Genomic DNA, 144,179 nt, shown 5'->3' with positions numbered 1-144,179 from the left:
ATGGAAGTTTGGGTCTGCTTGGATAGCCAAATGGTAAGGTGACCACTCGCGATAAGCAGGAAATCTGGGTTAGAGTCTTGGTCTGACACAAATTTTCATTGTTGACATCCGAATGTACAGCTGATGGGTATCGATTTTCGCAACTGTGAATACATTCAATGTACTTCATAACAACTGTAGACGCCACAGTGCCTGTTCCTTCGGACATGCATGAGTGGCTGAAGGAACACTGCATCATAATTCGGAGTAACAAAGGTGCTACAGTACTATACCCCCAAAATTGTCAAAAAATGGTAGTAGAACTACACTACCTCCCTACTATGGAAGACCTGGCCGCCAGTTCTCTACCCTGGATCGGTCTGCAACAAAACTGAACATGCATGACCAACAATTTTCAATATTTGCAAGAATTTACACCCTGTAAGTGCCAGCAGCCTTGCAACCAGAAGACAGGGACTACAGTTCCCCTCCCCCTTCTCTTCAATAAGGGCAGTTGTTACCAGCCATATTCCTTACACATACAGTGACAATAAACTCTTCAGTTAAATATTACTCTACTGTGAAACAGAAAGGTTATTCCCTAAAATCATATAACTCGATGATTACACTACCAATATATACATATACACACACACACGCATGTGCCCACACACACACACACACACACACACACATATATATGGAATTATCTCCAACATCCTCATCACTTCCTCGAACTCAGTGCACATGGTACCTCCTGTAATATCCTTTCATTCACTCTTCTGCTTACTTCTTCTCACCCTCTTCTTGTGTCTGCGTTCTGACACCCATGGAAACGAATCTGAAGCACCTTGAAATGGTTATAGGCATCCAACATGAATGTTTATTGTTCTCATTGATAACAGTAGCTTGACGTTAACTGGCAATGTAGTCTGTATCACCTGGTATGAGCCCTGGTATCTTGTAACAAATTTCGTTCTCTTACCCTTTTGGTATATACAGGCTTGATAACATTGCCCAAACTTACAATGTGGTCATATCCCCTTGCATTTCAATGCTACCTCCTGCCATTCTGGGCCATTTATATCTCTGAATATGGTTTTTTTGTACTTCTCTCAACATGTTGCTGCATTACGAACGAATTCTCTGTCCTTGCCGACATTTGCTCTAACTGTATTGAGTGACAATGGCATCTTCCTTCCATACACCATCTCATGGAGAACAGCCCCATACTAGTGTGGACCTTCAAGTTGCAAGCTGTGTTGATAAATGACAGACATGTATACCAGTCATTGTGTCGAGAGTTCACATAGTAACTCAACATCCTAACAATAGTATGATGCACCTGCTCTGCTCCACCATTTACCTGTGAATGCAGTGAAATAGTTCTTAATTTCTGAACTCGCCTCAAATGACACAGCTGTTTCATGAAACCTGACAAAATTTGTCTCCTGATCTGTCATCAAACTTGAGCAACCAACTATTGACCATTGCCTGGACCACTATGGCAGATTGCTGATAGCAGATAGCGACCATTGCCCTGTAATCGGCGAAACAAATCGGTTTCTTGTTGGAGTGCACCTCAATGGACCTAACACGTCCATCCCTATCGTTTCAAATGGCTTTGTTGCTTCTAATAATCTTTGCAACGGTAGTTGCCTATGGGTCATGTCTGCACCTTTTATGCATTCTACAAAAATCCTCACGTTGGTCTATGTCTACCTTCCTCCCCTTCCACCACTACATTTCTACTAACCTCTGGTTCACCACCCTGCAAAGCCTATGTCTGGATAGCATACGATTGTGTGCTTCCTTCACGTCTTCCTTTATTTAGCCAGTACTACCACATGTAGCCCTAACCTTGTTGACTGTCACAACAAATTGTCACATATGATGAACCGCATTTGTGACATGTATAGCTTGCAGCTAGTGTCAGCAGTTTGCACTGCTTGCCACTCAGCAAGGCCATGTGACAGTGCCTTTACTACCACTACCTTCCAGCTCAAACCATCCATGTTTCCGTGATTCTCTCTTGACTTGTGCACCACTTCATAATCTAACTCATTGAGTCTTAATACTCATCTTATCAACCTGCTAGGAGGGTCCTTCAGTCCCAATAAACATCTTAGACCTGCATGACCAGTTATTCCTATGCAGTTTTTCCTATGCAAGTAGCACCAAAACTATGTAATTACATATCAAGCTGAACATTTCTTTTTCTATGATGGAATAGTTATTCTCCACCTTATTAAGTTGTTGCAAAGCTTAAGCCACAGGATGTTCCTCACCATTCACCACCTGACTCAAAACACACCCTAATGCCTGATTGGATGTGTCACAGGGCAGCACAAATTCCTCCATAAAAATCAAAACTGGGCTTGCCATCAAAGCTCTCTTTAATCTTTCAAGTATGGCTTCATTGTCCACTTGTACTTCACATACTTCATTAATATTTGCATGAAAAGTTGTGACACATCTGTGAATCCCTTCATAAATTTACAATACTAACTTGAGAGCCTTAAAAATGACTGCAGATCTTTGCCCAGTCGAGGAACTGGAAAATCCTGTACCACCTGTAACAGTCTCAGGTCTGTCTTTGCCCTTTCCTTGCTAATTATATGCCACAAGTAACCGAAGTCTTCCAAGGCAAAATGACAGTTTTCCATGATCAACATCAGATATGAAGCCTGAAACCTTTTAAAAACCTCTCTCTGTACCACTGCATATGTTCCTCCATATCCCTCAAAAAGACAATTATGTCATCGAGCTACACCAAACATTCCCATCCAACAACTGTTGAAACATTGCTGGCGCATTCTTTAATCTGTGCAACGTTCTTCAGTATTAATAATGGCCCCAAGGAAACAAGAACGCTGTTTTAAGTGAGTCCTCCAGAACCACGTATGACTTATGATACCCGCTTCTTAAATCTATGGTAGAGAAATACCCACACTGTCCCAAATCATCAGTGGCCTCCATGATATTGGGTATTGGGTATGTGTCAGTTCCCATCTTACTATAAATGTGGTGATAGTCACACCAGAACCTATACTTCTTGGAACCATTTGTAGACTTCTGAGAAAATATAATGTAATTTGATAGATTAAAAAATCTGCTCACCAGTTGGTGGCAGGAGAATACACATATAAGGCTATTAGTTTGCAAGCAGTGGCTCATTTCTTTGGCAGAAGGATTGGAGGGGAAGTAGAGGGTTAAAAGAAAAGGACTGGCAAGGTTTAGGAAAATGGGTAGAGTTTGGAAAAATTGCCCAGAAACCCAGGTCAGGAGATGAGAAGGAAAGACTGATTATTGGGGACTGCACTGGATAAGATTTGAAAACCTGAGAGCTTAAAGGTGGAAGATAGGGTAATGCACAAAACAGAGACTACTGCCAAAATATCAAGTGTGAGTTAATAACAGCAACAAGCTAAGTGCATAGTATATGATGGAGATGGGAGTGGGATGGCAAAAGGCAGACAGGTCAGAAAATGAAAGACAGAAAACTAAAAGGGAGTAAAGAAAGGAATAGTTACCATGAAGAAATGTTGAGACTAAAGAAATTAACGTAAATTAAGGCTAGGTGGGTGGCGAGAACAAAGGTCATGTTGTAGCATTAGTTCCCACTTGCAGAGTTCTGACAAATTGATGCCTGGCAGAAAAATCCAGATGATAGATGTGGTGAAACAAGTTTCGAGATCACGACTATCATGTTCTAGAGCATGCTCTGTGAAAGGACATTGTGTGTGCCAGTGCACACCCTCTGCCTAAGCCTTTTAATCCTGACTGGTAGTTATGCCAATGTAGAAGGCCGAACAGTGTTCACGTAACACATTGTATACAGTATGTTCATTTCACAGGTGGCTCTCCCTTTGATAGTATGTATTTTGTCACTTACAGGGCTGGTATGAGTGGTGGTAGGAGGGAGCAAAGGGCAAGTCTTACAGTGTGGCAAGGATATTGCTGAGATTCTGGAGGGCGACAAAAAGTTATTCTAGGTATGGTGGGCAAAATTTTGGACAGACTGGACGTGTCCTCCTGTTGCTGCTTGGTGACTTGCCTTTTATCTGTCCAATTATATTATATTTTCAAAAAATGATTATTTTCGTTAAAGGCTTCTTAGGAATGACCACAATGGCAGCCCTCCATAGACTAGTGCTCTCCTCTATTGTTCCACCAGCTAACTATTGGTTTGTGAAATCCTCCCAAATTGACTGTAAAAGCCGAGGTAAATGGTATGGTTTATGATACACTGGTGCTTAATTTCCCATTGGAATTCAATGTTGCATCACAGGCGTCACTGGAAACTGATCTCAAGGATAAAATAAGTTCTCAAACTCCAGCAGTATCTTCTCCATTTCTGCAATCTGCCCCCCCCCCCCCCTGCAGATGTTTCACTTCCTTACATAATGCAGTTTTAGTGGGGCCCAGTAGCTGACTATGGTTTGCACCTAGGATGTCCTGAACATTCTCGTCCTGGATGTCCCAAACATTCCCTTACAGGATGTTCAAATTTGCTACTAACAGAACCTTTATTAGACTCACTTCATCAGTGTCGAAGTTATCCAGATTCACAGGTACCACTTTACTGCCCTCCCTCTCCTATGTGTGTGCAAATGTTTTTCCTTACAAAAGAACCTGATGCATCCAATACATCATTCTCCTTTAGTGACTCTATCACACACAACATATCAACAAGAAACTCCAGTTCTACATTCATCCAAAGCAACTTATTGGTGCCCTTCATCACAATATCATGCAAATCAAGCCTTAGTGTTTTTGTACACAGTTTAAATGTTTTTCCGGTCAAGATAATGTACCTTGCGACAGTACTTCACTGACGACAGCTTTTACCAGCTGTAATGTTGTCCTGCTGAATTCCATCACATGTCACCGAAGGTCAATTTTGGCATGATGTTTATACAAAAGTCTAACCCAAGGATCAAACAATAACTTTCGCTTACATGAGGAACTACTTCGACACAATGCTCAAACTGAACTGTGCCAACCTGAAAACTTAACTCCACTGAACCTTACAGCCTCACATCCGTGTCTCTCATCATGTGCAACCTATAGCATAGTGTGTTCAATGGCTTCTGCACTGTGAGGTCCTATTGCCACTGACACATTGGCCCTGTGTCCAACAAAACCCTATGTTTCCTGTCGCTCACAAGCCCTATTACAGCAAACTCTGTCTATGCATATGTACTTACTGCATCGAAATTTACCAGGAACCACTGCTTGGTGGACTTGGGATTTAACACTTGTCCATTTCTCCCTTGCCTACTTCTATAATTGCTTCTGGCATTCCACTGTGCTGGTATTCAAACTTTTCCACTTCACTGAGGCTGTTGATACTACCTTCGGTTATACCACATTCATTTGCACCTACCACACTTACTCATTAATAGCCTGGCCACCTCATTTAGGTGACCAGAAGAATGAACTTTTCAAAGTGTTCACGAAGATAATAACAGAAAGAATAAAGCAAACAATCGACTAACACTTCCCTGAAAGCCAAATGGGATTTAGGAAAGGAAGATAAATTCTGGCTGCAATAGAACGCCTACCAAAGAGACTATGGGAAGACCTTTAATACCGATAAAAGTTTGATGTAGCATTTATAGACTTCACAAAAGCCTTTGACTTTTTAACACAATATTAGTGACCAAAAAACTACAGGAAACCCTAATTGAAAACAACATATGGACACGAATCATAAGCACAATACTGTGATGGAACAAAACAAGGACCTCAGACACCCTCTCTCTATTGGAGCCAATTCTCCAATCAAACGGACTACTTCAGGGAGTCCCACTGAGTCCTCTGTTATTTATCCTTGCAGTGGAAGAAATCATAAGAATACCCCAGAGGGAGGGAGTGCTCTCTTATGCATATGCAGACGATATTGTAATAGGCACAAAGGACATTGAAAGTTACAAGAAGCAATAAACGATATAGAAGATTAGTGTGTCGAACACAGCTTCGAAATAAATGGGGAAAAAACAGAAATGGAGGAAGAGCACCTGCATCAGCTGAGATCTTCATAAGGGAGAGAAAACTAAAAATCATACCACACTTTAGGTACCCAGGGGTCACAATGCAAACAACTGCAACATGCTTCATAAAACATGTAACAGAGAAGGCAATGCAAGCAATAATTGCAATCCATGAAATAGAATACATTAGATCCCTCTGCCTAGAGACAGCAACGGCACTATTCAGAGCCAAAATATTCCCAATACTGATGTGCGGCATAGAAATGATTGGACCACATCCTACAGTGAAAAACGTGACACAGGAAAGAGTTAAGACGACCTATATAAACAAAGCAATAGGAAAGTCCAAAACAAGATGATCCAGAGATTGTATACTTGCTGACGAGGGAGCCCTTCCTCATTGAAGACCTACAGACAGACCAGATGCTACCCAACACCAGCGCTTTCGAAAGTATACTAAAAAGACTGAAGGGGAAAGGTAAGATGTCCCTTGAGAATTTTACAGCACAGGCGCCATGAATCACTGAACATAGACAAAGGAAATCTTCGACATGAGACATGTCATTAACACAATGGAGGTCTATGGTTTCCACCACCTTTTTTTCCAACAACACGTCATTTCATGAACCATACACAATGTGTTAAGTGTAAGCGTTCCCATATAGAACTCTGTACTGAAAGGAAATGGTCAATAAGTGACTATGCAAATCACAATATGTAAAATTTCTAATTTCGTGTATTATTATCATTGTACTTTGATCTTGTATGACTATTTTGCTGCAATAAACGTATTATTATTATTAGAAATTCTACTTTTCTCTTTTCTTGTAACGAGTGATCAAAGAATGTGTGATGTGTCTCATGACACCTCTCCCCATCAAATATCAGGCCACAAGCCATAACGCGCCTAGGGCCATTGTCGCTCACAGCAAAAATTACAGTTTGTCACTGCTTTTTCCATGCCACTTTAATCATGAATTTTGTTAACTGGATATTAATTAGAACAGATTTGAATGGACTGAAATTTATTAGCTCATAACACAAATAAATGTTTATGGAAGACTGAAAAGAAATGTAATATTTGCTCTGGAATTGCGTATATTGAAACTTGTTGAGGAGATGTAAATTAATTTTGATCAGAAGAGAACATAATTTTTATTATGAGATGAAGCTTGGAGAAGAGTTTGTTTGGGTTGTACAACAAAAGATTAATAAATTACTTCGACTTCAAAGACAATTTTAAATGAGAACAATTTGATCTATTATATTTGAACTGCAAACAGAAGGTCAGTGCCACTCGGCAGAAAATTAATGATAGTTATAGATGAAAGCTAGGTTCGAAGTTTATCACAGTTATCATCATTTCTCTACGTATTCCACCAACTTTCCCTTGTCATGCTGAAGATAGCTGAAGCTGAAAACAAATGGAAATTAAGATTATCAGTTGACAATGAAGCAACACTGTATATGTGTCATCCAGCGTGATAGGACTGAGAAGATGAAAAAGAGAAAGAAGGAATAGAGAAAAAGAAAATGAAGAAAGAGGAAGTTTTTTAAATTTTAAATATAAAACCCGTGGACTGCAACAGTTGTGCAGTCCATCAACTGTAGTTGATGCGGTTTAATACACAGTCGACACACCTCTTTGTTCACTGCATCCACCACTGGTACCACCACCACCACTGATGCTGCTGCTGCTGCCACCGCTGCTGCTGCTGCTGCCATAGTTGACGCCACCTCTGGTCACTGGCGGAGCTGCTGCTCTTGCCACTGCCACATTCAACAACACCTCTGTTCACTGCCACCACCAGCACTGCCTCTACCACTGCTGCCACCACTGTTGCCGCAGTCATCACTGCCTCTGATTGATGCAGTTGTCGCCACCTCTGGTCGCTGCCGCCACTGGCGGTGCCACCTCAGCTGCCATTGCCACATTTGATGCTGCCTCTGGTTAGTGCCACCACAGGCACTGCCACCTTTGCTGCTGCCGCCGATGATCGATGCAGTTGCTACCACTACCTCTGGTCACTACTGGCTGTGGCACTGCCCTCTCTGCCTGCTGCCACTGCCATTGTCACATTCAGAGCCACCTCTCGTCTCTGTCATCTCAGGCACTGCCGCCTGAGTTGCTGCTTCCACTGCTGCCACAGTCGAGACCATCTTTGATTGATGCAGGTGCCACCACTACCACTGCCTCTGGTTGCTACCACCATCGGCGCTGCTGCCACCATGGTTACTGCTGCCATTGCTAAATTTGATGCCACCTCTTGTTGCTGCCACCAGGGACACTGCTGCCTCTGCTCCTGCCATTGCTGTTGCCAAAATCAGTACCATCAATGGTCGATGCAGCCCCTACTGCTGACACCACAACTGCTGCCACTGCTGTTGACACAGTTGGCACCACCTCTTCGGACACTGTCATCACTTTCACTGCTATCACCACCATTGTCGTAGTTGACTCCATCCCCGACATCACTGTCAACATTCCCACACTCATGCCACTGCATCATCCACAGGGTAGCAGAAGACAATCTTACATCCAGTGACTCGTTCTGCAGTTAAATGATGGGTAGCAAGGGAGTGCTTGTGTTTTAGTAAGAGCAGGGACTTAAGATATTGTGTAATCGTAAGTTCGTAAAAGGGCTTAGTACAAATTAGTGAGAAAAGATTTGTACTGGATAATTTTCAAAATGGAGAAATATGGAGATGAAGCTTAAATAGAATTTTTATGGCATTTATAATGTAAAACCGAGTAGTAAAACTGATCAGCAGAAGACTGATTTAGACTGTAGATTTGAACAAGCGGATAGTTGGTGAGGACAGACTGAAAATAGACTATTGGATATTCAGGTAGACAGTCAGAAATTCAATTGTCGAAAGAAGGGGTCAGAGGAAAGACTAACCCATTCGAAACCGAATTTTAGAACAAACCAGTGGAAAATGTAGATTTTTGGGATAGCTCATAGAAGAGGTAAAATCAATAGAAAGTAATTTGGAGGAAAAAATTAAGAGACAGGACATCAATTTGAAATGCTGCAATGTAATGTGAGGACCTTATTAGTAATAAACGGAGTATATGGGAAGCCTTAAAGAATTATCTTTCTGGCATCCACATAGTAATGTCTAAAAGTTTTGAGGAAATGGAGTTGTTGTGAATGCCAGTACAGAAGTAACATTAAATCTCTAGAGAGTGAATTGGGAGTGATTAAAGGGAATATAATCGTAGCCTACAGCGGAAATCGTCTTTAGAGAGTCATCAGGAAAGACCTCATTCATGTACCAGGTGATCAAAAAATCAGTATAAATTTGAAAACTAAATAAATCACGGAATAATGTAAATAGAGAGGTACAAATTGACACACTTACTTGGAATGACATGGGGTTTTATTAGAACCAAAAAAATACAAAAGTTCAAAAAATGTCCGACAGATGCCGCTTCATCTGATCAGAATAGCAATAATTAGCATAACAAAGTAAGACAAAGCAAAGATGATGTTCTTTACAGGAAATGCTCAATATGTCCACCATCATTCCTCAACAATAGCTGTAGTCGAGGAATAATGCTGTGAACAGCACTGTAAAGCATGTCCAGAGTTATGGTGAGGCATTGGCGTCGGATGTTGTCTTTCAGCATCCCTAGAGACATCGGTCGATCACGATACCTTACTGTCCTGACAAGCAATAAGCAATGGGCCTAGGTGCGACGATCTGAGTGGATGCCAGGCCATATGTAGCAAAGGATAACAACCCTCATAGTAGCCTTGATGCCAGAGTGCACAGTCTGCCAAAAGAAGATGGCTGGTTGGAAAGTTTGTGGCTTGCCACAGAACAGTTTTGTGTCTACACCAGGGATACAGATGAGCCCCAGTCTGAGGCCAGTGTTTAGGTTGTGGTGATAGAAGTCTACCTCCATATTTAACTCTGGTGCTGCAACGAGTACAGCAAAATCAGTGTAACCAGTGATACTGGGAACTCACAATAGACAATGGGCAACAGTATTGTCCTTCTCCTGCATACGCCAAATATCTATCTGTGTTGAATTTAGAAACATATTCCAGTTTGTGAAACTAGCATGGTGAACAGTGATTGGTGGTCTGCTAGAGGGTGCACATGTGGTTGGTAAATACCATGCCGTTCCTTGCCCCCCCCCCCCACCAAATGGGTAAAGTACGGATTGCCTCAGAATGGTCAACAGTTCTTTGTCATATGTACTCCACTGATACTGTGTAGGCATCACCTTGTTTGTAAAAAAGGCCAACTATTGCCAGGAACCATTTAGGTGTTGCTGCAGAGGCTGCACCTAAGACATGCTGGCAGGTGTCGACCACCAGCGCCAGCTGGGCATCATGTGCTGGGTGAACCAGAAGTGCAGTATCAGCAAGCCTGTTAAGTACAGCATTGGCATGGCTGTTCTTGGCAGCAGTGAAGGTGTCGTCCATTTGGTCTGTTCAAGGAATGAGATTGTAGCCCTTATTGTTAGAACCTCCAAGAGCGACTGTCAGCAGCTCGTGAATGGAGGCTATGCCAGGGAGATGATGGCAGCAGAAGTTCAGCTTCTGAGGAACCGGTGGAGTTCTAGAAAAGTTCATGGGTGCTGAATTTCCCCAATAGCCTTAACTTTTTCAGGAAAAGGTGTTATGCCATCCGCACACATCTGGCGACCCAGGAATGTCACCTCACAAGCAACAAAAATGCATCAGGAGGGATTAATGACATACCCTGACATCGTTTAGCCTTTGAAACACAACTGACAGGTGTTCACAGTGTCGCTGTAGTGAAGAAGAGTACACCAATACGTCATCGAGAAAGACGAAGCGAAAAGGTGGTTCACACAGTATACTGTCCATGAATAGCTCCCATGTCTGTGGAGGATTTCAGAGAACAAATCTCATGTAAAGTGGTTCAAAGAGGCCAAAGGGCGTGGTGATGGTTGGCTGTTTTCTGAATATCTTCCATGGCGATCAGTATTTGCGTAAATGCCTTCGTGGAGTTGAGGACACTGAAAACTGAAGTGTCACTGAAGACATGATTGAAGTTACGAAGGTTCTGGACCAGATTTCTGTGCCGGCCGCGGTGGTCTCGCGGCTCTAGACGCGCAGTCCGGAACCGTGTGACTGCTACGGTCGCAGGTTCGAATCCTGCCTCGGGCATGGATGTGTGTGATGTCCTTAGGTTAGTTAGGTTTAAGTAGTTCTAAGTTCTAGGGGACTGATGACCACAGCAGTTAAGTCCCATAGTGCTCAGAGCCATTTGAACCATTTTGAACCAGATTTCTGTCCAGGATGTTGTATGCATCAGAAGCACGATAGTCACCACAGGATTGTCAGGATGTGCCCTTCTGCAGTATAAGATGGAGAGGAGAGGACGCTAATGGTGAATGATGCCATCCTATAGCATAACCTCGTATTCTGCTTTGGCAATGACATCTCCCTCTTGTGACATGTCGTTGTCTTCTGCAAACTGGAGGACCTGACATGACTCAGATGTGATGGATCTTGTATGCCATAACTCTCCTAGTGCTCCATCGGTCGTGTGATAGCTGGAAAACAGCTAAGGAGGTTCTGGTATTTCCCTGCATCAACAGCATGGATGAGCTTCAGCTGAAAGTTTTATGCATCATGGAAGAACCTGACGGCTGAGTGAGTGGAGTCCTTGTTGATGGGATGAGCCCCAGCAAAAATGTGCTAAGAAATCAGCACCGATGATTGGTTCTGTGAAATCTGCAATGCTGGAATGTCAGCTGGAGATGTGTTACAGTACTACACCCAGTTGCATCCAGTAGACACAATAGGTGATGATTCATAAGTTGCGGGCAGCTGACAGATGAAACAGTATTGTTGGTCGATGCCCAGGGAGCAGCAGTCTTGGTTAGTTACACAGGTCAGAACTACTGTCTATAAGGAATAGCTGACCTGACCTTTTCTTTGAGGTGAAACGCTAAGTACTCCAACCATCGGGTCAGTGTGGATAAAAGACTATTGAACTTGCTGGCAGTCTGGCAGAAAACGCCTTTTCAGCACTCTCCATAGTCACCAGGAAAAGCATGTGCCATTACTTGTATCAAAAATTAGTACTTGCCAATTATAGCTGTGCGGCAAACTCTGTGCCAATTGCCTGTCAGAGGTCGTGCACCATACTCGCGTCAAGAACGTAGTTTAACACCTATAGCCAATGAATTTTCTTCACACTAGGAAAATGGCTCTATCATGCATGCTCCGACGTCATGATGAGGTCCACCAGTCACTGGACTTGCTAATTACAACTGTAGGAAGCACTTGGCACAGGATCAAGCCAAACAAAATATGCACTTCCGAGGCCTACATGAGGGCCACTGTATTCCACCCACACACCCCCCGCTCGCCATGGCAGATGAGTACTGCGAGGAAAGCTGACAAACAAAAGTCTGCACATTCTGTGACCAGCACTCCACCATGACGACAGCAAACAGTTTCCATCCAGCAGCGTGCGCTGCCCGTAAAGCAGAGCTATTAGCACGATGCCAGTGTGAAATGTCTGAGATGACACGAAAGCTCGCCACCTGAATAGAGTCGGCTTGCAATGTCAGGCTCGGTGGGTTTTGCTGCCAGTCACTAGCCCTGCAGCCAATGACATCACCCACCCCCTACTTACAACTGCACCAGCCGTCGCTGCTATTATGTGCACAAGGTGTCTCCTGCAAACTGACCTGCTGAATATGCCACACCTCCTGACGTCTGGCTGTGACACAGCTGGGTAGTCCCTCGTGGCTGCAGTGCTATGGGCCAGAAGCGGAAGAGAGCAGACAGTGCGTTGGGAAGGAATTTCCATCACCCCAAGTAACTGTAATCCCAGAACATGGAAATATGGCGAGCTTGATCCCTGTGTGCATACACTCAATCATTCCATATACCATAGTTAAATTTGATGATGATAAAATTGAGAGATGGAGGAGCCTGGTGGACCTTCCATCTGGGAGATGGGCGGACCAAAAAGATCTGCCATCTCTCAATGGCTTTCCCATATTTTTCTTCAATGGGTATTGCTCTATTAAACTGTGTCCTTCCTTACATACATATGATTTAAATATCCTTACTGTATATGTCTATTTTACTTTTATGATTCCTTATTTTCATTTCACTATAATATCTAAGTCAATTTACCCTAAACATTCAAATCTACCTCCTCACTGTCTCCACCATCATCAGTGTCCTGAAACTTTTTTTGTTATTTGATCATATAGAGAAGCTATAGCACCATTTGTCTTATCCATCACAACATTGTGTAGCTTTTCACCATAGAAAATAAATCAGATTTTTTTTGTTTTTTTCGTTAAAGCATAGTCGTTACAAAATCTAGGTAAACATTGTTAAGTGTCTGTTATACAGTCCTATAACATAGTACAGATCATATAATACTGTGATGGCTACCACGAAATTAGACACCTCAAGGTCATATACACTCCCGCAGCCTGCCAGCACTAAGCACTGTGATTTGCCCGCCTCATAGCTTTGTTGCCATTTATACACCGTTAACTGTGCATTAAGCTACAATTAGTAGGATGTTCTGCTTTTCCATGCCATATCACATGTTCACGTGTGGGTTCAGTTTTCTATGGATCAGTGCATTGACGTGTGTTTGGTGGAGAGGGCCTATGTGTAGTGATTCTCTAGTCTGTATGCTTAAAGGGCAGAAAGATATTCGTAAACAATCTAAAATTACCACATCAAAAGTACTGAAGATTCTTTTAAACATTGAAGAAACTAGGAACAATATAAATTTTGCACAAGTTCAGAAAATGATGATAAAATTTGTGGTATTTCTGAATCGACTATATTCTGTATTAAAAGAGTACTAATTATCCACAGAATCTCTAGATGTACGCATGTGTTTTGATTCTCCAAGAAAGTGACATAAACGAAAATCGGAATTATGGAATTTGATGATTTTGACAAAATGTTAATGAATACAACTGTACATCGATGCTATGAGAGAGGAGACTGTCCGATGGCTAGACAAATACAGAGTGATATCCATGAAGAAATTACTTACTCTACCTCAGAAACCTCCATTATTTGTCTTCTCCGCTCTCTTGGTTTTTTATGCAGAAAATATAATGATGAACAAAAACTTTTTATGGAATATAGAGGTATTGCGGCAGCAAGAACCTTATGTAACACAGATCATTAAATCATTAATACACTGAAAAGTGTAGCCAGGTTATAAATTTAATCATCCAACAGTAAACTCGGATAATTACAGTTTTGTAAGTGGTTGGCATGACATGATATCCTGTGAAACAATACTAAATACCTTCTCTGAAACTAGCTAGAACAAATAGTTCAGAATAGTTCTCATGATGAAAATAAATTACATAAATTGACAATATGAGCTCTTTCAGAATGTCCACATACAAATTTTTCTCAGTGAAAATGAGGCAGTTTTAGCAACAGTCATTACCACCATACAAGGGTAGCTAAAACAAGTTGAAAATTTAGCTTTTCAACCAAATGGATACTGAGGAACCTGTGTCATTCAGCTGACCTTAAACTGAAAGTGCAAAACAAAAGCAAAAAGCTGAACTCCATTTTCAAATATTCCTTTATAAAGAAAAATCCAGAAGTATTGTCACAGTTTAATTTTTACGCCACTCCAAAGATGGTGTATATATTAGTGTCAATGGCAATTAGAAACAGGTGAAATGGTTAAAACTGAAAGAAAAAGATCCAGGCCTGGATAGAATTCCTCTTAGATATATAGAGACTTTGCAGCTGATATAGTCATTCGTTCATATAGAGAAACTGCAGCTGAAGTTTAGAAAAAAACTTGATTAAGCACTGGATACATATATACTTAGTAGACCAATTTGTGTTTTATTTAGAGGACGTGGACCCTCTGTGGCATATAGTGTTTGTAAAAAATATTCTAAAGAAATATCGATTACTGCCCAATAGGTGTTAAAAGAAGCTGTAGTGCTATAGATGGAGAAATGCTTAATGAACTTGTTTGGCTGCCCAAATGGCAATGCCTGAAGCCTAGGGGAATCATATTATAAGACTTTTCACAAATCCCCAAAAAACTGTAGTCATACGTAAATGCCGTCAGTTCCCGGAAAGTTAGTATGTAGACGTCCGTAAATGGCATGAGACCTTAAATTGAAAGTGGCAAAACAAAAGCAAATAGCTGAACTCCATTTTCAAATTATCTTTTATAAAGAAAAATCCAGAAGTATTGTCACAGTTTAATTTTTACGCCACTCCAAAGATGGTGTATGTATTAGTGTCAATGGCAATGAGAAACAGGTGAAATGGTTAAAACTGAAAGAAAAAGATCCAGGCCTGGATAGAATTCCTCTTAGATATATAGAGACTTTGCAGCTGATATAGTCACTCGTTAAACCATAACACCCTGTAGTTCCTTTGAACCAAAACTATGCCCACTAGCTGGAAGAAAGAACAGGTCACACTCCGCTATAACAATGGCAACAGAAATTATCCATAAAACGACCATTCAGTATCTTTAACAACGATATTGGGCCTTCTTTGGAGCTCAAATATAAGGAGGTGTCTCCACCTGAATGATTTCTCCCATATCAACCAGCATTGATTCTACAAACATCAGTCATGCGAAATCCAACTTGCACTTTTCTCCATGGATCAAGGCATTTGGGTAGACGCAAACTTTCCTGACTTCGAAAAAGCCTTTCACTCAGTACCATACCAACGCCTGTTAACCAGAGTACATGTGTATGAGGTGTGAAACAAAATTTGTGACTGGAGTGAGAATAACTTGGTAGGGAGGATGCAACATGATATCTCCTATGGAATATCATTGATAGATGTAAAAATATCTTCAGGTGTTCACCAGGGAAGTATGTCAGGACCCTCGATTTTCTTGTTGTACGATCTGATTGTCAACAATATTAATGGGAACCACAGACTTTTTAAGATGTGCAGTTACCTGTTTTGAAATACTGCTGAAGAAAGCTGCACTAACATAAGATTCGAAGTGAGTTGAAGATCTGCATCTTGTTTGAAACGAAAAAAAATGTAAATGTATGCATTTCGCAAAATTCAGAAGACTAGGACATCAACGAATCACAGCTGATTTCATTGACCTCATTTGAACACATGGATATGACGATTCGTAGGAATAAGATGTGAAATGATCACATATGCTCAATCATACATAAAGCAGGTGATAGAATTTGGTTCATTAGTATGATACAAACAAAATGCAGTCAGTCTACATAGTGCAGAAAACAATCATTGTAGAGCAGAAAACACTCATTTACCATTACCAGGCATTGAGCGAGGTAGCACAGTGGTTAACACACTGGAAGGATGACTGTTTGAACCTGCATCTGGTCATCCTGATTTTGATTTTCCGTGATTTCCCTAAATCGCTACAGACAAATGGTGGGATGGTTCCTTTGAAAGGGCATTGCCGATTTCCTTCCCCATCTTTCCCTAATCTGATGGGACTGATGACCTCACTGTTTGGTCCCCTTCCCCAAATGAACCAACCAAACAACCATTACCATTTATTACCCTAGTTATATCGTTTGCCAGTCAAGACTCGATAGACTGTTTCAGTGTTGCAACGTTAAGATTATAGAAGCATTGTAAAACAAAAACCAGTTAGCATAAGTATGCATAATAATACAGAACAAATTTACATAGTATAGCATAACACTTAATGACATACAGAGTAAAAGATTTTTTACATGAACATGTTCACTCCATATGAAACTTCCTGGCAGATTAAAACTGTGTGCCGGACCAAGACTCGAACTCGGGACTTTTTTGCCTTTCGCGGGCAAGTGCTCTACCAACTGAGCTACCCAAGCACGATGCACGCCCCATCCTCACAGCTTGACTTCTGCCAGTACCTTGTCTCCTATCTTCAAACTTTACAGAAGCTCTCCTGCAAACCTTGCAGAACTAGCACTTCTGAAAGAAAGGTGGAGAGTTTCTGTAAAGTTTGTAAGGTAGGAGACGAGGTACTGGCAGAAGTAAAGCTGTGAGGACGGGGTGTGAGTCATGCTTGTGTAGCTCAGTTGGTAGAGCACTTGCCCGCGAAAAGCAAAGGTCCGAAGTTGGAGTCTCGGTCCGGCACACAGTTTTAATCTGCCAGGAAGTTTCATATCAGCGCACACTCCACCGCAGAGTGAAAATCTCATTATGTTCACTTCATTTCATATGGTAGTGCATTATTTAGTCAGTGCAATTTGCTGTTTCACTGTCAAAGGACTCATTTAAACTGTGCAGTGTTTGTGGTGGAGCTTTTGGAACATATTTACTCAAAATTTCTTCAAGTCAAAGTACTGCTTTTTAGTATTTCGATGGATGAACATTTTAATAGCTACTTTTGGAAAACTGTCCCGCATCTTACAGAGTTGATAGTTTGGGATGTCTATGTCTTCGTTACTGTGTGTGTTATAATTGTGGACCTCACTCCTGTTGGTGGATGTTTCATCACTTTCTTTCAGATCGATGAGGCAGGTGAAGACATATTGACTGAAAATTGTCGTCACTTCTAGACATGTGAAGATGGGTTTGCAGTGATCCAGTTCCTGCCTGATGTTATGGTCTTTATTGCTTTTGTTATAGTAGTAGTAGAATTTTCTTGCTGTCTGTAGAGTGATCCCATAGTAACAGGCCATAACTTATATGGCTGTGGAACAGTGAATAATATATCATCAGCAGGTACTGATCAGTTACCACATTTTCAGTTTCCTCAGGAAGTATATGACTCGTGACAGTGTGTTCTTGACAGGTGAATTTACTGTCCACCATGAACCCCAGAATCTTCACAGTTCCTGCACTTGTTAGGTATCCTTTGCACTGAGGCTACATATCAATTTTTGTGTTTTTTATTTATTTACATTCATTTTGTTTATAACAAATCATCTAATTCTTCATGAGCCTTGCTGGCATCAATACCTTTCTAGTACAGAATTGCGTCATCTGCAAACTGCAAGTACCGTCCATGTGCACTTAAATAATTTACGAAAACTAGGAGCAGGAGGGGGGGGGGGGCATCACTGATCCCTGTGGCACACCATATTCCAACTTCCATTCACATGATAGTGCTCCTAGGACTGAAACAATCTATCTTCTGTTTTCCAAATACGTCAGCCAGAACAGTAACTCCAACTCCGTATTTACTGAGCTTGTTTATGGGAGTGCCTCATGAGGAATGCAATCAAATACCTTACTAAGGTCGCTAAGGTGTCAGTGCTATAGGTTCTTTATTCTCAAAACTGTGCTTTATCCTAGTAACCAGATCTAGTGTTGCTGTTGTTGTACATTTGCCTTTCTGCAAAGCGTGCTATGCATCTGTGAAAAGTTCATTAATTTCAAAGTAATTTGATATTTGGTCTTTCATTGCAGTCTCAATGACTTTTGTACAGATTGGAATGATTGAGATTGGTCTGAAGCTTACTACCATGATTGGGACATCCTTTTCGTAAATTGGTACTGTGATTGCAAGTTTCAGAAAGTCTGGAAATAAACCAACAGTAAGACACTTATTAATTACCATAGTTGATGATTCAGCAATTTCATAGATAATTTTCTTGAGGACATTAGTAGATATCCTTTGTATATCCCGACTATTGGAAGTTTTATAAGATTTTACAATGTATGTTACATCTTTTTTCTGTAATTTCCTCCAGTTCAGTGTGATGCATCTTTTGTCATTTATTACAGCAGCTACAGGATCTATATTGCGGACTGCGATTCTACTTACACTGCTTTCCACTATGTCAATAAAATAACTATTAAAGTCACCTGGAGTTCACAAGCTTTAGGGAGAGGTGGTTTTCTTCCTGTGTTTATTGATTGGGTCCCACATTGCTTTGCATGAACTGTGAGCTCCTTCAGTGAACCTATCATTGGTTTTCTTTTTGGCTTCTTCTACGCCCTTTCTATAATTGCTTGTAAATGGCTGCTGTATAACAAGTCCTTTGCACTGGGCTCTGTTGCTATTTTGTAGTGTTCTTGTAATAGCAGTATGATGCAATTCAATTTTTTCAATTCATCAGTACACCATTCTTTTTCTTTCACACTGTGACTGTGTTGTGACATGCTTCCAGGACATTTTTTGGTCTTATGTGGATAGATATAGTCAAATTTGTCTATGATAATCTGGAAAAACTCTCTAAATGAATCAGTCGCTGCCGTTTCCTGTAATCCTGGCACCCACTTTACTGCAGATATTGTTGTCTAAAAATAATTTAACGTTTTTTTGTTTGTGAGCCTTTTTGTGAATACATGATTAGAATTTCATGCAACAGATGATTGATTCTTATCTCCTTTTGTATACAGTTCCATAACTAATGCATTGGATCAACTGCAGTCATCTCATAGTCCCAAGTATTTAGATTTGTGATCAAAGTGTAAAGGCAGGCATCACCTCTGGTTGGTAGATGTCTTGCTACAAATTGCCCATAACTGGCTACTAGGTACACAAATTCTCTCTCCTTGGTGCTCTCTTCATGAAAGTGTACATCCAGATTACCAGACAATGCAATTTTAGTTTTCAAGCACATTAAGTGGCACAGGCAAGATTCCATTTGGTTAAGAAAACTTTCAAAGTTGCCATTTGGAGAGTGGTTTACTGAGACACTAATTATTTTAAATCTAATAACTCCAAAGCAGCCAACTCTAAATCTAGGTCCACAGAGTAGCTTTTTAAATCAGTTTCTTTAACTCTGAATTTTCTGTTGGCATATATAGGTACACCACCAAAGGAAACACTTGTTCTGTACCACATGCTTACCAAGTTGAAGTACTCAATACAGTTGCAGTACTTGGCTTTTTGTGCTGATAACCAGTTTTCACATAAACACAGCACTTCTTCTATAAGGAATAACAGCATATCAAGTTTATTCCTAAGGCATTGTACATTGGCACTATTTATAACTATAGGAGTGACATTCTGGGTTGTATGTGATCCATTTTCACTTAGTTGTTCTTAGTACGTGTTTATCATAGTAGAGCCTGTTTGACAGGGATATTACACATTCTTCGGAATAAAAAACGCTTTACTGTAATATTTTTGGACCATATAGTATTACCCATTACTTCATCTTTTAGCTCAATGTCGACACCAACTTGGAAACTGTTACTAAGTCCCTTAGTTTTAAGTTACTCAGCTGTAAAGCTTTTATGCTTAGGAAACGTCTTTCACAGAAAATTAATGACATCCTCTGGAACTGTCTCACTTCTAACTCTGCTCAGGTGAAACCAAGCCCTTTTTTCACCACAAAGCTGTCCTTCTCTTGTACCAACTATTGCTTTAGCCATACTTTTATGAGTAGTTTTGGCATTTCTAGATGCAACCAAATTCTGTGATGGTCAGTTTGCATCCTAGAATATTACTCAAGTCTGTAGGACCTGTACGAAATAATGGGTGCTAAACATATACAAAGAGGGGCAAGATGTATAGGCACAAGGTTATTTGCCCATTGGAAGAGCATCAAAGAGATGCTGAAACACCTGAAGTGGCAGATGCTTCAAGATAGACACCAATAATCATGCGAAAACCTGTTTACATGGTTTCAAGAACTAGCTTTAAGTGAAAAATATATGAATAATCTGTAACCTCCATACACAAGGGGGAGGAAGGGGGCGAAAAGAGAAGTTTAGACTAATTACATGATAGTCAGAGCTGTTTAAGCACTCTCCCTTCCTGTGCTCCATGTGCAAATCGTATGGGACGATGCTCTAATAAAATGAGAAGTACAGTCTGCAAGACGTTTCACAGTAGTTTGCAGAGTATAGCTGTAAATATAAGTATTATACTGCTCTCAAATGATTTAGATTCTCCATTCATGAATCTCAAAATGAAATAGTTTGTCTGAGCTCTGTCCCATGTGCACCAGACACTTTTCACGCAATTTGTCATAAACATTCTCTGCAAAAAAAATCATACAAGTACATTAAAGCAAATGATACCCGCCAAAGTGATGAACAGTATCAGACACTGCATAAAGACAATCTCTGCATTGTGGACATACCTGGGTCGCTACTGGTGCCCAATATCTGGAAAGTCCTGGAGATCACTGGAGTATGAGATAGTCAAGAGATGGACGACCGCCAAGAATTCTATTAAGAAAAATTTATTGGGCGTGCCTGCTATTTTTAGTGTGTCAGACAGTGAAGTATATTATGGCTGCTCAGTTATTAATCATATCTTTGAACAGGGAGACAAAATAACAAAAATTGTGCATTGCACTCTTAAGGCCATTTCACACTAGAACCATCATTGATGTTTACAAAGCCTCAGTTTATACAGTTTCTGTATCTTCACAATACAGTGTCCTTCAGACCAGCTTTAATTTTGAAAGATCTGTCAATAATCTATAACCCCCCTACATAAGGGGGACTAAAAAGAGAAGATTAGACTATTTATAATGCACTCAGAAGTATTTAAGCAATCATTATTCCCATGCTTCACATACAAATGAAGGACAATGTTTTGTCTAGATAGAGACAGTGTATAAACACAAATATTGTAGCCATCATTGCCTCGACAGGGAAAAATGATGGTACCATATTTGTCTCCCTGCGCAGGAATCGTGAACTGTGCGAGCGTAAGGATGCTGACTACTGGCATATGAAAGTTTTGACTAGTCCTGGAGGCATGCTCGGATAGCTGAAGTAGTTAAGGTGCCTGCTTACAATAAATGGCAAATCCGGGTTCGAGTCCTGGTCTGGCACAAAGTGTCATTTGTCGCAAACAGCTCACATCAATGCATAGTCCCAGAATGCGAATCTATTTCGTAATATCACTATGGACCACCACATCATGTCACGTCAACTTTAGGGTGTATTCACACTGGGCGTCACTTCATGTCAAGTCAATTCGTTTAGCCCAGTACTGAAAAGTGGAAGTGAGGTTGTGAGTTAACATCCGTAATGCAAAAGTCGGAACGTAGTGGCAGAACTAACAATGATTTATTAATAGCCAACGTGAGCTTCATATGTATGTTTTTGATTCGTTTTCTATGGTAAACTGCAGAGAAGTGTCGCCAACATATCCAGTCATCGATATTTGTTTGCTAGCGAAATTATGTACTTACAAGCCCATAAATAATGTAAATAATGGAATACAGTGAGACTGTTTACCTTATCCATGACGTTTATTTTTCTTATGTAACTAATAAAGTCATAAACGACTGCATTAATCTTCTTAATTTGATATCACTTTTTCACTTAAAGTGGTATTTAATGAAAATTCCTTCAACTTATGTTCTTATTTATATACAGCGTAGGTGTCAGCTCTGTTCCGTTATTATAAAATATAAGCATTTTTTCGCTTTCAGATATCTAATCTCACTTGTGGAAGATTATTCAATAAAAAAATACCCAAGTCCTCATGGAACTACTGCAATTTGCCACCAAAATAAAGCAAAATAAAGATTAAAAAGACATAAAAGTACAAAATCCAAAACGGAACATCATAGAGCACGACGAAAACAGGTTAACTTCACATGGCGACAGACAGCGATGAGGCGAAACTTCCTTCCTGAGAAACCTTGACGTGATATGACGTGACCGTTGATGGCTGATACATGCCGCCATTTGAAATGCTTTTTGGAATGTTTCAACGTGACCAGTGTGGACTAGCCTTTACAATAGAGTGCCGTTACTCCTACTGCCGTTGATAATCATCTATTGCCGAACTGATTATGCGAGGGTCCATGAAGTGCAAATTATTTAATAGGTTCAATTACAAATTTGTGTAGACATTCTCAGGATCTGTTCGAGAACTTTTTTCTCACAAGCGACATATCATTTGGCTCACCCTTCGTTTCCCTACCACCCCCATAAATTAATTTCTGTTCCTTGCGTTCTTGGTAAGACCTTTAAAAAGAAATCTAAATCTAATGAGCGTGGAAGCGGATTCTTTTCACTACTCGTTGTGCTGCTTCCTGCGAATAGATTTTGCATTAGCGGCGACCCATCAGATTGGCGCCCCAAGCGGTCGCGTGTATCGCTTGGGTTTTAAGCCATCCCTGAATATTGTTAACAATATGTAGTTGTGTGATTTTTTGACATAAGTAGAGACCTAAGACTCAAGAACGTATGCATTGCCTTTTGCATACTGAATCGGTCAAGTGAACGAAAACTTAAGCATGCAATGAGAGACACACCTAAAAAAATAGATCATTATTTCAGCTGATGTACATAACGTAAGAGTACTCTAACATTCAACGTAAAACTGAAGGTACTGTGAAAGGGATGCAACTTTCAGTATGTGTTATCAAGTTCATGCTCCAAGATTCTGACAGTATATTTGTGAATAGCGTAATGCCTTTGCCAAATTCTGGAAACAGATTCACTGCAGTGCCGCTCTTTTCTTAATTGCAAGATTATTGATAAAGATAAGTATATCATTGTTTTGTATATCACCTTTGGCTGTGAAAGAGAGTAACGCAGCATCTGTTCTGTCAGCTTTAATTTTAATTGAATAAAAAAATCTCGTTCCCTAATTAGTGCAAGATAAAAAAGGGTGACAATTTGAACGAAAGTGTAGTATCTCGTTCTTTGCTATCTTTGCATCCATCTGTCGAGTGACGTGGATAGTGGATGTTGGAGTGCGTGTGGTGGTGGGAAGCTTCGTGTTTTTATGTGTAGTGTTTCATGAGGCGTGTGTTTGTTGCAGAGTGATTGGTTGCCAAATAAACTCAAGTATTTATACAGTACATTCATTCCAAAGTGAGTAAAACTGTAAACGTCTGTTTGTAAACACATATTACAGGCTAATATTTCAGAAGGCATCTGTCAGAATGTGCCTTGCAGAAATCTTGTGTGAACACAATTGCAGTCTAAACACATTTTCAGCCACAATCAAGAGCAAACTCATAGCTATGACAGAATATCTGTGTGCACTGTTTCTCTACGTAACAGTATACAGTTGTTATTTATAATTAACTGCAGATACATTGTGCAGCTCTAGTGTGGTTTTGTATCCCCTATGAAATCTTGGTTGTTACGACAGACTGTTGTGCAGGGTAACCCGAGGTCTAGATTAGTTGTCATTGCTCAGTTATTGTGTTTGATTAACCATACAATGTCAACACTGCAAAGCTTTTGTGTCTACGTGTGCTGGTCCATAGCCAATGTCATGTATAAAGCATCAGAGATGTCACAAAAAGTGAATGATGACATCCGTGGGGAAATTTCAAGTGATTGTCATTTCTGGCCCTTCAGTGCCTAGGACATTGTGAAGTATGATCTAGTGTGTTTACAGACAACCCATTCATCAAAAACTACACATTATTAGGTTTTATCTCTTGCTAAACTTATTAGAGGGATAAAAATCTCAGGCCTCAAATAAGCTCAACCATGGTTTAATCTTGAAGATTTGTGTAAATATTTTGTTCATGAACTACATATGCAAGAATTAATGTTATTACTTACATTTGATTGGTGAATTCGTTTTATCGTTCAAAATATTCCAGTTAGGAAATCACATTTTTAACTGTTAGTGGCATTTTTATATATAATCACCCATGGCTCATCTTACAAAGATAAAGGATTTGTCATGATAATACAGTGACAGTACATAGTTCAAAAAATACACATAGACCTACACATAGAATATGTCAGTATTCTTTATGGCAGCGGTAGGACAGGTGGTTGTATGTGGCCTTGACATGGAACCGCACTGCCATTTGTTTGAAATTATGTAGGAAACCTAAATCAGGATGGCCAAATAAAACAAAACTCCATCCTCCCTGCTATAGGTCACCATAATTAACAGCTGCGATGTCTCATTCAGTTGGTTGCTATCGTACAGTATTGATTGATATAAACATAGATTCTCTTCATCTGTGCACACACAAAGTACACCCACTGGTGACTCCAGAACCATGAGCGCCCACATTAATTTTGGAAAATAGTAAAGAACAGTCATTTAAATTCATATAGAATGGACAGTTTTTGAAATTGGTAAATATAAATGAAACTGTATTTTATACTGACTCGGCACTTAAGTGCAGTGGATGTTGACACAAATTGTGTGATGAGTGGTTCACATTTTATTGTTGAGTGTTTGCATAACAGAAGTGCCAATAATGCTTGTTGTTCTTTATAGTGAATGTTAAACTGAGACCTGTAAGTGCTTTGTCTTTGGTGTTTATGACTCTTTTAAAATTACATTTGGAACAGAATTTTGTATGTCATGTAAACAAAATGACTCTTTCACATAAAACACCCAAGGGCATTGTTTGTTTGGGATGACTGTTGTCTACACATCTCAAAAGAAAAACAACAGATGCTTTCAAAAATGCCGGGGATGTCAGATGACAGTTCTCAGTGGATGCTTTATGTGGGCCATATACTTTCCTGTTAGTGGGCGTGTGTGTCTTGATATTTCGTTTCTGAATAGATCTTATTGATTTTGTAACTGTCTTCTTCTCTTTTAGCTAGAGTATCAAAATGACCACATATGAGGAGTTCATTCAACAAAATGAAGATCGTGACGGCGTGCGATTTACATGGAATGTTTGGCCTTCAAGTCGACTTGAGGCAACTCGTTTGGTAGTACCACTGGGATGTTTGTATCAACCATTGAAAGAAAGACCAGGTAAATATCCTTTTAACTGAAGTAGTTTGATCACTCCAAATCATTACTTAGTATGAGTATGAAATATCAAGGGTATAATAAATAGACCTTAAATTAAACAATTTGTCTCAGTCTTTGAGACTGAATTTATCAGAATGTGCCACTCCCTCTCCCCCACCTAACACGTGCCCTGGCCCAGACCGCATCCATTCCCAAATGCTTAAACATCTGACAGCGTAATCTCAGTGCCACCTCCTTGTCGTCTTCAGCCACATCTGGAGCGATGGTGAATTCCTGTCACAATGGCAGGAAGGTATCATCGTCCCAGTGCTAAAGCTTGGTAAGAACCCATTAGATGGAGACAGCTATCATCCTATCAGTCTCACAAATGTTCCGTGCAAGTTGCTTGAGCGTATGGTGAGCCAGCAGTTATGTTGGTTCCTTGAGTCTCGGGGCCTTCAGTTCTTTCCCAGGGCAATTTTCGCCAAGGGCACTCTACCGACAATTTGCTCAACCTGGAATCTGTCATTCGATCGCCCTTTACCCAGCGACAACTCTGATTGCTGTCTTTTTCGACCAAACGAAGGCCTATAATACCACATGGTGACATCATACCCTCGCTGTTCTGCATGAGTGGGGTCTCTGGGACTGACTCCCGGTTTTTATAAAGAACTTTTTCTCGCTCTACACTTTCCGAGTTCACGACAGTGCTTCCCACAGTGCACCCCATATGCACGAGAATGGGGTCCCACAGGGCTCTGTCCTGAGTGTCCCACTCTTTATATTTCCTCTCAATGGCCTTGCATTGGCAGTAGGGTTCTCAGTATCTCCCCTCCTATATGCTGACGATTTTTGTATTTCCTTCTGCTCCTCTTCCATTGGTGTGGCTGAATGCCAGCTTCAGGGAGCTATACGGAAGGTGCAGTCGTGGCCCCTCACTCACGGCTTTCAGGTAGCTGTACAAAGCCCTCGTACAGTTCTGTATTGACTGGGAGCCTGGTATACGGTGCAGCATCGCCCTCCACACTGCGTCTGCTGGACCCCTACTCACCACAGTGGAGTTAGGCCCATGATGGGAGCTTTTCGAATGACCCCAGTGATAAGTCTTCTCATGGCAGCTGGTGTTCCTCCATTGCAGGTACGGTGGCAATTACTGCTTGCCAATTATACTGCCCACATTCACAGTTGGCCTTGCCATCCAAATTACCGTCTCCTTTTCCCCAACACTGCAATCCATCTCCCTCAAAGGTGGCTCTGAACTGGGAATCCCCTTGCCGTCTATGTGTGGTCACTCCTTACTGAATTCGACACTCCCCCTCTATCACCTTTCCTGCGAGTCCACTTCTGTACACTTCCAGCAACCATACCTCAGCCACAGCTTTGGCTGGACCTATCACAAAGCCCAAAAGACTCAGTTCCACCTGAGGTCCTTCGCCAGCAATTCCTCTCTCTTCTCAGCAAGTTCAGGGGCTCAGAAATAGTCTACACAGATGAGTCAATGGTTGACGGTCTTGTGGCTTCACTTAGGCTCAAGTTGGCTAACTGTACAACGCTCCTTGCAAAATGGCTGCAATGTTTTCACTGCAGAGTTGGTTTCCATTTATTGATTGGCGACTCCATGGAGTGTCCTGTGCACCACGACCAGATAATGGATATACTTAGAAGGAGAGACAGCATTGGTCGTATTTTTTTTGTTTTATTAACCGCAAAATCGATTTTCGGTCACTTAGAGCCATCACATGTGATCGCTCTAAGCTTGTTGACACCAGTGCCTACCAATTTAAATTATATATTACAGCACTGAGGATGGTCACTTAGTGACCGAAAATCGATTTTGCGGTTAATAAAACAAAAATATACGACCAATGCTGTCTCTCCTTCTAAGGTTTCCATTTATGCTGCTCTTGAGCATATCTGCTCCTGCACCAGTGAGTCCTTTGTCATCTGTAGTGACTCCTTAAGCAGCCTACAAACCCCAGGACATGTCGGGTTACTGAGCAATTAACTTGTCTTTTACAGGCTGCTTGTAAACCAACTCTGGAGATTCGCCTGCCGGAGACCGATTTGCGATTGATCTTCTGCCGCAAAGTTTTCATGATCTTTGATACCGAATGGCGCACCCTCAGTACACCAAATAAACTCTGTGTTATAAAGGAGACAATGAATGTGTGGTGATCATCCATGTGAGCCACTCGCAGGGAATCTATTGTCCTTTGCCAGCTCCACATTGGCCGTACATGGATAAAATTTGGTCACCTCCTCCGTCACTGTGGCGTTCATATGACTGTCGTCCACATCTTGTTGGACTGCCCAATTTTAACTGCTCTGAGACAGACTTTTAACCTCCCCAGTGCCCTACCTACAGTGTTGGGTGACAATGTCTCAACAGCAGATTTAGTTTTACATTTTATTCGTGAGGGGTTTTTGTCATGCAATCTAAGGGTGGGCATCTGGCCTTATCTCCAAGTTATCCACCCTCCCTCCATTTTAACTCTCTATCACCCTTTCTTTGCATTTTGTTTGCCTTGATGTTTGTCTTTTCCCTACATGTGTTCATCTCGCCTTGTCTATTTAGGCTGGGCATATTAGTGTGTTGCAGAGTGGCTGACCCATCATTTTTTATTCTTGTGATCAGCCAGCCCAGACCATCTGCTCTACGATTTTAATACCTTCCTCTACTTTTCCTTGTGGTGTATGTTTTCCCCTTCTTTGTTTGCTTCCTTCGTTTTCTCTTTCCGTGTGGTTCCCTAGTACTTTCACACCCTATTACTTTCCCAGACTAATTTTGAGGGGCTGATGACCCTGTAGTTTGGTCCCTTTATACCCCAACCCGGAAATACGGAAACGTCCGATCCAACCCGTCTGCTTTGACCCATGACGTCACAAATATGGCGGAAACAAAAACAAACACACACACTTTCCACAAGAAGCCTAATGACACTAATGGGACAAGCGCGGGAAATGGGGTGTTTTGGGTGGGGGGCAAACTAAATATAAACAAATTTAGACACCTTGCGTAGCTACAACGTGTAAGTGAAGACAGCCATGCATGAATACCCACCCACCTCCCCAGGGGTCGTAACCCCTGCAACCCATAGAAGATAAAGATGCTTCAGTAGCTGATTAGTGTTTTTTGTCTTTTTAAAAAAAAGATCTCACGGGATAGAACGAACAGATCAGAAAGATAAATATAATAAACTAAAACAGAAATTGGAGGAAACAGATAATTAAAATAAGTAATAAGTGTTTTTAAATTAAAAAAAAAAAAAAATCTCACGAGATAGAACGAACAGATCAGAAAAGTAAATAAAATAAGATAAAACAGAACTGGAGACAGCCACACTCAAACCAGACTCTGCGCCGTCATGACGTCACACACGACAACACCCTTACGTCACGGGTCAAAGCCGACGCGTGGGATCGGACGCTTCTGTCGACCCCCCAACCCAACCAACTTCCCCCCCCCCCCTCCACACACACACACACACATTATTATTCCAGCACTGCTCTTGACGACCCAGTCCTCTCTCTCTCTCTCTCTCTCTCTCTCTCTCTCTCTCTCTCTGTGTGTGTGTGTGTGTGTGTGTGTGTGTGTGTGTGAAAGAGAGAATAAGTCATGCTAGTGTTCAATTTCTTGTTCGTGGCTATTGGCTGCTCACTCATTGAAGTCCCTTCAAATGGTTGTCTTCACCCATTTAATTATTTATCATTGCTGTGCTTGTATTTTTATGGAAACAGTAATGTACCTTTGATTTAGAACTACCCTGATATTTATTTTGCATGTGTTTTCTGTGTTAATAGATCTTCCGCCAATTCAATATGATCCTGTTTTATGTACAAGGAATACATGCAGGGCAATTTTGAATCCTCTGTGTCAAGTTGATTATCGAGCAAAACTGTGGGTCTGCAACTTCTGTTTTCAGCGAAATCCGGTAAGTTGCTACTCAGTCTTTCATGTGTTTTGTGGAAAACATACAGATTATTTGTATTTAAACTTTGAAAATAGTTGCAAAAGCTAACAATCAAAATTTCAATACTTGAGAAGAATGTAGTGTATATACTTCTTCTGCAGTTGTAATAATGGCTGTGTATGTAATTGACTATTAGCTAAACTTTGTAGATGAGAGTAAATTGTTGGAATATCAGGGTATGCTGAATGTTCACAGCCTTAGGTTTCACTTGCTCTTTCCGAATGTGACACTTGTGTGCATCATACACAGAATTAGGGGTCATCGTTCTGTTATTTTTGTAACCTAGTCTTCTTGTGCCTGCCTCTGACCAAGGTGCTGCAGAGATTATGCCACGGAAACATCATGGTGGAGGAGCAGGTTCAAATTCCTGTCTTGCCATCTGGATTTAGCTTAACCATGTTTTCCATAAGTTATTGGAGGCAAATACTCAGATGGTTCCTTCGAGAAGAGCAGGACTGATTTTCTTCACTATCAGTGCCATCTCCATGTCCACAGTGTCCCAGGATAGAGTGCAGATAGTATAACATTGCAGTTGGCCATGAGCATAAGCAAATGAGAACTGGGGCTGTGTTAGGAGAAGGGAGAAGTAGAGTGGAATAGGGCAACAAGTCCTGCCTCTCCCTCCGAAAGCTGGCACCCTACATCTGCCTTCTGTGCTCCGAAAGCAGAACTGAGGTAATGGTCACCACTCCTCTCTGTTGTTGTGTGAGGGTCATACTTGACCCCATCATGGACCAGGATTAGTGTCTTCAGTTATGTTAAAATTTGTTTTTGTGGAGACCTTGTTGTACCAGTGACATTACTGACGGCAGCAGCAGTCACATGAGGTCACCACTTGATGACACCTGAGGACCGCTCAGTCAAAAAGCTTGTGGATTTTAAACCACTAGGCGCAGCTGAAAGCCCAAGAGAATCTGATCGAGAAGTATCTGTGTTACTTTTCCAAGCCACATTGAATGGAAGGGGTTTGAGTTGTAGTTGTGGTTCATAACGGATGCAAAATGAATTAGCTTCCATTGTAGTAGTCTTTATGTACATTTTCCATAATTGATTTTGACATGATGCTGGAAAGTCTGAAACCAACAAGGTTCTTCATCTAATTCTATATCTAGATTTAAAAAGAAAAATGAACAATGCTAGTACTTCAACAGACTGGTTGAGAATTATGAATTATAAGGAGACAACACACTGAAAGGCAGAAGTGTTGTGTTATTGATAGGAGGTACACATACAGAAGGTACAGAGCTTTGCTAGCTTTTGGAATGCACTTCCTTTTTCAAGCTCGTAAGTAACACATCCACAGAAGCAAGCAAGCGCGCGCACACACACACACACACACACACACACACACACACACACACACACACACACCTGTCTCCTACATGGTACTCAGTCAACTGCCAGCTATTTCCTGGCCCGGGTTGAGTGTATTAGGGTGAGATGTAGGGTGGGATGTGGTGGGGTGAGGAATGGAGAGAGTCAGGAGGCAGGGAGGGTGTTGGGGGGAAGCATCTAGCAGCTTGTGGGAGAATGGGGAGCCATCTGTGGACTAGCTAGGAGTGTAGGTAGAGGGGGCTGCACTTTGACAACTGCCATCCCTTTGACACCAAAAAATCCCTCACATACAGTCTGGTCACCTGCAATAGACACATCTGCAGTGATAACTCCCTTACCCAGTATCCTGCAGGCATCACAAATGCCTTTGCATACAGGGAATACCCTCCAGACCTAATTCACAAATAGACCTCTTGTGCCATGTGCTCAAAGACACCTGATCATACCCATCCCGAGAACCAACCACAAAGAAAAGCCCCCCTTGTCACCCGATACCATCCCAGGCTCGAACGGCTGAACCATGTCCTTCATCAGGGCTTTGGTTATCTATCATCATGCCTTGAAATGAGGGACTTCCTTCCCAGGATACTTCCAACCCCTCCCAGAGTGGTGTTCCACCGCCCACTCAACCTTCACAACATCCTAGTCCATCCCTATGCCACTCCCACCCCCAATCCCCTGCCACAGGGATCATACACCTGCGAAAGACCCAGATGCAAGACCTGCCCAATCCACTAACCCAGCACCATCTACTGTCCCATCACTGGCTTGTTCTACCCCATCAGAGGCTGGACCACCTGTGAAAGCATCCATGTTACATACCAACTCTGCTGCAAGCACTCCACAGTGTTTTACATTGGTATGACAACCAACAAACTGTCAATCCAAATTAATGGCCACTGTCAAACTGTTGCCAAAAGCAAGGTAGACCACCCAGTGCCACAACATGCAGCAGAGCACATGGAGATTTCATTTCAGGATCTGGATACTCCCCACCACCACCAGCTTTCCGAGCTGCACAGATGGGAGCTATCCTTACAGCACATCCTTTGCTCCTGTAACCTTCCTGACCTAATTGAATTGCTAGACACTTCCCCCCAACCCCCTCCCTGCATCCAGCAGCCTCTTTGTCCCTCAACCCACTCCTCACACCCACCCGCACCTCATCCCAGTACACTCACTGTGGGCCAGAAAATAGCTGGCAGTCGACATTTATGCTACATCCCTTGAAAAAGCAAGTGCATTCTAAAAGCCAGCAAAGCTCTGTACCTTCTGTTTGCGTACCTGTTGATGACAGAGCGAGTCAGCTCCTTTATTCCTAAATGATTCGTACTTCAGCAGACTGTTGTGTTAAATTACACCTGCTGGAGACCAAAGTATAAAAATATTTAATCTGACTACTGAGAATTCATTATAAAAAATTATTGCATTGCATGTATTGTTATGACAAATCATCATACATTATAGATAGAACTTGTTTTACTGTTCGACTTGGCACATGTGTCTTCTAATTCCACCTGTACAGTGGAAACAGTTGGAGAACTATGTTAAAAGGAATGAAGTTTTCGTATATATGTAAGTGCATAAATATGTTATTGACATGTTTGAAATCCCAGGAGTTAAATTCCAATAAGCAAGATGTAGTTTAAGATTACAGAAACTTTAAATAAATTGAAAGAAGAAATATATCAACTCTGATTTTTATAAAATTGTTAATTTATAGTGTTTTATCATTATGCTCAAATTCAGAGCCACTTAATGTTAGCAGTTTTAATTCCGTTAACAGTTATGACAATTTGTTTCAGTTTCCACCACAATATTCTGGAATATCAGAGCAACAGCAGCCTGCTGAACTTATTCCAATGTTTTCAACTATAGAATACACTATCACGGTAAGTATTTGTTTATCTAAAAACAAAGATGATGTGACTTACCAAACGAAAGCGCTGGCAGGTTGATAGACACACAAACAAACACAAACATACATACAAAATTCTAGCTTTCGCAACCAATGGTTGCTTCGTCAGGAAAGAGGGAAGGAGAGGGAAAGACGAAAGGATGTGGGTTTTAAGGGAGAGGGTAAGGAGTCATTCCAATCCCGGGAGCGGAAAGACTTACCTTACGGGGAAAAAAGGACGGGCATACACTCGTGCACGCGCGCGCCCACACACACACACACACACACACACACACACACACACAATCCATCCACACATATACAGACACAAGCAGACATATTCAAAGACAAAGAGTTTCTGAAAGACAAAGAGTTTCTGCAACTCTTTGTCTTTGAATATGTCTGCTTGTGTCTGGATATGTGTGTGTGTGCGAGTGTATACCCGTCCTTTTTTCCCCCTAAGGTAAGTATTTCCGCTCCCGGGATTGGAATGACTCCTTACCCTCTCCCTTAAAACCCACATCCTTTCGTCTTTCCCTCTCCTTCCATCTTTCCTGATGAAGCAACCGTTGGTTGCGAAAGCTAGAATTTTGTGTGTATGTTTGTGTTTGTTTGTCTATCGACCTGCCAGCACTTTCGTTTGGTAAGTCACATCATCTTTGTTTTTAGATATATTTTTCCCACATGGAATGTTTCCCTCTATTATATTCATAAGTATTTATTTAAAATGTTTCGTTGTGATCTTGAGGTTATTGTATAACAGCCAAGTGTGTCTTGTAGACGAAGGTGTAAGTAGATGAATTACGGACAGTAACTTCATTTAATGAAGGTTTATTCATCACTTGCACATACAAGAGTGTGGAGCGAACTGCCTCTGGCCAGAGCTCGTATAGTATATATACAGCTACAGAAAATTCCAGTACAATGATTCTTGACATTTGTGGATACTTCTAGAATGTACTTGAACCGAATATAGAAATTAAAATTGTAAAGTGCAGATGAGTTTTAACTCACGACCACCCATGCAACAGTTTAGTATCAGAACCTCTACACCACGGTGCTACTCAGCTTCTTCTGTGACATTGCTCCCTCCTTAAGAGAACAACGTCTCAGTGTTACGTCCTCCTATTCTGGTAACGAGTCATTGGTCCTGCATACTCTGACTCCTGGTGACTGATTCTCGCCCTGGCGGTGATATTCTTAGATGCTTTCCGTTTGTTGCCTGTCGCTGGAGCTTCAAATTTATCCTGGGTTGCAGAATGCTTATAGGGCTTCATTTGAGGGACATGGACCATATCTCTGATCTTTTGTCGTCTTGTGTCAGGGTTGAAATCTTCAATTTCATAAGTAACATCAGACAACTGTCTCACAACCTTACAAGGTCCAAAGTAGCGCTTGAGGAGCTTCTCAGAGAGACCAACCTTCCAAACAGGAGTGAAGATCCAGACGAAGTCACCAGGCTGGTAGACAACAGGGCGGTGGCTTGCGTCATACCTTCAGCGATCATTTTCTTGAGCCTGCAGCGTGCGGAGTTGAGCTAACTGCTGAGCTTCCTGAGCTCTGGTTAACACCTGGCCGATGTAGTCATCGTCCATGTCATCAGGATGTAACGGAAACACAGTGTCCATTGTCTTAGTCGCCTCATGCCCATGCACCAGGAAAAATGACGTAAATTCTGTGGTGTCTTGTTTGGCAGTGTTGTATGCAAACATCACGAAAGGTAGCACCGAATCCCAGTTGCTTGGCTCAACATTGACGAACATTGATAGCATGTCGGCCAAGGTCTTATTAAGGCATTCAGTAAGCCTGTTAGTTTGTGGATGGTAGGCAGTCGTCATGTGATGAGTAATGTTGCACCGACGGTTTATCCCTCTCACAAGATTCAATTGAAAAACTTTTTCTCGATCCGTAATTAACAACCTTGGGGCACAGTGTTTCAGTACAATGTCTTTCACGATAAATTTGGCTACCTCGGACGCTTCGGCTGTTTTCACAGCTTTTGTAATGGCACAGCATGTCAGATAATCAGTGCAAACAATAATCCATCTATTACCACTAGCAGACGTTGGAAATTCCTAGGAGGTCAATCCCAATACACTGGAAAGGCGTTTCGGCTGGTGGAATTGGTATGAGTCGGCCAGGTGGTTTCTGAGGAACTGCCTTTCTCCTCTGGCACTCTCGACAGTGCGACACATAGTGACGGACACTCCTAAATAAAACTGGCCAGAAAAATCTCTTGCAGATCTTAAGAAATCATAAATGTCCGGCTTCAGGTGTGTCATGGAATTTCTGTAGAACACCTAAGCGCATGTGTTTAGGAATCGCTGGTAGCCACCTGTTTCCAAACGGATGAAAGTTTTTCTTGCAAAGTAATCCATTAACTAGCTCAAATTGTCTTTTCACATCCTCTGACCAATTTAACGCAAGCATAATTTGAGATATCTTGGCATCCTTCTTCTGCTCAGCAGAGAGATGCTGGAGTGCAGTGAGACAGTCACTATCTTCATCAAACTCTTGATGCTCTTGCACAGGGTTTCTTGTGAGACAGTCGGCATCTTGGTGTTTTCTTCCACTTTTGTACACCGTGGTAATGTCATACTATTGAAGATGTAGTGCCCACGTGGTGAGTCATCCTGTTGGATCCTTAAGACCTGTCAACCAACAAAGTGAATGATGGTCTGTAACAACTGTGAATGGCTTTCCATAGAGATACTGTCAAAATTTGCACATGGCCCAGATCACAGCAAGACTTTCTCTTTCTGTAGTTGAGTAGTTTCTCTGAGCTTTTGTAAGTGTCCTAGAAGCATAGGCTATAACCTTCTCTTTTTCCATCTGAAATTTGCACCAGAACAGCGCCGATACCTTACTCACTGTCATCTGTGTGTACTGTATTTACTCGAATCTAAGCTGCACCTGAAAAATGAGACTCGAAATCAAGGAAAAAATTTTTCCCGAATCTAAGCCGCACCTGAAATTTGAGACTCGAAATTCAAGGGGAGAGAAGAGTTTTAGGCTACACCTCCAAATCGAAACAAAGTTGGTACATTGTAATATGAGACACAATTTAGGTCGAATGAATGACGATACAGCTACAGTAGTTTGGTTCGAGTAGTAGGCTTAGCAGTTAAGCTTTACCAGCTAGCCATTGCTATGTGTCAGGCGCTCCATCCGTATTTATACAAGTACCCTTCCTTTTTCAAGTGCTTCGTCTGGTTTGAATCGATTGCTTATTTTTCTTTGATCTGATAAGTGGCGTTCTCTTTGTTATAGGTGTTTACGTCACTCTAAGCTGAAAATGCATTACTGTACTGTGTCATGAATTGTTTGTCGCATTCTGATAATTAGTGTTTACGACCTGTTGCCGCTCACGGCATGGCTTGCTTGCTTTTGTGCATGCTACCGCCGCTTACAATTAAAAAAAAAAAAGGCAAGAGACTGCTATTTGTTGTTACCAACACTGCTGCTTTCTTTGAGAATGATGAATAATGACCAAATAATAGACTGCGTATGATGGAAGATGTTCTGAACGAGAGTTTAGCGAAAATTATTCTCCGTTTGAAAATCTTTGCAGACGCCTCTTTAGTACATAACATTCTGCACAGAAATTAGTCATCCTAGATTTTAAAATCTATTCAATTGCCGTGCTTCATTTCTGATTGTATCACTATTAGGCATAAGAACAATACGAATATAAACATGAGATGTTGTCTCACTCTAGTTTCGTAGTTTATTAGGCAGACAGGATTTAAATGAGATAGCAGCAAACACGAAACAATACATGGCAAAATGTTTATATTCGTATTATTCTTATGGTGAAGAGAATACTGCATGTGATTCACAGTTCATAAAAGTTCCTATTAGCAACCATCTCTTCTCACAGGTAGAAAAAATTCTGAACGTAGAGTTGGCTGTATTGACAAACATCCCAAACAGTCTTGCCAGTCGGATTTTCGTAGTACATTGAAATGCTGCTACATTCGAAGATGAACAATAAGGAATTTGTATTTACTTCGTTGAATAATGTATGAAAATGCAGTGGTCGAAACTCGGGGCAGAGAAAAAAAATCTCGTCTTCAACCTTTTTTTTTGTAAATTTATTTACTGACGCAGAGGTTTTGGCGCCAGTATTTATCTTTGTGCCTGTGAAGCGCTACATATATTCGACGGCAGAAGTTAGTTGTGGCGGCACCTACCAACATTTTTCAGAACATCCGCATACTTTGCTCTCGATTCTAAGCCGCAGGCGGTTTTTTGGATTACAAAAACCGGAAAAAAAGTGCGGCTTGGATTCGAGTAAATACGGTAGTTCTGTAGGTGTTCTCTCATCATACAGACCAAGTACAGGGTCAGTCGTCAGAGCCCTTCGCAGCATATCGAAAGAATCTTGTTGAGCACCACCCCAGATGAATTTAGCATCGGCTTTTAACAATGCTTGGAGTGGCCTGGTTTTGATACAAAAGTTTTTGATGAAAAGACAGTAATAAGAACGTAATCCGAGGAAGCTTCACACATCTCTAATACTTTTAGGAATAGGAAATTCCATTATAGATCTCACCTTTTCTGGATCTGGCCCCACACCTTCATTTGCCATAAGGTGTCCAAGTATTTTGATTTCTTTTGCTCCAAAGAGACACTTTCTTGGATTAAGTTTCAGTCTGCAATGCTGGAGACACTTAAGAACAGCCCTCAGTCTTTTTATATGTTCATCAAGAGTCTCTGACAACACTATAATGTCATCTAAATAACAAAGACACATCGTCAACATCAGATGCCTTAGAAGATTATCCATCATCCGTTCAAAAGTTACCTTAAGCTTATACAGGCCCTAAGGGGTGATGAATGCAGTTTTCTCATGAACAGCCTCATCTACTTCGATTTGCCAGTATCCCGAGTACATGTCCATGCTTGAGAAAAACTTGGCCCACTTCAGATAATCTAGTGTATCGTCAATTCGTGGAAGAGGGTAAACGCCCTTTTTAGTTATCTTATTAAGCTTCCAGTAATCAACACAAAAGTGCCAACTGCCATCCTTCTTCCTGGCGAGGACCACTGGTGATGACCATGGGCTCTGCGAAGGCTGAATGATGTCATTCATCAGCATTTTCTCTACCTCGTCGTGAATTATTCGATGTTCCATTGCTGACACATGGTATGCTCTCTGGCTTATTGGTTGATGGTCTCCAGTGCGAATCTGGTGCTTCACAGTTGATTTGTCTAATTTACTCTTCATCTGTGGATTGAAGCATTCAGAGAACTCTTGAAGAATGGCAAGTAGCTTCTTCTGTTGTTCCTTAGTGAGATCTGGTGATAGTTGAACTAGAAGATCTTGTCTCGTAGTGGTAGTGCTAATTTCGCCCACAGACTCAGCATGGGAGGTTTCTGTGATGCTCGGCTGTTCTTCAATTAATGGCTCAGCGTTTGCAACGCACATGTGTCTTGGGAGGATCTGTGGTTCTTGGCGACAGTTAACTATCCACAATTCACCGAATCTGTTCTTAAATAAGATGACAGAGGCTGGGATGACCAAGTTATTCTTCAGTGGTATGCTTCTCTTACATTCCACTACAAGATCCATTGACAGTTATCTTTCTAGCGCTGATTGCAGGAATTATCACTTCAACCAGCACACATAGTTTCCACACACTTGGATGCGCCTCTTCCTGTCCACAGTATCTCATCTTGTCTAGCATAATAATCTTCGAGCAACCACAATCCGTAATTGCCTGAGAAGCTGTCAAAAAGTCCCATCCGAGAATGACGTCATTACTACACTCTTGTAAGATGATGAATTCTAAGGGCTGTGTGTGGCCACTTATATCCACACAATTGGTACATCTTCCTGTAGGTTTTACATATATCCCATTAGCCACCTTCAGTAGAGATGTTTTGTTGTTGATGAATACGGTTTTCTGCAACTGGCGATGGCACTTCTCCAAAATGACTAAATATGATGCTCCATAGTCAACAAGGGCTTGGGCGGGTTGGCCATCCATGAGGATATCAATGTAGTTTCCTATCATTTTTGTAGTGATTGACGGCAGAGGATTTTTCTCTTCGACAGCCTCACCTCCAAGGGAAGTCGCACTCTTTAGTTTTCCAGGTTGCGGCAGCTAGGTGATTGGCTGGAGCTTCTAAACGGCAATGGAGACCTTGATCGGCGTGTTGGGGAGCGTCCTCTCCAGTGGCTATCTTGCAGTGATGGTGACCTATTTCATTCTGCACCCACATCATTTTGTTCATCTTCGTTGTCCCAGAGTTGGCGTTGGCTAAGATCGGTCTGCCGTCTTTTGGCACGGGCATCATCAAATATCTGCTGCCTTTCTTGACAGTGGCACACCACATGTCCTGGTTATCTGCAGTGGAAATGTACTGGTTGGTTATCCTGGGTCCTCCAGACGTCAGTCTTCCTTGATGCCCAAACAGGTTCGTCATGCGGCATTGTAGTAACATAACTTCACCTCGGTCTCGACTTTATTGCTGTTTTAAAGGGAAATGAAGGATGAGAGACTGGGTTCAATGTCTGTTCCACTTCCTCTCTTATGACCTCTTGAAGCTTTTTTTTGCTTGCTGTGCAATCAAAGTGCCTTCTGAACTTCCTCTCTCACTATCTGATGAAGAACACTTGTGAAATCAGTTGCTTCCTCCATCACAGACCTGGATACGACTTTTGGAAGCCGTTCAAACTTCTTGCGTGTAATTCTTTTTTGATGCATTGTCTCAATATACTGGCACCATTTTATGAAGTCATCTGCTGTCGAAACCTCCTTCAGGAGTAGGGCTTGATACGTGTCCTCAGCAACACCCTTCTTGAGATGTGCAACCTTATCTTCCTCCTCCATTCTAGGATCCATTATTTTACACAGCTCCAAGATGTCTTGAATGTAGGATGCTGTAGTTTCTCCTGGACACTGTGTCCTCCACTTTAATTTATCTTCAGCCTTGCACTTCTGTCATTGTGTGTCGCCAAATACTTGCGCAGTTCTGTATGGAATACTTCCCAGCTTGTGAACTTCTTCTCATTGTTCTCATACCATTGCTTGCAGTGCTCTCCAAGTAGAAAAATACGTTAGCCAAACAGGAGGTGTCATCCCATTTGTTAAATTTGGTTATATGCTCATATACCTTCAGCCACTTGTTTGGCTCTTGGCCATCATCACCAGAGAACCCGGAAGGATGTCTCATGTGGTGGCACACAGTTGCTGTCATCCTAATGTCGTCCTCTTCTTCTGTCTCCGATAGATTGCGATCTGATGAATATGGCTCGAACTCAGGTTTCTCACCACGTAAACGGCGGTTCTGTCGTGGCCTGATGGGAGCCACTGTGTCGTCGATAATGTGCGCTATCACAATTTCCAATACCCAGCGTCTACGTCAGAATAATGTCTTGTAAAAAAAAGAAGGTGTAAGTAGATGAATGACGAACACTAACTTCACTTAACGAAGTTTATTCATCAGAACATTTCAGTGCAATGATTCTTGACATTTGTGGATAGGCTACTTCTAGAATGTACTCGAACCGAATATAGAAATTAAAATTGTACAGTCCAGGTGAGTTTTGAACTCGTGACCCTCCATGCAACAGTTTAGTATCAGAACCTCTACACCATGGTGCTAACCAGCTTCTTCTATGACAATAGGCATAAAACTTGTCGTGATAGAAAACGATAACTTATAAAAAAAAGTTTGTAAAAATATACTTGTTTCTGGTCTAAAGGCAAATACACAAGAAAGTCTTTAGGTTTGTATTCAAAATTTTTAATTTTTATTTAGTTCAGAAAGTGTGTAAAATTCTTATGATAATTGTTTGCATTAAAATAAATTTTGCACTGCATGATATGTGCAAACTTGTATTCACATTGTCTTGCATGTATAGCAGACAAAGGTGACACTACAGTGCAGTGCAAGTTGTGTGGTTTTACATGTAATTTTGCAACACTTTCAAAGTGCTTCTGCATCAGCCACTAGAGGTGCTGTATTCTATGATGCTTTTGCACTTACTCTTAGCATAGTTTTTTATTCTGTTGCTTTTTGACTGTTGCATACTCTGGTTGTCAGGTCAGTTCTACTTCCATGTAAAACACCTTGATCTAACATTTGTCATTAACCACCTCTCTATGCATCTGTGTTACTGATTCTGATGCAAAGAGTCTCTTTCACTATATCAGCGGCTAATAGTATGCAGTAATTTGTTCAGGTAGCCACAGACACACAGCCGCTCCAACACTGGTGATGCCCCCCTGCGGGTCCGGGGTAAGAATAGGCCCGAGGTATTTCTGCCTGTCGTAAGAGGCGACTAAAAGGAGTTTCAACCGTTTCGGCCTTCCATGTGATGGTCCCCCTTGGGGTTTGACCTCCATTTTTCAAAATTCTACAGAAGTACGAGCCTTTTGGGGAAAGACGCCTTACGTGATGTATCACTTGTCCTCAGTGCACTAAGAGCTTTGCACTCAGCATTGTAACGGCGTTGTAACCACACCCACTATTCCTCAAATTAGGCCTAAACGCCCGATGGGTTGCACAAGTTACGCCCATAGTGCGTCCCCAACTGCACCTGCGATCATGATGGACTTTCCATGGCACCCGAAATCCAGCACGGTAGCCAGCCCGTTGTGGTGGGGTCGTCATGTACCCTCTAGGCTGTAGCCCCCTGACAACACAGGGATCGTACTGCCGATACCTGAGCTGCACCCTCCCCACGTCGGCCAAGGAGTAGATGCCCGTCTCCTTGGGGCATCAGGACTCCCGGCAACGGTCATCCTGCCAGGTGGTGGCACCCGTGGGGAGAGCCCCTGGTCGGAGTGGGTGGTATCGGGGCGGACGTTTCGCAGATGAAACGTCAACATGTATCAGGTCGATCTGCGGCAGAGTCTTTTAAAAAGAAAGGTACTGTCTCTGGTTCTGGTTCTCCTGCCCTTTCCCCCTTGGCCACTCCCTGGGAGGAAGGACAGGCCCGCCGGCTTGGGGCGAAGTTCTTCCCCCGCTATTTAGTCTGTTCTCGGACCGATGGGGGGACGTTCGCCACCTCCAAGCCCATGTTCTTTGTCCAGCACATCGAGGACATCTTCGGGGAAATCGAGGCTCTCAGTAAAATGCGTTCGGGGTCTGTTCTTATAAAGACCACCTCCGCCACACAGTCGGTGGCGCTCCAGGCGTGCGACCGACTAGGGGACATCCCAGTGTCCATTGTCCCGCATCTGGCACTGAATAGGACACATGGGGTTATTTTTCATCGGGACCTCCTGCTGCAATCTGATGAGGAGCTCAGGGCCAACCTGGAGCGCCGAGGCGTGCATTTCGTCCGGCGAGTCCAGCGCGGCCCCAAAGACCGTCGCATCGACACCGGGGCCTTTATCCTCGCCTTCGAGGGGGACGTTCTCCCGGAGAAGGTAAAGGTGATGTGCTACCGGTGCGACGTGCGACCTTACGTCCCGCCTCCTATGCGCTGCTTTCGGTGTTTGCGCTTTGGGCACATGTCGTCACAGTGTGAGGCTGAGCCCCTTTGTGGCGATTGTGGATGTCCTCTTCGTGAGGAACATACATGCACCCCACCACCTCGGTGCGTCAATTGTCCTGGCATCCACTCGCCTAGATCTTTAGACTGCCCCGCGTATCAGATGGAGAAGAAGATTCAAGAATTAAAAACTTTGGATCGTCTCTCTTATTCTGAGGCCAGGAAGAAGTATGACCGCCTCCATCCCGTGACGTTGACAACTTCGTTTGCCTCAGTCGTGTCCACTCCTTCCACAGTATCCTCACCCCTATCCTGTCCCCCCTCCACCTCCTCACCCCATCCGGGGTCTCTGCCTCTGCCTCCCAAATCCCTCCCTTCCAAATCCTCCTACCTCGCGGCCCCTGTTCCCTCTGCCCCAGGGGCCACCCTTCCTCCTCTTCCCCCTCCGCCGTCTGAGAAGCGATCCTCTTCTCAGGCGTCCATCGGGGAAACGTTCCGGACCTCGGTTTCCGAGGTCCAGCGTTCCAAAACGGACCCCGCACGTGAGGACCTTCTTCGGGTCCAGCCCACCATCCCCGTGCCTCTTCGGACTTCCAAGAAGGCCTCCAAGAAGAAGTCTTTATCCCCCTCTCCACCCCGGCGCGTTTCGACTGACGCTCCATCCGCGAGTCGCTGCTCCCGGCCGTCCTCAGTTTCGCCGGGATGCTCTGCTGCCAGGCGCTCAGCTGGCCTCTCGTCGGTGAATGATGCTGCCCCTCCTACGCAACCCGGGAAAGTGGCCGCAGCTGGCGACGACTCGATGGAACAGGATCCGCCTCCCGCCGGTTGTAGCGTTGTTCCCTCGAAACCTGGCCCTCCGCGGCCGTCGAGGTGACCAGCTCTTCACCCGTTTCGTTCCCCCTTTTTTCTGACTAGCGATGGCTTTGTTACATTGGAACATAAGAGGTATTCAATCTAATCGGGAGGAATTACAATTGCTCCTTCGCCTGCACTGTCCGCTCGTCCTTGGTCTCCAGGAAACCAAGTTGCACCCAACTGACCGTATTGCTTTTACCCACTACACCTCGGAGCGGTCTGACCTCACCCCTGTGGACGGTATTCCAGCTCATGGTGGGGTCATGTTGCTCGTTCGGGACGATGTTAATTACCATCCCATCCCATTGACCACCCCACTCCAAGCAGTAGCTGTCCGTATTACTCTTTCTGCCTTTACTTTTTCTGTTTGTACCGTCTACACTCCATCGTCATCCGCAGTTAGTCGGGCTGACATGATGCACCTGATTGTTCAGCTTCCTCCGCCGTTTTTGTTGTTTGGCGACTTCAATGCTCATCAACCCCTTTAGGGCTCTCCTGTATCCTGTCAGAGAGGCTCCCTCTTGGCGGATGTCTTCAACCATCTCAATCTTGTCTGCCTCAATACTGGTGCCCCGACTTTCCTCTCGGACTCTACTCATACCTACTCCCACTTGGACCTCTCGATCTGTTCTACCACTCTTGCCCGTTGGTTTGAGTGGTATGTCCTTTCTGACACGTATTCGAGCGACCACTTCCCCTGTGTCGTTCGTCTCCTGCACCACACCCCATCCCCACGTCCTTCGAGCTGGAACATACCGAAAGCTGACTGGGACTTTACTCCTCCCTGGCGACCTTTCCGGACCACGATTTTCTCAGTTGTGACAGTCAGATCGAATACCTCACGGCTGTTATCATCAATGCTGCCGAACGTTCCATTCCTCTTACTACCTCTTCTTCACATCGCATTTCCGTCCCCTGGTGGAATGAGGCTTGTAGAGACGCTATCCGTGCTCGACGACGTGCTTTACGCACCTTTCGCCGCCATCCTACGTTGGCGAATTGTATTGGATACAAACGACTCCGAGCGCAATGCCGTAGAGTCATCAAAGACAGCAAAAAAGCTTGTTGGGCCTCTTTCACCAGCTCCTTTAACAGTTTTACTCCCTCTTCTGTCGTCTGGGGTGGCCTGCGCCGGCTGTCGGGCATTAAGGCCCACACCTCGGTACCTGGCCTGACTACAGGTAATGAGGTCCTTGTTGATCCTGTGGCTGTCTCCAATGCCTTCGGCCGCTTTTTCGCGGAGGTTTCAAGCTCCGCCCATTACCACCCTGCCTTCCTTCCCAGGAAAGCGGCAGAAGAGGCTCGGCGACCTTCCTTCCACTCGCTGAATCTGGAAAATTAAAATGCCCCCTTTACTATGCGGGAACTCGAACGTGCACTTGCACTGTCCCGGTCCTCTGCTCCGGGGCCCGATGCCATTCATGTTCAGATGCTGGCACACCTTTCTCCAGCGGGCAAAAGCTTCCTTCTTCGTACCTACAATCGAGTCTGGACCGAAGGTCAGGTTCCCATGTGTTGGCGTGACGCCGTCGTTGTTCCTATACCCAAACCCGGGAAGGATAGACACCTTCCTTCTAGTTACCGCCCCATTTCTCTTACAAGCTGTGTCTGTAAGGTGATGGAGCGCATGGTTAACGCTCGGTTAGTTTGGATTCTTGAATCTCAACGGCTACTTACCAATGTTCAATGCGGCTTTCGTCGCCGCCGCTCCGCTGTTGACCACCTTGTGACCTTGTTGACATTCATCATGACCAACTTTTTGCGAAAGCGCCAAACGGTAGCCGTGTTCTTCGATTTGCAGAAGGCTTATGATACCTGTTGGAAAGGAGGTATCCTCCGCACTATGCACAGGTGGGGTCTACGCGGTCGCCTGCCCCTTTTTATTGATTCCTTTTTAACAGATCGAAAGTTTCGGGTACGTGTGGGTTCCGTATTGTCCGACGTCTTCCTCCAGGATAACGGAGTGCCTCAGGGCTCCGTCTTGAGCGTAGCCCTTTTTGCCATAGCGATCAATCCCATTATGGATTGCATTCCACCTAATGTCTCAGGCTCTGTTTTTGTCGATGACTTCGCGATCTACTGCAGTGCCCAGAGAACATGCCTCCTGGAGCGCTGCCTTCAGCGTTGTCTAGACAGCCTATACTCATGGAGTGTGGCAAATGGCTTCCGGTTCTCTGAAGAGAAGACAGTTTGTATCAACTTTTGGCGATATAAAGCGTTCCTTCCGCCATCCTTACATCTCAGTCCCGTTGTTCTCCCATTCGTGGAAACAACTAAGTTTCTAGGGCTCACACTGGACAGGAAACTTTGTTAGTCTCCGCACGTCTCTTATTTGGCTGCCCGTTGTACACGTTCCCTTAATGTCCTCAGAGTTCTTAGTGGTTCATCTTGGGGAGTGGATCGCACTGTCCTGCTTCGCTTGTATCGGTCCATAGTCCGATCAAAGCTGGATTATGGGAGCCTCGTGTACTCGTCTGCTCGGCCATCCCTCTTACGCCGTCTCAACTCCATCCACCATTGGGGGTTACGTCTTGCGACTGGAGCATTCTACACTAGTCCCGTCGAGAGTCTTTATGCTGAAGCTGCCGAATTACCATTGACCTACCGGCGCGACGTACTGCTTTGTCGGTATGCCTGCCGGCTGTTGTCAATGCCCGACCACCCCTCTTATCAGTCCTTCTTCGCCGATTCTCTCGACCGTCAGTATGGGTTGTATGTGTCTGCCCTGCTGCCCCCTGGAGTCTGCTTTCGTCGCCTGCTTCGACAATTGGATTTTGCCCTCCCTACCACCTTCAGAGAGGGTGAGAGCCCGACACCACCTTGGCTCCAGGCTCCGGTTCATATTTATCTCGACCTCAGCTCGCTCCCGAAGGAGGGTACTCCGGCTGCAGTGTATTGCTCACGGTTTGTCGAACTTCGTGCGCGACTTGACAGTCACACCTTTAATTACACTGATGGCTCCAAAACTGACGATAGTGTCGGCTGTGCCTTTGTCGTCGGGTAGCGTTCTCGCTTCCCGAGCACGGGGTTCCGGGTTCGATTCCCGGCGGGGTCAGGGATTTTCACCTGCCTCGAGATGACTGGGTGTTTGTGTTGTCCTCATCATTTCGTCATCATCCAAGAAAGTGGCGAAATTGGACTGAGCAAAGGTTGGGAAATTGTACGGGCGCTGATAACCACGCAGTTGAGCGCCCCACAAACCAAACATCATCATCATCATTTGTCGTCGGGGCTTGTCACCTTTAAATACCGGCTCCTCGACCAGTGTTCCAGCTTTACGGCCGAGCTTTTTGCTCTCCATCAGGCCGTTCAGTATGCCCGCCGCCACCGCCATTCATCGTATGTACTCTGCTCTGATTCACTCAGTGCTCTTCAGAGCCTTGGAGCTCCATATCCGCTCCATCCCTTGGTGCAACAGATCCAGCAGTCCCTCCATTCTGATGATGGCTCTCCTGCCAGCTTTCTGTGGGTTGCTGGCCATGTAGGAGTGCCTGGGAATGAGGCTGCTGATGCTGCAGCCAAGGCTGCAGTCCTCCTGCCTCGGCCAGCCTCCCATTGTGTCCCGTCATCTGACATAAGTGGGGTTGTTTGTCAGAGGCTTGTGTCATTGTGGTGGGATACTTGGTCATCACTTCAAGGAAATAAGCTCCGGGCAGTAAAACCGTTCCCAACTGCTTGGACAACCTCCTCCCAACCATCTCGGCGAGAAGAGGTCCTTCTGACCAGGTTGCGGATTGGGCATTGCCGGTTTAGCCACCGCTACCTGCTCTCCGGTGACCCGGCCCCGCAGTGCCCTTGTGGTCATGCCTTGACAGTGCGCCATGTTTTATTGTCGTGTCCCCGTTTTAGTCAATCTCGTGGTGTCCTGTCTCTGCCATCTACATTACAGGATATTTTAGCTGATGATGCTCGAGCAGCTGCTCGTGTTCTTCGTTTTATTACTTTGACTGGCTTGTCCAAAGACATCTAACTCTTTCACTTATTTTATCTGCATCTTTGTAAGAACTTTCTGGTGTCCCCCCCCCCCCCCCCCTTGAGTTTTACTAGATTCTATGTGCTCTAACAATTGTGACTGGGCGCTAATGACCTCAGTAGTTGAGCGCCCTTAAACCCCAAACAAACACTGGTGATGCCGGTGTGATAGAATCAGCCTCGTTGTATCACAGGAAGGATACACATTTGACATGATGGATGCATTGACGGAGCCCTTGCCTTCAGTCTCTTGACTCACCGTGTGTTTGCCACCATTTTTTGTGCATAACCCAGCTTTATGATTTGTGCAGATGGAAGCGAGTTTTTTCAACACTGGAATAACAGCAGATGCAACAAAATTTGCAATCGTTGTGAGTCAGCTGGGTAAGAGATACGCAGCGGGGATAGAAGATGTGATCACCTCTCTGCATATCAGAAGTTAAAAATGGAACTGATACGATGGGTTTCCACTTCACAGGAAGAACGCATTGAACAGGTCCGAAACCGAGAAGACATTGGTGACAGAAGACCCCTCAATATTTGTGACACTTGCAGTGTAAGGTAGATATGGGAACTGCGCCTGATATATTTTTGTGCACACTGTGGAGCAATCAGTTGCCACTACAGGTCAAAGCTATTATTTTATCATGAGCCAGTAGTGGAACTAAATGATAAAATATTTGATGCTATAACACTTGCACCAGTGAGCACACTAGTGGCAGTGTGCAACAGCATGTCGTTGCAAACAGTAACATGGGCTGGCTACGACTTGCTGCCCACCAAAGTGGATTTACTGACCAAGAAGATGTGAGAATTATTGAGTTGGCATGACTGCAGCAGAGACAGGGGTCATTGTTGTGAACAGTTCAGGAGGCACTCGTCCACCACTTCCTTAACATCAGGTACAAACCCGCCATTTGCTGCTATCATAGGAGTTTTGGGGAACATGCAAACAAGTGTATGATGCCCTACTCACACCAAATGTCAGCGGCAATAGCAGGATGTAGGCATGTCAGTCGATTGCTGGGCACTGTCTCAGCGCCTATTTGTCAGTGACTATAAGTCTGGGCAGAAATACCTCCGAAACTTTGGTTCTGATTGATATATCTTTCTGTTCATGAAATTGCGCAGCAACAGCTGTGCATCCACTTCTGTTTGGCAGCCATCAACAATTCAGCTATAACGACGTACGGAACGCTGTGACTCAGCCCAGACCTTTGACTTTGGTGCGACTTTGTATGGTATTTCACCATTGCATATGTGTCACAACCCATAGTAGGTGCGAATTTGTTGGCACATTGTCAACTGCTTCTAAACATGGTGAATATGCAGCTTGTTGGCGGCATCACTGGATTAACAGCTGCAGGTTTTTGTCGAGTTGCGACAATGCTCATGGCTGAACGCGTGTGACATGGCAGCTTTTGGTACACCAACTTATTGAAGAGTTTCCCAGCACTGACAAGACCTCCAGGAACACCGAAGGAGGTATCCCATGACACAGTGCATCACTTACAGACTACAGAAGGTCCACCACACTTGGCACGTGATACCAGATCGACTTGCCACAGCAAAAACGGAATGTGACAGCATGATTCGTGAAAGTATGATGCAGCTGTCGAGTAGCAATGGTCATCTCCTCTACACTTGGTACCAAAGAAGAACAGTGCATGGCGCCGTAGTGGTGATTATCAGGCTCTGAATGCTAGAACTGTCCCCGATTGTTACCCTGTACCCTTACCCTTGCTTTGGGACTATAATCGTGCATTATGTGGCATGACAGTATTCGGTGTTTTAGACTGTGCAAAGGCATATACGCAGATTCTGGTGGCAGAAGCAGATACACGGAAGGAAACAGTTATCACTCCTTTTGGCCTTTGTGCGAATCAGTTCATGACATTTGACCTATGAAACAGCGCAAACATCCCAAAGGTTCATCAGCTCCATGCTACAAGGGCTAAACTTTTGCTTTGCTTTTGTTGATGACATTCATATCTTCTCTACCTCTCCAGAGCAACATCACCAGCATCTTACTTAAGTGTTCAGAAGATTGAAACAGTGTGGCACCACTCTAAATAGTGCCAAGTGTGTCTTTGGGCAGGCACAACTTGATGTTATGGGCTGCGGGATCACATTGTCGGGTTTGCTACACTTGCCAGAGAAAGTTGAAGCCATTCAGCAGATGACCCAGCAAAGACCTGTAAGGCGTTATGTCATTTCGTTGGCATCCTCAATTTCTATCGCCAACTTCTAGCTTACATGGTGGAGTAGAAAGTGTCATTAACAGCGTCACTCTCTGGCCTGAAAAACAAGGGAAACTCACTAGATTCATGGGTGCGTGAAAAAAATCTCAGCAGGGTACAGCGACACGGCATTACTCGCATGGCCAGAACCGAGCTCACATTTGGCATTGTTAGTAGATGGGAGTCAGACGGCAATTGGTGCAGTGTTCTGATGGAGCCTGGCAGCAGCTAGCATTCTTCGTGTTCAAGCTGTCTCCGTCTCAGCAGGAATGGAGCGCCTACAACCAATAGCTTTAAGCAATCTATGTAGCCATTAAATATTTCTGATCTCAACTGGAGGCCAGAGAATTTACCACCTTTACTGACCATCATCCACTCACATATGCCTTTCAACAAAATAACACCTTGGCAACACAACCAGTTGGCCTACCTTTCTCATTTGGCACGGATGTAAAACATGTTTCTGGAATAGACAGTGTAGTGGCTGACTGCCTCTCCTGTGTTAGCAGCATCACTCGTTCAATGAATTTCACAGAACTTGCAGTGGTATAATAATCATACCAGGAGCTGCACGACATGCTTGAAGACTCTAAATAATTGCTGAAACTTAAGACAGTAGAGATTCCCAGCACTGAGGCCAAATTGTACTGTGGTGTGTCCAGTGGCAAACCTCGACTTTTCCTACCCATGGTGCTGAAGTGTGCGCTTTCGATAATATACATAACCTATGCCATCCAAGAGTTTGTGTGACAACACAACTAGTTTCCAATTGTTTTGTGTGGCTAGGAGTCAATAAAGACTGCCAAGACTGGGAATGGACGTGTATTAAATGGCACTGCAGCAACGTCAACATACATGTGCACGAGTCAGTGGGCATTTTCTGGATACAAGTTTGATTTGCGTGTATTCATATTGATATGGTCGTCCCTTACCTCCATTGAATGGTCAGTGCTGTTTAGTTACAATGATAGACTGCTGCACCAGTAGACATCTCGGCAGAGACCTTAGCTTCTGCCTTTGTTTCTAGTTGGGTGTTACACTTTGGCTGCTCTTCACGTATCATGATGTATTGCGGGTGTCAATTTGAGTGAGACCTATTTTCACAGCTGGCTACATTCTGTGGCATTGTGCATCATAAAATGATGAGGTATCACCCCACAAACAATGGAAAGGTAGAATGCTGGCACTGATCACTGAAAACAGCCCTGATGTGCCATGATGCAAGTTGGACAACAGCCTTGCCAATGATTTTGCTCAGTCTGAGAAACACTTACAAGCTGTGTTCGGACGCTTCAACTGCCGAAATTGTTTACAGTGAAATGTTATGCCTGCCAGGGGAGTTTATGGATCCACAGCCCTTGCAGCTACCCATCAGATAAATGGTGATGTTATTTGTCAACTGAGATATTGCATCTCCCACATCTGGCCCCAGGAAGTGACCAGAAATGGCACCCGTCATATGTATGTACATCGAGACCTTCACAAGTGCACACACATAATGTTATGCTGTGACAGCGTCAAACTCCTATTACAACCACCTTACTCAGGAACGCATAAAGTGGCATGACGAGGAAACTGAACGCATGATGTTATTGTTAATGGCAAAACCACTACTGTCATACTGGATCTCATGAAAGCTGCATACCTCTTTCAAGAAGAAATTCCACTGACTACAACACAACACCATCCCAACCATGTTCCAACTGCTTTGTCACTGTTGGTTCTGACAACCATCAATGCAAAGGAGCCTTCTGGGTGCACAACACAACTGGGTCAATGAGTCTATTTCTCTACAAGGTTTCTGGGCGCCAGTCCGCTTTCCTGGCAGAGGCTGATGCAGCAGACAGAAGTGACACTACAGTGCAATGCAAGTCACATGGGTTTTATGTGTAATTCTGTAACGCTGTCAAAGTGCATCTGTACCAGCCACCAAAGGTGCTGTATTCTATGACACTTGTGCTCTTACTCTTAGAATAGATTTTTATTCTGTAGTTTATTAGTTGCAGATTGCTGTTGACTATTGCATGTTCCAGGTGTTGGGTTGATTCTACTTCCATGTAAAACGCCTTGCTCTGGCATTCATCATTAACAAACTCTCTGTGCATGTGACTAGTGTTATTGATTCTGACATGAAGAATTTCTTTTACTATATCAGCTGCTAATAGTACACAAGCAGTAATTTGTTTGGACAGCCACAGACAAGAGGCCACTCTGACGCATCTTTGTCTGAAAACTGCAAAATTTAATAGATTCTGACATGTACGGACAGCAGTATGTTATAGTGTAAAGAATTTTACAGAATAATGGATTAGAAAGCAGATGATTTTTGTATGTGTCAGTGTGTACATGGACATCTGCGGGATTGAACATGTACATTTTCTCTTCTCTTTTTGTGTTAAGAGTTTCCGTAGTGATTACCTCATCAAGACACTCTTTCTCAAAACATATAGTTTATACTTCCACTTTAACAAATTCCATTTCTTAGGAAATTGGTTAGGTTAATCCCGAAGTCTTAGCTTAATTTCTGTGAAGTTATATATTTTAGAGTTTTTCCTACATTCATTAACCATGCAGTACCACTCTTCACAAATGCGCAATGTTTTCTTTCTATTTTTTTTCACCTTTTCAATGTGTGCAAAATTCTAATTGCGTGATTAGTCACTGTGATCATGTCCTGCCACATGCTGAACAATTCCTAAATGTGCTTTTGTTTTCACAAAAAAACCTGTACTGGTAAAATTGTTCTGTCATTGAAAAGGGTAAAACTTCGTGAACATTTAGTTTTCATTGTAATATTTCAGGCATGAGACCATTTCTTGTAATACATTTTAAAAATTAAATAGTACATTATGTAAAACAGCTTTGTTGTTGTTGTTGTTGTTGTTATCTTCAGCTCGAAGGCTGGTTCGATGGCGCTCTCCATGGTAAAGTATCCTGTGCAAGCATCATCATCTCTGCATAACTACTACAACGTATATCCATATGAATCTGCGTACTGTATCAAGCCTTGATCTTTCTCTGCAATTTTTACCCCTCCCCTTCACTCCACCATTACTGATTCCTCTATGTCTCAGGATGTGTCCTATTAAATAACCCCCTCTTTTAAGCAAGTTGTGCCATAAATTTCATTTTTTCCCAAGCACTCTATTGGCTTCATATCAGCAGTTGCCACTGGCCATTCCATTCAGTTGATTAGTGCCTCCTTAGAGGTAGGTGTTCATGAGACGGATGCACTGTGCTCATGCAGCAAAATGTTGGTGGTAGGATCAGATAATAGATTGGATGAGCTTTCCCCATCACTGCACATCCTCAAAGTACTCTATAGAAAGAAGAAGAAATTAGATTACGAAATCAGGCAGTAAAACTAGTACATGAGTTTTGCTATTTGGGCAGTAAAATAACTGATGGTGGCTGAAGTAGAGAGGATACAGCATGAAGTCTGGCAAGAACACAAAAAGGATTTATGAAAAAATGGAGTTTGTTATCATCTAATATAAATTTAAGAGTTTGGAAGTATTTTTCTGGAGTGTAGCTTTGTACGGAAGTGAAATGTGGGCAACTAGTTGTTGAGACAAGGAGAGAAGTGGGCTTTTGAAATTTGGTGCTGCAGAAGAATGCTGAAGATTAGATTGGCACGACAAACAGAGAACTGGCATTTGAGGCTGACTGCAGAATGATTCTGCTGCTGCCAACATACATTTTTTGTAAGGACCACAAAGATAAGAGAAATTAGGGCTTGTACAGAGGCATACAGACTGCAATTTTTCCCTTGTTCCATTTGTGGGTGGAACAGGAAAGTAAAAGATAGTACTGGTATGAGGTACCCTCTGCCATGCACTGTTCAGCGGCTTGCGGAGTATTTATGTAGATGTTGCTGTTTCTGTAGGTGTAGATCAAGTATCTAATGAAGAGGTACCAGATTGAAATGGAAAAGGAAATTTATGGCACAACTTGATTAAAAGAAGCAATCAGTTGACATGGCACATCCGGGTAGCATGAAGGAATAATTTTGGTAATGGAGGGAAGTGTGGGAGGTAAAAATTACAGACGGAGATCAAGGGACCATAGATTAAACAGGCTCAAATGGATGTAGGTTGTAGCAATTAGTCAGAGAGAGAGAGAGAGAGAGAGAGAGAGAGTTCGGCACAGGATAGGGTAGTGTGGAGAGCTGCATCACACCATTTTTGGACTGGAGACCAGAACATAACAACATTAATGAGAAGCATCCAACTTCTGTATATGATTTGATAGTTTGGTTTCTGCTCCACAGTTTGTACGTATTTGTTGAAAAACATCTTGCCGTACACTATGGACCGCAATTATTTGATTGCCAAACGTGTATATGGACATAGAGCCCATTGGTATTGGCATTGGTATATACAAGGGCATTTCGAAAAGTAAAGATACAATGGCTCGCAGTCCTTAAATAGAACATTTATTTAGAAAACGTCAGTTACATCTTATTAACTGGATTATTTGTTATTTTTCGACATAATCACCCCCGTTATCCAAACATTTGTTAAGTCGGTGCACAAGCTTTTGTATTCCAGAGTCATAGAAGGTTGCCTCCTGTGGTCGGAACCACATTTCAACTTCATCTTTGATCTCTTCATCGTCGTGGAATGATTTTCCACCAAGATGTGCCTTCAGGTAACAGAAGACATGGAAGTCGGTGGGCGCAAGGTCCGGGCTGTATGGCGGATGGTCCAATACGTCAGATTTGAATTGTTTGAGTAGTGCTTTGGTTACGAGCGCTGTGTGAGGCCGAGCATTGTCATGAAGCAAGCGGACTCCACTGCGTTTGTTTTGAATTGCCCTTCGAAGACATTTCAAAGTCTGGCACTATGCAGCAGCATTAATTGTCGTTCCAGAAGGCATAAATTCCAACAGAAGAATGCCTTGTCTGTCCCAAAAAACAGAAGCCATGATTTTCTTTGCTGAAATTGACGTTTTGCATTTCTTGGCTTTTGGTGAATTCGAATGGCACCATTGCATCGATTGTTGCTTGGATTCAGGTGTATGTGATAAACCCACGTCTCGTCGCCTGTCGCAATGTGACCAAGGAACTCATCACCTGCTTCAGCATAGCGTGTGAGGAAGTCTACTGCAAAGCCTATCCTTTTCTTTTTGTGTTCTTCCATTAACAGTTTTGGAACCCAGCACGCACAGAATTTCCTGTACCCTAACTTGACAGTCACGTCATAAAGAGTTGTCATTGACACGTCTGGTATGATCTGATGCAATTCTTTCAATGTGAGACGTCTATTCGCGTGAATTGCTTCCTCCGTTCTCCGAAGAAGGGCATCAAAGATCACAGACAGCCGACCTGTCTTTGTTTGTCATGAACATCGGTCCTACCTTCAGAGAAATGATGACACCATTTCGTTACATTTTGTTGATTCATAATGCTCCCATAAACAGAAACAATTTCTTTATGAATATCCGCTGGTCGCTGACCTTTTGCGTGAAGAAAACATATGACAGAGCGCACTTTGCATTTGGCGGGTTTCTGAATCAGTGCAGCCATTTTAAACATGACCTACTCCAACCAGAAGCAACATTCAACTGACGAACGACCGCAAGGAGAAAGCTAACGGTTCAAGGTTAACACCAGTGTTGCCAACTTGCTCGCCAAAACTCTTCTGTTCCTCTGGCATACGGTGTATCTTTACTTTTTCCGAAATATGCTCGTATTATGCATGTCCATATCAAATGATGGGCATGTCGATTATAAAATTTCCGTGCAATCAAAACTGATATGGATTTCACAGTGCACAGGTTGTCTGGCGTACACGTTACAGCCGTCAAACACTGAATGACCACACTTTCTGGTCACAGTGGCTTTTGACTATACATTGTTACCCCTTTTTCACTTTATTGTTTTTTTTATTTTGCCATGTTAGTTACCATTGTTCTGTTAGTATTTTTGTTGTTTTGTATTTATCTCTGCTTATCAGACTTCCATTCAGTTCTTCATTGTAAAGAATCATTTCTGACTGCAGTTATCTTGTTTGCAAGCACAGTAGATTTTGTTACCTTTTAGCCCTTTATATTTTATTTTCGTTGTCTTGTATTTCATGTTTAAAACAGAAATACAAATTTTTCACCTAATTAGTAAAAAATATTTGTTATTGGGTATATACAGCTTAACATCTCATTCCATGCATACCCGCCGCGCGGAGTGGCCGTGCGGTCTAGGGCGCCATGTCACGGACTGCGCAGCCCCTCCTGCCGGAGGTTGGAGTCCTCCCTCGGGCATGGGTGTGTGTGGTGTTCTTAGCATAAGTTAGTTTAAGTAGTGTGTAAGACTAGGGACCGATGACCTCAGCAGTTTGGTCCCTTAGAAATTCACAGACATTTGAACATCCATACTCAGAAAGTCCCATAATTATGAAATTTCTACACCTTCTGCTAACTTTCATGTCTTCTATACTTTGCCAACAGAGAGCACAGTGTCTCCCACCAATTTTCCTGTTGGTTGTGGACACGTGTGTAGATGATGAAGAACTTGGAGCATTGAAAGATTCACTACAGATGTCACTGAGCTTACTGCCACCAAATGCACTCATCGGTCTCATCACATTTGGAAAGATGGTGCAGGTGCATGAACTCGGATGTGAAGGTTGTTCAAAAAGTTACGTTTTCAGAGGCACTAAAGATCTGTCAGCAAAACAAATACAAGACATGTTGGGTATTGGGAGGTTTGCAAATGCACCACAACAACCACCGCAACAACCACGTGGCCCAAGTGGTCAACCATTGCCTCCTGCTAACAGGTATGCTTAACTGTAGAAATGCATTGGAACTTTAATACATTTAAAAGAAAAGTGATAGTTTGGTTGAGATAAAACTTCTGAATGGTGCATGTACACAATTCACTTTTTTGCATTTACACTTTCAAGAAGTGGATTAGATTAGATTAGATTTACTTTCATTCCAATTGATCCGTAGTGAGGAGGTCCTCCAGGATGTAGAACATGTCAGAAAAACAACAATACATGACAAATATTTACAACTAAAACAAATAAGCTAATGTACCATTCCACAGGTCCCAAGTGGAATGATTGTCATTTTTTAATGAACACTATATGAAAGAGTCATTTTCAAATACTAATGCACTGAATTTAAAATAAAAAAGTTTTATTTATTTATTTATAAGGTAATAAATGTGTAATACAACTACTATAGTACTTATTTACAATGAACACATTACTGCACTGAAATTGTGCAGAAGTTATAATATCACACACACAAATCAGTTAGTTCTACTGAGAAATTCATCAATGGAGTAGAAGGAGTTGGCCACCAATAAATCCTTTAGGCTTCTCTTAAACTGAATTTCATTGGTTGTTAAGCTTTTTATGGCTGCTGGCAAGTTATTGAAAATGTGTGTTCCTGAATAATGCACACCTTTTTGTACAAGACTAAGTGACTTTAAATCTTTGTGAAGATTATTCTTGTTTCTAGTATTGATTCCATGAATTGAGCTGTTGCTTTGAAAAAGTGATGTATCTTTAATGACAAATTTCATTAAGGAATAAATATATTTGGAACCAGTAGTTAGTGTCCCTAGTTCCCTAAACAGGCTTCTGCAGGATGACCACTGGAACTGAACCACATCCATCTGCAAGATAACCAAGCAAAAAGAGTTATTGTGCAGCATTAATTACATACACCAAGAAATTGATGGAACAATTATGAATTCTGATTTAACTGTAAGTGAAATATTTCTCTTGACGGTAATACTGAGAGTTTAGCATGATTTTGATACTTTGAAAAAGGAGTTCTAATATCCCTCCACATCAGTGACATAAGAGACAGTCTCAAAGTGTGCCTAGATTGTGTCAGGCTAAAACACTAAGGGGATAATCAATCAGAATGTATAGAAATCTTATCCAGTGTACTCTGTAATTTGAAAAGTTACGAGGCTTACATGTGGAATTCCAGCATTGTTGCCAGAAGTATCAGCAAAAGTATTCAGTCATATTATTTCTCTGTCTGTGTTATGTTAATCTTGGCTTAATGGTGACTAGTTTTAAACATACAGAAATAACTTCTCTGAAAACCAAACCCCTGTAGGATGAAATGGGTGTTAAAATCTGGACGTTCTTGTAGTCCATAAAGTTGCTTGCCTGTAGACAGTGCTTAGGTATGACAGATTTACCAGGCTGTAGCAGACGGATATAGTACCAACGTTCTGTGCAGCATTCTTGAACTGTATGTGATATGAGAAACCACTCTGACAGTGAATCTAATACATGATTTCTTCCATAGAAACAAATTGCCTTTCACAAAGCGAACGAGTGTGGCTATCTTTGATGCTGGAAGAAAAATAACCTTGACTTTTTGTTTAGAAAGGATACAACCTATTTTAGAAGAAAGACTCCCTACTTGACATAAGACGACCAGGGACCTGAACATTTCCTCTTCAACTTCTTGCAGTGGGACACGTATCTTCGGTATGAATTGCAAAGCCTTGTGGATCTTCCATGGTGAATAGCCTTTCTCTTCAAGAACGTATCTGAGATTATATCAAGTTCTCCTACAGATGATCCTTATCAGCAGTCATATCTGCCCTGTGGACAGGTGTGTTTAGGACACCATTGGTCTGTGCAGGATAACTGCTGTATGCTTGCAGGTACAAATCTGTGTGTGTTGGCTTGCGAAAAACACAGTGTCCCAGGGTGCCATCAGTTTTATGGTGAACAAAGGTGTGCAAGAAAGTGGGGCATCTGTTCTTTTCCAGGTGGTGGTACAGTGGATATTCCAATGAATGGAATTCATATGTTCCAAGGAGTGATGTTCCTTCTCACCGTGGCCTCAGGCTACAAAAGAGTCATCACCAGTACCTTCAAAAGATGACAGGCTTAAATCTTGCAGAGTCCAGTGTCTGCTCCTCAAAACCTTGTATACAATTTCTCCATCAAGGGAGACAAGGAAATTACCATAGCAGCCATGTCTATTTGTTCATAAAAGTTGTTATTTTTTTAAAAAAAGTAAGTTGGGAGTAGCACATGCTGAAACAAGGTTTATCAAAATGCCTTGCAATCAAGGATAAAGCCTCTGTGAGTGGAACTTTGGTAAATTATAACTCAGTGGAAAAAAACAGCAAATTTGAGTTGCAGAGCTGTTGATAAAATCTTCGTAATTTTGGGTGTAGTGAGGACTCCTCCCATCAAAAGGTCTCAAGAATGAGATTAAATACTTATCCACACCATAAATAGGAGTGTGGCATCAAGACAAAAAGAAACTTAATCAATCCTTGGACCATCTGAACTCCAGCTATTGAAATATATTTGTAGAATGGTTTAATCAATAATAATGATGGTTTTAACCTTGAAAACGTGGAATACAACCTTGTCAGTAGTTAACTGTTGTAGATATTGAATAATGATACTGTCTCCATGTCAGCCAGAATTTGTGAAACAATTCCTTTCATGGAATTGTCACCCCTGTGGTCTTTCTTGCACTAGGATTTGCATGTACTCATACGTGCCTGGCTCACCCAACCAGTATATAAGTCTGAGGGGAGCACTTTACTGTCAGTCTTTCCAGTTTGCCCCAAAGATGTGTGAATGGTTTACAGTCAGTAATAGCAGCAGATAATGTTTGGTTATAACTGAAATCCTGCAGTTTTATTGATCATATGTCCCCATTTTTAGATTCAGGTAGCACTAGGCTAATTATTTTGAGATCGATGATAGTAGTATTTCTTTATCCCTTTTGGGAAAAAGCTGTTGCTGAGAGAAGATAATACTTTTTTCAGAAGTGTCACTTAACTGATTGTACATAAGTTTCTTAACTATTTTAGAAAATATTGAAAAAGCTAAAAGAGTTGTAATTTTGCGACATCTACATATCAGCTATTTTTAAAACTAGTACCATTTAGAAATTTTGAATACATAAGTGGAAACCTTAAATTCTGAACCTGTGTCCAAAATGATTGAAAATAGTTTATAAATGAAATGTTATTTTTTATAAATTTTGTTAGGATATGTGGGAGCCAAACACACCTCTCTGTAGTTCAAGAATTTTGAAACAACTATTGTAGCATTTGTTCATGTGATATCATTCCAATAGAAAACCTTATTCCTAAGTAATCACATTTGAGCTTTCTTTCTTTTTTATGTTTTTAGTGTGCTTTTTCACGCTTTTACACTTAGGCATAAGTTATTAAGTATTCATTGGAAAAAAAATGTGGATTTAGCCTAAGGCCTATATATATTAAGTTTCATGAAATGTATTAGCAACTGTTAAGTACCAAGGCATGCTAACGTCTTTGTGGTACATTTAGTCTCTTGTGAATATTATTGGTAACAATCGAAAATAGGTGCACTGTTTAAAAAATAACATTAGAAATGAAAAAATTACTTCCATTTCTGATGAGTGAGTCAGATTCAGGGGGTAGTTACATAGCCGCAAGTATATTGGACTACTCCCCTGTTGAATTAATTGTCCTCTTAACCAATAAGAACAGTTTAAAAAAAAATCAAGAGCCATTTGGGTTTCATAGCTACGCCTAGCCCATTGAGGACTTTTTTCCTGGTTAATTATTTCAGCAAGCAGTGATCTAATCGCATATAGCTCATGACAAAGCTGTTAATCATGCTTCTGGTGTTACAAGCTGTATGTCTAATTTTCATAATCAGAAAAGATTTTCCATGAGAAAGTAAGTATTACTGTTAGTTTTTATTTTTGTTTGCTGATTACTACAGGTGTTGAAATTGTTCACTATTTTTTCAAACAGATTTCTGCAACCTGTTCACAAGTGTGATGTCAGCCTGACAGATATGTTGGGTGAGCTTCAGCGTGATCCATGGCCAGTTCCGCAAGGAAAACGGTCACTCCGATCAACTGGTGTTGCCTTGTCTGTGGCAGTTGGTCTTCTGGAGGTATGGTTATGATTGGCTTTATAATATGATACTTATTTTTCAATTTCTAATTTTTGCCCCACACTATTTACTTATAAAACTCTTTGAATTGATTTTGTTTATATTTTTCTCCTACACTATTTTGCCTTAAAAATTTACACTTACTGCGCATTTCATTGTATTCTTTCTACTCAGGTGTCTCTTGGGTTGACTACTGATCTTAAACAGGGCGTGAAACGGGTAACTAGCATTTGTGTGGTGATTTAGTAGCCCCGAATTTGCTGATGATGCAGTTTTTCCATTTTCTGATTGTAGATCCCAAATATACCCAGTCAGTAAAAGAAAACTAACATAAACGTCACTAACAATGGTATTCTTGTGTTTTTCATTTTTCACTGTCACTTATATAATTATTTTGAAATAAATGTGGCAGTGCCCCCTTCCTTTTTTCCAAAACAAAAACTTAAAAGAGAGAAATAGCACAGAAGAAAGAGACAAGAATGTGAAATACCATAGTTTCCAAAATTAAGATAACCATGTGGTATTGGCCACATTTTTGAATTATGTTAGTAATATGAACATTCTTTCATTTGTTTATTTGGTCACCATTAGTGGTGGTAACAAGAAGAGGAACATGATCCACTGGTCTGATGGGCAGTAATATTTTAATATGTTTGGAACTTTGAATGTTGATTAGATGAGTGGCTGAAACGATGGCATTTACATTTTTGTTATCTGTTTGTGAGGCTGTGGCCCAGCATGCGAAATTATTTTAACGCAACATAGGTTTCTATCAAGCTGATTTGGTTTGATTTTTACAGGGAAGCTAAAACAGCTTAGGTCTAACCCGCCACTACCCGCACCGAAACCAAGTTTATTGTGCGGTATCACTCCCTGTGTATCTAGTAAAGCCAACCAATGTCCTTAAATAGTGCAAGGAGTCCCTTTACCAGTTTTTCGTTAGACAAAATTTCTTCAGGTCTAGTTGTTCCAAAGATTCTGTATCTTTTACTCTCAAATGCCATGCATTTGAAGATTAGGTGTGATGCAGTTTCTTCACCCTCACCACAGATCCTACATTTAGGGTCTTCTTCCATTATACCCATTGTGTGTAGGTGTTTTTTTGAAATTCTCATGGTCAGTCATCAGTCCAGTTATGTGTTTGATCTCTTTTCTGTTCAATCCCAGGATTACAGAGCTTCTTTTAAAACACGTCTTGGGCATCATTACCTTAACCTGTTTTTGTTTGTGGACCTTGGTCCAATATTCTACGTGCTGTTTCCTGACCAGTTCTGTAGTTCTAGTTTGATCATAGCCTTGATGATCGTCAGGAAAGGTTTCGCTCCAATAACTGGAGTCGTTGCCCCCATCCTGGCCGATCTGTTGCCACAGATCCCTGAGAGGCCAGGAACCCACACTAGGTTTACTCTATTACTTCCCCCTAGCTCCACCAGAGCCCTGTGGCATTTTGCAACAATCTTAGATCTCGTTGCAGGAGGTGCCAGTGATTTCAGGGCTGCCTGGCTGTCTGAATAGATGTAGTTACGGTCCTTGTAGCCCCTACGCATATTCTGCTCCACACATGCGCTGATTGCAGTAATTTCAGCTTGGAATACAGTGACCAGTTTTCCTAGAGAGATGACGCCCTTCAGTCTTGGCTGTACCCCGTACACCCCTGCTCCAACACCTTGGTCTGATTTCGACCCATCGGTGAACCAAACAATGTCCCCCGTACGGTGTTGAACTGTTTTTTCCACCCTACTGGGGCTCTGCCAAGTTTACCTCTACTCTTCATTTCATAATGAAGTTACCCGTTTTGTTGTTACAGTGCTGTAGTATTTCCGCTGTAGTCCTATTATTATAATAATCTTAATATGACATGAGTTTCTGTTTAATGGCTATCCTTGCTACAAAGTTGAAATGAACATTAAAAAACCGTGTGTAAATACTTAATGTAAGTTTACCCATTCAGAGGTACTTTTTGTCAGACTACACTTGTCTGAATATTTCATTTACACATTACAAACAACCCATGAACTCTCAAATTATTCGTGTTCCACTGATGCTCCAGTATAGTTAGTCATTATCCAGTACATTTTTGTTTTAGTTTACTGCATCAGCAGTAAACATCAGAAGATCCCCAGTTTGGTAGTTTAAATTAATTTTATAGCAATCTCATTAGAGATGACAATAAGAGATCTCATTATTAGCTCGTTGTCTTTTTTTCCCAAAGTCAATCCTTTTGTCATAGCCTCAAATGACAGTAAAGACTGTCTTCCAACAAAAGTTAAATTCATTAGCATTTTTTTTTCTAATAGGGTAAAACTATTTGGTAATTTCATGAGTTTGTCTAAATTTGATCACTTTTTGTCTTCATTATTTTCTTTTCTACTGACTGATATTTGATTTAAATTATGTTAACACAATGGCCTTGTATTTTCAACAATTCATTATGTTAAATTTTATTACAAGATTGAGTGTAGAGCCAGGTATCTCTTGGAAAAAAATAGATTTTGGATGTTAGAAATAAAGGTTCATTTATCTTCATTTTAATTATTAATTATTTCAACAAAATAATCAATTTTTGAAAAAAATATAATGTAATTGGATAGATAAAAGATCTACTCGCCAAGTGGCAGCAGAACAACACACATATAAAGCTATTTAAGTTTGCAGGATTTTTGAGCCAATGGCTTCTTCTGGCAGAAGGTATGAAGGGAAAGGAAAAGAGTGAAGGAAAAGGAGTGGTGGGGTTTAGGAAAACAGGCCGAGTTCAGAAAAGTCATCCACAACCCCAGGTCATGGGGAACTTGCCAGGCAGGATGAGAAGGAAAGACTGATTGTTGGGGCTGCATTGTAAGACATTTGTAAAACTGAGAGCTTAATTTGCAAGACAGAGATTACTGGCAAAATGTCGTAAACAAGTTAATAGGGAGGAAAGCCAATTGCATTGTATGTGATACATCTGTGGGAGTGCAAGGGGGAAATAGACAGGTCACAAAATGAAAAATACAGAAAACTAAAAGGGCATGAAGAAAGGAATAGCTACTGTGAAGAAATGCTGAGACCAAAGAAATTAATGTGAATTAACACCAGGTGTGTGGCGTGAATAGACAGGTTGTAGCACTAATTCCTACCTGCAGAGTTCTGAGAAACTGGTCTCTGGGGGAAGACTCCGGATGGCACATGTGGTGAAAAAGGCACCGAGGTGACGACTGTGATGTTGTAGAGCATACTCTGCAACAGGATATTGTGTGTTACAAGTATACATCCCCTGCCTATGCCCATTCATCCTAACTGGTAACCTGGTGGTGGTCATGCTGTTGTAAAAGGCTAAGCAGTGTTTACATAACAGCTGGTAGATGACATGTCATTCCACAGATCTCCCTTTGATAGTATATGTTTTTTCCAGTTACAGGGCTGGTATAGATGGTGGTAGGAGGGTACATAGGGCAAGTGTTATAGCGGGGACAGTCACAGTGGTAGGGAGATGGTTGGAGAAAGAGCATAGGATCTGACAACGATATTGCAGAGATTGGGAGGGTGACAAAAAGCTATTCTATGTGTGGTGGGCAAAATGTTGGACAGAATGTATCTCATTTCAGAGCATGATTTTAGTAAGTCATAGCCATATCGAAGTAGCTGGTTAATAATATAAGACCAGGATGATATTGATTGACAAGAGTTGTGCTCCTAAGTTATTTTTTGGAGGGATCAGTAGTACCAGGATTGGATGTGATGGTCCAGGAAATCAGCTTTTGAACTACGCTGGTGGAGTTATTACGTCCCGTTAAGGTTGGCGTGAGAATGGCAGCGTATTGCTGTAGAGTTTGCACTGAACAAATATGTTTGCCTTGAATGCCAAGTCTGCTTGGAAGAGAACAGTTGACATGGATAGGATGGAAACAGTCGAAACTTAGTAGCAACTGTCGAAATGTAAGTACTGTAGTTTGTTAGTAGATTTAAGGTGAACAGAAATGTGTAGCTGACCTTTGGTGAGGGTGAGATCAATGCGAAGGAAAGTGGCATAGGATTCAGAATAGGATCATGTGAAATTTGAATGGGAGAATTATTTATAGATTACAATAATTTTAGCAAGTCAATTTTAGTAAGTCAGCCCCAAGTTGTTGGTTAGTAGGCTTAATGTGAACAGAAAAGTGTAACTGATCTTCAGTGAGCATGGGATCAATGGGAAGAAAAGTGGCATGGGTCACTTGGAGGGGGTTTTCCTGGGACCTTGAAAGCCTTCAGCCACTGGTTTGGTTTAGATAAATTGATGACACCTTTGCCATATTAATTCATAGTGAGGCTGACTTTCTAAAATTCTTGTAATCTCTAAATAATTCTCTCATTTAAATTTCACAGGATCCTATTCTGAATCCTATGCCACTTTCCTTGGCATTGATCTCACCCTCACCAAAGGTCAGCTACACATTTCTGTTCACCTTAAATCTACTAACAAACAACAGTACTTACATTTTGACAGTTGCTATCCTTTTCATGTCAAATGTTGCCATCCATACAGCCTTGACATTCAAGGCAAACATATTTGTTCAGGTGCAGGCTCCCTACAGCAATGAACCAACAGTCTCACCTTAGCCTTCACTGAACATAATTACCCCACCAGCCTAGTTCAAAAGCTGATTTCCGAGGCCATCACATCCAATCCTGGTACTATTGATCCCTCCAAAAAATAACTTAGGAGTATGCCACTTGTCACTCAGTATTATCCTGGTCTTGAATGTATTAATCAGCTACTTCGACACATCTGTGACTTATTAAAATCATGCTCTGAAATTATATACATTCTGTCAAACATTTTGTCCACCACAAGTAGAATAGCTTTTCATTGCCCTCCCAATCTCCGCAATATCCTTGTCAGACCCTATGCTCTTTCTGCACTCCATCACCCTATCCTTACCTCCTACCCCTGTTACCGTCCCCTCAGTAAGACTTGCCGTACGCACCCTCCTACCACCACCTATACCAGACCTGTAGCTGGGAAAACTTATACTATCAAAGGGAGAGCCATCTGTGGAACAACACATGTCATGTACCAGCTTTTTATGTAAACATTCTTGGCCTTGTACATTAGCATGACTACCACCAATTTATCAGTTAGGAAGAATGGGCATAGGCAGAGGGTGTATACAAGCAACACACGATATCGGGGTGTTGCAGAAAACGCTCTACAACGTGACAGTCATGACCTTCGTGCCATTTTCACCATATGTGCCATCCGGATTCTTTCCCCAGAGGTCAGTTCTCAGAACTCCGCAGATGGAAACTGGCACTACAGGATGCCAATTATTACTGCACCCTTGGCATTAATTAACATCAGTTTCTTTGGTCTCAGCATCTCTTCACAGTAACTATTCTTTACTTCACTCCTCTTAAATTTTCTACGTCTTTCACTTTCTGACACGTCTATTTTTCCCTGCATCCCCCCCCTCCCCCCCTCCAGCTGTATCATACAGAATGAATTTAGCTTTCCTCTCTTATTAGCTCATGCACAATGTTTTGTGAGTAATCTGTTTCTTGCATTTTATCCTATCTTCCATCTTCAAGGTCTCAGGTTTTCAAATCTCATCTGGTGCAGTCCCCCAATGATCAGTCTTTAATTCTCATCCTGTCTGCTAAGCTTCCCCTAACCTGGGGTTCTGGGTAACTTTTCAGAACTCAGAACTCACCAATCCTTGTAACTCACTCCTCTTCCTTCTCCATCAGCCCTTTTGCAGAAGAAGGAGCCACAGCCTCTGAAAGGTTGCAAACTTAAATACCTTTATATGTATGTTCTCTGGCAGCCACAAGGTGAGTAGATTTTTTAGTTAACCAATTAAATTAATTATTAATTAGTGAAATAAGTTAAATTAACATCAGTTGTTAATATGAAAATTGCCCCCCCCCCCCCCCCCAGTTAGTACACTATCTTGCTTTGTTCACTTAGTGTTTCTCGTGCGCCTCACACCTCCCCAGTGACTTTGATGAAGATTGTTGTAGTGAGTCTTAGGCTGTTTTATTAAGTGTTCATTTTCTCAGTTCTTTAATGTGGCCATTGCTCCCATTTCTTAGTCATGCTTCCACTGCATTCAATGTGGTAAATGTCAGACTTTGTGCAGTTTTCACTGATGTGGTAATCAAACGGATCTGTTGGTCACTCAACACATTTAAGTATTCATTGGTCCTATATTGTGTTCTTCTGTCAGATTACAATCTTTTGTTATACTTTTTTTTATCAAAGCAAAAAGTAATGGTCCCAAGTATGACTAAACAAACTGGAAGTTCATAAAAGGAAGGAAAAAGTTTTCTCATTGGTAATAGCATATGCTATTTGAAAACTTTCTTTTGATAAGATCACATGCCCAATCAGTCAGCAGTGTATAATCCATCAGTCAACAAGCAGTCACATAATCCTCACTCTTCTTTTTTTTATATATATATTTCTTGATTTTAAATGATTTCAAATATATACAGTCATTTCTCAATAACAGTGTGAACACCTAGGCAAAGAATAATTGTTATTCCTTGTTACTGTTCATACTTTTACCATGTGCAGAAGTAATTATAGAATTCCTGTAGCAGTTGTCACAGGCTAAAGTAATTACAGCATGCACAAACAGCCATTTAAGCAGTTATTCTTCTTGTGCTTCTTACATGAGTGGAATGGAAAGGAACAATAATGTGTGATGAAATGGGATATACTCAGTCATGCACTTCTACATGTACATCTACATATACATCTACATCTATACCCAGCAAGCCACCTTGTGGTGTGTGGCCAATGGTACTTTGTGTATCTCTGTCAGTTCACCCCTTTCCTGTTCCAGCCATGAATAGTTTGCAGTAAGAATGATTGCTGGTGGACCTGAATCTCTCTAATTTTATCTTCATGGCCTTTTTACAGAAATGCGGTGGGGGAAGCAATATTTTTGTTGAATCTTCTAGGAACATTGTAACAGTAAACCACAATGTGATGAAGAATGCCTCTCTTGGAGTATCTGCCATTGGAGTTGGTTGATCTTCTCTCTGACACTTTCATGCTCACTGAATGAACATGCAATGAAATGCACTGGTCTTTGAATTTTCTATATTTCCTCTGTCAGTCCTCTCTCTTACACATCCCATACTGATTGGCAATGTTCAAGTATTGGTTGAACAAGTGTTTTGTAAGCTACTTCCTTAATTGAGGGACTAAATGTCCTGAGCATTCTTTCAGTGAATCTGTCTGCCACCTGCTTTACTCACAGTTAATTTTATGTAGCCATTTCACTTCAAATCGCTCCATACGCATCCTCCTAGACATCTCATGGAAGTAATTGCTTCCAGTGGTTGTTCTGCAAATAGTGTAATCGTACAATAAGCATCATTCTGTTTATGTATTTGCAGTACTTCACAGTGTTCTGCAGAGTGTAGCTGTAGCTATTAATGATATATTCAAACTGCCTATTCAGTATAAGCCACAGGTTCTCGTATAAACATTATTGTTGCCAATATGACAGTTATGTTTGATATGTGGACTCTCAGCAGCCAGGCAACATTGCAACTGTTAACGTGAAGCACTGCTTCTTGATATTGGTATGCCCAGATTTTCTCTTGTACAAATAGTGATGATGATGATGATAATATGATATGCAGATGGTTAATGTTAGAACTCATTCAGTCTTAATCAATCTTACAATTACCCTAATAATCTTGTAATTCTTTAATTTAGCTAAGCACAATTTTGTGTTATGAAACTTTTTAATTATTTTGTCACTCTTCTGGGATTTTCTGAAATGTCAAGATTCATATTTCCGGTCCTTTTATTGAATTGTGTTTCTCAACCAAATATTTAATGTAGGTCGTGATGCCTTCATTCTCTCTTTTTCACTACTAGTAGTGTTCCTGGTGACACTATCTTTTTCCTACGTTCTGAATCAAGAATGAGCTACCTTAACCACAGATCCAGTTTGCATGGATACGGTATTTTGCTCTTCTTAAAAACTGAATGAAAGTGATGGAACACGTCACGATAATGCACAAATAAGTGATAGAACCTACTTCTGTATATTATAAGGAAGTTATGCACAGGTAGATAAAATATGGTGCATCACAAGCATCATATCACTTCCTCAAAGAAATCTCACAGACGATATATGATATAAACAAAAAAATCAGGAAAGGCAATCAGCTGTCTACAGTTGATCGATGTGTTGTGCGACAGGTACATTTTGCAGCTTTGAACTACAGGTCTTTTCTCTAGTACACTCTTTCACACAAGTACCTAAACGCTGTCACTGACGATGGCTGAAATTGCGTTCTGTGTAGTTAGTATGAGTTAGTGTGTACATGAACTAGCCCGAAAGCCATCAAATTCTTTGTTTTTTCACTCATGTATGTCTACTGTGCATCAATCGTATGCAGGTGAGTGGTTGCCTTTCTTCTTATTTTGCACTGTTTCTATCTTGGAATTTCCATTATCAAAATGTATGGTATAAAGCATCACAGCCATGGGATGTTGCAAACTGGGATCATTGTGCACTGATAAGTATTGGGAACTTCTTCAGACTTGATTATATGACAGTCACAAAAGTTTTCAAAATATAGGAACTACTCTGAGATAGTTGCAGATATATTTCAGCATAATTAAATGACTTGATGACGTGACAGTCATAAAAGTTTTCAAAATATGGGAACTACTCTGAGATATCTCAGCATAATTGAATGTTGCCTTTATATGGAGATATGGAGCACATCATTTTTGAGTCATTTCTGTGGCAACATTTACGCCTTTGTTCAATTTTTTTATGTAATTAGCACAAGAATGAGGAAACCAATGAGAAATTTGGAAAGCACCTTAAGATCAATGACAAGAAATAAATACTTGGAGGTTTGCTGATAACATTGTAATTCAGTCCGATACAGCAAAGGACATAGTGAAAAACCAGTTCAATGAAGTTGATAGTTTGAATAGAGCTCATAGGATGTGCATTAACAGAAATAAAACAAGGGCAGTGGAATGTAGCCGGATTATATCAGTTGTCACTGAGGGAATGAATTAGAAAATGAGATACTAAAAATAGTGAATGAGTTTTAATGCATAAAATAAAGGAAAGGGAACCACTTATCTACAGCAGACTAATGTATGACACATAGACACTGACTGTGTCATTGTGAGTGAGTGTGAATGTGTGTACTTCTGCAAAAAAAAAAAAAAAAAAAAAAAAAAAAAAAAAAAAAAAAAAAAAAAAAACACTATGTATGTCTATGTGCCACACATTAGTCAGCTGTAAGTGATGGGTTACCTTTTCCTTATTTTACATATTGTTAAGCCCAGGAATTTATATTATTGGTATACAGCGAGGTGACAAAAGTCACGGGATACCCCTTAATATGGTGACAAAAGTCATGGGATACCCCCTAATATCGTTTTGGGCCTCATTTTGCCTGGCATAGTGCAGCAGCTCTACGTGGCATGGACTCCACAAGTTATGAAAAATCCCATGTAGAAATATTGAGCCACACTGCCTGTCTGGTCTTCATAATTGCAAAACTGTTGCAGGTGCAGAGTTTTGTGCAAATTGACCTCTCGAATATGTCCCCTGAATCTTTGATGGGATTCTTGTCAGGTGCTCTGAGAGGCCAAGTCATTCGCTCGAATCATTCAGAATTTTCTTCAAACCATTCACGAACAATTGTGGTGCAGTGACATGGTGCATTGTAATCCGTAAACATTCCATAGTGGTTTGGGAAGATAAAATCCATGGACGGCTTCAAATGGTCTTCAAGTAGCCAGACATAACTATTTCCAGTCAGTGATCGGTCCAAGTGGACCAGAGGACCCAGTTAATTCTATCCAGTGTCTGGGGTTGAACTGATATGGTCACAAGCCCAGGAGAGGCACTGCAGGCAATGTTGTGTTGGTAACACAGGCACTCATGTCTGTCATCTGCTGCCATGGCCCATTGACAACAAATGTTGTTGCACTGTCCTAACAGATACGTTTGTCGTACATCCCACTACGATTTCTGTGGTTACTTCATGCAGTGTTGCTTGTCTGTTAACATTGACTGTGCAGACATCACTGCTATTGCTCGTTAAGTGAAGGCCGTCGACCACTGCTTTGCCCGTGGTGAGAGATAATGTCTGAAATTTTTTATTCTCACCACACTCTTGATACTGTGGATCTCGGAATATTGAATTCCGTACCAGATCCAAAATAGAATGTTCCACGTGTCTAGTTCCCATGGATTGGCCATAATCGCATCGAAAACATATTCGTATGGATTACTTGAGTACAAATAACAGCTCTGCCAGTGCACTGCCCTTTTATGCCATGTGTACACCATACTACTGCCATCTTTATGAGCCTATTACTATCCCATGACTTTTGTCACCTGAGTGTATGAAGTCAGCAAAATAACTGTCCATGACATAACAAAAAAGGATACAAAATATAAACTGCCATTAGTACGAAAAGCTATTTTGTAAAAAAGAAGTTATATAACAACAAATATAAATTCAATTGTTGACATGTGTTATCTAAAATTTTTAGTGTGGAGTGTAGCCTTATGTGGATGTGAAATGTATATGTAGTACAGACCTAAGGAGAACAGAAACTTTGGAAGTGCTAAATGTGGTGTCAGAGAAGAATTCTAGAGATTAGATGAGAATAATTAATGAAAACTTTCTGAATTGAATTGGAGAGAAGAGGCTCTTTATGTTACAACCTGATAAAAAGAATAGATACTTTGGTAGGACAAATTATAAGGTATCAGGGATAATTAACTTGGTGCTGAAGACAAGTGTGTGGGGGTGAAAAATGTAGAGTGAGACCAAGAGTTCAAGTTGATGTTGGTTGCAGTAGTTACTAACAGTGGAGATTCACACAGGATAACTACATCAAACCAGTCTTCAGACTGAAGACTGTAACAACAATTAGACTGGTGTTGAAAGGCACATCTTGTGCTTTGCTTGAATATAATAGCTACAAATATTCTCCATTGTATCTTTTTGGCTTTAGTTATAGAAGTTAATTATCGTCCTTGCCATATAAGTCTGCATGCATTAGTATTGCTTAGTGCTTGCTTATCTGTTGTATTGTCTTTTGCTATCTACTTTGTTTCTGACATTATTAACTGATGCATATCTTCTTCTTATTTATATCTTAATTTACATTCTTATTCCATACTGGTTGTTCTGTTGTTTAATGAATGCACTTTTCCATATTTAATTCACATTTTGCATGTTATTTTTAGATTTAATTTATCACCTGTTTTCATTCTTTAAGTACATAAGTAATGTAATATTGTTTAATTTCTTCTGAGTGTCTGTAATCTTATGAATTACAGAGAAATTTGAACTGGTGCACTCAATTTCATACTTCTGTATTTTATAACTATGCATGATGTGCAAGTAATGTAACTTAAGTATGATTATACTGATGTGGATAATTGTAAATTTTCATTGTGGCTTCCTCCAACAACATAGTCATTATTGAGACAGAAGATTAATTTCTGGGAAGAAGTCATTTTCTTATGTTAGACTGTTTCTTTCTTCTTTCTTTTTTGTTTTTGTTTTTTTAACCACTTTACTTGGCTACAAAGTCTTTGTGATGGAATGCTTGATAAATGGTTCTGGTAAACTAGTTACATCATCAGATTTTGATAAAACCCCAAGCTTATAACAAAGTTGTCAATGTCATCCTCAGGCACTGAGTCTGAGACTATCATCAGAAAGTTGGGGTGTTATTCAAAATTGATGATGCAGCAATTTAACCAAGAACTTTTCATCTAAAAATGAGAACTGCTGTCTTACCTGTGATGACGATGGTAGAAAATATTGTCAAAATCGTGGTATTTTACCTGAGTCCGACACAGTAAGTTAATCAGTAATTTCATCCAGACACTTTGCTGTGTTGGCAGTAAGATAATTTCTTTCCCTTTGGCGTTGTTAAACAAAAATTCTGGAACTTTGTCCACAAAATTTTTCTGCACTTCCTTTTTACATATTGTGCATGGTCTCCTTCAAAATACTTTCCTCCACAATTGATACACCACTTCCAATGCCAGTTCCACTTCCAGAAGTGGTCTTGGTATGCCTCTTGCTGGATTGCCAGAAGTGTCATCTGTGAATTTTCTTTTACCTCGTCTTTTGTTGCAAATCTTTGTCCTTTCAATGAGGCTTCCAACTTTGGAAATAAAAAAAGTCCACAGGGGCCAGGTCTTCTCTTAAGAACATCTAGTTCTCATTTGTGCAATCCAAAAGCTCTCCACAGATTAAGGCGAAGGTCTTTCTGGAATTGACTCGCGAGCCATGAGATGAACATGGCGGCAACACAATGCATTCCAAGATGGTGTGTCAAGATTTCATGACATGATCCGACTGAAATGTTACATTCTTCTGTGATCTCATGGTCAGTCATTCTTTGATTGGCACACACAATTCCGTTGATGTTCCAGACATGGGTGTCGTTGGTAGACGTCGAAGGGCATCCTGAATGAGGGTCATCTTTAACTTCCATCCGGCCATTTTTAAACAATGTGAACCATTCATAACACCGAATATGGCTTCAGCTCTCATCACCATAGGCTTTCTGCATCAGCGGTGTGTTTCTGTATAGGTTTTTTAAAGTTTCATACAAAATTTAATGCACACACATTGCTCGTCTAACTCTGCTATCTTGAAATTCAGAAACTGTGTGCCACGGCGGTGTACTCAATACAGCACTGAACAATAATTGAATGAAACTTCCAGCAGTTACACATTAAACATAGACATGCGCAGGATGCCAACCGCACTGTCACTCAAAAAGAAATGCACATTTTTTTCCCAAAATCCGTATTTAGTAGCATCTTTGTTATTCTTGGAGGTTGTAGAAACATTATTCTCACCTGTATTCAAGTTTAATTCAACCCATTGCAACAAGATGGCTGCTGCACTTGATGTTTGTCTGAACGAATGTCCTATTACGAAATTCCTGTGTTGTGAGAACAAGGCAGTGAGAAATATTCACAGGAGATTGAAGAAGGTGTACAGGGTTTATGTTGTATAGTTAATGATTGAGGAAACAGGTTATCTGGTGGAAATGGACATGCCAGTACACGGTACCTCTCATACAGTAGCACTATTCATACTCCACACAGTGTGTCTGCATCTATATCTATATACCCTGCAAACCACCGTGAGGTGCATGGCAGATGGTACATTCCACTGCACCAGTTATTAGGGTTTCTTTCTGTTCCACTTACATATGGAGTGCAGGAAGAATGAGTGTTTGAATGCACTAATTATGCTGATCTTATCCTCATGATCCCCCTGTGAGAGAATTGTAGTATATTCGTAGAGTCGTCATTTAAAGGTGGTTCCTGAAACTTTGTTAACGGACTTTCTTGGGATAGTTTACATCTATTCTCAAGAGTCTTCAAGTCCAATTTCTTCAGTATCTCTGACACTTTCCCATGGATTAAACAAACCTGTGACCATACGTGCCGTCATTGTCTGTATACTTTCAATATCCTCTGTTAGTCCTATCTGGTATGGGTTCCCCACACTTGAGCAATATTCTAGAAATGGTTGCATCAGTGATTCGTACGCAATCTTCTTTGCAGATTGATTGCACTTCCCGAGTATTCTCCCGATAAACCAAAGTATACCACCTGCTTTGCCCACAACTGAACCTATATGATCATTCGATTTCATATCCCTGTAAAATGTTACACTCAGGTAGAATTGGCTGATTCCAACTGTGACTCAATGATATTATGGACATAGGATAGTACATTTGTTTTTTGAAGTGAAAAATTGTACATTTGTGAACATTTAAAGCAAGTTTCCAGTCTCTGCACCACTTTGAAATCTTATCAAGATCTGACTGAATATTTATGCAGCTTCTTTCAGATATTACTTTATTACAGGTAACTGTATTGCCTGCAAAAAGCTGATTTTTACTATTAATACTATCTAGAATGTCATTAATATGTAACAAGAGCAGCATGGGTTCCACACACTCCCCTGGGGCGCACCCGAAGTTACTTGTACATCTGATGATGACTCTCCATCCAAGATAAAATGCCACATCCTCTCTACCAAAAAGTCATCAATCTAGTCACAAATTTCACTTGATACTGCATATGATCATACTTTTGACAATAAGCATAGGTGGGGTACTGAGTCAAATTCTTTTCAGAAATCAAGAAATACTGCATCTACCTGATTGCCATGATCTAAATAAAGCTTTCAGTATGTCATGTGAGAAAAGTGAGAGTTGAGTTTCACAAGATCGATATTTTTGGAATCCTTGCTGGTTGGCATTGAGGAGGTAACTATCTTTACTGGTTGACATTGAGGAGTTAATTCTATTCAAGACAACTCATTATGTTTGAGCTCAGAATATGTCCTAAGATTATACAGCAAACTAATGTAATGGATATTCAACAGTAGTTTTATGGATCTCTTCTACTACCCTTCTTGTAGATGGGTGTGACTTGTGCCTTTTTCCAAGAACTGTGCAAGGTTTTTTGTTCAAGGGATCTACGATAGATTATAGTTAGAAGAGGGGATAACTCAGCCAACAAATTCAATATAGAAACTGACAGGGATTCCATTGGGCCCTGGAGCTTTGTTCAGTTTTAATGATTACAGCTGCTTCTCAACACCACTGACATTAATACTTAATTCATTCATCAGCTCAGTGGTACATGGATTAAATTGGAGGTGCTCTCCTGGGCTTTTCCTGTGCAAAGGAACATTTGAAAACAGAGTTAAGCATTTCAGCTCTTGCTTTGCTACCCTAGATTTCAGTTTATGTGTCATTCACAAGGACTGTACACTAACTTTGGTGCCACTAACAGCCTGTACATACGACCAGAATTTCTTTGTGGTCAATGAAAGATTACTTGACAATATTCTGCTATGGTAGTTATTGAAGACATCATGCATTGCTCGCTTGTCAGCCATACAAGTTTCATTCAGCATCATTCTATCTATAGTCCTATACTTCGTTTTACACCTATTGTGCAGTAATCTCTGCTTTGTAGATGTTTCTTTACAGTGACTGTGTACCATGGAGGTTCCTTCTCATAATGAACGGTTCTATGTGTACATATCTATCCAGTGCATGGTCAGTTATTCTTTTATACTTGAGCCTGAGTTCCTCTAGGTGCTCCTGCCCTGTGCTGAAAGCTTCAAGTTCCTTGTTGAGATATGACACCACTTATTTTTTATCTAAATTCCTGAACATACATATCTTCCTTCTTGTTTTAGTTGTCCCATGCATATTGGTAATCGTTGCCACAGCCACGTCATGGTCACTGATACTAGTTTCAGTGTGGACATCTTCAAAGAGTGCAGGTCTATTTGTTGCCATTAGATCCACTATATTTCCATCGTGAGGGGTTTCCTAACTATTTGTCCAGGTAGTTTTCAGAGAAGGCATTTAGTACTGTTTCACAGTGTGTCGTATCATGCTAGCAACGAACAAAACTGTAACTTTCCCAATTAACTGTTGGATGAGTAACTCATCTCCACCAATGATTACAGTATGATTGTGGAACTCACGTACAACTGAGCTGAGGTTTTCACTAAATTTTTTGGTTACATCAGGAGATGAGTCTGGTGGAGAATAGAAGGATCCAATTATCATTTTATACCCACCCCTGATACTGAGTCTTTCCCAAACAATCTCACATCCAGCTTCAATTTCTGTCTTTGTGGATTTGAGTTTCTTGTCTACTGCAACAAATGCACCACCTCCATTTCTGATATGCCAATCCTTTTGTTATACACTTAAATTTTCCCCAAAAATCTCACTGATATCAATTTCAGATTTCAACCTGCTTTCTGTACCTAGTATTATGTAAGCTTTACTGGTTTTCATGAGTGCTTCAAACTGTGCCACTTTGTTGCAAATGGTTAGGAAGTTTACCATTAAGATTTTAATACTCTCACCTATGGAAGGCACTCCTTTCGATTGTGCACTGATATTTGTAGGTTTCCTACAGCTATTGTTATCTGGGTTGGCTGGAGAGTCACCTAATCTAAAAGAAATACCTTGTGTACACTCTCCAAACAGTCAGCTACCTTAGTAGCAGCCTCTGGTGTGTAGTGTACACCTGACCCATTTAGGAGGACCCTACAGTTCTCAACCCTATGGTGCAAGTCCAGGAATTGCAGCCTAGGTTGTCACAGAATCTTCGAAGTTTCTGGTTCAGTCCTTCTACTCGATTCAGAACCAAAGGGCCATGATCAGTTCTGGGGAGAATGCTGCAAATTGTGGGCTTTGTTAAAACTCCATGCACAAGGCTGTTCTTCTCAACCTTCATTGTCAGTCACTGGAATGACCTCAAACATGATCTCAGAGCCAAGATGACAGGCATTATTTGTTCCAATGAGTGCTACAGTTGGCAGTTGGTTGCACCCTGTTCCCTCAGTGGCTGCTGGAATAGTCTCTTCAACATGTTGAATGTGGCCCCCAGGCATACACACTGAATGCACCAGGTGTCCTTTCCTGCCCCTTGATGCCATTTTCCTAAGGGGTACCATCATTTGTCATATGTTTAAACTGCTGACAATTAATAGACCTCTACCCTTTTGCATTTACCTTCTCCTGACACTGTACAAAACAGGTTTCCTCGAAGAAGGTGAAGTGAGTCCCACTGGCTCAGTTTCAGTCAAAGACAGCACCTCAGACTTGTTGGTTAGGGGTTTCAGTACAACACCCTGTGTTCTCCATGGTCCCCGTCCACCCAGTACAGGATGGCTAGATCTACCATTGCCACTAGCAGTGAAGTGGACGAGTAATGACAGATTCTGTGCTTTCTGCAGAGGGGGCAGGATCCACAGGAGAGGAATAGTACCTGAGGTTATCTGGTACTGGTATCACAGGTGCATGACTCCTGAGAGCTCTTCCAACACACTGATTTTCAGCAGTTGCCAATAGTTTGACAGTAGTCAGAGCGATTTCCAGCTGCTTGCGAATGTCAACCAACTCGTCCTGTGAACAGCATGCACAGTGGTACTATATTTTGGCTAATGCAATATTTTATAATGCAGTGAACACTCGTATTGGTAACTTACAAAAATATAGTTTTGTAAACATCTGAAAATTCTCAGAATAACCTGTTCCTCATGTAATTGTACAATGAAATTAGAGAACAAAGAAAAATACCTAAGTCGGCTTTTATGTATAAATAAATGTGCACGTTGCACAGATTTTTCATTCAGCTGATTCGGTACACTCTTCTACACTGGTGTGCCGAAGAACAACACTGCAGTGAGAGTTTATCTTGATCAAAATTGCTAAAATGTGCAGCACCAACAAAGCACACACAGTATGCATCATAATCACAATCTGATTTTGGCTGACAAATGCATAACAGTGAAGGGACTGTCCATGTAAGTAGGAGTAGAAGAAGAGAGTGTGTGCAGAATATTGACACAGTTGGAATTTGAAAAGGTATGTGCCAGGTGGGTTCTGAGAATGGACAAGATTGGATCATCCACCCTACAGCCCTGATCTGACACTATATGATTGCCACCTCTTTTGGTGAATTGAAGGAATCCTTTCACAGAATGATATTTGAAGATAGTGACCTCCTTGTGAATGCTGCCAAACAGTGTCTTAAACATGCGAGTCCTGACTTCTACCAGGCATGTAGAAAGCCCTTAATTCCATGGTTGCGTAGTTGAAAGTGACTGAGATTGTATGAAAAAATTGGCATTTTGTCTCTCAAGAATGTATCAACATGTTGTAAAAATGTTTAAAAAATGTTGTGCATTTCTTTTGGAGTGAACCTCATATAAGTCAGAATATGTCTTGAAATAAAAACACAGTTGGTGTGGTCGGTCACTTAAAATCAAGACTGTGGATGAATTCAACCTACAGACAGTGAAGAATGTCATATACCACGAGAAAAAAATGACTGTGTGATACCGTGATTCTTTTGTGCCCAGGGCAGGCATGCCGAGTGTGGTTTCCCCTTGTTACCTATTCAGTGGTTGTACTGAATATATGAATGCAAAAATTCTTGCACACGATTCTAGTGTTCTTCCTCACAATTGCAACTCATGAGTGCTGTAATGATTGAAACTTCACAGTTGTTTTAGGGACTGAAACTCTACAAGATGTCTAGCAGTGGTTTTTGAATTTTAGTGCAGTGTTTGTAAAGTTTGATGCAATGTTCATTTGGTCATATATGCATCTCCAAAGAAAAAGACACTTCTGACGATTGACATCCATATTAAATCATTAAATGTTTTTGCAAATTGCAAATGCGGTACAATTTACTGGGAACAAATGAAAATTTGTGCTGGGTCAGGATTCGAACCCGGATTTTCCTCTTTACATGAGTGGTCTCTGTAATCGTTCAGCTACCTGAGCACACTTCGTAGACAGACCCAAACTTCCATATGTCCCAGTGGCAGATGCTTCTCGTAGTGCTCACAGGACATTGTGATTCCTGCATAGGGAAGGCTTATTTAAGTTTCTCATCAGATTGCCATGAGTTTGACATGAAATACATAAGTGCGGATCCTGTGAAGTTTGATGCGGTGTCTGTTCTTTCGAACTTGCATGGATTTCTGAAGGAACCTTGCACCAAATTTACAGACTCTATCAAATACCATCCCTGAACTACTATACTTCTTGTGAAAGCCAAGGCAGTCTGATGAGAAAATCAAATAATCCTCTCCCTGTGTGGGAATCACATCATTGTGTGAGCACTGTGGGAAGCAGACACTGGAACATGTGGAAGTTAGGGTCTGTCTGTTAATTGCACTCAGATAGCTGAAGCAACTGTGATGACCACTTGCATAAAGTGGGAAATAAGGGTTTGAGTTCCAGTCTGACATAAATTTTCATTTGCTCCCTGTAAACTGTATAGCTGTGGTGGTGCCATTTTTGCAATTTGCAAATAAATTTCATGACTGAGTTTTAGGATACTGACACTGATTTTGATGATTTGTAATTTATTCAGATTCGGTTAAGATTTTGTGGATGTGGCCATTTGACGTTTAGTTTACCTTTCTGAATCAACCTCTATAATAATGATAATAGTAATAACAATAATAATAATAAAGATCAAGCAGACACAGCGAACCCAGCTAAATATCGCCCCATAACATGCCTACCAACAATATACAAAATATTAACTTCAATCATTAAACAGAAATTAATTACACATACAACACAGAACAAAATTATAAATGAAGAGCAAAAAGGCTGTTGCAAAGGAGCACGAGGATGTAAAGAGCAACTGATAATAGATGCAGAGGTGACATATCAAGCTAAAACTAAACAAAGGTCGCTACACTACGCATACATTGATTACCAAAAAGCTTTTGATAGTGTACCCCACTCATGGTTACTACAAATATTGGAAATATACAAAATAGATCCTAAATTGATACAGTTCCTAAACATAGTAATGAAAAATTGGAAAACCACACTTAATATCCAAACAAATTCAAATAATATCACATCACAGCCAATACAGATTAAGCGTGGAATATACCAAGGAGACTCATTAAGTCCTTTCTGGTTCTGCCTTGCTCTGAACCCACTATCCAACATGCTAAATAATACAAATTATGGATACAATATTACTGGAACATACCCACACAAAATCACACATTTGCTATACATGGATGATCTAAAACTACTGGCAGCAACAAATCAACAACTCAACCAATTACTAAAGATAACAGAAGTATTCAGCAATGATATAGTAATAATAATAATATTTACAATGTTGCTTTAATTTCACAACTGTAAATAACTTTCATGTTGGAGGATTCCTCTATGTTACTGAGTTTTCTGCTTGCTTTAATCATGGTTCAAACCATCGAAAACCAAGGCACATCTCCTTCCTCTGCCTCTATGCACTTCAGTTACTTGTGCTTCTTTGATATTTTTTTCTAGTATAGTCTCTTGTGTGTTCTTTATAAATAATCATTTACAAAGTTCAAAAACATTTATTCTGAAATTTTATTTTGATTGACATGTAAAAAGTTGTCATGGATGAAGCCATTTATTTCGTTTAACTTCTGTACAGTGGTTGTGTTTTTGCTTACTGTCCTGCGCTGCCAGAGGTAAAATACACTGATGGAAAAAAATCACAGCCAAAAAATAATTGATGTAGAGTAATGAAATTTTGGAAATACATTTGTCTAGGTAAAAATCAAACAGTGGAAAATTCATGATGGAATCTAACTATAACTATGTTGTGAAAAGGAAAGTTGGTACTCACCATATAGCAGAGATGCTGAGTCACAGATAGACACAACAAAAGACTGTCACTAACATAGCTTTTGGCCAGTAAGGCCTTTGTCAAAATTAGATGACAAACACACACATATACACCCATGCAAACACAACTCACACTCACATGACTGCAGTTGTCTAGGTAACATATTTAAGTGATTAACATTGCAAGATCGCAGGTTAATGTAAGTGCAAGGTAAACCATTGCAAATGTCTGTTCATGAATGGCAGCACAACAGGTTGAATCACCAGACTGATGTACGGATTTGCAGTCAGGGTGCTTGGGATAACTACAAGAATGCTCTTGCTGTCTTACTAAATCCACCTCAGACGATAACTCCACTATAGGTCCAGTGTGTGTAGCATGCAAACAGGTTGGTTGCAGGTCCTTAACAGACCTCCTCTTAACCAGCACACTGCCATCATTGGCACTGAGGCAGAACCAGCTTTGGTGGGAAAACACAACAGATCTCCATGCTGCTCTCCAATGAGCTCCTGCTTGACACAACTGAAGTCACAAATGATGGTGGTTTGGGGTCAGTGAAATGGCTAAAGGACATCTGGTTTAGAGCTGTCCTTGAAGTAACCAATTTGTAACAGTTAATTGTGTCACTGTGTTGCCAACTACTGCTCAAATTGCTGCTGCAGATGCAATTATGATGCACCAAAGCCATATGCTGAACTTGATGGTCTTCCCTCTTGGTAGTGCCATGTGGCCATCCGGAGCCTGGTCTTCTTGTGACCATAAATTCTCATGATCACCACTGCCAGCAATTATGTACAGTGGTCACATTCCTGCCATGTCTTTCTGCAGTATTGCAGAAGGAACAGCCAGCTTGTTGTAGCCCTATTACACGACCTCATTCAGTCTCTGTGAGGTGTTGATAATGGTGTATTTGTTGCCTTAAAGGTATTCTTGACTGACATCAACTCACCACATCAAGTCTCAAGGGTAACTAATGCACCAATCGTTACAGCGAGTGTTTAAAGCAAACCTGATTACCAACTTCTACATGTACTGCACAACTTGGTGTTGCAATTTTTTTTCTATCAGTGTATTTCTCAGTTACAGTGGAGTTGGAACAATACTGCTTCCTTATGCATGAAGAATAACAAGTTTTGTTAATGTTGTGACTATCTTTGGCTGGAAGAAAATGAAAGTTGTGTCAGTGATGGCATCCACAGGTGACGTGGCATTACGGCCAGAGAACAATATTCAGAAATACTTTAATTTGCAGAGGGGTGCACAGCCAAGCGAGTCATCCTAGAGGATCATAATTGTAGTTTATGTTGGGACTTGAATCTTGATCCTTACAGTTTGATGATCCAGAGGCAGTATGTTGTCCACTGGCAATGCTGTTATTTTCAAGGCGGATAAAATATTTGTATTGAAGAAAGACTTGTATCACAAAACTTGCTTTGGTTAAACCAAAATATCTGAGAAATGACTTGATCACCAAAGGCTGTTGTCAGAATGTGTGTATTTATTGTGTGATTGGTTTCAGTTGGAGATTATTGTCTGGTACCTGTAGTACAAGTTTAAAAAAAAATACAAGGAAGTACAGATGAGAAATGTATCTTCTTAGAAAGTGTAGAATATTATTAGCATTACTCACATTATAACTAATTCACAGTTGGTTATGGTGACCTACAATGTGTCATTTCTCAATTTTATATACCACAACCAGCAGAAATGTTTTGAAAATATTTCAGTTATGTTTGCAATCCGATGAGCTCGTCATTTAACACAGTGTTGCACCGCCATTGCAAATTTCCCACTCTCCTTTTCCGTCTTGTTCTGTACCTGCATCCTTGTCCCACCAACTTCCCTCCCCCTCCCATTTTTCATATTGAAACATTTCTTTTTTGTGTGTGTGCTCTCAAATCATCAAAATAAAAACACCCACTAGTTATTGTCTTGAGTGTTTTCTTGGTGTGTGGCAGTGTGTTTGACAGTCTGTTTATTTGTTTCTCAGTGCACTTACCCAAACACGGGAGGGAGGATAATGCTTTTTGTTGGTGGACCTTGCTCCCAAGGTCCTGGTCAAGTTGTGAATGATGATCTTCGGCAACCTATTAGGTCTCATCACGATATCCAGAAGGATAATGCAAAATATATGAAAAAGGCAATCAAACATTATGAAGGGCTTGCTGGTCGAGCGGCAATAAATGGGCATGCAATTGATATTTATTCTTGTGCTCTGGACCAAACTGGTTTATTAGAAATGAAACAGTGTTGCAATTCCACAGGGTATGTATGTTATGGCAAAAATTACCATTTCTTTTAAGACTTTTCAACATTTTCTTAGACAAACTTTTTTATGTGTTTTATGTAAGTTTAGCCAGTTCAGTTCAGTATTTGCCATTTGAGACAGAATACAGTAACAAAAAATAACAGCTGAATATTAAGAAGAGACTTTGAGAAGAATTAAGAAAGGAAGGTAAGTTTTACAGTAATTGTCATGTGCAGATATCTGTTGTAGACGCTAATAGTAATTGTTTGAGAAATGTTGTGAATTGGAATTGCATAAAATCTTGAATCACCTACCATTACTGAAATGAAGTTGTAATATTTTGTTGAATATATGCTGATGAGTTAAAACAGCTCCTTGTGAAGTTCAGGCTATCTGATGGCATAGTGTGCATGTCACATAGTAAGGAAAGTATATAAGAGGAGCAGAGACAAACTGAGAATCATGTTATCGATGACATAGGCTGCGGAAAATCCACTGATACAAGTGACTTGGACAAAAGACAGATTTGTTACGGCCTGGCAGCTGTGAAAGAGCACCTTTGAAGTGGTGAATCTGGTTGGCTTTTCGCATGCTACTGTCGCGAGCATCTATGGAAAGTGGTTGAAGGGTGGTGAATTAGTGAGTAGACAAGGTGTTGGAAGTCCCTCTGGATTTCAGAGGCTTGCCCACTCGGTAAAGCAGGATGGCAGTGATAAGTGGCAGATCTGGTGACAGAATATAGTGCTGGTGCAGGAGAAAGTACGAAGGCTATCCACAAAGTACATTACGTTTTGGAATTAAAAATAAATAAAGTATTGGAATTTTTTTAATTATATACAGATGAAAGCCACACTTAAATACTACTTTTCTACATAGTTGCCATTTAAATTAAGGCACTTATCGTAGCGATGGACGAGCTTGGAAATTCCTTCAGCGTAAAATTCGGCTGCCTGCGCCTTCAACCACGTGGTTACCTCTTTTGGGACAGAAAAAGTGTGATTTTTGTGGATTTCCTGGAAAGAGGCACTACAATAAACTCTCAAAGGTATTGCCAAACTCTGCACAACCTCAGAAGAGCAATACAAAACAAGTGCAGGGGAAAGTTGAGCTCAAAGATCTTGCTGGTTCACGACAACGCCCGGGCCCACATGGCAAATGCCACTCGTGAAGTTCTCGAATCTTTTAAGTGGGAGTTGTTTCCTCATCCGCCGTACAGTCCTGACCTGGCACCGAGCAACTTCCACTTATTCCCAGCAATGAAGAAGTGGTTGGCTATGCAGCGTTTTGATGACGACACACAGCTTCAAGAAGAGGTAACCACGTGGTTGAAGGCGCAGGCGGCCGAATTTTACGACGAAGGAATTTCCAAGCTCGTCCATCGCTACGATAAGTGCCTTAATTTAAATGGCAACTATGTAGAAAAATAGTCTTTAAGTGTGGCTTTCATCTGTATATTATAAAAAAAATTTCCAGTACTTTATTTATTTTTAATTCCAAAACGTAATGTACTTTGTGGATAGCCCTCGTATTACAGAGCACACCATTCAGTGCACACTGATGAACATGGGGTTCTGCAGCTAACAACCCAGGTCCATGGCACAGCTACACTGTCATTGAATCATATATTATGGAAATGTGTTGTCTGTTTGGATGACAAACATTTCTTGTTAGACCTGGATGATGGCGATGTCTGTATATGCCATCCTGTAGGTGAATGGTTGTTGAAAAGTGCATTGTGCCAGGAATACAGGCTGGTGGGTGCAATATTATGCTATGGAGGACATTCAACTGGTCCTCCATGGGACCTGTGGCAGTACTTGAAGGCATCGTGACAGCTGTGCAATATGTAATCATTATTGCAGACTTCCTGCACCCCTTCTTGTTTGATGCCTTTTTACCCGTTTGAAAATCTTTGCAGATGCCTCTTTAGTACATTACATTACATTCTGCACAGAAATTAGTCATCTTAGATCTAAAAATCTAGTCAATTGCCCTGCTTCATTTCTGACTGTATCACTATTAGGCATAAGAATAATACGAATATAAACATGACATGATATGTATATTCTTCCACGTTTGCTGTTGTCTCACTCTAGTTTCGTAGTTTATTAGACAGACAGGATTTAAATGAGATAGCAGCAAACACGAAAGAATACATCGCAAAATGTTTATATTCGTATTATTCTTATGGTGAAGAGAATACTGCATGTGATTCACAATTCATAAAAGTTCCTATTGGCAACCACCCTCTCTTCTCACAGGTAGGAAAAAATTCAGAATGTAGAGTTGGCCATATTGACAAAAACCCCAAACAGTCTTGCCAGTCGGTTTTTCGTAGTACATTGAAATGCTGCTGCATTCGAAGATGAACAATAAGGAATTTGTATTTACTTTGTTGGATAATGTATGAAGATGCGGTGATCGAAACTCGGGGCGGAGAAAAATAGCTCGTCTTCCACATTTTTTAAAATTTATTTACTGATGCAGAGGTTTTGGCGCCAGTATTTATCTTTGTGCCTGCAAAGCGAGCCTGTGTAACGCTACATATATTCGACGGCAGAAGTTAGTTGTGGCGGCACCTACCAACATTTTTCAGAACGTCCGCTTACTTTGCACTCGATTCTAAGCCACAGGCGGTTTTTTGGATTACAAAAACCGGAAAAAAAGTGCGGCTTAGATTCGAGTAAATACGGTATTCAAGGAAGATTCTGTGGAAATTCTCTTGTGTATCTTGTGTAGGGATCATCGATATCAAATTTTCCATGAGAGATAAAAAACTGTCTAGAATATCTTATGCATTTCATAAGGACACGAAATTAGTATAGTTGCACTACAATTGCAGATCATAATAAAAAGCGAAACAAAGAAAATACTCTTTAGGAAGCTTAATTATGGCAGATATGCAGAATTGTCTCAGTGAAAATGAAGCCTGGGAAAGGCACCGGCCTGGATGACCTTCCAGCACAGTTATGGTGTTCCCATCATTGGAAGGCAGCCGAATGGTTAACGGAACTCTTCAATAATTTCATTGACAAGGGGCAAACACCGACTGATTGGCAGCAGAGCATCACCATGCCTATCTTTAAGAAGAAGGGAAATCCCGCTGAGTGCACCAACTACCATCTGATTCGACTTCTCTGCCATGGCATGAAAATCTTTGAGCGTGTTTTGGACCAAAGGATCTGTGAGGTCACATAGATTCCCAGAAACCAAGCTGGATTTGTGAAGAACTGCGGCTTAACTGATGCTATTTGTGCTGCAAGACTCTTAGTCGAGAAACAACATGAGAAAGCCAAGGCGCTGTATCTAGCATTCCTGGATCTAGAAAAGGCCTTTGATCGGGTGCCACACAGTCTCATCTGGCTAGCACTTTGACAGCATGATGTGCCGGAGTAGCTTATTAACTGGCTGCAGTTACTTTATGCACAGCCAAGAAGTTATGTCTGTACAACCTCAGAACTATCCAAGGACTTCCCCATCATTTGGTGTCCTTCAAGGTTCTGCATTATCACCACTTCTGTTCATTCTCGTAATGGACACCGTGACAGGTGATCTGCACCGGCCATTACCATGGAACCTACTTGATACTGACGACGTGATGCTGGCAGCAGAAAACAAGCTTGATCTGCAGAGCCTAACTCAAGAATCGAGTGACCGGTTGGCGCAACACAGTTTGTGCCTTAATTTGAAGAAAACCAAGTACATGACATCAAACGGACATGAAATGGGAACCATCACGATTAATGGTGAAGATCTGACTCATGTGAGTAAGTTTAAGTACCTTGGTTCCACAATCACCGTTAACTGTGACTCACCGAAAAGGTCAACACCAGAACTCAAGCAGTCTGAATGAAGTGGCGAACAAGCAACCAGAGTCACTTGCAACTGCAGGATGAAAGATAATTTAAAATAAAAAATCTGTTGCACTGTCATCCGACCAGTCGCCTTGTATGATTGTGAGTGCTGGTCAACTACAGTTGAGACAGAACGTCACCTAAGTGTAATGGAAATGAAGATGCTAAGGTGGACAGTGGGCCTCACTAAGTTAGATCATGTTTCTAATAACAGCATTATGAAACAGTTTGGTGTTGCACCAATCCAAGACAAGATGCGTGAGAATCGTCTTTGATGGTTTGGGCATGTTTTATGGGGATGACTCTATTGCCAAGGAAGGTTGCACACTTGAAGTCATCAGCAGTAGACCCGCAGGACAACCTATGCAACGTTGGGCTGATACAATTCATAAAGACCTTAAATGCCCGAACATCCACCCAGATGCAGCCCATGATAGAGCGAAATGGAGACAACGGACCCATGTAGCAGACCACGCAGGCACGCATGACAAACGCTGAAGGAAAAGAAGAAGAAGATGCAGAATTGTCTTGGTATTTATGGAAGAGAAATGTTATTTACACTGTATTTGTTTGTCAATCTCTTGCACAACTTACCGCTTTTATGATGTTTTTGGTTCTGAAAAAAACAGTAACATAATCATTTTGGAAAGTCTTTATTGAAAGACTTCATGGAAACATCTCCAAATGTACACATGGTTCACATATGTCTAATAATTCTGTAGATTTCTTCAAGAAAAACCTGCCGAACAAAGAATGACACCGCACTTCACTCCTGAAAAAATAACATCCAAGATGATGATCATTTGTAAGGAATGTTGTCATAATAGCAACGACAATCCTTAGGAACAATGGCTGTAAGTTGTTGTAAATGATCTCATTTAGTTTTCTTGATTTTCAGTCCTCCTTTGTACAATTTCGGGAAGCAAACTCTTCCAGTAGTTTTTCTCATTCATCTTGCTATTTCTTGCCACATTTCATTGAAACTGAACTTGTAGTAAACAATGCTATTTGGATGGTACTGTATCGCTGTCAGGTCCATAACTGTTGGCTCATTCTTTGCAGCTGCTCCAGCCCTAATTTGAGTCATACAGTCACAAACTTTTCTCTGCATAGTTAGTGAAAAACGAGTAATCTAGATAGTAAATTTTGTTAAGTCATGGCTTTCTTCTCTCCTCTTTTGATATCAAGGCATATTGGCTAGGAAGTGTAACTCAATGGAAGTGGGAACTGAGCCACATTTCATCTGAGTATGACCTTTCTCCAGAAATTTTTGCGTAATCAGTAATCCTGAATCAATTGATAATTATAAAAGAGTGTTTTATAATATCACGTTTCTATTGTGATATGAGCAGCCATCAGAATACAAAATGACTGGTACAGGTTTTTCCTTAACCGTTTTGGACAGTGTGTACATGAGACACGAGACTAAACTGGATGCAGCCTATTCACCTTGTGTTTCATCAAATCAGTAACACAATGCATCATGTCATTCTAAATTATACATTGTAAAGTTATGGACAGCCAATTTTGTTGTGTAATAAACTGCACTTGCCCATAAAAGTGGTGCTACTTTCAGGGCTTGTAAGTCCATGGTGAAGAGAGTGCAGAGCTTCCGTTAGGCATATTTCTTATCTAGATTTCTGCAACCTTGCCTGATCTTTCTGTTGTATGTACTACTTCCACATGTCTTCGCTCAAGTTTCTGAGCCAGTACTACAACACAAATCACACTGGTCTTTCTTGGGGGAAAATAAACTGAAGTTATCCTCTTCAAAAATCAAGTTAAAGATGACTCAACTTAATGATGTAACCTGTTCCTTACTACACTTTTCGGCATAAAGTTCATACAGCTGTTGTTTGCTTTGTGCGATAGGCTCAAGATTCAGTTTGGAGGAGGACTTCTTGCAGTAATGTGATGGCAGTTTCGCAAGACAGTCCAGGAATTCTTTTATGAAGTTTTTCCTCATCTTTCTTCTTCATTTGTTTTATTCTGGAACATGACGATTCTGAATCAGGGTTCATCCCATGTGTGGAATTATCCAGCCAGTATCTCACTGTCAGTTCTTTAATGCCAAGAGTATTGAGAAGCAATTTTTTTTTACATGCTTGGTGTTTTCCCGTATCGTTCCACAGGTAATAAACTAGTGTGCCTTTTCTCCTATATTCACCAGTGATCTTCCATCTTCCACGGATATTTGTTTGGAGTTATGTCCATAAGATTGATTACATAAATATTTCTCTGATCCCATAACATCATTTCCCGGAAAGTGTTAAAAATTGCCTGCTTGTCACCTGCAGAAATTTGATGACACTTCCTTTAAATGGATTTCTGACACATCTTGGAAGTACACATCAGACCTAATTTTCGTTCCTCTCTTGGGCTATTATGAGTCATTTTGCCACTATGACTTCTTTTCTATCCAATATACACTTGTCCACACGTTCTCAGCGTTTTGTTGGTGTTTTTCTTCCAATCTTCAGGGCAGGCTTTACATTTCTGTTTTCTGTCACTGCTTAGGTCACCACAAAATTCTTGGCCTCCACTTTCAACATTCTTCCTTCTGGTAAGTTATCTGAATTGTCTGGTAAAAAATCAGCTCCATCGTGTAGCAATAAATGCGAAGAAGCACTGTCATCTCCACTAGCAAGTGTGAGTGTTGTATCAGTTTGAGCATTCTTGGACGCAGTCAGCAAAGCTTCTAAACAAGAAGTGTTTGTCACTCAACTTAGAAGACCAAGTTGAATTTAAATTCTAATGCTAATGATGATTACAATATCATTAATGACCCTAATAGTCACAATAAAAAATACCTGCATTATTATATCTCCCAGGAAAAGTGACTGACAACCCCACACACAAAATTAATTGTTCTTCTGTGCTGTAGTAAGCAAGCAGGTATTCAAAACATCTTTAGCAGAGAGGTATGAAGCACACAATAAGTGAAATTTGGTGTTAACAATAAAGCAGCCATGATACTATGGACTGCTGTTAATGCAAGGTAAATAACAAAACAATTTTCTTATCACTGTCAATCACTTTCAAGATGATTTCTCCATTTTCGTACCCTAAGATCAGCTGAGAAACAATTTCTTCCTTAGTAAAGGGATCATCTTGTGAAACGCTGTCCATTTTCATGAACTGGAGATAGGACCAAGGAACCACTTTTGAACACCGGAAGATATGTAGAAAGCAATAACAATGTTCTGTGGCTGCGTGTGCTTTTGAATTTACATGGTATTGTTTACTGCACTCAAAATGATCTAGTTATGCAGTGATTCATTGTTTTGCAGTTACACGGTATTTACATCTATTTTTTCACTGTGTCATATACGCGGTATTGTTTTATTTCATTTTATTTGTAGATAATTAAAAAAAGAACTGGAATTCAGGCAGTAAGAGTAGATGCGCTGAGAGTCAAGGACATCAGCTGACTGAAAAATGGAAAATCGATAATCTGTCAGTAATGCAGTATTTTTTTTTAAAATGACAGAGGATGAGAGATACTGGGGTGGGTACAGTCATTTTTACTTTGCTAAATAAACAAATAGAACAGGGCTGAAAACTGATGACATTGGTACGAAGTATACTGCACCACACATTGTATAGTTAATTACAGAGTGTGTATGTAGGCATAGCTGGAACTTACAGTAACTGTAAAAATAGGCCTGAAAATCAATTGCTGGCAACAACAGCACCATAAAGTGTATGCAACAGTGTTCCATTTGTGTGCGTGTGTGTGTGTGTGTGTGTGTGTGTGTGTGTGAGAGAGAGAGAGAGAGAGAGAGAGAGAGAGAGAGAGAGATTCATTTTAGGGCATAGGTAACCATGTATCCAGTATGTACACAGGCCTTGGAGTAACAGGAGTTCAACACGTTAGAGTATGACCGTGTTACCAGCAGAGAGCGGATGGGTGGAAAGAGTGCATTGAAGGCCTCCATGAGGGTGAAGACTTGTTGGATGTGTCAGAAGAAGAAACAGGAGTCGATAGAGAAGAGAGAGAGATCCGGTATTAGATTCAGAATTTTAAAGAGAATTGGAAGACTTAAGACCAAATAAGGCAGAAGGGATAGATAACATTCCAGTAGAGTTTCTAAAATCATTGGGAGAAGTGGCAACAAAATGAATATTCACATTGGTATGAAGAATGTATGAGTCTGGCAATATACCATCTGACTTTGGAAAAACATCGTCCAGACAATTCTGATGACGAGTGCAAGAATTATCGCACAGTCAGCTCAACAGCTCATGCATCCAAGTTGTTAACAAGAATAATATACAGAGGAATGGAGAAGAAAATTGATAATGTGCAAGATGATGATCAGTTTGGCTTTAGGAAAGGTAAAGGCACCAGAGAGGCTGCCCTGATGTTGCGGTTGATAATGGAAGCAAGACTAAAGAAAAATCAAGACATGTTCATAGGATTTGTCGACCTGGAAGAAGCACTCGACAGTGTCAAATGGAGCAAGATGTTCGAAATTCTGAGGAAAATAAGGGTAAACTATAGAGAGAGAGATGGTTAATATACAACATTTACAAGAACCAAGTGGGAATAATAGGAGTAGAAAACCAAGAATTAAGTACTCCGATTAAAAAGGGTGTAAGACAGGGATGGTGTCTTTCACCCCTACTGTTCAATCTATACATTGAAGAAGCAATACTGAAAATAAAATGAAAGTTCAAGAGTGGAATTAAAAAATTCAAGGTGAAAGGATATCAATGATAAGATTCGTTGATGACATTGCTATCCTTAGTGAAATTGAAGAAGAATCCCAGGATTTGCTGAATGGAATGAACAGAATAATGATTGAGAAAAAAACAGAAAAAAAGCTGAAAGCAGTGAGAAGTAGCAGGAATGAGAACAGCGAGAAACTTAACATCAAGATTGATGGTCACAAAGTATGTGTAGTTAAGGAATTCTGCTACCTAGGCAGTAAAATAACCCATGACGGACAGAACAAGGAGGACATAAAAAGCAGACTAGCACTGGCAAAAAGTCTACTAGTACGAAACACAGGCCTTAATTTGAAGAAGAAATTTCTGAGAATGTACATTTGGAGCACAGCATTGTGTGGTAGTGAAACAGGGACTGTGGGAAAACCAGAACAGAAGAGAATCGAAGCATTTGAGATGTGGTTCTACAGATGAATGTTAAAAATTTGGTGGACTGATGAAGTAAGGAATTAGGAGGTTCTTTGTAGAATCGGTGAGGAAAGGAATATTTGTTAAGACATCAGGGCATAACTTATGTTGTACTTGAGGGGGCTGTAGAGGAAGACAGAGATTGGACTACATACAGAACATAATTGAGGACATAGGTTGTAAGTACTACTCTGAGATTAAGAGGTTGGGACAGGAGAGGAATTTGTGACTTAAGTAAAATACCAGCATCAGGCAGATGGCCCATGAGTGTGAGGTAAGCCAGACAACTGCATGGAGTACTCTCCCTGACAATTGCCACTGTCCATATCAGACCTTATTACCTACGAATTTGCCTTTGTGGCAATGGGCTTGTTGTTTTTTAGTCTCACAGGCCACCACAATGCTAGGATTTCTGTCATCTGTCTTACTGGCAGATGAGGCTATCTTAATGAGGGGCGAGGCATTTCCTGTGGGTGACCCTGTTGGCATATGTGCTTTTGGTAGGTATTCCATGATGATGCTCCAGCTCACTTCCACATTTTTCATCCAGGAGTACCTCGACGACATCTACCCCAGCCTAAATTGATGAGGTGGCCCAGTCACATGGCCTCCCTCGTCATTGGACCCCAACCCTTTAGATTTCAACCTGTATAAAAGATGTCATGTATGTGGAGGCCATGCCAGATGTACAGACACTGGAACAATGCATTCATGCTGCCTCTGATGCTGTTTGGTTGCAGGATGGCACATATGAATCTTTGCACCAGTTGCTGCTGATTTGTGTTTGCTCGTGCTAAGAGACCCACTTCAGGCATCTTGTCTAACAGTGGTTTCATCACAATATGTTATTCACTTGTTTGTACTGTATGGACATGATAAATTAATAAATACGTTCTTGTATAGACATCAAGAATATGTGGCTATATGTCTATATGATCTCCTTTGCTCCTTATCGTTTCCTGCAGTTTGTCCACGCGCGCGCGTTTGTGTGTGTGTGTGTGTGTGTGTGTGTGTGTGTGTGTGTGTGTGTGCATGAGCATATGGACCTCTGATAAAAGAGTGACAGCTTAAAGTGTAGTTAAATCTCTTTGCTATTATGTATCTTATGTGCTACAAATCAGCTTGTTGCATCTGAATATTTTTTCAAGGGAGATTCATGGAAAGCGTAAGGCATTATTCACCTTTTAGGTGTTAAATGGTGACTAATGGAGACAAACCCCCCCCTCCCCCCCCAAGTACCTTAAAGATGGATGGGGCAGGAAGTAGTCACTTTAGTCTATAAATAATATTACTTTCATTTTTTGTATTTTTGTAGATTTTATATTTAATTCTTGCCAGCTGTCTATTTTTTCTACTGACTTATTTTTCCATTTGGATGAATACTGTGTATCTTTGTTAATTATAAATTGAGTGTTCCGTTTCTTATCAACTCTTTTGCACATAAGATGTATTTATTTGATGTTTTGAATGGCATTTAATGAGAAATAAATTTTTGTCATGAATAGTATTACATTGCAAGTTTCTTGTATTTAATTTTTTTTGAATTTCCTGGTACTCTGATAATGTGAAACATGCCATTACAGAGGCCACATGGTAATGGGAGACTCATTCAACTCATCACTTTTCAAGCAAACATTTCAAAGAGTTTTTGCGAAAGATCAGAAAGGTGAATTTAAAATGGCTTTCAATGGTACCCTGGAAATCAAAACTTCTCGTGAACTGAAAGGTGAGCATTGAACTGTTTCTTTTAAGTGAAACATAGAAATGTACTGCATTTTTATTTTGATTGGTTAAGTCACGGTGCTTTGTAATACTGTGAGAAAGAATTCATAGAATCATAACATCATTTCCCAGCTGGAATGGCATTAGGAACTGTATTTTCCCGCCTTTCTTTATTATGTTCTTGAGTTTCCAACTACAACTGTTGGAGATGATCTCATTGAGAAAGCATGACATAGTAATAAGTGTAATCTTCTGATGGATTGTTGAGATGCCATCAGTTGCTGCAATAAGTCTGCCAGCTCAAAGTGCTAAGGGGGCTGGGAGGCGATAAAGAGGTCATGCTCGAATTCTGGTGGGATTAATCAGGCTCTGCTTCACATGCCTCTTGGATGACTCTAAGCTGGACATGATCACAGTTTATTGTGACCAGTGACTGGTCTCAAGTAGAGCTCTGCTGGTAACCTCTCTCTCTATTTACAATGTCATCATTGATCCTAATTTCAGTAGCCTCATTTATTATGCTCTCACAAATCCAGTGGCTCAGCACAGCAGTTTAATCCATTCAAAATACAATGCATGCTGGTTAGAAACAGTCTTGTACATCCAATCATTGCTTGGAACTTCCTAGGTTTTTACCTTGGGCAGAAGGATAAACCAGGGCAAAAATAAATATGAATCAGTGATCAGTGACTGTAGCTTTCTCCATGACATTAACAATCACGAAAGACCATGTTGCCCATTATGTACTGACCTACCTTGATACAAAAGGTGTTCGACTGTTCTTTGGTCAGCAAGTTTCTCTGCATAGATCACCCACTGAAAACATCTGGCCATGGTTTGCTGAGATTCTGGCACACCACCACTCGTCAGCCACAATGATTAATGGACTATAGTTGAAGCAGCTCTGTCACTTGAGCTCAGGTTGACTCAATGCCCAGCTGGGTTAGAGCCAGTGTTGCTGCCAGAGATGGAAACTCTTTGTAATAGATTGCACAGCCAATATAAACCTAAATGACCTACAAATTTAGTCATGCATTTTTTTCCTCCTGTACACAATTACTAAAATTTCATTATTTGTTATCCTTCATGGTATTTCAATTCTAGTTGCCAGTAGTGTATTTGGCAGAGGAAACAAAGTTTGTATGGGTATACCTGTATCTGGCAGTACGTTTTTGAAATACAAAGTTGGTGGATTTTAGAGCTTTATGGTGTCTCAGTAGCTGGATGTCTCTTTTTTGAAAATTTTGTTTGCCATGTGAGGCAAATTTTATGGTGAAACCATCATATAGATCCCGTGGGCAAGGCTTAATTTCATAAACAACCAAGGTACTTTGGTTTTGGTCACCCTTCATAAAGTGTTTCTGTATTTCAGAAGTAGGACAACTAAAGACTTTTGATGAGGTGCAGAGGTCGCGAAAAGAAAAAGTAAACCGGGAAAAAGTCTTTCCTCATACCATATTTTTATGTTCCATATAGGAATTACCAGTATCATAGTTTTATAATTTCTATTTTTATTGTTTTCTGCAGTTTCTGGTGCCATTGGACCATGTGTGTCTTTGAACATGAAAAGTCCTAGTGTATCAGACACAGAGATTGGATTGGGTGGTACTTGTCAGTGGAAATTTTGTACATTCAATCCAAATACAGCTGTTGCACTGTTCTATGAAGTAGTTAATCAGGTACATGTCATTATTTTATTATTGTTGCATGGAAGTGATTTAGTAATTTTGAAAAAAAAATTGTTCTTTGCATATTATGATAATTTTCATTTTTTATGCATAATATTTGAGTCATTTTGCTGAGTTTTGTAATCTCTAATTACTGTTAAGATTTGTCATCTAATGCTTTACACTAAATGAAGCATACACTTTTGTGGGTTTTAATCAGATAACAATTATATGTATGAAAATGCTTATTAAACATTTAATTGTTTAGTTAAAATCTATTTTTAACTCATCTTGTTTAGCCAGTTTTTACCTTAAGTGTATCGCAGTTTGACTCACATTGTTGAACTTGTGCACCTCTCTTTCAATCAAATGTCTTAACTAATGCATAAGAGTCACCTCTACAGGTACATTAGATTTATTTTGAATTTTCTGCATCTCATCTCTGTGGATGACTAGCTTGGTGATTTTAGTGTCCATGAACTCTTTATCCAGTGGAATATTTTACATAACAGTCTGATAATCAACGGCCATTTCTATGAAATATGCAAAAAAAAGTTTGATTAGAAGCCACTTGCCTTTTTTCACTTTGAGACATGCTGTTGTGTTAAGGCCACATGCCTAATATAGTGCGTAAAAAATGTTCTATTACAAATAATTTCAAATAAAATAATATTACTGTCAAATAATGGAAACTCCAGGTACGAGTATCAACAGTGTAGGAAAAGGAGGAAAAGACAGATTGCTACTTACCCATAAAGAAGACACACTAAGTTGCAGGCAGGAACAATGAAAAGACACTTACATAAAGCTTTCAGCTGCAACCTTCATGAGTAAAAGAGGGACACACATCATTCATATACACAAGCAAGCACATCTCATGCACACATGATCGCCACCTCCAGCATCTTGGGCCGGAATGCAACAATGTTACACTGACTGCTCTATTATGACTGAATGTTAAGCCTGAAATTGGCTTCTGTTCATTGTCATTACTGGTGGCAGTAACAGAAGAAACTATTGCACCACACTGTGTCCAAAGATAGAATATGTAGTCAATTTTACATCACCCTTTATAATTTTGAAATTGGTGTTACAGTAGTAAAAACTTTGTTAATGTCATAGTGTTTGTCATAGTATTTGGTTTATTTAATATATTTTTAAAGCATGTCTAACTGCATAGCAATTTACTGCTGTTTTTTTTTTTTTGTTCTCTCTTTCTCAATAATGCAATCATTTCCAGCATGCAGCCCCCATTCCTCAGGGAGGTAGAGGATGTATACAGATGATAACTCAGTACCAACATTCAAGTGGACAGCGAAGGATTAGAGTGACGACAATAGCCAGGAAGTAATATTTCATTGTATTTATTTATTTTTATTGATGTTACCAAGTGAGCATATATCTCTGCTCCTGGAAGATTGTCATTGTCTTTGTGTTACATGATGCACATTCATCTTCTTGTCCTGCTTTACTATTTCATCATTAGCTAATGACAGAGCTTCCCCTTAAAATTTTCTTAATGTCATTTATTGTAGCAAATACATTAAAATTTTGTTTCTGTGTTGATACACAGCCTCTAAATGCTTAATTAAAGAAAACATGGGCCATAGTTGTAATGTAAACTGCCTTTGCTTAAATCGTGCAATTAACTAATTCTGACCACAAATCATTTTCAAACATGTGTGGTATTACATATTGCAATTATCAAATTATTTTACTTTACACGTACAAAGTAGATGTCACATTCCATCATTATATTGGAAACGGGGCCATATCACAAATTGTTAGAATGTCACTGCTCATATTGGTAACTGGAGTCTGTGCTTAGAACACAGTCACCAATATGACCTGTGAGATTGTAAAATAATTTGATAATTGCAGCATATAATATGTAATATCACCCAAGTGCTTCAAATGACTTATTGTTGAAATTAGCTAATCACATGATTTAAATAAAATCATTTACATTGCAACCTACTACGGACAATGTTTCTTTTTCTTTAGCAAATACATGCTATATTATTTGAATTAGATCTTGTAGAGCTGGATGATTACTGTTAACAGTTCCACCACACACTTTTAAAAAGCTTACCCATCATATTCTGTTACTTCTTATCAACTACAGTGAAGCTGCATACCACTTACCTTTGTACCTGTTCATACCAAAATTGTTTGTTGCCACGCAGTTTGTGTATCAGCTTTGCTCTCGAATTCCTCCACACATGTCTATCTAAAAAAACTATAGAATAATCTATATTTCTTATTTTGTGGAAGTACACATCCAATTATTAAACTCCCTTTTAAAAGTAAAACTGGGTCAAAAACCAATACTCAAACCTGCACTGTTTTATTTTGCAGGTAAAAATATTAAATCACCTGAACTATCAGCAAACTTCACATTAAGAGTCAAATCATCAGTGTTGCCTGTTCTTCTCTACATTCAAAACTCCACAGAGGTTCTCCTGTAATCTTGCCGCACTTGCATGCCAGGGTGAATAGACAAGGCGTTTGCTCTGCTACAGAGTGGGAGATTGTCCGGGAATAACTGATAAGAGTGTGACTAAATTATTCTCCACAATAGTCTCTCAAGGCCGGTAATCCAAAATGACATGCAGCATGAAGGGATCCCCCCCCCCCACACACACACACACACAAAAACTGGAATTATTTTTCAAATTGTTTACAGAACAACCTTGTCCCCTTTTCTCTAACAGAGTCCTTTCCTGTTGAGCACCTTAATTTCAGTAGACAGCCCAATGTACACTTCTTTGCGGAAACTTAGAAGAAAACATTTCATACAGTGTATGAGCCACGTAAGTGGTGTTGATTATGATTAGGTTTGTCAAGCATGATTTCTGGCACACACCTCTGAATATGTTTGAGATATGTTTCCCTTTTTGTTTCTCCATTGTGACAATCTTTTATTTTGTGTTCGTCTTACCATTTTATTGCTGTCTGTATACATACCTGGAATGGGAAGTGTGCATGTTCTAAACTCCTGTTATCCGAACTAGTGGACATAATGTTTCATAAAGTGTATTTTTTTCCCCTGGTGATCACTTGTCCATTTATCATTGATGAGTATATCACAATAATATTCATGTTTTAGTTTTATATGGTGAGTTTTCTGTAACCATTATGAGTAATAAAGGTATATTATTTTTTAAGCTGGGCAGATGCTACAGCCAATTTGCACCACATAAGTGCTGGATTTGATCAGGAAGCAGCAGCAGTTTTGATGGCAAGAATGGTAGTTTTCAGAGCAGAGACTGATGATGGCCCTGATATGCTGCGCTGGATAGACCGGATGCTCATTAGATTAGTAAGTTATTTAACTCTTTTAACATGTCACTATTGTCAACAATACACAATAATTATGATCTGAAAATGATTTTTAAAATATAAATTAAAAATCTTTGGCTTATGTTACTGTTATTTGCTTCCATTGCAGTGCCAGAAATTTGGAGAATATGCAAAAGATGATCCAAATAGTTTCCGACTTTCCGAAAATTTTACTCTTTATCCACAATTTATGTTTCACTTAAGACGTTCACATTTCCTTCAAGTTTTCAACAATAGTCCTGATGAAACTACATTTTACAGGTAAAATATCTCAAAACACCATGAAATATGGAAATGTTCCAATTGAAAAGATTATTACTCTTATTTTTTTGTCTTTCGACAGGCATATGCTAATGAGAGAAGATTTAACACAATCCCTTATCATGATACAACCTATTCTGTACAGCTATAGCTTTAATGGGCCTCCAGAGCCAGTGCTTCTAGATACAAGCAGTATACAGCCAGACAGAATCCTGCTGATGGACACATTTTTTCAGATACTGATCTTCCATGGGGAGGTAAGAACCTATGCTGATCACACTAGTTGAATTAATTTAACTTTTACTGTTGTTTCTTGTCACAAAAAATGAGTAATAAAAGGATTTAACTTTCACAAGTTTTCAGAGCCAGGGGCTCCTTCTGGCAGAAGAGTTGAAGGGGAAGGAAGAGGGATGAAGGAGGAAAAGGACTGGAGAGGTTTAGGGAAAGGGGTACAGTTTATGAAAGTTACCCAGAACCCTGAATTTGGGGAGACTTACCAGATAGGATGAGATGGTTTCGTTTTTATATTTGCCTGAGCCATTTACTTAGTAAACAGTGACATTATTGGTATTTTATGAAATTGTGAGACAGAATTGTTGGCCAATAGTTACTCGGGAAGGGTCTTATGCTTCCAAAAGCCAGAATAGTGTATGTGCCTGTGTCTGTGTGCTAGCCGGCAATTCTGTTTCATAATTTTCAAGTTAATGGTTTTAAATTACTGGAGGCTTAAAAAAATTGTTGTTTGCAGGACATCAACTTATTTGATGTCATCCTACTTTTATACTTTTTAAAGCACAGACTTATCATTACACAGGAAGTAGGAATAATAACTTCTACAGTCACAGTTTTCTCATGTTTTTATTTCACAGTGCATTGCGGAACCTGTGGGTCCATCATCAGGTTCAAAACAATTTAATATATTACTTTATTTAGCCAGTCATAAGATGAGATTTCCTCCCAAATTCGTCATTCGAAAAATACAGGATCATCTTTTATTCATAGATTAAATCATTGCTGCTGAGATCAACATTTTTTTGTTGGTTAATAGAGTAGTATAAGGGTTTTCTTACATTTGCAGATGAAGCTTTGGGTGTGATGTCACATTCAGATTTATTTTGAAGAATTCAGAAGGGTAGGGCTGGGCATTTGATATTGTGTATGCTCAGGAGTTCCTGATAAGCCAAAGAGCTCAATACAGTTTCAACCTTACTCAGTCAGTCACGTTACATTTGACTCGTGCGGTGCTAGTGAACAGGATATGCAAGAAACTGTGAACTTCTCACTACAACAGTCTATTGCTCTGCTTAGAGTTTGACAATTTCATGAAATGTAGAAAGAAATAGCATTAAATTCTATCATCTTACAAACATTTGTTGTATTTGAACAGGTTTGCAATAAAATTACTCACACTTACGAAGTAAAAGTCTAGAAGGGGCGAGTGGCGTATTTACCTATGTGTTTCATGCATCAGTGTTGTTGATGCTGGTGATAAAAATAGTGATAGCACATTCGACAGGCTTAGTAATCAAAAAAGGCTGTAGAGACAAAAATTAATGTATTGGTAAAACCGTTTCTTTTTACTGGCAAAACAATTTCGTTTTGTTTATTTGTTTTCTCCGCATATAGTAAAACTTGCTCAAAATGGAATTGCACAGAAGTATAGATTTGTAATTTTGCATGTATTCATGTACCTTCACACCTGCACATACATGTTTATTTACTGCATATTGTACAATAGAACACTAGACTATTACACTAAATGATAAATAATATGGCATTTCTGTATTTTTATTTTAACTTTAAATTGGTTTATTGTTGTACCCCCTTGGTTCATGGACAGTATGAGACTGTTTGAACCTGTCGGGAACCAAGCCAGTTTCACATTTGATAACTTGACCTTCTTGTGGCAGGTTGCATTGTCTAGGAAAAGGAGAACTTGGCAATTTCCATTCTTCATTTTGGCATTGAAAGAGCCCAGCCATTCTTCCATAAGACCACTCACCATCCACACATTTTTACTGCTGCACAGTGTTAATGGAAACCTATTGACATCTATGTTTTTGAAACAACATGGTTTTGCCACATTTCAAATCACCAGTGGCTTCTCCACTTCATCTAATATGTTTCACACAACAGTACAGTGGGCGTTTCCTTGGACCCTTTTCTGCCAGTGTCGAAATGCTAGAAATTTTGAAGGCAATGCATGACAGAACAGTCCTGTTTCATCAACACTGAGCATGTTCTTCCAATCATAATTTGCTATTAGTTTGTACAGTATCATCTTCCATTCGTTGCTATACTTCCCTGCACATCCTTTGCTTCCACCACTTCGTTCCAGACAATACTGTGTCTAGCTTGAAACTGCCCAGCCATCCTGTGGGTGCCTTAAACTCTGTATTTCTAAGCTCTTTAGTGAATTTCAGAGCCTCACACAGCTGCATGGGTCCAGACAAAGGTAAGTTTTTTCCCTTGCACACTTTAAGAACCATTCCCACACTACCTCATTAATTTCTTCACATTTCTTTTCAATTGTCTGTCCCCTTTCATCCATTCATCCTGTATCTTAACCTTGTTTCTTAAAGTGTCATAAACTTTTGTTTTACCCCGCTTGAAATGCAACACTATTTTACGCACAGAGAGTTTGTCTTTCTCACTCGCCACGATGACATTAATCTTTTTGTTAAGTGCTAGTGATGTACTTTTTGTTTGACATCATGTTACCACTTATTGCTACTAGTCAACTGAAAATGGCAGAAAATAATGCAAGGAGTGCATTTCTTTGGAATGCTTGACCTTGTTGGGTAAAGCCATTGTTTAAAGGAACTATGCAGATGGCAGCAGAGTGTTTGTAAGTGTGAAACAGTGTTCCAGCAAGCGCCTGCATGCATCAGTAATAATTGTAAATGAGAAACGCTGACAGATTGCTCGCAGACAAAACATTTCCTTTGATGCACCGACATTGAGCACAACTTGTTCATTGCTGCACAAAGGGGTGTAGTGTTATGCCCACACCTGCAGCACAGTGCTGTGCCAAACCACTTAACAGCATTGCCAGACTGTACAGACTTTGTGCCAAAAGTAGCGGCCTTCTAGAGTCATCAGTAACTGATGTATATTGTAATACAGTAGTACTGTATAAACTCTTTTCCACATTATACAGTGAATTATGAATTAAGTCTTAAAATTTGCATTCTGCTTCCACATTAGGTACATTCCATTTTATACAAAAATTTAGCATATAAAAGTGTGTTGAACGTATTGAAACTGAAATAATTGTACGATTTGGGTAGATTTCCGAATTAGTTCCACTTTGATAAAGTTTTACTGTATTATCAAAATGTAGATAAGCAATACATGGAATTTTAGAATAGGTATAATATTAACTTTTTAGGCAGATATTTTTTGAATTAAACAGTTTGTAATTTTGCTTAGTCAAAACATATTAAAAATAATTTTTTCTCATGGAGCTCACTAAATAAAAGGGGTCGTCTTATATTTATCATCATCATCATCATCACCATCATCATCATCATCATCATCATCATCATCATCTTACACTTGGGTAAATACCATATTTAGTTTGTGCTTGAGTGAGGTGATGAGAAATGTGTGTGCCTGTTGTGAGAAGGTAGTATGCTAGGTTTTGTAATTCACGAATACAGTGACGGAAAATATGACGAAAAACAATGGCAAATTTACAGAAAATCCAGGAGGAAGATTCTAATTTCAGGTAATGTTAATTTATCCATTCTGTAATTACACATCATATCGCTCAAGGTATACACTTGTTTGCACATTTCAAAACACTTCACAGGTGCAGTTTAATATGAGCCGACCCAAGATGTTTATTGTGTAGTGTCGTGTATTTGAAATTTAAATAAATTGACATGTGTAAAGAAATAAATTTAAAATATGCATTTAAAATTACCAAAATAACTGTAGCTTGTGAAACCTGTCTGTTCATTTAACATGAATTCAGGATTTGTGATTTTGTGGCTGTATACTTCCAGTTGTTCTAAAAGGCCTCGGGTCTTACCATTGGCTTCACTGTGTAGTACTACCGTCAGATTGTTTTCTATTCTGTTGATTACATGTTTAGTTTCCAGCATGTGCTGTCTAATAACTGATTTTTCAAAGTGGTTAAGTCTGAATGCATTCATAAAAGAAAATTGATCACTGTCTCCCTGATAAGTACGCAACAGTCTGTGCAGGCTTATTTTAAAATGTGGTCTATACTGCAAGTTTTACATAATTTTGAGTACTCTTCCATACAAAACTGCTGCTATAAAGAAGCATGGAAACAGAAATAGTAAACAGCATTGTATTATGTTTTGGCACTGTACCTTTACCTCAATACGTGTGCAAAATCTGATCATGAAACTTTGCAAATATAAATTCAAAGTTTTCTTCAAGGGAGTAAAAATTCTTTGTAACTATGATGAAATTACCTTGTTTTCAGACAATTGCACAATGGCGGGCTCAGCGCTACCAAGACATGCCGGAATATGAAAATTTCCGACAACTTCTGCAGGCACCTGTTGATGATGCTCAAGAGATATTACAGACACGTTTCCCAATGCCCCGGTACATTGATACAGAGCAAGGTGGATCACAGGTAAATAGGATGAAACTTGAACACTATTATAGCTTTCAAATCTGTGTTACTCTTTTACTACCAAAGAAATTGTATTTTACAGGCAAGATTTCTTCTATCAAAAGTAAATCCCTCGCAGACCCACAACAACATGTATGCATATGGTGGGGTAAGTTATCAAAGTTTTGTGTGTTGGTTTCCTAGTTATATAGCAGTTTAAAACTTATTACATTCATTTGATTTTCCTCAATCTGTAACTGCCATAACACAAAATCAGTTCTGTCTCAAACAATAGTAGTATTTGTACTAAGCACAGTACGTAATTTGAATGTACTGACTATACAGTGTGGGCAAATATGGTGTGCTCGTATTTGTTCCCATTTGTTTTTAAGAATTACTCCAGCTAAACAATGTAGGAGAACATTCAGGGATGTTATTTTCATTTGCATGTAGACCGTGCTGGACCACATACCCCTTTTGCGATTCGTCTTATGATCTTCTGTCCATGGACTATTTTTATTTGTAAATTCTGTTTTTTTCCCCCCTAGCCCCTTCACAACCTAAATCTCTGGCTGTGCTAAGCAACAGTTTACCTTTTGACTGAAAATGTTCATATCTGTAACTTACATTGTTTTTATATGGGCTTCCTCCAGGCAATTTTTAAGTTTCCAGAATGAGGAGACGAGATGCTGGCAGAATAGAAGCTGTGAGGGCAGGTCGTGAGTCATACTGTGGTAGCTCAGTTGGTAGAACACTTGCCCGCAAAAGGCAAAGGTCCCAAGTTTGGGTCTCATTCCAGCACACAGGAGGTTTCAGTTTTTAACTTGTTTGACCTACTGCATACTCTTTAGTTTTGTGATGTATATCATGATATTTTTGTGTAATCCCCAATGTTGGGAGTCTCTGCCTCTGTCCATAAAATTTTAGTCTTCATTTTCTAATTTCTGCTGGTAGGTTAGACAATGTGATGGGATGTCAGATGGACTGAAGTTCTGCTCACATGTAGAGCTCCATATTTGACAGTGTGTACTGTCTTAATGTTTTGTATGTAGACATGCACCTTTAGGTGTAGATGCCCATGTTCTACCATACACTCCCTTCACTTTCCATAATCCAAACAAAACAGGTGACCTTAACATCTTTTGTTTGTCCGGGTTTTAATAGGTTTCCTCTGTTTTTCACTTTTAGTTCTTTTTTTTCAGTTCTGTAATAATTTTATCTGAAGTGAGATTCGAGAGGTGTGGCAACACCCCATTCCTCTGTAAATCCCTTCTCAATTTCAAGGGCCACCAATATTTCAAGCACATATTTTACTTCAAATTTTATGTCTATGAATGTATTATTATTATTATTATTATTATTATTTATTACTATTACCGTCATCGTCATAATCATCATCCATTTTTCACATGAGAGGTTACATTATCGGCTATAAGGTCTATCTGCTGCAGCTTACTACCTTCTTGCTCAGCATTAGGCATGGTGTTTTAAGTCATTGTACAATACATTACACAAAGTGCTGTTTCTTGTGTTTTACCATATTTACTACGTACTCAGATTCTAGACAGCTCTCCAAGCTATGTGGTATTGATTTCAGAGCATGAATGATGACGGGCTGACAACAGCTGACCTTGATGCTCTGATCCTTGTATTTCAGTTTCTTGTTAGCCACCTTATCACTTCCCATTACATTGCTGTAAGACGTCAGTTAAGGGGCATAATCCTTTATCTGGCTGATGTGCAACATCAGGCTTGTTAGTTGCAAGTATTGAGATGATATGTATTTGTTGAACGTACAGAATTGTTTTACATCCAGATGCTGTGACTGCTTTAGCTGAGTGATCATACAGTTTGTTGGAGTGATCTGGTTCTCCTAGAGCTCCTCATACTTGCCAAAAATGGTAGGAATACACCTAATTGTGGCTCTTGGTATTCATTCTTTGCCAAGATTGGGTAACCTTATAGTATGTGCACTGTAGTCTCAGTGTGTTCTACAAAGTCGACATCTATCATCTTGACACTGAGTTTCATAATTACTCTTTCACAGTTCTTTTCCCTCAAGGCATGGTCTTGTGTTTCCACTATTAGAGCTTCAGACCCTGTTCTCATTCTTCTGTGTTTAAGCCACAATGTGTGTGGTATATGTCATTATAAAATATCTCCAGCCGGCTTGGGTACTAACCATGCAGGGATTTGTCTCCAGGTTTTTTCTAGTTTATTCTGAGCCTCAGTTCTGATTTTACAAGACTTAACAGAAGTGAGTCAGTGTCAGTACCTTCTGCATTCTGCAAGATCTTTCTTGCAGGCTTCTTAGTCTGGGCAATAATTTCTCTTTTTCCATTTGTTGTCTTTTGTTATTTGATGCACTGATCATTCATGTGCTGGATCACATACCTACCGAAAACAAATAAGACATTATAGTATGTTGCCTCTGTTTGTACCAGTCCTTGCCTCCTTTCCTTAAAATGTCACATATAGTCTTTACTATTACTGTTTATTACTTCACTTACATTTACCATCTTTACTTTTTAAGAAAATAAATTGTATAACCTGAACAAAAGGCTAAAATTTTGACATACTTTTTAATGCAGAAATGTAATAAATGCTGGTATGTGCTGGTAAATTGTAAGTAATAAACTACATTGTAAGTAATAAACTACATCAACAGTATCAGGTGACTGACTCTTAGATAAATAATAGAAATATGACTGAGTAAGAATAATTTTGCTTGTAAATTCTGTATGTCATACCTGTAAAATTTTGGAGACTTCTATTGTAGCTATTTTGTTGTACTAAGTTTGTTTTGCATTTTGCATGATACTTCTAGATTTCAACTTAAATATCAGTATTGTAATTCTAGTGTATTGTTTATTCTCAGCAGGCGACGCAGATCCCAAATGCGGTAGAGTCACGTTTTCATTATTATTATTTGGTGTTGGGGAAACTCACTGAATTTATGGGAATTTGGAGCATTCTAGTTTTTGGTCTCATTTACAATTGTTCATAAATGTTAAACTTTAACTCCATCAGAATATCCTTGCACTTAACATGTCTGTTAATTTTTGTGCCATCTCATGCCTAGTCAGTGTAAGGTGAATAGAAGTGGAATTTGTCACCATTAGAGTGAAATCATGTTCATGACTGTGTTTGGCTGCTAGAAAGAATTCTCTTTTGTCTTATGCACATATGATTTCCACATGATAACCATAGAATCCACATCACCCTAGAGCACAAAAATGTGTTCATGTTTGTCACTTTCAGTGCCTTGGATGTCAAGTTAACACTACCTTAGAGAAAATTATCTGCCCATTGGTTGAAACATTTCTGACTCCATTATACAGCTAACAGTAAGGTTTCTTTGTATTTTTTTTTACAAATTATGGGTACTAACTGGAAAAAAATCTATCACAAGAATACCAGAACAAAAGTCTGATTGCAAAATGCCAGATACAGTAAGAAACGGAGAACTGTTGGAATGACTTCACTATAGGGATGGATGAAGACTTCCAAGGAAATAAGAAGCTCCCATATAAAGTAATGAACAATAAAGGAAGTGAATACCATATTTTTGATAATATAGGCTGCATTTTTTCCCTAAATCTTGACTTGAAAAATCATGGTGCAGCCAGTAATCGAGATTTTCCCCCCCTCAGATAATAGATTGTCAATTTCAAAGTGACATATACATGTGCATTGTATTTTGAAATAAATACCATTGAAGTGGTGCAGTGTAAAGTCATGAGCTCTCACATAAGTACCAACTGAGAAGCTTTTTCCCTTGAGGAGTGTTTTCTGATTTAAAACCACAATAGTGGCAGTTTTTATCCATCTGCCATAGTGTTCCACATGCCACTGTGCACCACTGCTCTTCAGCAGCATGTGTACTTATTTGCACAATTTGTTCCAGTACATTGTTTACTGTATTGCTGATCAGCATATCAGAATAGACTGGCATTAGGTGCGCATACCCTACTTGGGAATCTAAATAAAATCTTTTGTGTTGTAGTTGGATCACATAACACTGAAAGGGTGTCAAACCACTTTTGTAAGCTTGAGGCAGTTTTTGCACAGTTATAATTATGTGAAAAACAGACATTATTTCATGTTGTAAATAGGTGAACTCACCTATATGAAACTTTAAATTCCATTGGCAAAATGTTTCTTTTACGTACTTTTCATTTCTGTATGGTCTCAAATCTCTGCACCGCACTGCACAGCTCAATAGTTATATGCAGTTCTCAACATAGTTTAATGCCTGTATCATGTACGTCGTAGCAGTAATTCGTAATCAAAGGTATATTACTGTTTTATCTGAAGCTCAAGCCACAGAATGTGCTTAACAAAAATGATAATAACAAGGGCTATGAACTACTGGAACAGGTCATAACTGTGTATGTGTGATGAGTCACTCTTAGTTATGCAGAAGTTGAAGAGGAGAGGGAATGAGATGCAGTTCAAAGTATTGTCTAATTGAACTTTCTACTAAATTTACTAGTGTGGCATATATTTGAGATTTACTTTTTACTTTAATCTCATGTCAAAAGTTGAGGTGTGGCCTATATTTGCATGTAGCCTAAATTCATGCAAATATGGTATGTAAATGTCCTTGCTTCAGAAACAGACAATGGAAGCTTAATAAGAACAGAGAAAGAAATCAGAGGTGTAATGGAGAGACATTTTGATATGTTGCTAAATTGAGACTGACCCGTCAGTAAGATACACACAAAATAGGAAATATTCATTAACCTGGCTTGAAGTTGACAGAAAAGTTCTGGGGAACATGGAAAGAATATTGTGATTGAATTTTTGGACATTGCAAAAGTCCATTATAGTTTCCTTCAAAACAAATTCTGGGAATGCTTGAAACATCTCAAGGTGCCAAAGTATTTAATTGGAAAATTAAAGATGTTACACCAGAACTGCTATGGCTGTGTCCGGGTAGGTAGTGGACAGTTGAAATGGTTCTAGGCAAAGAGAGCTGTCCAGCAAGGAAGTGCCCTATCATCATTCCTGTTCATAATAGTAAGGGACAAGATTTAAAAAATCTATGTATGAAATGGGCAGTGAACCCAGTGTCCTAGTATTTACAGATGATGTTCTACAGGGAAAAGCAGAAACTGATGTGCAGAAAAAGCTGACAGAATGGAACAGTTTGTTTAAAACTTTTGGACTGAAGATAAGCAACACCTAGACCATAGAAATTACTGTTAAACAGGGAAGGAACAAGCTCAAACTTATATTTAAAAGAGACAAAATTAGAATCAGTTTTCCATTTCAAATAAATGGGAAGTATAACTTCCAAAACAACAATATTAATCAGGAAATAGTCAGTAGGACACACAAAGAACCTAGTTTTTACAATCAAGTCAGAAACTTTCTGTAGGACTGCAAAAACCAAAGACAACCATGTGTCACACATACTTCATGCCAATTCTCACTTAGTGTTGAGACATGTACCCTACTGAAAAAAGCTACAACAGAATTCGGGTGACAAAAGAGATTCATCAGAACTATGAACCAAATTGCTAGAAAGGTCAAGACCAAAAATCAGGTGAACAAGAATATAGCTGGCAGCAAAGTGCCTGTTATTAGTGTAATAAAAAAAACATAGCCTGCTGTGATACGAGCACATTACAAGAATGGATGGAAAAAAAAATGCCAGAAAATATTTCAGAATAAATATCCAAGGCAAAAGACCACATAGAAGGATCATAAAATGCTGAATAGATACTGTGAAAGCAGATGAAGAAGAGAGAGAATTCTAGAGGGCATGAAATGAAATGAACTTCCAGTGGGAAGATGTCCAGGAACAGAATATCTATGAAGACAACAGGATATGGTGAGCGCGTGTAACTATACCCAGGAAACTGGAGCTGGGAAATGGTGATGAGGAAGATGATGAACTGGAAATAAAAATTAAACCACATTGTTCAGTGTGTGTACCCCCATATTACTGCCACTTATAAAACAAAATTTCATTTAGGATATTTTTGTACATTGATAGTCCTTAATAAAGTAGTTTATTTCTTGCAATTTGTGTGTGTGTGTGTGTGTGTGTGTGTGTGTGTGTGTGTTACATTGAGGAGGTGGTTTTCAGTATGAAATATCGGAGAGGACTTCTTCCAAAAAGTTGCACTTAGAGTGGAGCCAGAAAGCTGTGTTAGTGAGACACGTGGTTCATGCTCAATACATTTTAGAACATTATGAGTGAACTAGAATGCTCCAACAAATATGGAAATCTGAATTATTTCTGTCATGCACAGTGATGGTGGGACCTCGTTTCACTGTACTTTTGGGGAATCATTTGAGGCTGTTTTTGAGTGGTAGCTCTCTTCTTGTCTTTCTTAAGTAGCACTAGTTATTGAACTGAACATAATAATTCTACTAACATCTACTTTTTTCATTATTTATTATGTTAGGATCATTCTAATCTGTTTTTTCTCTTCTCATACTTAAGTTTTGGCGATGCTGTACATAGCTTCAGAGGCCTGTTTTGGATTTTTTGTGGGGTTATGGTTTTTTTTGAGAATATGTTTAACAATTTTTGAGCATTGTATTATATGCAACCATTGACAGTGGTGAACACTGCTTACAAACCATGTGAGAGTTGTTGAGCTCCTTTTGAACAAAGGTTTTGGACAGTACACTATGTATAAAAGTGGGACAGTCTTAGTTTGTCCTTGAAGTGCACAAATTAAAATAGGCCTTTGTTCTCATATTGAATTTAAATTTGAAATGCCATGGCTGGAAAGACTTAAGTGCAAATGGAATAAAAATGGAGCTAACTACTTATTATTTAAATGAAACAAATTAATTAAATGCACGAACATTGGATGACTGGATTGACAGGGTTGAAACCAGTGAAGATGAAGTGATATGAAACGATACGATGCTAACCATTAACATATGCTGGTTCTATAATCTGATGGATCCATAGTGACACTTGAAAAGTTTTGCAAGACTGGGACTCGAATCCAGACTTCCTGCTCATTGTTGTCAGTCATCTTAACTGTTAGGCTATCTGTGCCGTCAAAAATGATAGGTGAGAACATCAACAACGATGAAAGTTTGAATGTGGCCTGGAGCTGCGCTCAGGTAACGTAATGGTGTTAAGGCCTGCATGGAATAAAGGGAAATTCGTGTTAGAATTCTGGTGTCTCATAAATTTTCAATTGTAATTATAGTTTCAACTTTTATTGCTTGATTTTATTATTATGCTACCAGTTCTGAATGAGACAACACATATTCGGGTGTTAGTGTTTTATGGAAGTCTGAATTGTACATGTAATACTTGGGATGTATTATTTAGTGTCTGTGCCTCATTTATTTTTTTTTGTTGTTTAAGAGGAAATATTGTAGCTGTTAACATGACACATATTTTTAAAGAAAGTGTGGCACAGTTATTTAGATGCCAGCCATGACATTATCAATTCTGGAATACTCAGTGATATCAGTACTGAAAATGCTATTGCGAACACAAATGCACAATTGGAACAGCGTGTTACGTGGAAACATGTGATATACTACTGGAAAGTTGAGTGGTATGTTTAGCAGTTCAAATTCTGCAAACATATCAGTAAATGGCTTTTTACTAATGTGTCGCCCAGTTGATTTTAATAAATAACTTTGTTCATTTGAAATATTACTTGAACCCTTGTAACAATGAGCAGTAAGCTGTATGACACATTAAAATATGCAGCATTATTATTTTTACAGTATATACAATAAATAACTTAGCAGAGAGTAAGATGAAGCCAACAAGAGATAATTTTGAATTAAGGACAGAAAGTGCAAAGAAGAGGAGGTAGAGTTAGAAAAATGGATAAAGGCTTATGAGCAGAGGCTCAGCTCGAACGTGTAATATGTCACCATTGGTGTGTTACAAATAACAGAAAGAAAATAACAGTTCCCACTTGAACCAGTGTATTTATCTGTCACAATTTATTCCCACAGGAACATGTCAACAGAAGATACTCTGTAAATGTAAATAGAAACATTCATATTAAAACTAAATCAAACATGGAAAATCCTGGAAGGAATAATGACAGTTTATTAGAGAGAATAGATTGCTACTAATAACATAGAGAAGATGTTGAGTCGCAGACAGGCACATTAATACATTTGAGCTCAGTGGTCAGAGACAGTGCTTGTGTGTGTGTGTGTGTGTGTGTGTGTGTGTGTGTGTGTGTGTGGGTGGGTGGGTGGGTGGGTGGGTGTTAGAAGAAGGCCTTTTGGCTGAAACCACAAAGGTATACCAATCTCTTTGCTGTCTGTCTGCGACTCCTCTATGAGGGTAGTAGCATTCTACCGTTCTTCGTAATATTGCCATATTGGGACTAAGCCTCCCCACCCAGGTTGACCTGCAGTAACGTGACCAGCTATACTGGTCCAGTAGCATTCTTTACATCTGGAGGATGAGTAGGGTGACAGTTCGGGGTAGTCCATCTCATTATGTTCGTAGCTCCTTTACCCTAGTTTCCTTCCATATGTGGTAAGGAAGGATGTCCACTTGTAGAACAACACTGTCTCCACTCCAGATCTTCAGTGGTCTGCAGGTGTTCTTAGTTGAGTGGAACCAAAAGGAACAGCAGGTACTCTTTACACCACTTCCAAAAGTCTGTGGTTATTTTCTGCTGAAACTATAATTACCTCTCCAGGTCCATTATCTTTGGTTGCTCAGGCCTTGTGGGTAGGGTAATAAGTTTTCCTCCAACAATAAAGTACGGTGGGATGAATATTTCATCCACAATTTGTGTTGTAGGTCTCAGATTCAGGGTAGCTTATGTGTTCATGAGTATTCTTTGTAGGCCTGCCTTGTCCATGCTGTAGTAGTCAAACAATTTGTGGAGAATTCATTTTGTGGAGCCTACTATCTATTCTCCCAGTCCTCCCCACCAAGCTGCATGTGGTGCTATGAAGTCACACTTGATATGTCGTCATGTGATGGTGAGTTCTTTCAGCAGAGATAGCAAGCTGTCCATAGTTCTGCTATCTCTCAGTTACTGCAGGAAACATTTGGGAATTTCACTGTAGATATTGTGTGAAATGCCATGCCAGCCAATGAACCATTGCAGAGTTAATAAGAACCTGTCGGTTGTTGAGGTTGCAGAAATAGGCATTTTGTCCGTGGAGAAGATCCATTATCACTTGATGCTTTTTCTTTAATGTCCATCAGGACTGTTCAGTCTGTTGTAAATGAAGACTTTCAATGCACTGGAATCATCCTCAGATCTGTAGGTAAAAGTAAAATAACTAATCAATATCTACTCTACGATACACTACACTGCCATTGTGCCATAACATCAGACTACAAATGTACCAAATTGTACCGGACTGTATCCATACACCTTACATGCAAAATTTACATGCTATGTCACAGGATAGAATAGTGGTCTGGTAGAATCCACATTGTTCATAAAACCTGAGAGACAACAGCCAACAGGTGGTAACTGGTGCATTTGTCGTATATGAATGACAAATACATTTCTGTACTGAATAACTTTTTTGTTTGATGAGAATGTTGTTTTGTAAATAAACTTGTAGTCACTCAGGGGTAAAAACATTACACAAAGTCACAAAAAATATATAATTCATTACGGATAGCATGCATATCCATGGTATTGCCACAGGCCTGCCTACATTGCGGTACGCTCACTCTCGTGGTTACTGCTTTAGTGATGAGCCAAACAGTCACCTGCTAACCATAACCATGGGCAGAGGGCTATGCGGGAGGGCTTCTTAACTGATTTCAGGTTTGTTCCAGCTGCCCCATCCCACTCCCTCTATCTTTCCTCCCCCGTATCACCTTGACGTCTGTAAGCAACAATCACCATCTAAGTAACTCTTCATGCATGTTAAAATACGCATTGTTATTGAATTTGCTCTATTCATCCAGGACTAGATTTGGATCTTGCTTTCTGTGATGATAAATTTAGAGTTCTTTCAAGATGTCAAGCATTTGATCCCTTTTGAGTTCTGTCTAAATTTGGCAGAGTGTTTAAAAGTTTCTTCGTGTGCTTAAAAAATGGTTCTGTTATGACAAAAAGTATGGTCCCTGAATCAAGTTCCAAAGCTTCTCCCCATTTGCCCTATACACTGTTCACTGCAGTCATTTTATTTAATCATTACACACCTGAATCCCAAAATTTATTCATACTTTTAAAGACCTTATTGTTCAAAGAAATATATTTACATTTTCTTACGGAAACATTTATCAATTTTGTCAGAATCTTTCCATTGTTCGTCACAGCCACATACTTTGTTATTCTGACCTGTGATGTGACCTTCACTTATTTGTTTTAGTTCTTTCCTCTTTATCGTGCTATAAATTTTCATTATGTCCCTATTTGTACACCCAGACTGTCACCAGAATTAAAAGTATTGTATGATATTGCGGCAATGAGTAAATATAAACAAACCAGCGCAACACTTAAATTAAGGAAATTAATCCTAAGTGAACTGCTCTTAGCTCATGAGAACAAATAAGAGTTGCAAGTACTGAAGCCGGCCGGGGTGGCCGAGCGGTTCTAGGCGCTACAGTCTGGAACCGCGCGACCGCTACGGTCGCAGGTTCGAATCCTGCCTCGGGCATGGATGTGTGTGATGTCTTTAGGTTAGTTAGGTTTAAGTAGTTCTAAGTTCTAGGGGACTGATGACCTCAGAAGTTAAGTCGCATAGTGCTCAGAGCCATTTAAACCATTTTTGCAAGTACTGAAGGGTATAAATAAGAAGCTAGAATTACAGAAGGCAGATAAGGGCATTACGTGATTGTAATACATGATATGGACTATATTGAGAAAACCAATAAGTTGTTGTTATGGATAATATGTTTCAACAAAAAGAAACCTTAGACATATAGTTATGAACCCGTGAATCCCAGAAATATTCTCGTGAAATAAAGCTGCGTAAAGAGAAAAAATCTATACATCTAATCATGAATAATACATGTTGCCCAAATTATAAACCAAAGAAGCAGATGTACACCTCGTCAATCTTATAATATTAAGAACAGTTATAAACTTGCTGATGAAATCAAAGGTGTAGTTCATACTGCAGAGAGCATCAGTAGCATTATTACAAATTACCAATCTATATACAAACATCCCATAAAATATACAGTCATCTCACATACGAAAAAATGGCGATAGGCAAAGTGACTGCACTAGTAAAAGTGTTGGAACTAGTACAGTCTTTCAAGTATTTCACTTTTAATGGAAAAATTTATCAATAGAATGATGGATTGGCATTTGGTAATGGTTTGGGTGGGGCTTGACGATATTTTTGTAAATAATCAGAAAAACAAATTTTTTGAGGTAAATCCTGATATTAAATGGAAAAATTATATATTGTGGACACCGTGGGTGCTTCATTTTTATAAAAATTGTGTTCCCAGCACCTGAAGATTAAGCTTACAATGAAGTTTGAGGTAGACAAATCATATAAGCTGCCTAGATTTAACTCTAACAGAAGATAGAAAGAAAGGATTTAGCATACTTATAACTGATGATGGTCGAAGTAGAGAGGATATAAAATGTAGACTGGCAAAGGCAAGGAAAGCATTTCTGAAGAAGAGAAATTTGTTAACATCGAGTATAGATTTAAGTGCCAGGAAGTCGTTTCTGAAAGTATTTGTATGGAGAGTAGCCATGTATGGAAGTGAAACGTGGACAATAAATATTTTAGATAAGAATAGAGTAGAAGCTTTCGAAATGTGGTGCTACTGAAGAATGCTGAAGATTGGATGGGTAGATCACATAACTAATGAGGAGGTACTGAATAGAATTGGGGAGAAGAGAAATTTGTGGCACAGCTTGACTAATTTGTGGCACTACTTGAGTAAAAGAAGGGATCAATCAGTGGGACATGTTGTGAGGCATCAAGTGATCGTAGAGGGAGACCAAGAGATGAATACACTAAGCAGATTCAGAAGGCTGTAGTGAGCAGTAGTTACTTGGAGATGAAGAAGCTTGCACAGGATAGAGTAGCCTGGAGAGCTGCATCAAACCAGTCTCTGCACTGAGGACCGCAACAACAACAACAACAACAACAACAACAACTAGTAAATTGCAGTGAGCCAATATTTTATGGTTGTGATCTCCATATGTTGCCTAAAGAATTTGCCTACTGCTCTTATAAGTAGAAGCAATCACTGCAATGCCATTGACTAGTTGTTTGGGCTTACCTTCCGCACATCCTCAAAGGAATAAGTATTCATTGATAACTGGCACAAATAAATGACTGTTGATAGAACATTTAACCTGTTCTCAATATCTGCATGAGCTCTCAGTGTCTCCAGAGTAGTGTTAAAGTGTAATAGCTGGCTACTGTACAGTAGTAGTGATTTTGCGTATGACTGGTTCATTCAGAAGGCTGTGGCTGTGACAGGCAGTATTTTCTTGATATCATGTTGGGCTTTGAAAATTGTGGCTCTCACCTTGTCAAGATATTCATTATAGAGAGCTAAATCTGTGGTACTCTCCTTGTCTGGCATAAGGTTGTGGAGCAGAATGTCCTTTTGGTCTGGTTCTTGACTTGTCCTTGCCCATTGTTTGGCAGCTCAGTTCTTGGAAGTTGGTGGCAATGTGCACACAGTACTGTCATTGCAGAGGTGGCAATGACATACTATAAAACACAGCTTTGACTCTAGTGTGGTATAATTTTCTGCAGACAGGCTTATGAAGTATTTATACAGATGTAGATTTAACTCATTCACAGGAATGTTGATATAGTCGACAAGTTATTATATACAGTGTCTGCATAGAAGAATATTGTTTTGGAAGCAGTAGAAAGTATATTTCTCATGTTAGTGATTCATTCATTTCCGTGTCTGATCATCATTTCCAGAAGGTAGCAACTCCAATGGCCTTGTTGTTTCCCTCGATCAGGTCCTGTGTTGTGCAGGGTTGCTCAAGTTGAGGTCAAATTAGCAGGTGGGCCAGGTCTTCTGTTGTTCTGCACTTGCTGGATGTATCTCCATCAGCTGGAAGAATGCCCCATTTTTGCATGTTGGTCTTGCAAAGAGGAACGCCCACCCTAAGACGATTGAGCGATCTCCAAATAGGGTAGGGCAAGTCATTTCCTGGAGATAGCTCTTCCTTTACAGGTATATCGGTTGGTAGCTTGCTCTTTCACCTGGTGATGTGGTTAGACTCTGGTTTTCCCTCTAGAGGTTGCGTCCTGGCAATGAAGCTCATTCTCGACTTCAGTCAATGGTACAGTCTGATGATCATGCAGTGGATGTTGGGGATCATAAGTTTGCTTAGCCCTCTCTACATCAGGAACAAAAGCCCTTCTAATAGTGGGGGGAGCTATTCCAACAATCGGGTAGATTTTATCGACTGGGAGTTGGCTTCGTACATCCCGACAGGATTCAGATGGTCTCATTGATTGCAATATCAACCTGTTTGGTGAGGACAAGCAAGAGCCGAAATTCTCAGGACGGGAGGACTTGCTCCCCAGATGGTGGATGTGAGCTTCCTCAAGATGTTATTCCGTGAACTAACTTTCAGCCTGGTGTTATGGCAATGTTTCTTGAAGGACAGAGTTCGGTCAAGGATAACACCCAGAGGATAACACCCAGATACACTGGTGTGGAACAATGCTCCAGTCATTTGCCTTGCCATGTAATGTCCAGTTCCTGCCAAGCTTCTCTGTTCTTCATGTGAAATGCACACACCTGAGTCTTGTTGGTATTTGCCTTTAGATGATTGGCTTTGTAGTAGGAGCCAAGCGTATCTAATGCAGAAGTAAACTTTTCCTCTACTTCTTCAAAGGTCTTTCCTTGAGCAGCCACTGCAGTATCGTCAGCATAGATGAAAAATGTGGAATTTTCCGTTATGGACTGGTGATTAATGTAAACATTGAAGAGCACAGGGGTGAGCACACTGCCTTGAGGTAAGCTATTCTTTTGTATGCACCGTCTGCTCTTCTTACCATGGAGAGAGACGGATTCTTCTGTTCTGCAGGAGAGTACCAATAAGGGATGCTAGTTGGTAATCCTTGATGAGTTGGTAGATTTTCCTCAGTAACTTTCTGTGGTTGATTGTGTCGTATGCAGCTGTTAGGTCGATAAAGGCAACTCGTGTTATCTTATCATGTTCAAAACCATCTTTGATGTGTTGAGTGAGGTTCAGTATCTGACTGCAGCACGACTTTCCAGGTCGAAAGCCAGCTTGTTGAGGAATGAACTTTTCTTCGAGGATGCCTCTAATTCGGTTAAGGATAAGGTGCTTGAAGACCTTGAAACAGTGGCATAACAGTGATACTTGGTGAAAGTTTTTAGGGTTGTTTGGTTCCTTACCACACTTTAGTAGTGCAACCACACGAGCTTTCCTCCAGAGCTTTGGAATATGTATAACTTTGATACACATTCCCATTAAACATTCTAAGCAGCTATTGCAGAGTGGTGTGGCCGAAGTTCTTGATCTGTTCTACTTTGATGTCGTTGATACCAGCAGCTTTGGTCAGTTTCACGGTGGAGATGGCAGACTCTAGTTCATCCAAGGTGAATGGTTCTCGGAGGTTATGGTTCTCGGAGGTTATGGTTCTCGCATCCTGGGATTTGTTCCAGTCGCTCCTGTGTACTCCGGCCTTTAGTCTTCCCATTCATTAGTAATTGCGTGTTGCAATCTGGTCTGCTGTTATTGCGGTGATGTTTCTAGATTTCATTGGGTCTCCACTCAGGTTTTTTAGGAGATTCCAAGCCCGCCTACTATTTAATTTCACGTCAAGGTTCTCTACCAATGAGGTCCACTTAGCTTTGCAATTTGCTGAGATAGTTTGCAGCAGTTCCTCACCAACCTGGACAGTGTCATCAGCTAATGGGTCTACCTCAAAAAGGTCTTTGTAGTGGTTCATTAGCTGTTTGCTGTCATCAGTCAGTCCTGGTATGTAACTTGTTCTACAGCCTCTTGGGGTGGTCCTTCTTGAAACTGTCAGGACGCATTTGACAAATGCATCATACATCTCAGGTTGCAGTGGAATCTTGGCAATTTCTGTGTCAAGCTTGTTGATGAATCTTTCCCAGTTGGCCTTCTGAAAATTAAATCTTCGTATGAAAGGCACGTCCTCTGGCATTACCATGGCATTCACTTTGCAGATTACAGGTCTATGTTGCATGGATGGGATGGACTTACCCATCATCTCGACACAGCTCCCAGCAACTTTTGATGACACGAATATATTATCGGGCTTGTAGCCTCTCCTCCACCGACTGCTGTTGAAGGATGCTGGCAGCTTTGGATCATGAATTAACTGAAAATCGTGACTCTCTGCCCAGGTCTCTAGTTTATCACCATTGGTATCTGAATTTGGGTATCCGCATAATGTGCTTTGGCAGAAGTAATCACCAAGGATGAAGTTTACGTCGTGGCAGTTAAAGTTGTTAGGTGCTTCAAACGTGAAGTTGACACTGGGAAGCTTTTATATAGAAGTAGCATAGAAGTGTAGCATACATACTGAAAGAATTTCGAAGTCATCCCTCTCGGTCAGTGAAATTGATGTGATATTTAGGTTTGGTCCACTGAAAATGGCACTACCGTATTTATCATGGGGCTGTTCCAGAACAAGTTCCGTGCCTGCAATTTTGGGCCAATGGCTATTGTAGTTTTGGTGAGTCTCTTGTATTGAAAGGATGTCCCATTTATATTCTGCACATAAATCAGCCACTAAGGTCTCTTTGGCACACGAAAATCCCTCAATATTTATCGAGATTATAACAAGTGGTCTGAAAAAAGATCTTTTAGGAAGATTACTACTTCTGTGTTAGTAATGACCAAATTGGATGAAAACTTTATGGAGGATGTCATAGGTCTGGATAAATTTGGGATGGTACTGCGTGAGTTGGAGGGGAGTGGTTATTTGCAGCCCGTTGATAGTGGTATTGGAAATTTCTGAAGGTTTTACAGTATAGTTAGGAAAATTGATGAATATTATGGGAACTTTGATGGATTTTTACATTTAACCATTTTCTAACTGGTTGGTTGCCCCAAGTAAGCATATCTCATTGTGACTACTTTCGTCTTTTGTACTTTGTGCACACTTATTTTTAAAGTACAAAAAAGTATATAAATTGATTAGAACTGTATGTATAGTATAGAGTTTCCAGCCTTACATTCAATGGGCTATTAAAGAAAGTGGAATTTATATGGTTTTATAGATGTAGATGAATAAATTTCTGAAAAAATTGTATATAGTTTTCTGATAAATGTTTTTATTCTTGTGTTTTTTGTTGATACCATACATTGGGGTAATAGTTCTAGATACTGAATGTCAGATACCGTAATGTCATGTTGTATGGGAACAATTGTTCTAATTACAAATGTGGGGTTGGTATTTTGACTAGAATAAGTAGTAAGAATTCACTATATACAGCAGCTGGTATTTAAAATACATTTTATAACAGCTGAATATATAATTCTTATGACACATGATTATGAAATATTCCATTGTTACGTGAAGGAACATAGACATATAAAAAACTGAAATACATAATATTAATGTCCCATAATAATATTTGTTTTACAGTTTGTTGTGAACCAGCTTTCAATGTTTTAGGCCATTGTCATACGACTTTAGTCTTAAATTGTCCCGAGGGTGGCTTAAAAAGCCGAGTCTGGTTCACAACTGTCCGTCTTCATGGCTGTGGGATCATTGTGGTTGAATGCCATGTGAAGGAACCCTGCTGGGATGGAGATTTTATCCACTCAACGACTAGGTATTGTGTTAGCCACATCATCATTGAAATGCCAGTGACAGAAATGGTGCCAAATAAAAAGATTTATTTGCATCAGGCAATCAAATCCTTGAAAGGGAACTCCTGGCCAAAATATGCCATACACACATTAGCATTTGGTTCACAATGAACTATACAATAAATATTATTGTGGAACGTAAATACAGTGTAGTGTGTTTCAGTTTTTAACTGATATATGTCTACTTGATAGAAGGTTGTATACCTGGAAGAATCCTGGAGATACTAAAAGGTATCAGATAGATTATATAATGGTAAGACAGAGATTTAGGAACCAGGTTTTAAATTGTAAGACATTTCCAGGGGCAGATGTGGACTCTGACCACAATCTATTGGTTATGAACTGTAGATTAAAACTGAAGAAACTGCAAAAAGGTGGGAATTTAAGGAGATGGGACCTGGATAAACTGAAAGAACCAGAGGTTGTACAGAGTTTCAGGGAGAACATAAGGGTACAATTGACAGGAATGGGGGAAAGAAATACAGTAGAAGAAGAATGGGTAGCTTTGAGGGATGAAGTAGTGAAGGCAGCAGAGGATCAAGTAGGTAAAAAGACGAGGGCTAGTAGAAATCCTTGGGTAACAGAAGAAATATTGAATTTAATTGATGAAAGGAGAAAATATAAAAATGCAGTAAATGAAGCAGGCAAAAAGGAATACAAACGTCTCAAAAATGAGATCAACAGGAAGTGCAAAACGGCTAAGCAGGGATGGCTAGAGGACAAGTGCAAGGATGTAGAGGCTTATCTCACTAGGGGTAAGATAGATACTGCATACAGGAAAATTAAAGAGACCTTTGGAGATAAGAGAACCACTTGTATGAACATCAAGAGCTGAGATGGAAACCCAGTTCTAAGCAAAGAAGGGGAAGCAGAAAGGTGGAAGGAGTATATAGAGGGTCTATACAAGGGCGATGTACTTGAGGACAATATTATGGAAATGGAAGAGGATGTAGATGAAGATGAAATGGGAGATACGATACTGCGTGAAGAGTTTGACAGAGCACTGAAAGACCTGAGTCGAAACAAGGCCCCCGGAGTAGACAACATTCCATTGGAACTACTGTCGGCCTTGGGAGAGCCAGCCCTGACAAAACTCTACCATCTGGTGAGCAAGATGTATGAAACAGGCGAAATACCCTCAGACTTCAAGAAGAATATAATAATTCCAATCCCAAAGAAAGCAGGTGTTGACAGATGTGAGAATTACCGAACAATCAGTTTAATAAGCCACAGCTGCAAAATACTAACACGAATTCTTTACAGACGAATGGAAAAACTAGTAGAAGCCGACCTCGGGGAAGATCAGTTTGGATTCCGTAGAAATACTGGAACACGTGAGGCAATACTGACCTTACGACTTACCTTAGAAGAAAGATTAAGGAAAGGCAAACCTACGTTTCTAGCATTTGTAGACTTAGAGAAAGCTTTTGACAATGTTGACTGGAATACTCTCTTTCAAATTCTGAAGGTGGCAGGGGTAAAATACAGGGAGCGAAAGGCTATTTACAATTTGTACAGAAACCAGATGGCAGTTATAAGAGTCGAGGGACATGAAAGGGAAGCAGTGGTTGGGAAGGGAGTAAGACAGGGTTGTAGCCTCTCCCCGATGTTATTCAATCTGTATATTGAGCAGGCAGTAAAGGAAACAAAAGAAAAATTCGGAGTAGGTATTAAAATCCATGGGGAAGAAATAAAAACTTTGAGGTTCGCCGATGACATTGTAATTCTGTCAGAGACAGCAAAGGACTTGGAAGAGCAGTTGAACGGAATGGATGGTGTCTTGAAGGGAGGATATAAGATGAACATCAACAAAAGCAAAACGAGGATAATGGAATGTAGTCGAATTAAGTCGGGTGATGTTGAGGGTATTAGATTAGGAAATGAGACACTTAAAGTAGTAAAGGAGTTTTGCTATTTAGGGAGCAAAATAACTGATGATGGTCGAAGTAGAGAGGATATAAAATGTAGACTGGCAATGGCAAGGAAAGCGTTTCTGAAGAAGAGAAATTTGTTAACATCGAGTATAGATTTAAGTGTCAGGAAGTCATTTCTGAAAGTATTTGTATGGAGTGTAGCCATGTATGGAAGTGAAACATGGACGGTAAATAGTTTGGACAAGAAGAGAATAGAAGCTTTCGAAATGTGGTGCTACAGAAGAATGCTGAAGATTAGATGGGTAGATCACATAACTAATGAGGAGGTACTGAATAGGATTGGGGAGAAGAGGAGTTTGTGGCACAACTTGACCAGAAGAAGGGATCGGTTGGTAGGACATGTTCTGAGGCATCAAGGGATCACCAATTTAGTATTGGAGGGCAGCGTGGAGGGTAAAAATCGTAGGGGGAGACCAAGAGATGAATACACTAAGCAGATTCAGAAGGATGTAGGTTGCAGTATGTACTGGGAGATGAAGAAGCTTGCACAGGATAGAGTAGCATGGAGAGCTGCATCAAACCAGTCTCAGGACTGAAGACCACAACAACAACAACAACAACAACAACAACAACATGTCTACTTGACTACTCTGCAATTCACACTTAAATATTTAGTGCTGCTTTCACTCTATTTCTCTGTTGTTCCACTCTCGAACAGAGCATGGGGAAAAATGAACACTTAAATCTTTCCATGCAAGCTGTGATTTCTCTTACTTTGTTACAATGATCATTACTCCCTATGTAGGTGGGTATCGACAAAATATTTTGACATTCAGAGGTGCATGTGGCAGAAATTTTGTGAAAATATCTTGCGGCAATGCAAAATGCATTTGTTTTAGTGATTGCCACCCCATGTTGCATATCATATCCGTGACAATCTCGCCCAAGTTTCCCAATGATACAAAACAAGCTGCCCTGCTTTGAAGTTTTCAATGTCATTCAACAATCCTATCTGGTAAGAATCCCATACCACGCAGTGATATCTAGGTGAGGACTGACAATCATAGTGTTGGCAGTCTACTGAAGGGATTTGTTTCATCTTCTAAGTGTCCTGCCAATAAAATGTGGTCTTTGATTTATTTTACTACAATATTATCTATGTGACAGTACCAATTTAAGTCATTCAGAGTTGTAATTGAGATGTTTAATTGAATTGACAACGTTTAGATTTGTGTGATTTATCATGTAACTTAAATTAAATGGGTTCCTGTTAGTACTCATGTGGATGACCTCAGACTTTTCATTATTTAGTGTCACTTGCCACTTTTCCCACCATATGGATTTGTTGTTTAAATCTAAATGACATATTATTTGTGAAAGTGGTAGAAAGACAGGTTAGGAAGAATACTGGATTTTACTCGTGATTTTGGAATATAACTGGGAAAAACTAATAGCAATATGTAATATGATATGAATGAGTAAGGGTGTAGATGAATGGGTGGGAGTTTTTGAGTTTGTTTCATAATGGGCATTAGAGTTCTCTCTTAAAATGTGATAAATTCGTTCAGACATGGAATATGAGGAGGTGCATAGTAATGGGAACAACCAAATGAAAACAGTTGATGAATCGGCTGAATTATTGATTCATTCTTTTGAAAACCAGTGCGTGGGAACATACGAATGAAAACAATCAACACAGGCCATTGTAGTTTTGGATACTGGAATTATTCATTCTTTCTTTTCAATTGAAACCAGCCTGAAGTTTTTCTGCCAGTTGAATCATGTATGTGTTCTTTCAGCAGAAACCATTCTTCGCTGTTTTGGTTTGTCTGAGAAATTCATTCATTTTTCTGAGGGAAACCAGTCTGTAGTACTTTCATTAGTTAAACAAAGCATTTATATGAAACAGGGTACACAGTCCCAGAGGGTAGCTCTATCTCTGATGGTACCTGTAGATGTCTCAAAGGGTACACCAAAGTTAAAATTTAATGTTACACATGTTCAGTTAATTATGTACTGAATGGACTAATTCTGCTTTTCATCATTTAAAACTGATAAATATATTGCTGTGGATGGAGTATGTAACTGAAATATAACTAATTAAGCTGAAGTGCCACTGGTGGTACAAAGTTGAGTACAAAAGGCCCCTTAGCAGTAAGTGGAGAAAAAAGGAACATTGTCAAATTATTGTGACTGTTTGCATTCTGTTTTTGTAAAAAGGTGTGATGATGTCCATTAATTAAAAAATTGTTTTAATCTAGACCTCAAACACTTAGTCAGCTATTTATTTTGTGTGCAAAATAAATATGTTGTATTGAAGAATATGTTACTGGCTGCATAGGTACAAATCGTACCCTGCGCACAAACCTGTTTCATTTCACAGCCTTTGAAAAGTAGCAGGTACTGGTTTAGTATTTCAAGAGTAGGAAGTAGCACAATTCACAGTTAAAAAACATCTCTAGCCATCACTATAAATAGTCTGTGACCATATTCACACCTCTTTGGACCACTGGAATTGCCTGATCCTTGACACATTTGGTTCTGAGCAGAAACATTTGATCTTTTTGACGTGGTTCAATAATTATTGTTGGCTGAGCACTACTGTTATTACCTGTCATCACTGTTATTATTGTTGAGTGCCAATAAATAGCTCTTAGTTCAGTTTTTCATCCATGTTTATGAATAGCTGTTTACTTAATACTGAAAAGACAGAGCTTTAATAAATTTGAATACAAATATAGCTTTTTGTTTGTAGAGTATCACCACTTATTAACCTTTCACAACAAACCAGAAATCCATATTTAATGCAGGAAATATGAAAAATTGATATTTAAGTAAATAAATACATAAATTTTGAAAATACATTTTTACAAATATATTTTTTATTCAGCTGACCTTGAATAAGATATGTTATTTGTCCATAAAAGAAAAGCTGGCGCCCTGTTCATGGTTCATGTAAACCAAAAACCCTGAAAAATTATCTAAGTGAAATCATTCCGACCGGAGACTGAGTGAAAACACTCATACAACTGATGTAACTGTTGGAGATTGTCAGTTGGTTGCCTCATATTGAGTGAAATCACTTAGTGAGTGAAAATATTCATAGAGTTGACTTGGCTGCAGAGTCTAGTTTCATTCAGTTGTGCAATCAGACTGAAAAAAACTGGCCAATCAGCTGTTAAAACCAGTTGGTTGCCCAGTCATCAGTGGTGAGAGATGGATGCAAGGTGGTGATGGATGTGAGATGATGAGAGTTAGATGTGAAGACTTACAGAAGAACTGTACTGGAGCAACAGAACAATTTCATTAGAAACCAGACTAAAAAGAGCAAGTTTTAGTGGATGTGAAATAAGGGTGAATATGGACAGAGTGAAGAAAAGAGTATTTGAAACAAAAGGGAGGACAAGAGGAAAGATAGTAATGGAACTAAGTAATTGGTTGAACTCTAAAATGACTAGTTGCAATTGGGTTCAAAGTGGAATCAAAGAAAAATTGGAGAAGCAAGTACATACCAACCAGCATGCCAGAGGTTGACAACATAGGAGGAGATAGGGAAAAGATAGTCACCAGTGGAGCAGACAAGAGGGTACTGAAGATTTCAGGAGGAGGACTGGAGAAAAGGAGGGAGATTATTAAGAGTTTCTGGGAGGAGAAGAGGAAAATGAAATCCGTGAACCTACAGAGGCCATAATGAAAGAATGCTCATTCAAGGCAATAGACTTCCTGCTCCTGTAAATGAAAATCTGCATTCATTTATCATTTGCAGTATCTCTTGAAGAGATAATTGGAGTACTTCTTTCAACAAGAACATGAACAGCTCACTTGTTAAATCCTTGCTGATGTTTTGCTGCACAATTATCTCAGTGTGAGCAGGGATTAAAAGTCAAAGTAGAAGAAATATGAAATTCAGAATACTGAACAACTGTACCACTAAGAAAGAAAAAAAAAACTCAAAATTAATGGAATGCTGTGAATCCCCTTGGAGGTTTTTAATTTGATAGAACACTAGGAATACTGCCCCCTCCTTCCCTTTGTCTTGGAGATAGAAGAGATTACATTATTTGATTGTGTAATGACATGTATAACATGATAAAATCTGGTTTCAGAACAAGTTATTGTGATAAACTTGTGTTAAAGAGATAATAATAATAATAATAATAATAATAATAATAATATTTATTCAACATCGAATAATCAAATACAATCCCTAGAAATAATACAGTTTCAGGACATCATTCAGATTATTCTTCTGAATACGTCAGTTTATAAATTAGAAACTAAAGATTTGTTAGTATTAATAAATTTTACATTTTGATGGATTTTACATTTGGTAGTATACAATCACGATATTACAAATATTGTTTTTATCAACATTATATTACTTGCAGGTTACTTAAAACTATGAGCTTGACATACTTATGAAGCACTTTTCATACAGATATAATACTCGTCTAGGGAATAAAAAGGGTTTTCAATTAGAATTCTGTTTAGCTGATCTTTTAATTTGTTAGTAGGAAGGGTTGTGAGACTTTTTGGTAGGGCATTGGCTAGCTTCAGCCCAGCATGAAGTGCATTTTTTTCGTATAAAGCTGTTATGTGGCTATTTACATGGTATCTGAACTTTTGCCTTGTATCATAATGGTGCAGGTCACAGTTGAAATTCGGATTTATTGTTTCCACAAGCAATATAACTTTCAATATGTATACACCTATAATGGTAAGCACACCTAATTTTGGGAACAGATTCCGACATGATTCTCGAGGTTTGGCACCACAAATAATTCGGATAACTTTCTTCTGTAGTATTAATAATGTACTTAGGTTGTCTTGAGTTGTTGCACCCCATATTTCTACAGCATAGTTTAAGTTTGATGAGAATAGGGCATGATAAGCAGTTTTTAGTACACACATGTCCTTACAATATTTGCTAATCATATTTATAGCAAACACATTCTTCGACAGCTTACATGCTAAGGAATCAATATGCATGTCCCATTTGAGGCTGTCCTGGATTGTAATTCCCAAGAATTTTGTCCATTTTTCCTTTTTTACAATGTCATTTCCTATGGATAATTTCATGTCAAATTCTGTTTGTTTCCTTGTGTTAAATTCAATCATTGCAGTCTTTGAAGCACTTACATTTAGATGGCTTTCATTAAAATACTTGACTATTTCATTAGTTACACTGTTGCACTGTACCTCTAGACTCTCATAGTCTTTGTGTTTACACACTATTGATGTGTCATATGCATACAATATTTTTGTACAGTTAGGAGAACAATACTGTATGTCATTAACATAAATCAAGAAAAGAAGGGGTCCCAAGACAGAACCTTGAGGCACTCCATATTTGATATCAGTAATTTTAGATTTGTAAGACCCACTGTTTGTTTTAAGCAAGACAAATTGTTTTCTATTGCTCATATACGATTTTATTAGCTCATAGCCAGTTCCTCTGATACCCAGGTTCCACAGCTTGTCAAGTAATATGGTGATGTTGACACAATCAAAAGCTTTTTCTAGATCAAGGAACACTCCAGTTACATACTCCTTGTTCTCTATGGCCGTTATTATTTTGTCTATTAATTGTGCTGATGCTACTGATGTTGACTTGTTTTTCGTAAAGCCATTCTGATTTTCAAATATTAAATTGTGTTGACTCAGGAATGTCATTAGTCTAGTATAAATAACTTTCTCAACTACCTTAGAAAATGCAGGTAAGATTGAGATGGGGCGGTAGTTTTCAATTTTAGATTTATCACCTTTCTTGTGGATCGGGGTTACTTGTGCTGTCTGACTATCTGGGAAACAACCTGATGCAATTACATCATTTACTGTTGTGGCCATGGCATCAGATATGTTGTCTATGCATCTTTTCAGTGTACTGATAGACAATCCATCTTAGCCTTCTGATTTTGTATTTTTTAATGACATTACTATGTTTTTTACTTCCTTGTTATTGGTTGGGGCCAAGTATATGGTTTATTTGATTGGAATGCCCCTATATCTATGCTGAAGATTCTTAAAATGGTCATTGACAGATTTTCCAACAGAAGAAAAGTACTCATTAAAAACATTTGCAATCTGACATTGACATTTCATGATATGCCCTTTATGGTTTATAGTAAAATCACTTGTTGATCTGTCCTTACAATCCCTAAAGCTATTTATTACTTTCCAAACAGCTAAACCTGAAATGTCAGACTGAAAATAAAATCATCAAGAACAAGATTCAGGGAGGTACACAAAAAGAGTGTGAGGTGTAGAATACACAGAGAACTAGAGTGTGAAAATATGTTAGGTTTACTCAGTGCAAATACTGAAGAAAGAAAAGTGACATGAAACAAAAATGAGGACATCTGAATTTATGTTCTCAGTGTGTGAACAATGCTTCGTCCTACCTCATGACAGCCAGCCTTGACACCATCTGCTCAATTTGGATTCCCTCACCCCCTCTCCCCCAGTACACACCTCAGGCCTGACACTTGGACATTCAGTACTCCTTTTCATTTCCTTCTCCATAAAATGTTTTCTTTTGTATCACGTTCTAGAAATCGTCCTTCTGGCTTAAAAAAGTTTGTTGTTGAATATCAAGCAAAACAACTGTTTATTATACAATGGGGATGCTGAGTCGCAGATTTAAGGCTGTCACAAATAACGCTTTCGACCTGCAAGGCCTTCTTCAAACAGTGTCTGCCTGCCTGTTTTTGCCAAAGGACTTGCGGGCCGAAAGCTATTTGTGACAATCTTTTTGTTGTACCTATCTGCGGTTCACCATCTCTGCTATATGGTGAGTAGCAGCTTTCCTTTTCATAATGTTATTAAATTCCATCGTGGATTTTTCATGGTTTGATTTTTAACTGTTTGTTATTTTACTTTTTAATAAACTTGTGTGAAAGAAAGAATTCAAGGTAATTTTTGTAAATGTATTGCATTTTTTAGTGAAACTGAGATCAGTCAGCTCTGTGTAGTCAGTTTTAGTAGAAATTTGTACAGTGTTGTCTTTAGACAAAAAACTGCCTGCTAAAATCATGTTGGAAATATTCAATTTTCTTTGAAAGTGAATCATTTTGAAACTGGAAAAAAAATTGCATATGTTACAGTGGCTTTTTGAGGACACAGAATTATATATTTTAAAAATTTTTAATTAACAGCTACATTTTTAATTTCAATTAACAGCCACAGCCCTCACAATGTAATCCATAATGGATCATGAATTTTGGTTGGAGTAGTTTGTATATTTTTTTAAAAAAATTAATTCTGTAGGACTGTTTAACTACCTTGGGTAATGATTATGTACTCTTTTTTTTGTCTTTGTAGGAAAGTGGTGCTCCAGTTCTCACTGATGATGTCAGCCTGCAGTTATTTATGGAACACTTGAAGAAGCTAGCTGTGTCCTCTTCTTAACAACAGCTAGCATCATAACTCTATTGTGTTCCAGATATGGACTAATTCATAAATGTTTACATTATTTGTTGCTGTAATACCGCTAAAGATATTTAGTGGTGTACTTTTTGTAATATACATATAATGAGCATTGGGTACATCAAATCATATACATATTCCAAGAAATTTGTCAATTATTGTAAATAATTTTTGCCCATAAAATAAATAGCTAGATTTTTATTGTATTGTAGGTGCTTTTATGGCTGTTTGATTTGTTGTAAGCTTTAGGGGCTCAGTTTAGAAGGTCATATGCAAAGTATGTTATTCATATATGATAGTAACATGTGAAAGTTTGTTGAACTATATTCCCTGCATAACAGGATTTTCTTTTTCACATTTGTTATGAGAAGGAAAGTTGCTACTCACCATATACTGGAGGTGATGAGTCACAGATAGGCACAACAAAAAGAAAGTGAGAATCTTTTTGTTGTGCCTATCTGTGACTCGGCATCTCCTCCATATGGTGAGTTGCAACTTTCCTTCTCATAATATTGTTACATTCCATTGTTTGTCTTTTTCACATGTGTCATATACACAGCTATTTTGCTGACATTTTATGCTGAACATGTTACAATCATTGTCACTACCACTATATATCTGCACCAAGAACATCAGTTCAAATGTGTCCACCCACCCTTATTCAGTTTTTCCATGATTGGCATCCTGAAGGCAGGATGGTTCATGCGAGGAATGTGTGGCAGATTTCATTTCCCAACCCGAGCTTGTGTTGCCTCTTATAACCTCATCATTGATGGGGATGGTAAACCCTGACCTTACTTCCTTCTTTGAAATTCCCAAGTCATTTGCAAGTGGGATTGACTGATTCCTGAGATCCACATCTAAAGGTAAGAATACTTCTAATTTTTTGCCTTTTGTTGTGAATAGGCCAGTGGTTCCATCAGAAATTATATTTAATTTTGTAGAAATGTGCAGAATTAAGAAAAAAAAAAAGAACGAAAGAAAAGAAAAAGGCATGGACAACCACTGGTGAGGCTTGGGCTGTTGAAGGGGTAGAGGACACTCATGAGGAAGAGGGTGTTTATCCTAAACTACCAAAATACAGTTTAAATGGCAGTGTCAACTCTCTCAAACAGATCTCAAGAGCTCACTATCAGGAGAGGGTTTCAAAAAGTAAGTTACACATTATTATGGCAGGCCATGTAAAAACTTCTATTGAATGCAACACCATATGTCAAAATGAGATAGATAGACACTTTTTTTTCTTTTATATGGTAGTTACCAAGTTTGTGTGGCCAATGTTGGGAATGTTGTACCAGTTGTTCAGTTTGTTGACAGTAGAAATCTCTCTCTTGGTCATGGGGTCATTCAAGTGCTGTATGAATGTCATCATCAGATCCCCCTCCCAGATGTTCTTCCAGCTTGCCAAAAAAGTGGACATGACTCCCAATCAGTATCACCAAGGCCTGTATGGACTTGGTCAAGTTATTGCCACCATGTCACTGTGACTAAATGTGACATTGCATTCAGTCCATATTTTGCCAGATATCCATGGTGAATCTCTGTGCAGTTTAGATGTTCCATCCACAAGAATCATACTGTCTCACATACTTCAGTTTTGGAGTTCATTTCTGGGTACCACACCATATCCATTGCACACTGTTAAGTGCCAGTTATTGGTATTGCAGGAGAAATGTATCTGCATAAAACTGGAAATGTATTTTCTTCGAACAATGTACCACTCTTGTTGAGCAATGTGTAATTATTTTCTGAAGTTCTTGCTACAAGTGCTCCACCTCTAGTGCTGCTGACACTTAAAACTGAAATTAAACAGTGTTCCAAAATCATACTTTTAGCAATGATCAAAGAGGAAGCAATGTTTGAATAAAGTTTATTTCCTATCAAACAATGCAAAATCCAGGATGGAATAATGTCAGGATAGATTGATACTCACTCTATAGCAGAGATGTTTAGTCACAGGGAGAGTTCCCACCTGCGTATTTCAGAAACATTGGTGTCTGTAGGAAGAATCCATTTGGCATACTCTGTGAAGCAGTCATTAAAAAGAATATAATGTTGTGTTCGGCAGCGTGCTCAGCAATGGGGTCATCCAGTTGTTTCTAGGCCACAGTTTGTCAGTGGCCATTCATGCAGACAGACAGCTTATTGGTTGTCATGCCCATGTACCATGCAGAACACAGCACAGTGGTTGCAGTTTAGCTTGCAGATCACATGACTGGTTTCATAGGTAGCCCTGACTCCTGAGGTAGGTGATGATGATGATGATGATGATGATGATGATGATGATCTACATCTACATTCATACTCCGCAAGCCACCCAACGGTGTGGAGCCCAACCTTTGCTCAGCCCAATCTTGCCACTTTCATGAATGATGATGAAATGATGAGGACAACACAAACACCCAGTCATCTCGAGGCAGGTGAAAATCCTTGACCCTGCTGTGAATCGAACTCGGGACCTTGTGCTCGGGATAGGTGATGCTTGTGACCAGAGTAGAGTAGGTGGTGATGGGAGGATGTACATAGGTCTATTACAGGGATACAAGCCCTGAGGCAAGTGGTTGGGGAGCAGGGATTGTGTAGGGATGAACGAGGATACTGAGTGGGTTCGGTGGGTGGCGGTATACCATTGTGGGAGGAATGAGAAGGATAGTGGGTAGGTCATTCCTCATTTGAGGTCACAATGAGAGGTAGTTGAAACCCTGGCAGAGAATGTGATTCAGTTGCTCCAGTTCTGGATGAGTCACAAGGGGAATGCTTTTCTGTGCCTGCACAGGGGTTTTGGAAGTTGGGGGGTGACTGGAGAAATAAGGCCTGGGAGATCTGTTTCTGTGCATGATTGGGAGGGTAAATACAGTCTGTGAAAGCTTCAGTGAAACTCCTTGACATACTTCAAGAGCGATTGCTCATCACTACAGATGACTGATCATCAGTACAGATACAGTGGCCATGTGTGGCTAGACTCTGTGAAAGAGACTTCTTGATATGAAATGGGTGGCAGTGGTCAAAGTGGAGGTATTGCTGGTGGTTGGTAAGTTTGATGTGGACAGAGGTACTGACGTAGCCATCTTTGAGGTGGTCAACATTGAGGAAGGTGGCTTGAGTAGAACTAGGTGAAGGGAAAGGGGGAGAAGGTGTTGAGGTGCTGGAGGAATATGGATAGGGTGACCTCATCCTTGATCCAGATCATGAAGATGTCATCAGTGAATCTGAATCAGGTGAAGGGTTTGGGAATTTTGATGTTTAAGGAAGATTCCTCTAGATGGGTCGTGAATAGGTTGGCATAGGATGATGGCATGTGAGTCCTCATAACCATATCCCGGTTGTATTTGTAGGTAATGCCTTCAAAGGAGAAGTAATTCTGGGTGAGGATATAGTTGGTCATGGTGACCAGGAAGAAAATTGTGGGTTTGGAATGTGTCAGGCATAGGGAAAGGTAGTGTTCATTAATTAGTGACAAAGCCATGGGCATTAGGGATGTGAGTGTAAAGGGAAGTAGCATCAATAGTGACGAGCAGAGCACCATGTGGTAAAGGAATAGGAACTGTGGAGAGTCGGAGGAAATGGTGGAGATTTTGTATAGGAGGGTAGGCTGCAGGTAATAGGCTGAAATTGTTGGTATATTACAGCAGAAATTCTCTCAGTGGGGCCACAGTTTATATCTTATCATCAGATTTATAAAGATAACTGTAACCTGTGAAAGTGCATCAATGTGGAGAAGTTTGGAACTTAGCGAAAACAAGAATAAAAACTGCTTTGAAACTGTTTCCATGACAGTGGAAGTCATTGCATCACATCTAACATATGTACATTGTTAATGCAGTAGAGCAGACATAGCTGTGACCAGTCTGATTGGGATGCAAAAATGGATCAAACTAGAATGCTAGAAATGTCTCACTTGTTACCTTTGAGGCTTCCACAGTAGAAAACTCAAAATTACATAAAATAAGTAAACCAGAGAACAAACTGCAATCAGACAATGCTGGTATCAGTTACATTAATGAAGTAATTGGTGGAAATAAGTGTTTGCTTGTGATAGCTAGCCTATTGACCTGAGAAACTGTTATACATGCAATACTTCCATGATTCTGAGAAAGGGTTATAAATTTACTGTTTGCAATTTCACTGAAATTCAGTCACCAGACAGCAGTCTTTGACATTAAAATGGCATCTTTCTCGTCATGTCACACTTGCTAACAACACACAACAGACTGATAAATCTTGCTAATAGGTAAATGGACAACGCAAAAGTAATGGTTTCGAAGAAAAGTTTAAACCTCATGTCCACTATGAGGAGTCTACACATTGCAAATTTTTCTGGTCTGTGGAACAAACAGTTTCCGTCCTCCCAGAGGACTGATCTGAAGAAATCAGGTGAGAGGTGCCTCACACATCGTAACAGGCACCATCACCGTTGTATAATGTTTTTGCTGGAGAAAGGGCAGCCATGTGCTGAATTTCAGCAGATAAAAATATAGTTTTACTAGTGGACGAAATAAATGCCACATTACTCTTTGAACGTGTGGATTATAATAGCAAAATGGATTTTTTACTTGGTACAGCTAATTGAAAACTACAGAATACCCACTGATAGGATAAAACATAGGACACTATCACATTTTCAAAAGAGAGGGACCTACCTGAAGATATGCTCAAGTTTGGGTGCCTTTGTGGTTGCATGTGTGAATGTGTGTACCTTTAATAGAAAAAGAACGTGAGCTGTTTTCTATAAAGTGTTTGTGTGTACCATGCACCAATTCTCTATAGGTAAGTGGTTGCTTTTCCCTTATTTTACATATTGATACAAGAAAATTCATCTGGGTGTAGCAGTACCACCAAGGTTATATGGAACAATAATCCACAATTAAGGGGTGCCATTACATCCCATTGTACCCTTCAGCTTTGTGAAGTATTTAGTAGGGGTTCTTTGAGTTTCTTTCAGAAAATGTGTTTGACATATTTCCAGCTCCATAGAATTCATATGGGGCAATCATTATTCCTGGATCTGTCAAATATTCGTGTAAACTTTTTATTTGAAGAATCCTTGAATCTATTATTCCTGGATCTGTCAAATATTCTTGTAAACTTTTTATTTGAAGAATCCTTGAATCTAATCACTGAAAAGTTGGCTGTGGGAATGATGAAGCCCCACTGTCATGTTTTGACTTCAACCTACTTTGTTTAGTGACCAGGTTTCTGAACCAACTGATGGAGTGGCTATTGAATGTCCACTATCACCTATAGTTGCGAACTTATTTATGAAACATTTTAATGATAGGGCTTTGACGACAGCAGCTTTGAAACCAATTTTGGAGGTGCAGAGACATCTCTCAGATGATCTAGCCATATGAAGTGGCTCCTCTTAATTGATTCCTGCAACACTTGAATTCTCTTCATAGCAACCTTAAGTTTACAATGAGGTAAAAGTGATGGATAGCTCCATTTCTTGAATGTGTTTGTTTATAAAAGGGATGGGGAAACTATAGGACATTGATTTTACTGCAAACTCACTCACACCTGATATCTGCACGTAGTGAAATACCAACTGCCACATCAACGAGATGGAATCTGTAGAGTATGGGCTCTTACGATAGCTTACCAGAAGAAAATGGACACCCAGAGCCCGTGTTCAAGCAGAATGGTTACCCGTATAAGCAAGATTTACTGTATCTTGGAGTTTGGACCATTTCCAGAAGCACAAGAGGATGGATGTTCATCTGTCGATTTCCTGACGAATGCTCCAAATTTTAATGTCAAGATGTTATCTCATCTGCCGCCCAAGACCAGAACACTTCTCAACTCTCTCAACTGCGACTTGGGTCTAAGAAAGTCCATCATATACAAAATTCTGTGTTCCTGTGGGAAAGAATGCTTGGATGTCAGACAAGTCATATGGTAGCTGAGCACTGTTGCACTGAGATTCACTGGATGAATTATGAGGACACAGTTGTAGTCGTTGGTGCATCTTAGTTTTGGGACTCTGTCATTAAGTAGGTCATACAGATTAATTAGCAAATTATCTCTTTAACACAGGCAGCATTTCCTTTAACCCATTCTTCTCAGTGTGTAGATGCAACACAAAGTTTAACTTCAAAAAATGCAGTCTATGAGAACATATTATACAAAACTCATCATGCATATCTTTAAAGGCCTTCACAAGATCTCTATACTATTTTTGTATTTCAAAACCTTTGTGAAAGAGATAAAATTACTGAAAACTTCATACTGCATATACGCAACACTGGGAATAAGAGGATTAAGCAGGACATGGCAATGTGTATTGCTTCACAGTATTTGTGGCATGGTCGACTGCGTATCCTGGCGGTAACTGTCTCAGGTGCAACATGTCACTCCTCCCAGCATTCATCAATGATGGTGCTGCCACATGTATTGCCTCACAATACTTGTGGCATGGTCAGCTGCATAGCTTGGCAGCAACTGTGTCAGTTGTGATACATCACTCCTTCCAGCATCATCAATGGTGGTGCTGCATGTACACTTTCCTAAGGTGGGCTTAATGTGGCCAATATGGGGGCAACTGTTCTGACTTCTCAGCAGTTCTACTATACAGCTGAAGATGATCCATTTGGAATGCCAACAAATTGTGTGTAACAATACCAGAGAAGGAAAGTTGCTACTCACTATACAGCGGAGATGCTGAGTCGCGATAGGCACAACAAAAAGATTCACACAATTCTATGCAGTTGATCTGAGGATCCAGCTGCAAACCCAACAAACATACCATGAATCACTTCAACAGGAGAGCGTACACAATCACAGTATACAGCACTACTATTGAAGGATGGATTCTTGATGCTGTCTAATAGTTTTTTGAATATGCAGAACATTGTCACTCTGAAATCCCCCATTGGAGTTTTCTGTGTGCTGTTTTACTACTATGTATACAGACCTCCAATTATGCAAAAGATTCAGAATGGCTGTGTATAATGCATTGCAGGATGGCAACAAGTGGAACCATTTGGTGGAGTGTATGTGAAATGTTCACAAATTTATGTCTAAGGAACCTAACCGAATCCCTATGAATATCACTCATTTGGAGCCATTGCAAGATCAAATTAAGGTTTCCTCTGTGCATTTCTGATAGGTATTGATGATCTGAAATTAAAGAATGTAGTTGTAAAACTAGGCACTGGTCTTTTTTGGAAAAATCATTCAGCAATAGTACCCCGATGAACATTGTTCCTCAGAATGAAACAATTTAACAGGGTGAAATTTTCATTTGTTTCACATGGTTATGAAGGATGCAACTGTGTCTGCAGTACATGGTGTGAGTTTGCACTGTGAAATAATTACACCAATTTAGGCGAAGAAATGTTTTTTAGTGCACCTGGATTTACTTCCACACTCCTGTACTAGTGTAGTGGTTACTATAAGGGGTGTTCAAAAAGAAACGAGCCAGAGTGTGGAATGTGCAAACCGGTGACAGGAGGCTAATATCGTGGTGTGTGCTACAAGGTGTGGTTCTGACCAGAGTGTGGAAGTTCACAGCCTGTCGCTAGAGGGCACGTGTGCACATCATGTGACTATACAGAGCTAGCAGCAGCCTGCATCAATCGTCCAATGCTGCCAGAGCATGCTCTGCAACAGGATATTGCCTGTGACAAGTATGCACCCTCTGCCCATGTCTATTAATCCTAATTGATAATTTGGTGGTATTCATGCCGATGTAAATGGCCAAACAGTGTTAATATAACAGCTGGTATATGACGTAGCTCTCCCTTTGATAGTAAATGTTTTGCCAGTTGCAGTGCTGCTGGAGGGTGCATAGGGAAAGTCTTGCAGCAGGGATGGTCATCAAATTGATGACACCTTTACCATATGGACTCATGGCGCTCCACTGTATATAAACATTCCACGTGGGAAAAATATATCTAAAAACAAAGATGATGTGACTTACCGAACGAAAGCGCTGGCAGGTCGATAGACACACAAACAACCCTCTCCTTCCCTCTTTCCTGATGAGGCAACAGTTTGTTGCGAAAGCTTGAATTTTGTGTGTGTGTTTGTGTTTGTTTGTGTGTCTATCGACCTGCCAGCGCTTTCGTTCGGTAAGTCACATCAAACAAAGATGATGTGACTTACCAAATGAAAGTGCTGGCAGGTCCACAGACACACAAACAATCACAAACATACACACAAAATTCAAGCTTTCGCAACAAACTGTTGCCTCATCAGGAAAGAGGGAAGGAGAGGGAAAGACGAAAGGATGTGGGTTTTAAGGGAGAGGGTAAGGAGTCATTCCAATCCCGGGAGCGGAAAGACTTACCTTAGGGGGAAAAAGGACGGGCACACACACACACACACACACACACACACACACACACACACACACACACACACACACACACACACACACAAGCAGACATATTTAAAGTCTTTAAATTTGTGTCTATCGACGTGCCAGCGCTATATATTAGAGGGAAACATTCCACGTGGGAAAAATATATCTAAAAACAAAGATGATGTGACTTACCGAACGAAAGCGCTGGCAGGTCGATAGACAAACAAACACAAACACACACACAAAATTCAAGCTTTCACAACAAACTGTTGCCTCATCAGGAAAGAGGGAAGGAGAGGGAAAGACGAAAGGATGTGGGTTTTAGGGAGAGGGTAAGGAGTCATTCCAATCCCGGGAGCGGAAAGACTTACCTTAGGGGGAAAAAAGGACAGGTATACACTCGCACACACACATATATCCATCCCCACTTATACAGACACAAGCAGACATCTCACAAGCAGACATATTTGAAGACCAAATATGTCTGCTTGTGAGATGTCTGCTTGTGTTTGTGTGTGTGTGTGTGTGTGTGTGTGTGTGTGTGTGTGTGTGTGTGTGTGTGTGTGTGTGTGCGCGCGCGCGCGAGAGAGTGTATACCCGTCCTTTTTTCCCCCTAAGGTAAGTCTTTCCGCTCCCGGGATTGGAATGGCTCCTTACCCTCTCCCTAAAACCCACATCCTTTCGTCTTTCCCTCTTTCCTGATGAGGCAACAGTTTGTTGCGAAAGCTTGAATTTTGTGTGTGTGTTTGTTTGTGTGTCTATCGACCTGCCAGCACTTTCGTTCAGTAAGTCACATCATCTTTGTTTTTTTCTCCTGGAAGGTTCTCTTGTGTATTCTGGGATATTTGCATAAATAGCAGCACTCTCCATCCAGGAGTCAGTTCTGTTCTGGCTATGTGTTGGTGTTCATAATAAAGATGCTTACAGTACAGTGTTTTGTACTTGACTGAGGACCCAGCTTTCAGGTTTGGCCTTTATTGTAGTTACAGTGTGACACTGTTTGGTGAAGCACTTCAAAACATTTACATGCAACTTTGAAAAAATCAATATAACAAAAGGCAAAAAATTCTGGCACTTGATGAATGGAGTTGCAGAAGACAACACCAAGCTCTTGTGGTAAACAATGTCACAACATTTGAAGAAGTCATCAAGGTGTGGCAGCAAGTTGAGGAAATGCAATAGAAATGACTTGGGCAAAAGAAATATGATTGACTCCTGAATGAGGTCCTCAAGGCAGTAGTGGAAGACCACCATGACCTCACTTCTCCCATACACGAGGCAGTAAGGGAGGAGATACAGCAGTGTATGGCAGTCACGATGAGTATGTAAGAGACAGCAGCCATGAATGTCACCCCCATACTTCAGGAGGTAATAAAGCATATTGATCTTTGGCACCACCCTCCACCACCAGTAGAACGTGCCACGACGAATGGACTCTGCCAACCTGGTCTTGTGAACTAGCCCTTAAACAGCCACCCAGCATCCAAACAATTAAGTTACAACCAATTTCTCCATCAAGCAGAAGACCCTATAGAACACAAATTGGGGAGAATGGAGAACATATTGGTCTTTTTTCACTGTGGATACCCTGAAATTTAGTGCAGGAAAGATTTTCCCTTGTCCTTCAGGAGATGCTAACATCACCGTCAGTTCTACTATTTTATGATGATGAGAATGCCAAGACAATGTCACACTGGCAGTAGCAGTTTTGGGATAGGAACAGTTCCAGTATAAATTCAGGAAGGTGTTGAAAAGGTGACAGCTTATGCTTATAGAGTACTCCACAGGTCCAAGAGGAATTAGTCTACAACCTGGAAGAGTGCCTTGCAGTTGTTTGGGCCATCAAGAAGTTCTGACCATATTTATTGGCAAAACCATTCTCTGTTGTGATGGACTGTCAATCTCTTTGTTGGCTGACTTGAGTGATTTGTTGGACTGACTGGCAAGATGGGCACTGATCCTTTGGTGGAACGTGTGTGTGTGTGTGTGTTTTGGCCAGTAAGGCTGTCAAAGATTTATTTGCGACAGTCTTTTTGTTATGCATACGTGCGACGCAGTACCTCCACTATACGGTGACTGGCAACTTTCCTTTTCATAATTTTGTTACATTCCATCCTGGATTTTCCATTGTTTAATCTATCCTTTCCATAATACTGTCATTATTTCCTGGAGTTTGAGTTACTTTCAATGAATCTCCAGCTAAGAAATTGCTGTGTTCTTCCAGTCACAATATCCTCAAACTAATCACAAATTTAGTCTGATATTTCATACAATTTTACCTTCGTTAATAAGCATAGTAAACATTCAAGTGTTTTTTAGAAGCCATGAAATACTGCATCTGACTACTTTGATGCATCGCTTTCAGGAAGTCATGTCAGAAAACGTCAGGTGAGCCGAGTTCATCACCTCTTCCCTGTGTCTCCCATTCCTTCAGTCTGTAAACCCTCCTCAGTCCACATCACGTCATTGTACACTGCAATGCTAGTGCTTGTGTTACATTAATACCCCATGTACCTGCTGCATTCCTTTTTACCGTGCACCAGCTGCCTCCCTCCAGCTTAACCGGCTTGTCTGAACACCCGAAAGCACATCATTGTAGTGCAATCCATAAGGCAGCTTTGTCAATACAGTCAGTAACTGGCTATGTATACGTAGAACGCTGACATTTCACTATGGACTTTTCATTTCTTTTGATGAAAATAATACTTACTACAATTTTTAAAAATTAATCTTACGTAATAACTAGTACAATGGGGGAAGAACAGGTGCACTAGAACTTGTATTCCACCTTAGCAGCCATTAATTGATATCTTCACAATGTAGCTCACTTTAAGATTGATGATTTTCTTTTCATGAAGGTTTAAATACAGCACTGACTAGCCACAGTTTGGAATCTAAACACTGGTTGAGTTCCTGAGATGTCAAGCATTAGCACCATCTTAGCTTATAGAACAATATAAATGTGACAACATTACCTTACAGCTTGTTGCTGAAGTCTAGATTACCTACAGCTGCCAGGGTCCAATACTAACAGAAATAACAATGAGGAAACATTCGGCCTGTAGTAAAGCTGAGTGGAAAGGCCTGAAAATAGTGTATGGTCAGATGTGTGTGTGGCAGCAGTCTTAAAAACCAACAAAATAAAAGAGCTAAAGGAAATAGCACAACTGAAAGACACTGCAATCCCCCATATTTTGTGATTGATTCAACTAGCAAAATTAAATACTCATCTGGTGTTGATGCTCTGAATTACGGCAATCAATAGCTAGTGGGTGATGAAAGAACCCTGAAGTCTGGCTGTGGCATGAGATTAATCTCTAACATAGCACAAGGTCTACGTATGTTTGAAGGGAATAATGTGATCGAGTCAGTGACAGACCGATTGCAACCATAGCCTAGTGACTATGTACGCACCATACTTAATGCACTCCGCCATTTTTAACACACTTTTTCGTTGCACAAACTAAAGCTGCAACTTCTACCCAGTTAACTAGAAATCCCTATTCCAAGTATGTTGCACATTAGTGTTTAATACTGTCACATACTCAGAATTATCATTGTTGTGTAACTGCCCAAAGAAGCATATTAAGACACTAATAGTACGGCAGAACCAATTTATAGAGAGACGAAATTTTAAAACTTCAGTAGTTTTTGTTTGAAAGAGTAAAATAAATGCATAACATTTTTATAGAACTTTATATATCAAACAGCATATTTCACAATTACATACCAGTAATACATTGTTCCCTCAGCTGATCAGTATGACCCTCTTATTACATATTAATGTACACTATATTACACTATTTATTCTGGTGCAACATTTAAATAATTATTTGTACTGGAACTATAGCTACAACACAATCTTTCCTACGAGATAAGATATAAATAACAATTCTATTGACAAGAAATTAAGTCATTAAGACTGAACTGAGTCTATATAGCATGTGTTACCCAGAAGACAACATACCAAGAAAATCAAACCTATCCCAAAATTATTAAACAAAGTTACACATTCTCAGATGTTAAATGCACTGCATTTTTATGATCTCAATTAAGAAATCTAATTGACATCTTCTGTTCCACATCTGTCCGCTCCAAAGCCTTACAGAATTCTTCAAATGAAATCATTTGGTCACCATTTTGATCAGCTTCTAAAATCGTACGTTCAGCAATACTTGTCAGTTGCTCTTCACTGCAAAAAGAATTAAGTCAACATAAATTTGATGTGAACATTAGAACAAGTCCTCTAAAGCGAATTATCACAGATTCCCGAAAGAAATCCTTATGCTTTAAGTATTATTTGTTAGCACATTAAAATAATGTTTCTTCTCTCATTGTTTGCAATATTTTTACATTACAATAGTAAATATTCTTATTTTACAGTACATGACCTGATCATGTCTCCTGGGGGGAAAGTACTCTGAAATGTAACTGATGAAAATAGTTTTCGTACAGATGGTTGTTACTATTATAAATTATTAGACAGTCAGCAACTATAATCCACATTCCTTATATTCAATGAACAAATCTCTGAAAGTAGGTCATTAGTATCCTTTATTTTGGAGAGTGTATTTCAATCTATAAAGAACCAACATAATTTATTATGATAAACACGAGATGAGTAACTTGAAAGGCAAACTATAAGCTCATATGTATCTCTGGCCAACACCTTACCGACACAGAGACTAACACAAATTAATGATTCAAATGTCAGGAATATATGGAACTTGTGTACTTGCTATACTGAGCCTAAGTCAGAGAGTAATCAATAATAAAGCTACAAATTTTGACTAAACAATAGCTGAAAGGGGGTGCAGTGTACTGAAAAGGTGATGTGTCACAAAATAACACCGAGGATGATGATACTTTTATGACAATATGAAGCCCTCAACAACTCGAAACGTGTCTCTCAGAAGACAAAGAACTATAGAATATTTAGTACAGTGAAGAATTAATAGACAGAAATGAAATGGGGCGGGGGTTGCAAGTGTGGTTGATAAGGCTAACGAAATTTAACACATCAGGGGAAATAAGAATATTTAACACATCAGGGGAAATAAGAATGTACTAAACTACAAATGCACCACAGATGTAAAAGTTATTACATTTTTCATTAAACAATGTGAGAAAAAGAGTCATATGCCATTCACAATATCTCATCTTGAACCCCATTATCCTTTCGGTGCCAACATTTGAAGACCATATGGCATTGGCAAAGGGAGTTACCCTAAATAAGGAAATCATTACCATGAAAGTGAGTGCTGCACGTGTTGTGTCCACAGAGCACTATGAAGAAATGAATAACTAGAACTGAACACACAAAACTTACCTGGCAGTGTATCAGATTCTTGTTGGGTTTCCAGCCGGATCAAACTGTCATCTGAGCACAATATTTCAGTGGTCCACCTGGCCGCCATCATCAGGTGAGAAAATCTACCCATCATCAGGTGAGAAAAGCTACGCTGCTCTCGCTGATAACTGATATCACTCGCAAATGACTGCACCTTTATATGCATCGGAAATGAAACGGCGCATGCGCTAGATGCAGTGCACACGTGCTCAGTCATTCCTGCTGCCCCTTGGTGCAAAAAGAGTTGCAGCACCTCCGATGGTGAATACTGTCGAAAACGATATGTCGTTACAAATGATTATTCATAGCCGGCCAATTCAGAAGCCATTGTTTCTTTATGTCTGATAAAACAGGATTCCACGCTTCACTTAGCGGGTATCAATTATTACGATTAATGATATTATCTGCTAGTCTCATTTTGACAGAATCTTTTAGAATACAATTGCAATACCGCAAAGCATTTGCAACTACTTGCGTCTCATTATATGGCATCCTGTGTCCTTCTGTAAGGCAATGCTCAGCCACCGCAGATTATCTGGTTGTAACCATCACGTATGGTGATGATGATCAATACACCTGTCATTGACGGTACGAATAGTTTGGCCAATGTAAATTTTCCCGTACTCACACGGTATTTTGTAAACACCAGACTTCCTCAAACATAAATCATCTTTGACAGAGCCAAGAAGTGCTCAAATCTTAGCTGGAGGACAAATAACACATCTGATGCCGTTGTTATTGAACACTTCCTTAAGATGTTGCGTCTCCTGTGGTAAATTTTCAGCATCCGAGACAGCATATGCTAGTTTAACCGAGGTCTGAAGGACTCCTATATGTTGAAAAGGTAGATGGCAACTGGTAGCATGTAAATACCTGTCGGTTTCCTGTAAACACTGTGTCTGAGTTCCGTCTTCTTTTCAATAATCTAGTACATCCAAAAAAGGTAACTTTCCCTCCTTTTCAACTTCCATCGTGAAGTTGATGTTCAGATGAAGACAATTAAAATGGTCCAATAACCAGTACAAAGAGTCTATTCCATGCGGCCAAACAACAAACATATCGTCAACGTATCTTGGAAAACATGAAGGCTTCAAAAAAGATGTTTTAAGGGCCATATCCCCAAAGTCCTCCATAAAAATACTGTGTGAGTGTGGGAAAATTTACATTGGCCAAACTTTTTGTACCGTCGATGACAGGTGTATTGAACATCATCGCCATAAGCGATTACTCCAACCAAATAAATCTGCATTGGCTCAGCATTGCCTTACAGAGGGACAAAGCATGCCATATAATGAGACGCA

General features: G+C 40.0%; 2 protein-coding genes across 8 annotated transcripts in view; one reads left to right on the top strand and one right to left on the bottom strand.

The window, feature by feature from the left end:
- Positions 1-23,513: 23,513 nt before the first annotated feature.
- On the top strand, positions 23,514-129,445 carry LOC126248056 (protein transport protein Sec23A). 6 transcript variants are annotated; one of them, XM_049948706.1, is made up of 18 exons: positions 23,514-23,680; positions 25,393-25,553; positions 29,334-29,464; positions 32,644-32,730; positions 55,698-56,029; positions 60,001-60,145; positions 60,320-60,364; positions 82,340-82,614; positions 93,174-93,316; positions 94,840-94,991; positions 96,220-96,326; positions 98,148-98,301; positions 98,431-98,582; positions 98,665-98,839; positions 103,042-103,197; positions 103,280-103,345; positions 106,058-106,078; positions 129,122-129,445. In XM_049948706.1, the coding sequence occupies exons 2-18, from the start codon at positions 25,406-25,408 to the stop codon at positions 129,206-129,208; spliced, it is 2,376 nt and encodes a 791-aa protein (XP_049804663.1). In that variant the 5' UTR covers positions 23,514-23,680; positions 25,393-25,405; the 3' UTR covers positions 129,209-129,445. The 6 variants fall into 6 exon arrangements, with proteins under 6 accessions (XP_049804663.1, XP_049804655.1, XP_049804672.1 ...); XM_049948698.1 differs by having other exon boundaries at positions 106,055-106,078; XM_049948715.1 differs by lacking the exon at positions 106,058-106,078.
- An 11,760-nt stretch (positions 129,446-141,205) lies between these two features.
- Positions 141,206-144,179, bottom strand: part of LOC126248045 (calcineurin B homologous protein 1) — a 7,705-nt gene continuing 4,731 nt past the window's right edge. For both annotated transcript variants that reach the window (XM_049948678.1, XM_049948686.1), the window contains exon 5: positions 141,206-141,720. In XM_049948678.1, the coding sequence (XP_049804635.1) occupies positions 141,576-141,720 (145 nt within the window). In that variant the 3' untranslated portion in view covers positions 141,206-141,575. The remainder of the gene's footprint in view (positions 141,721-144,179) is intronic.

Source organism: Schistocerca nitens, chromosome 1 (genome assembly GCF_023898315.1).
Source record: "Schistocerca nitens isolate TAMUIC-IGC-003100 chromosome 1, iqSchNite1.1, whole genome shotgun sequence".
Lineage (NCBI taxonomy): Eukaryota > Metazoa > Arthropoda > Insecta > Orthoptera > Acrididae > Schistocerca > Schistocerca nitens.
Note: the sequence above shows the minus strand (reverse complement) of the source record. Positions and strands in the feature narration are given on the sequence as shown.

What these genes read in the sequence shown, in the direction of transcription:
- LOC126248056 (XM_049948698.1), top strand. Translation starts at nt 25,406, where the DNA reads ATGACCACATATGAGGAGTTCATTCAACAAAATGAAGATCGTGACGGC. An exon ending in TCTATGAAGTAGTTAATCAG is followed by an intron (nt 94,992 to 96,219) that starts GTACATGTCATT and finishes AATCATTTCCAG; the next exon opens with CATGCAGCCCCCATTCCTCA. An exon ending in TACTGATCTTCCATGGGGAG is followed by an intron (nt 98,840 to 103,041) that starts GTAAGAACCTAT and finishes CCTTGTTTTCAG; the next exon opens with ACAATTGCACAATGGCGGGC.